Source organism: Melanotaenia boesemani, chromosome 5, assembly GCF_017639745.1.
Source record: "Melanotaenia boesemani isolate fMelBoe1 chromosome 5, fMelBoe1.pri, whole genome shotgun sequence".
NCBI classification, from domain to species: Eukaryota; Metazoa; Chordata; class Actinopteri; order Atheriniformes; family Melanotaeniidae; genus Melanotaenia; species Melanotaenia boesemani.
In genome coordinates this window covers 28,815,837-28,960,015 of record NC_055686.1, presented here as the reverse complement: position 1 = coordinate 28,960,015, position 144,179 = coordinate 28,815,837, and the positions used below count along the sequence as shown (strand labels likewise).

General features: G+C 42.7%; 2 protein-coding genes and 1 long non-coding RNA gene across 5 annotated transcripts; 2 read left to right on the top strand and 1 right to left on the bottom strand.

Annotated features, from left to right (window-relative positions):
* The first annotated feature begins 35,023 nt into the window (after positions 1 to 35,023).
* mad2l1 (MAD2 mitotic arrest deficient-like 1 (yeast)) lies at positions 35,024 to 37,955 on the top strand. Its single transcript, XM_041985410.1, has 5 exons — positions 35,024 to 35,199; positions 36,018 to 36,164; positions 36,926 to 37,046; positions 37,478 to 37,581; positions 37,652 to 37,955. The coding sequence occupies exons 1-5, from the start codon at positions 35,136 to 35,138 to the stop codon at positions 37,822 to 37,824; spliced, it is 609 nt and encodes a 202-aa protein (XP_041841344.1). The 5' UTR covers positions 35,024 to 35,135; the 3' UTR covers positions 37,825 to 37,955.
* A 1,393-nt stretch (positions 37,956 to 39,348) lies between these two features.
* pde5ab (phosphodiesterase 5A, cGMP-specific, b) lies at positions 39,349 to 132,582 on the bottom strand. Of its 3 annotated transcripts, XM_041985407.1 has the most exons (23): positions 132,482 to 132,582; positions 130,552 to 130,708; positions 117,234 to 117,738; positions 116,000 to 116,173; positions 102,999 to 103,088; positions 98,097 to 98,168; positions 96,789 to 96,878; positions 96,568 to 96,705; positions 82,518 to 82,585; positions 75,337 to 75,445; positions 74,761 to 74,848; positions 72,521 to 72,696; positions 70,290 to 70,349; positions 67,413 to 67,559; positions 53,850 to 53,975; positions 53,365 to 53,459; positions 53,190 to 53,277; positions 46,044 to 46,144; positions 45,381 to 45,458; positions 44,958 to 45,021; positions 43,442 to 43,516; positions 41,229 to 41,312; positions 39,349 to 41,141 (listed from the first exon to the last, which is right to left on the bottom strand). In XM_041985407.1, exons 2-23 carry the CDS (start codon positions 130,647 to 130,649, stop codon positions 41,022 to 41,024), a joined length of 2,646 nt encoding a protein of 881 aa, XP_041841341.1. In that variant the 5' UTR covers positions 130,650 to 130,708; positions 132,482 to 132,582; the 3' UTR covers positions 39,349 to 41,021. The 3 variants fall into 3 exon arrangements, with proteins under 3 accessions (XP_041841341.1, XP_041841343.1, XP_041841342.1); XM_041985409.1 differs by lacking the exon at positions 132,482 to 132,582 and having other exon boundaries at positions 70,299 to 70,349; positions 130,552 to 130,877; XM_041985408.1 differs by lacking the exon at positions 132,482 to 132,582 and having other exon boundaries at positions 74,761 to 74,845; positions 130,552 to 130,876.
* On the top strand, positions 64,679 to 87,002 carry LOC121639855. The gene is made up of 3 exons (XR_006010262.1): positions 64,679 to 64,836; positions 69,634 to 69,638; positions 86,990 to 87,002. It is a non-coding gene; the product is annotated as an uncharacterized LOC121639855 (long non-coding RNA).
* Positions 132,583 to 144,179: the final 11,597 nt, after the last annotated feature.

The window sequence follows — 144,179 nt, the reverse complement described above, 5'->3', positions numbered from 1 at the left end:
ATTGACCGTCGATCCAGATCGTATCCTCGGGTGGTGGAGTCAAATTAGCTTATCATTTGGGGTTGCAGCCTGCGGTTTTATTTATTTTTTTCTGTTTGAGGGTCTTATTGTGTTGTGTTGTAATTTGTGTTTCTTTTGAATGTATAACCCTCTACATTGTATTTAAGGTTGCAGCTTCCAGTGGGATCCCCCACCTACACCCTGGGTATATGGTAGTCAAGACTTGACTGGTTGGGTGATATTTTTATGGTTTATTTTATGTTTGTGTGTAAATAAAATATGTGAATCCGTCTAAGTGCTTGATTTGAGTCTTTTTCTTTTTGTCTATTTTACTGGAGGGTTTTCAAGTTGGTGTTGTCATTTTCCTTTAAGTTTAAACAAACCTTAATTGCCTTGCCCTCACCACACTAGCAACACGCTAGATATAATCACACCAGCCAAGGTGAACGTGCACAGTGGCTGATTCAGGAAAGAACTGAAAGAATACATGATCAGAGAAAGAGAGAAGAGGAGTCAGTATCAGGCAGACTTTTACTGAACTACATGAAACAGAAGAGGTGAAGACCGCCTATGCCCACTTCCCCCTCTGCTGCAGAATAGTAAATAAATAACAACGTGATGCAGTGAACTTTCCTACATTCACTTATTCCCCAGCTGAGCCCATTAACAAGCTCTGAAGTCTTTCTGCAGCCATCAGAAGCACGATGGTCTCAGCAGTGAAGCTGGATCAGTGATCTCTGCAGAAAACAACCAGGCTGGAACCAGCAGGGAGGTTCCCAGCCTGTTGGGCTGCTGTGCTCAGACACGTCTGTCATGCAGGCCGAGCTGCAACAGTCTGAATGTGATGGAGACGATAAGCTTGTATCATTTTAAATCCTGTTCAGCATGGGGCAGCCTGCTCTGTCTCGCTGGTCTACCGTTAGAAGACGCTACTCCGGTATCAACAATACCTTCTTTTGTCTGAAATCTCTCAACTCATTGTTAAAGAAAACTAGCTTGTAGGAATGAGGTGTTGTGAAAACTGCTTGTTTCTGCCCAGTCAGGCCCATAAAACCCTGGAGCCGGAGCTGGAAGCTCATTTGTTGTGAGATGCTCTGCTGGTGATTTTGCTAATCGTTGTTAGTTTGGATTGCCTGCTGCTCATTAAAACGTTTAACACCCACCAGATGTTTTAACTGGAGTGGAACTGCAGAAAGGTGAAATATCACTCAAAATCTGACTCCCAGGACTGGTGAAAGGTGGTGGATAAGTTGCTTCCACGTGGTTTGCGTCCTAAATATGTTGTGGCAGATTAAAAACTGTGTCTTGCTTATCTGAGAGATATAAATTATCTAAATCCTTTCTAAATGTCAGTGAATGAAGTAAGAATTTGAAAGGAGAAACAGATTTTAAAAAGCAAAGAAATACAAATTTGTAGAACATCTAAGCAGCAATGTTTTGGAAGAGTCTAAAAGCAGCAGGTGATTGGGTGAAAGGTGAGGGTGCCAGGATTGGGTACTTACTTAAAAGACCAGGTACACAAAGTCTAAAAATATGTAAATACATACCATAAAAATGGACAAATCGCTGCTATACTGAAAACTCACATCTCACAGAAAAACCGTAACGCTAATTTTAAAAAATTAACAGGCATTAACGTGCAGCTCAGGATGGAGCATTAAATTGTAATCAAGTTTTGATGGACTCTGTTGGTTCTCTTAGCTAGGACTGTTTGTTTATTAGCTGGTAAAAATCCTGACTAGATGACAGTGAATTTGCTTTAATTGATTTTGTCTGTAAGGTGCCCTGAGATTATGTCTTTATAAATTAGTTCTGTACAAAAAACATTCAACATAAGATAAAATCATAGATTAGATCATCTGTCTTTTATAGGATGGATAGAATGATCACGGTCCATTTCACGTCTTCAAAACAGTAAATTCTTTCAAATAGTATAAATGGTATTTACGTATAGTGGAAGCCAGTACTGGTCTATGTAGGTAATGTCAGCATAGCGGACATTCCCCTTCTATCAGCTCATCGCTAGTTATCTCCACTAAGAGATCAGGTTATGGAGGCGGCTACAGCTTCACCACCAGCTCACTCTGGAATGTCTGGAACAATAATGTAGGCTGGAGGGGGGCTAAAGACCGTAAGGGCGGGTAATTTATAATCTCCATGTCAACACCAACTCTTCTTACTCTTGTTACAGGTCGTTCCGCTGCATTGGGTTAAACTTGAGGAGACATATATGGAAACATACATCATTCTCAGCCAAATATGAAGCCTTTACACTGGTGGACGAACTAAATGTTTGAACTTGCTACACATTTTCTACAGGGTCTTTAAAGGAGATTTAAAAATTAAGACATTTCTGAAGGATAATTCTACAAGATTCCTTCCTGCTTCTGTCCCCTGCTGATGCTTTGCTGCTTCACTCTGTCCTCTACTTGCATTTTTTGCCAATATTCTTATTTTTCTACTACAGAAATGTAAGGGCAGCGGCTCTTGGATACTCATTAATCACTGGGGCAGTATTTTGTGGTAGATTTGGTTGGATACTACTATTTTTTAGGACTCGTACAATCTTGTCAGTGTCAGGTCAGCATGGCCTACAACTAGCAGAAGCCTCATCTCCAGCTACTAAGGAGCTAAAGCTAACTAGCCGCTAGATGCCTCCCCTGTCTACAGATGACTATAACAAACTTCTACAGAAGATCACCATGCTGGAAAAAAAGATCCAACAGCTCCAGGTGAATGTGGAAGTAAATGGATTGTTTGGACACGAAACAACTTTGCCTTTAATAAAAACAGTGGACAAGATCTTGCTAACACACAGCTAATGAGCACAAACATGGCTGGAAAGAACCAGGAGGATGGTGTAGAAGGTAATAACTTTTTCACTGATAGTCCTCCCTGGAATGCCGAAGAGTAAATCATTTCGCCTGCTCTGCCATCCAGACCAAGCACCTCCTCAACTCCTCTCCCTAGCAAGACACAATCATGGCCAGTTGTCAGAAGGAAAACTAACAACAAGTCTCCTCCTCAATAAGCAAACATGCAGCTACAGAACAGGTTTGCTCCACTGCTGCAGGATTCTGGATCTACATCTGATGACTGGGATAAAATCTCCCTACACACCAGGGTCAGACCAAAGAACAACTCAGACAGTAAAAGCTGACGTATGGGTCTCAGACTCTGGTTGTTGGTGACTTTGGTGTGGAAGATGTGTGAAACGTGTGGAAAATGTTCTAAAGTACTGAGCTTTCCCAAGGGATGGGATAAGATGTGGCTGCGCCCCCAAAGGTGGAAAAGCTCATCCTGCATGTGGGGTGGAATAATGCTGTGAAACAACAATCTGAGGAGCTGAAACGGGACTTTCTTGAACTGCTGGATTCGGTCAGCTGTCTGGCTGCCCGGATATTCATCAGTGGCCTCTCCTTCTGATCAGAGGAGGAGGGGAGAGATCCAGCAGGCTGTTTAGTCTGAATACATGGCTGTCAGCTGCGTGTACCTTCACTTTAAGACTCACCAACACAATAGACAATAGAAGATGGAGAAACGTTGCTGGTCTGATGAGTCTCCATTTCAGCTCCACATTCAGATGCTAGGCTCAGAATCTGGTGGAAACATCATGAAAACATGGATCCATCCATCTTCTTGGCCCACTTTGGACCCCTTAGTACCAACTTGGCCTGGTTTAACCAGCACAGCCAACCTGAGTATTGTTGCTGACTATGTCTATCCCTTTATGACCACAGTGAAGCATCTTCTGATGCTACTTCCAGCAGGATAATGCACCATGTCACAAAGCTTAGATCATCTCCACATGCTTTCTAGAACATAACAATGAGTCTATGGTCTCCAATGGTTTCCACAGCCACCAGATCTCAGTCCAGTAGAGCAGCTTTGTGATGTGGTGGAATGGGAGATTCTCATCATGGATGCAGCTGACAAACCTGCAGCAACTGTGTGATGCTGTCATGCAGGAGTGTGGCTAGGCATAAAGCTCTACAGGGGCAAAGGCCCCTTACCACATATCCCCCTTCTCCCATACACACACACACACACACACACACACACACACACACACACACACACACACACACACACACACACTGTGCCGTGCCACATTCCTACCAAAAACACTAATTGAGATATTAATGAGTGTGAGAACATGTTTTTTTTAACAAACATGAACACTTTCAACATGGCAGCAAAAGCATAAATGCCATAACAAATGATGGCAGGTCAGAATTCTCTTCATACACATTACACAGTAATGGTTGTACCTGGTTTTCAGTTTGATAGTTCAACAACAGTTTGTTTAATTTTTGAGCATTAAAGCGTACTGCCTATTTTTCAATTCCACAAAATGGTCAATCATTCACTGTGACTCAGGTTTTAGAAAATCAGGTTTGGACGATCATCTGCTTCAATTCAGTTGTGGTTTGAAGTGACTGGGTCACTTGGTTTAGAAGCTCTTGAAGAAAATAGGCTTCCAATAGCGATTATTGATTATTTTGATAATAATATTAATATAAAATATGACAAGAGATGAAGAAAAACAGGAAGAGTTGTGTCTCGTTTGGATGTTCATCTGCTTTAATTCAGCTGTGGTCTCAAGTGACTGGCTTGCGTGTTACTGGGTTAAATTTGGCATCCAGTCTACCACCATCACCAGATCGTAGATTAGAACCGATTCCCCTACTACCACAACAGGATTCAGTCTACTACCACCACCAGACAGTGGACCAGAACCAATCCCCCTACTCTGCACCAGAATCCATTCTACCAGCACCACCAGACAGTGGACCAGAACCAATCCCCCTTCTCCACACCAGGATCCATTCTACCAGCACCACTAGACAGTGGACCAAAACTGATCCCCCTACTCCGCACCAGGATCCAGTCTACTAGCACCACCAGACAGTAGACCAGAACCAATCCTGCTACTACCACATCAGGATCCAGTCTACCACCAGACACTAGACCAGAACCGATACCCCTACTACCACACCAGGATCCAGTCTACCACCACCAGACAGTATACCAGAACCGATCCCGCTACTACCACATCAGGATCTAGTCTACCACCAGACAGTAGACCAGAACCGATCCCCCTACTACCACATCAGGATCCACATTCTGCACCCAGAACCAACATATCTTCTATGCACCTTTTCTAACTTGCTGATGATCTAGGTTATTTTCGTAAAGATTTATTTCTTATGTCTGTCTGATATGGCCATGGTTACCACAGCAGTGTTAGAGAGACCCCCCCAATGAAGTCTGACCCTCCCTCGGGGCCCCCATGTATATATGTAAGTCCAGCTCCCCCACTGGAAAGAACCAGAACCAATCCTGCTACTACCACATCAGGATCCAGTCTACCACCAGACACTAGACCAGAACCGATACCCCTACTACCACACCAGGATCCAGTCTACCACCACCAGACAGTATACCAGAACCGATCCCGCTACTACCACATCAGGATCTAGTCTACCACCAGACAGTAGACCAGAACCGATCCCCCTACTACCACATCAGGATCCACATTCTGCACCCAGAACCAACATATCTTCTATGCACCTTTTCTAACTTGCTGATGATCTAGGTTATTTTCGTAAAGATTTATTTCTTATGTCTGTCTGATATGGCCATGGTTACCACAGCAGTGTTAGAGAGACCCCCCCAATGAAGTCTGACCCTCCCTCGGGGCCCCCATGTATATATGTAAGTCCAGCTCCCCCACTGGAAAGAACCAGAACCAATCCTGCTACTACCACATCAGGATCCAGTCTACCACCAGACACTAGACCAGAACCGATACCCCTACTACCATACCAGGATCCAGTCTACCACCACCAGACAGTAGACCAGAACCGATCCCGCTACTACCACATCAGGATCTAGTCTACCACCAGACAGTAGACCAGAACCGATCCCCCTACTACCACATCAGGATCCACATTCTGCACCCAGAACCAACATATCTTCTATGCACCTTTTCTAACTTGCTGATGATCTAGGTTATTTTCGTAAAGATTTATTTCTTATGTCTGTCTGATATGGCCATGGTTACCACAGCAGTGTTAGAGAGACCCCCCCTAATGAAGTCTGACCCTCCCTCGGGGCCCCCATGTATATATGTAAGTCCAGCTCCCCCACTGGAAAGAACCAGAACCAATCCTGCTACTACCACATCAGGATCCAGTCTACCACCAGACACTAGACCAGAACCGATACCCCTACTACCATACCAGGATCCAGTCTACCACCACCAGACAGTAGACCAGAACCGATCCCGCTACTACCACATCAGGATCTAGTCTACCACCAGACAGTAGACCAGAACCGATCCCCCTACTACCACATCAGGATCCACCTTCTGCACCCAGAACCAACATATCTTCTATGAACCTTTTCTAACTTGCTGATGATTTAGGTTATTTTCGTAAAGATTTATTTCTTATGTCTGTCTGATATGGCCATGGTTACCACAGCAGTGTTAGAGAGACCCCCCTAATGAAGTCTGACCCTTCCTTCGGGGCCCCCATGTATATATGTAAGTCCAGCTCCCCCACTGGAAAGAACCAGATAAACAGGTTATAAGAGTCTAGTGAAGGAGATATCAATAGTGATCTGATTCAGGAACCAACCTAAATATAACTTTTGACCCCCATTTGTCTGTCCAGATCCCCACACAGAATAGTTCTCTTGTGTCAAGGATAAACACAGGTGAGCTAACATTCAGGCTATGCAGCCTCTCAGCCATGTCACGGCCAAGCGGCTGCAACCCGACACCGCTGACCTATAGCTGCACAGTGCTAATAATATTACACTCAGATAACTGGATAATGAATACGTTAGAGCCTCGGTCAGGTAAATCACTTCCACAGAGGCAATGTAATATCTATTATCTTTAGCTCCTGTTGTTGTTCCACTGAGGTTTCTGCTGGCCACGTGCACAGCTGGTATCCAGTGAGGCGCTCTGCTAGCGTAGCCGTTGCTCAATGTGTTATCCAGCTGGCTCAGATGGCTGAATCAACAAGACCTGTTTTCACTTGGTGCACTTTCAGTTAGTGTGCCCCCACTTTCACCAAAACAGGTCCGTACAACACAGGAAAGCCATCTGAGAGAACTTAGCTTACCTTGGTGGACAGCTAATGTCCTCATGGTGTTGTAAAATTTTAACTTTCACCAAAAGAATAAAAACATAACATGAATAGTGAGCTGGAGTTCACTCTTGAGGTTTTGATGGTTGTGGCATCAGGTCTGTGTTTGTCTTTGGTCTGACGGCCAGCTCTGGTGGCCTCTGCAGAAGACCTTAAAATTTTATGGTTTACTGGGATTTTTCCCACTGGGATTAGGACACAAACATGAAATAAATGGACAACTAAAGGACTGAACAGATGCATAATGTCCGGTTCCTTCTGCAGATGGGGATCCTGCTGCAGCTCCAGGTGGGTCTGGTGGTCCTGCTTCAACTCCTGCCCGGCTGGCGGTTGTACCCTGCAAATAATAAGGAAAAATCTCTTCTGTGAGCAATTTGTCTGCATGCATGTCCACATATGTGCATGGTACCTACAGCGACAGCATGACTCAGTAGGAATGAGCTTTTTCTTCTTGTACAGATGGAAACAACCTGACATCACCTCTGCATTTCCCCCGTGCTCTCAAAATGATGCAAGGAAAAACTTTTAGTGAAATGTCATGTAGTTTCCTCTGAGCTCCAACAGCTCCATTTATATTATGAAGGATTATGTAAAGTTTCCTCAGTTTCTAACTAGTCGCTACAGAGAGTGATGCTGGTCAGCATGCTAACATCCAACCTGTCCCCCACATTTGTTCCAACTTTAATCCCACTTTTACAGAACACAGCTTGAGGCTGAAGAGATTCTGTCATGATCTGTGGTGTGGGGCTCAGTTTTTCCAGCTGCCCTGAACGCCTCATCTCCACCAGCTCTTGATTAGGGCTGATGCACTACACCTGTACCAAGCCCTATATATACAGCTCTGTGACATCCCTCCAGTGCCAGATCGTCTTGGTTCTTCCCTGCACGTTTCCAGCCTGTATATTCCTGCCTTCCTACCCGCCTGACGTTGACCTGATTTTGGACCTGGATTTTGGTTCTGCCTGCTCCCTGTCTGGTACTCTGCCCTGATTTATTATTTGGATATCTTGGCTTTCTGACCCCTGGATTGTCTTTAGGATTGGATTTTGGATTACGGACTGAACTATCTGCACCCCAAGACAGGACTAGCCATCCCGGCCTCTGTGTCCTCTTATTCTGGGCCCCTGCCAGAAACCTGTATCCCTCCTCTAACCTCTCCTCTGTTCAGCAGCTTTTCCTCCCGCAGTCAACCTCCCGGCGGCCCTTCTCTGTTCACTGGATGAAACATTCTGTGCCCTGTTGGATTCCACTGCTGGTACGTTACCTCATACTCCCTCTTTGAGTTCTCATCAGCAGCCTGCCTTCTAACTGCCGTCTTGTGTGTCCACAGACCCTGAGCGGAGAAAAGCCGGAGCGCACATTTTCAGTATTCATCTCTGTACAATAAATAACTTAAACCCATCCCTGGGAAACTGAGTATTTTTGAGTCCACCCATCCGAAGCATGACAGATTCATAATGTTTTATGACTTTTTTTAAAAACTTATTAGTATTTATGGGTTTTTAGTAGGGGTGTGTTCAGCATGAGTCTAAAATGAATATTGACTAATTCCTTTCAAGTGAATGACTTGGTGCTATGTTGACTGAATGATACTGTGTTGTTGTAGTGTGCAGATATTAAGGAGCATGGCATAAAGCCTAAGACAAATTTGTTTATTTAAATTACAGGGAAAATAATGCATATTGTATCCTATCGTATTATAAGATCTATTAGCAAAAACACTGAATGATGATCTTTAGCCTGATTAAAGCAAAACTACATAACTTTAAATTTCCGTGTTTGTGAGTCATTTTGATGCCATGGTCATATTTATTTTATATATTTCTGGAGCCGTTATTGCCCTGCAGTGTCCTGAGGCTAAGAAACCACACCTTATAACTTTATGTTTGTTCTGGAACACCACATTTTAGCAGCATTTTGCTTTATAACACTGTGCCACAAACTAACAGCTGGATGTGAACACACGGGCTGTCTTTATCAGCAAATTATTGAAGAAGGAAAGAAATATTAAAACATGGGACAGAGCAAGAGAAAAGACAAAAGTCAACATCAAACTGACTTTTACTGGCTGGGGAGATCTTGGAGAAGAGACTGGACGAAGACTATGCCGAATTAGCCGTCGTTAGGGGAGACCTCGGAGAAGAGACGGATGAAGACGATGCCGTATTAGCTGTTATTAGGGGAGATCTCAGAGAAGAGACGGGATGAAGATGACGCCAGATTAACCATCGTTAGGGGAGATCTCAGAGAAGAGATGGGATGAATGACAGCATCAGATGCTGCATGTGAGGAAGAGGAAACCTTATCCAACCTATTATTTTTAAGTACAATCATAAAAAATGTTGTTTTTATTCAGTTAAATGACTTCTTCAATATGTTCGGAAAATATCAATCTGGTTTTAGGAAGAACCACAGTACCGAGATGGCCCTTTTAAAGATTGTTAATTACCTCAGGTGTAACTTTGACTTACAGAAACATTCTCTCCTGGTTCTACTGGATCTAAGCACCGCCTTTGATACAGTAGATCACCAGATTTTATTAGACGGACTCAGAAGTCTGGTGGGCCTCTGAGGTGCTGTCCTTGATGGTTTTACTCCTGTCTCACAGATTGACAGTTTTATGTAAGTATGGATACCTGCTTCTCAAAGACCCATAAAATCCAATGTGGGGTTCCCCAAGGATCAGTTCTAGGCCCACTTCTTTTTAATCTGTCCATGTTGCCTCTTGGGAATGTCATCAGGAGACACAGGACTGATTTCCACAGCTATGCTGATGATACACAACTTTACATAGCTTAACATCCTTTTAAACTGGATTTTAGATATAAATTCATGGATGACAGAGAACTTCTTACAGCTCAATCAGGGCAAAACTGAAGTTTTAATTATTGGTCCTGAAATCAAGTCGGATAGTCAAACTTGGATTGAGGAGGAGCAGTGTGGTTTTCATCCCGGTCGTGGAACAGTGGACCAGTGGACCAGCTCTACACTCTCTTCAGGGTCTTGGAAGGGGAATGGGAGTTCGCTGAACTAGTCTACATGTGTTTTGTGGACTTGGAGAAGGCGTTTGAGCGTGTCCCCCGGGGACTCCTGTGCGGGGTACTCCGGGAGTATGGAGTGCTCCCGGAGCTTGACCCCCTTGTACGAGCTGTCTGGTCCCTGTATGACCGATGCCTGAACTTGGTCCACATTACCAGCAGTAAATCAGATTTATTTCCAGTGGGGGTTATTTCTATCCATAGCTAGCGCTATGCAGTGTTAGCTAATGTTATTCATAGCTAGCGCTATCCAGTGTTAGCTAATGCAATCCATAGCTAGCGCTATCCAGTGTTAGCTAATGCTATCCGAAGCTAGCGCAATCCAGTGTTAGATAATGCTATCCATAGCGCAATCCAGTGTTAGCTAATGTTATCAGTAGCTAGCGCTACCTAGCTCTTAAGCCTTCAACACTGAAGCAGCAGCTAAATAAACATCAAATACTTGTGGGATCAAACAAAGAAATAAAACCTTTTACAGTTTAAATATATTTATCTTTTAATTGCATTGTTTTATTGATTAAATTTCCACTTATTTTTCATCAGTTCTTTAAAGTTCTTCTGTTTTTTTGTAGAAGTAAAATCTGATAATTAGTAGTTTTTGTGTTAATTTGCCTAAGCTGAGCTTTTAAACGAGTTCTTATAGCTTTCTGATTTTCTTCCATGAATCGTCAGCCGGTTTGCTGTGTGGTTGTGTGTGGTTGTGTGAGAAATAAGCATGTTTGTGGTCTCATTGTTTCATATCTAATAATGTTTAAACTAACTGGTTTAGCTCCTGGACACCTGTGAAACCAGTACTGTGTTGATGTTTGAATGAGTGCAGGACCACTTTGTACTGGAAAGGTAAAAAAGGTTGAGAACTCCTGGGCTGGATTATGGAAAAGAGGCAGCAAGGCAGCAAATGAATAAGCGCAAGTCTGATATGAGTCAAATTAAGCTGAAAGAAATGTGAACAAGCTGACTTCATCAATCATATTAGCAATCAGGTCAATAAAACCAGACAGCTTGAGGGTCTGGTGGCTCCACCAATAAGCTCCGCCTTAGAGAAATGTTTGTTCAGCTACTAATCCCGTCTGCCAGGAGGACCCTTGTAACCCACGATGCATGTTGGTATTAGTTTGTGTACACGCTGTCAGCACCTTGTAAATTTCTATCATTCCTGTGGTTCGCTGTAAAGCGGCCGAGCTGTGCAGATCTAACGCATGGCTGCAGACAGCACTTTCAGGCTGTCATCAGACGTCACTCTGAGTTTAAGTGCTGAGACCTGGGGGGGCAATAATTCCCAGCATGCCATATTTCCCCATCCATTCCTTGCTTCCTATAAATTTCCATTCCTTGCTGACCATTTCTCAGTCTGAGAAACTGCTGTGGTTTACACATTGACCTGTTTATTCCGTCTCTGCTGCAGGCAGCTACATGTGCAGGTTTCATCGTTAGCGCCACTCCACTGCCACCACACATTTCCTGTTAGTGACCCAGAGCGCTCCAGGTCAGATGTGGACCGGTTAGCCTGGTGGGAACACTTGCACCCCCTTACTGAGTCCATCCGGGTTTTCCTGCCGTCAGTGAGCTGGAACATTAACCTCAGAAACAGGAGAGAAAGGAAGGAAATATTAAGTCCAGTTTCAAGTTTCATTCATCACCATTACCCAAACTGACTCTGTTTAGTAGAACACAGCCTGATGAGACCCTGCAGCTGGTTCGCACCAACATGACTGAGGCGTTTAATGTCATGTTTCACTCCCCGTCCTACCGATAATCCCATCTCCACAGTGGACTGGTGATTGGAAGTCTTACAGCGTTTAGTCTTTAATGTCATCACAGCATTAGTTAAATTATCTACAGACTTATTGTAGACCTAGAGTTTGTATTTCAGTCAGGTGTATATAATGAAGGTCGTTATGCTAGATTTTAAAAACAGCTGTTCAGTTCCTTATTAACGCAGGTATCCAACCTGCCAGTCACATGGCAGCATGTACTGGACTACTTCAGACAGGAAATAAAACATTTGTGGAGGACCTTAGAGAAATTGCTCCACCGATCTGGATAACGTGCATCAGTGTGTAGGTCGGAGATCTTTCTGAGCTGTTTCCTCCGGTTACATGATGTTACATTAGCTGCAAGGCTTGATGCACAGATTTGAGAAGGTTAAACATTTTTATTCCAGGCAGATACACTCTGGCCTCTTTCCGAGCTTCTTTTTTAAAATATAACTTTGTGGGGTCTGTAATTACAACAACATGAAACCCTGCAGCTCCGAGGAGGAGTTAGAAAAGGTTAAATGTCCCAGCTTTTCTTTGGTGGTGGGGGAGCGAGCAGCCTGGAGCATCTCACGGCTGCTGGACATTGCAGGTCATGCTTTCCACAAAAGTGGCTTGTTCTACTGGGAAGCATCCATTTTCACCTCCTCCCACCTCCTGCCACCTCCTCCCAGAGCTGCACAGAGATCCCGTTGTGCTGCTCTGCAGTGAGGCCTGCAGCTCCAGCTTCACGGTGAGACCTTATAATACAGGGAACCATGACCACCGATCTGCAGTCCCGTAATAATAATACTGTAATAAAGTTGTGTTACTTTGAATGATGGGAGTCTGTCACTTTGTCTTGGCAATAACAACTTTAATAAACAGACCCATGACGAGTCAGTAGTTATTCTCCACCTGTTTCCTGGACTAAGTTTTCAAATTTTAATGAGTTAGTTTAAGTCAAGTCGTTTATCAAAGACACAGAAATCAAAATGAACAATAAAAGCAATATTCTCTAGTAGCTTGTTAATCAATAAAGACAACCCCCCGTTTAACCTATGAAATGTTCGGATGTTTTCCAGGTGATGGTGAAAAGCGTCCTGAGTCTGAACATTAAGGTGTTCCCCGATGGACGGAGAACACATCACAGCTTTTCCACTGTCACGTCCTGTTGAATCCACAGCTTGTTCTATATTACTAACCTTCTAAATTCCTTACAAGCTAAAACTGACACTTTTATACTTTTTAAGGTTTTATTTACACTTTCAAAATGTGTAAGAAATGATTATAAAATAAGCGTGTAACCTCTGAGCTGTCCTTCTGCAGAGCCACTGTGGTTATGCTGCAGCAAAGTAAATAAAGATAGTGATAGTAGTACTCCATGTTACTACGGTATGGTCCTCACACATGTAATGCTTTAATATTCACAAACAAAGTTTTCCTAGTTGTCATTGACAGAGTGAATAAATCACTGTTCCCTGTGCTGGAGTCCTGACTCCTGGAACAGCTTCTTCCAGGCTTCGACTCTCCAGCAGCAGAAGTACTGCTCACCCTCCACAGCCAGAGGCAGCATCAGCTTCTTACCCTGCAGCTGCACCAAGTCACCTCCACCCTGAGGAGGATCCACATCAGCAAGGCTGCAGGTCCAGATCAGGTGTCAGGTCAGACACGAAAACCGTGTGCAGACCAACTGGCAGAGGCTTTTCTGGACATCTTCAACCTTTCCCTGCAGCTTTCCACAGTTCCTGTCTGCCTGAAGTCCTCATCATTTTGCTTGTGCCCAGAAAACCAACATTACCTCAATAATTACCGCCCCGTTGCTCTCACCCCAGCCATCATGAAGGGTTTCTAGCTGTGAAGGCGGTGCTTCAGCTGGGTGGGTGGGGCTGCATATGGTGGGCGGTGCAGAGGGATACAATCATCGATATTAACCAGGTGGACAAGGAGTTGCGGGAAATAAAGACAGTCTGGACAGAAATTAGGACAACAATAAAAAAGCATTGTGTAAGAATAAATAAATAAAAGGAAATCCACCTCTTGTGTTACTTCACTTCTAGACCTCCAATCTCCAGTCTGCGACCCACTCTGCTGGAATAAAGGACCAAAGCTATTTTTCACAGTGACTGCTACAAGCTGGCAGCAGACTGTCCACCTTATTTAGCTGGATGAATTTAATAACATGGAAGTTTTGTTTCACAATGACAGAACATATTTTAGTGGTTGAAGTTCTTATTATTAATAATATCATCTCCCTTTTACCTGCAAATCCTGTTTTTCCTCTAGCGTGTGCTCTTAGGAGAATTAATATTAAATGCGCGTCTTTATTCAATTCTTCAAACAGCTTTAATATCTAACATGTCGTGTGAAAGGTAATAGTGGATTGTGCACAAATGTCTCACATTTCACAGCATTTCCTTGATTTTATTCTGGTGTTGCCGTTTCCTGTTTTTCTAGATTCTGTGCATACACCTGGGTCAGAGTTGCGGTGGAGGTAGGAATATTTTCCAATCAAGCTTGGTTTTCATAAATCCCCAAAGTTATAGTAACCAGTCTGTAGCAGCTGAAGCTTTTAATCCCAGTATAAACCAGTCTGTAGCAGCTGAAGCTTTTAATCCCAGTATAAACCAGTCTGTAGCAGCTGAAACTTTTAATCCCAGTATAAACCAGTCTGTAGCAGCTGAAACTTTTAATCCCAGTATAAACCAGTCTGTAGCAGCTGAAGCTTTTAATCCCAGTATAAACCAGTCTGTAGCAGCTGAAACTTTTAATCCCAGTATAAACCAGTCTGTCAGCTGGGGCTTTTAATCCCAGTATAAACCAGTCTGTAGCAGCTGAAGCTTTTAATCCCAGTATAAACCAGTCTGTAGCAGCTGGAGCTTTTAATCCCAGTATAAACCAGTCTGTAGCAGCTGGAACTTTGAATCCCAGTATAAACCAGTCTGTAGCAGCTGCAGCTTTTAATCCCAGTGTAAACCAGTCTGTAGCAGCTGGAGCTTTTAATCCCAGTATAAACCAGTCTGTAGCAGCTGGAGCTTTTAATCCCAGTATAAACCAGTCTGTAGAAGCTGGAGTTTTTAATCCGAGTATAAACCAGTCTATAGCAGCTGCAGCTTTTAACCCCAGTCAGCATCAGTTATGATGTTTCCAGCCTCAGCTGTCAGATTATGAGGCCAAAATGATGTAAAATCAATAGATAAAATAGCATAAAGGCGCCACCGTGCATCAGAAACGTCTTCTTGGCTTTATTCCAGCCATAGAGGAGCTTTATTTTTCTTCTTTTCAGACACAGATAGAACTTTCTGCTCACTGGTTGATCTTTGGCTGCACCTGATTGGACATTACCGTCAATCTAAGCTCTCTAATTGGTGGGAAGTTTGACAGGAAGCGGCTTCATCATCATGTCCAGGTCTAAATAGAGGTCTCTTAGCAACATAGTAGTGATAGTGATCTTTTTATGATGAAATGTGATAATAATGCTGTTATCATGGATCATTGTGGATTTACCAGATAAAGTTTCTGAACAAAACTACATTTAGTGGCTGGATTGTAAACCTCCTGAACGGGATAGAAATGCCTAACGTCCATAAATCACCTAGGGGGTAGCTATCCATCAAAGTTTACCCCACAGAGCTACACACCACTGCTTCTGGTGGTGGAGGGTTACATTTTAAAGTAAAAGCAGAATGTAATAATTTTAAAATCTCATATTTTATTCCCAGTAGAAGATAAATAACATATCTGATGATGCAACTGATGGAAAATATGAGCTGATAGTGAATCTGATGTAGCACACGTCTGGAAAAGTTGGAACAGGAGCAACAAAAGGCTGGAAAAGTAACTGGTACATTTAATTTCTTTTATTTCTTCATTCATTTGTTTGGCTTTCAGTGATTTAAATAAGCAAAAAAGTTTTTAATGATTTCAGTAAAAATGTTAAAAATATTAATAATACTATAATGTATCAAATACATTAAAAGATTTTGTGAAGTTTCTAATTCACGTGGAATTTATCAGGTTTCTTCCACAACCACATGCACTCACAGCAACTCAGATTTTTCCGTTAATAAAGTAGAAACTGAAACTTTTCTACTAGATTAAACCCAGTCTGACATAAACTAAATTGTTTTAAGACAAATTTGCTTCTGGTTAGGGCAGCTAGTTGTATTTTACTGCGTAGATTTGCATGTATGACCACTGGGGATGAACCCATATCTACGCTGTTGCTACATTAACGTAATGAAATTTCTTTGCTATGGTTTTGGACTATTGTTGCCAACAAAATAAAAATAAAATACAATACACACACACACACACACACACACACACACACATATATATATATATATATATATATATATATATATATATATATAGATATCAATGTGACAATAGCTATAGATCGTCTAATAATAATATCATTACTGGTATTACTGCCATTATTACTGATACATGATTATTAGTATTACTACACAAGCTCCATTATTATTGGCTATTATTTAAGGAGATATTGATGTTAATACTGAATAATATTTTTATTATCACTATCATTAATGCCCAGTGGTTATAAGATATAATTTCCTGGGGTGGGAATAGATACGTTTCTGCTTCCTTTTAAACTATTGTGTTTTCTTTACTTAGTTTCATGTTTATGAAATAAACTTTCTCAGTCTATTAAAAGTCCACTAAAAACTAAAATCATGGCTCTGGCTTTGGCTGCATCTCATGTTTTCCTGTTTTTCTGTGAGAAGGTGGGTGAGGGAGTCATGTGACTGACAGTCTGCAGGTGAAGGTGCAGGGTCCTGGGGGGCTGCTGGGAAATTACACCCCCCTCTTTTCAATAACTTCCAACCAACCTCAAACAAAGGAGGCCCACAGAGGACCTGCTGAGCTATTTTTAGCCCCTTCAGTGCACACTGGTCCGGGCTGGAGGTGTGTGACATGGGTTTAGGGTTGTGTATTTATGTGTGTGTGTGTCAGCTTGGCTGCTGTGACATACATGAATGAGTAGTGTTTCTGCGCTGCACACTGACTTCTTTCTCCATACATGAAATGAGTTGAAAAGAGTCCGTTCACTGGTCTGATTGCATGTACAGCTCTGCTACCATAACACGGCTCTGTGTGTGTGCATATGCGCCAGATGCATCTATGGACATGTGGTTGAGACGTTGGTCAGACATCAGGCTGACTGAGAACACATGAAGAGCTGGATGCAAACAAACACATGAATATTTGCCTAAACCAACTGGTGAGCAGCTGGTGGCCTGCAGGCAAAAACTGGTCTGTAATTATTAATATTTGGCCCGCCTGATTTAACTGATAAAATAAATAAATAAATAAAATAGATCATAACAGTTATGTCTCATTGTGCAGGGACATGATGGTGTTTACAGCGATGTTAAACCTTTTTAACAGTGAATGTTTTGCTACCAACTTTAGCAAAAAACACACCACAGCTCTGCTAGTTCCAGCAGAGTCCCACGTCTGCTTCACCACTGCTGGGTGAACAGCTGCTAGCTGTTGGATAAAGTGACAGGAGCTAACTCTGAAGCTAGCTAGCTTTACCCAGCAGCCAGCAATGTGCTTTTTTGTTTGTTTGTTTTTGTTTCCTTACAGGTGTATCAAAGCTTTCAAAAACGGCGTGTTTTTACAACATGAAATAAAACTTTAAAAGTGCTAATGATCAGGGTATAATTACTGATAATTCTTTAAACAATTATTTAAACTGAATGATTTTATTTTTAGGACATTTTCTAAACTCTAGTAACATGGTTGTGTTTTCTGTTGTGGAGAGGTGAGTGGAAACTAATGGGAAGAAAATGATTTCCATTCTTTTAAAGATGAACCTAAAACACAATAAAATGTAGAAAACCTGAAAGAGTCCAAATACTTCCCACCCTTTAGCAGCAGGACAAACATCAGTTTGGTTCTTTTCTAAATATTAAGCTTTGAGCATCATCCAAATGGTTCTTAAGGTTTAGTTTTAAAGCATAGTTTTATTAGTTGCTGTTACTGGCCACATTTGGCTCAGTGGAGGTTGCAGATGCAGCTTTTCCCATGTAGAACCAAAGCTATTGTGTAATAAATAATGCCAGCACCTTGTGAGATGCAGTAATCCATCCCCTGGCGTAGCTAACCAGACCCAGCTGTTCATGTGCCATCACAGTTACATCATTGATGGAGGAAGGCCAGAGGAGATGAGAAATCTTAAACTCTTTCCTCTACTTCTCCTCTGCCTGCTCCTCTATCCTTCCTTTATTTAACCATCCATTCCCCTACTTATTAGGGGTGTCGCATTACATTATTCTACATTGATACATTTATCCCACAGTCAATGAGCCAATGGCATCAGTACAATAACTATTTATCAAACACAGCTGAAAGTGGCTGTGTTTTGGGTTCCCCTGGCACATTGTTTTCCACTTATTACTCATCTGTCATTGTAATAAGAACAGATTGTATTCTATTTAAACTGATTAATTTAAATACCTGAGCTTAGGAATATAAATGTTAAATTATGTTAAGAGAATAAAACGAATTTTTTAAATAACTACATTGTTGGCTGCTTCTAACAATCAAGGAGGCGTTTCTGACTTTAAGACCAGGATAATATTTGTGTGGGTTGAAGCGGACTAGTCCAAGTTTCTTTATGCAGCTGTGTTGTGCTGGGAAGCATCATGTCACAGGAACTGCAGCCAATGAGTATAAAACTTTTTATTCTATAACCCTAACCAAGGATTTTCTCACATCTCAGCCTAAGCCTTACAGTAATTCCAACCCTAACCATATACTTTTAATGTCTTACTAAAAAATAGTGTGGGAACAGTAAAATTGAAAGAAAGTAATTGTAGGAGTAGTAAAGTGAGAGGACTGAGGATCAGGTTCTACAAGACAGGATTTGAACAAATAATCTCTTGTTTGAAGGTCAGGGACATCAAAACATGAATGTGAAGATTTGGATAAGTCATAATACTTAGAAAATAAAGTACATAAAGCCTCATTTCTACCAAAGAGTCTGGCCCATGGGGGGATCGGAACAAATTCCAGTGGGCTGACTGGCCCAGGGGGGATTGGGACAAATCCCGGTGGCCTGACTGGTCCAAGGGGGGATTGGGACAAATCTTGGTGGCCTGACTGGCCCAGGGGGAATCGAACAAATCCCGGTGGCCTGACTGGTCCAAGGGGGGATCGGGACAAATCCCGATGGCCTGACTGGCCCAAGGAGGGATCGAACAAATCCCGGTGGCCAAATTGGCCAAACGAGGGATCGGGACAAATCCCAGTGGTCTGAGTGGCCCACGAGGGGATCGAGACAGACGGGAGGAAGACAATTTCTCAATACTGATGTGGTCTAGTAGGTTCCTAAACTGCTGAATGTCCAGATTAGTTTTGGTTTTCCAGTTCACAATGATAGTTTTCTTTGCAATGCATAAGAACGTGAGGATCATATGTGCAGAGTTAATTACCATGTTAATTTCACCCAAGCCACCTAGTAGGCACAGTGTGGGGTTTGCAGGAATATTACATTTAAACCATGGTGACATGTCTTCACAAACCTGGAGCCAAAACCTGCAAACAGGTTTGCAGGACCACAAGGCATGGAAGTAGTTTTCAGTTGTGTGACAATGCCATTCTTTTAACACTTGGTTTGGGAAACTGGTCCAAACAGCTGAAGACTGAGACATTAACAGCACAAGACATGAAAATAGTGGCAGACTGTGTAAAATATATTCTAAAAGTTGGGGAAATTCAAGTTTCAGGTGAAACATAAACACAATGGATTACATAAAATGTAGAAAATTGATGCAACACTGATATTATATCATGAATGTGGGACATCCAAGTGAAATCATCCTTCATCAAAACAAACAAACAATCTACCAACAGTGGTGGGTAAACCAGAACATAAATAACTAATCATGTGTAAGACCTGGTCTGGGTCTAAACGTGAGCAGTTTAATGAATAGGACTGTTTAAATACAAGCAGTCACTGAACCAGAACATTTAGTTGTTTATTCATGGTTCAGGTGCTTCTTATAACCACATACTCCTGAATCAGGTACTGTTTGCTCTGGAAACAGCTGTTAGCGATACACTGACCTCTTGCACAAAAGAAACGCTTCTGAACACCTTCAAGAAGAAGACTGCCACATGTTTTTCTCATGGGGGTCCTCCATATCGGGGGCTATGTCTACTCAGTCTGCAGGTCTTTGCTGTGGAGATCGCCCTGGTCAGGATGGTTAGTGAAGTCCTGCACTGCAGCCCTGGCAGTGGTGGGAGCCCTGGCCCATCCTGATCTGGGCAGTTCCCATGGTGATGCCATCTGTGGCTCTGTGTAAGGCAGCTCACCAAGGACCACAAGATTTTGTTTCCTCACCTCAGACCAGATGTTGATCTCCAGATGTTAATCTCCAGATGTTCAGCTCAAAATGTTAATCTCCAGATGTTAATTTCCAGATGTTCATATCTAAATGTTAGGCTAAAGATGTTCAGCTCCACATGTTAATCTCCAGATGTTCATCTCTAGATGTTAAGCTTCAGACGTTCATTTCCAGAAATTCATCTCCAGATGTTAGGTTCCAGATGTTCAGCTCTAGATGTTAATTTCCAGATGTTCAGCTCCAGATGTTTTTATATATAGAATATGTTTTTGGCAGGAAAACAAGATGAAAAGTACTTTGCTTTAGTTTGTTAAACCCTATGCCACTGTGGCCATGGCATGGGTTCAGGTAGATGGAGCTGGAACTTTGGCCAGGATGATACTACTTGGACTTGTATCTTGTAGAAGTTTCTGTGTTCCTGCACTGTTCTCCTCAGCTCTCATTGACACTAACCACAAACAGTCTACCATTTTCCCTTTTTTTGTCTTTTCTGTCCCAAAAAAGAAAAAACAAATCAGTCGTTCTCCAAGTGATTTTTTTTCTTATGTCCTGTGTTTTCAGATTCTGTGTTGTGTGGTGGGATTGACAGTGTCTCGAGAAGGGTATGTCTTATCTTGAAGAACAATACTTTAAACATAAGTGTTCTAGGGAGGAGATTTATTAAAGAAAACAGTTCTTACAGGTATTGTATCTCAAAGCTGCCTCAGACAACAAAGCCTCAGCTGCATTTTCGTTGTTCATGGATGGTGTTAGCAAACATGGATGGCCCTGGAGGTTAGAAGTATTTTAAATTACTGTTAAATAATCTTTATGTTTTCTGTGTAGTAACTATGCCATGGAGCAAACTGTATATTTTTGCTAGCCCTAAGGTAACATCATGCATAATAAATCCTCTGGTACTTTAAGGGTTTGTGTCGACCAGAGGCTGGAAAATGTGGAGCGTGCTCGATGCATGTTCTCTGTTAGGGGAAGCTTCATTCCTGGCAAAAGTGTCCACAATCAAAGGTAAAGGACAGCACCTTGAGTGAGAGCGAACATGACAAGAACACTTTCCTTTAACACTAGAAACGTCCACGTTCTAAAAGCCCCTACAACCACCAGAGGGGGACATTTTCATCCCTTCCCAACAAAGTGTGAAACCATGATAGAAATTTCTTTTATAGAAGCTGGATTTTGTTCCTTTCAGCAGCTTTATGAATCAGAAGAAGACAAAGCCTCAATAAATTGATAAACTATGTGGGGTTATGGCAGGCTCATATTTCAGATAGAAAATGGCAGCTGATCCAGTGTGGTCCAGCCCGATCCAGCATGGTCTCAACCAGATCCAATGTGGTCTCAACCTGATCCAGCGTGATCATAGCCAGATCCAGCATGGTCTCAACCTGATCCAGCATGGTCTCAGCCAGATCCAATGTGGTCTCAACCCGATCCAGCCTGGTCTCAGCCTGATCCAGCGTGGTCTCAGCTAGATCCAGCATGGTCTCATTCCGATCCAGCGTGGTCTCAGCCCGATCCATCGTGGTCTCCCACCTTGTGCTAAACTCACAGCAAACATTTTGCCAGCAACTCAATCAAATGACAATGAAATGCAATAATGTGACTTCAGAATAGTTTCTAAGTATGTCAGCATATGAAAAATACTGTTATATCAGGAGTCATATGGGAACAGGCCGTTATCCAGGTCATTTAGGGAGTATTTAGGCATTTTGCCTGTGCTAGCTTCACCCTCAGATAGTTTCAATCCCAGGAATAATTTCTGGGAAAAAGACTGAATAAAGAGTTGTTAGGTCGCCACTTTCTCCAGCCAGAAAGGGAAGATGTTGCAGACCTTATGATTTACTGTCATGTTTATTTATGGGAAATGTATCGAGTCTAACCTGTCTAACCTTTTTGCAGCGCCCCCGTCCCTGCCACAGCATCAGTTCACCTTCTACGAGATTTGTTCTGGACACACATGCAGAACTCTGCAAGGAGCAACCTGAGCTTCCAGCCATCGTTGCACATCCTCTTCTCTGTTAAAGGAATGACAATTTATATGCCAGGGATACACACACTCTACAGAAGTGCTTGCACCTGTACTACAGGGCCCAAACCTTTCTAACAGCCTAGCCCTCTCTGAAGGTCGTACCTTTCTTACCCTGCTTACAAGGAAAGTTAGACAAACTTCTCTAATTTAACTCTAGGACTTCAGGAAAACACTTCCAGACTCATACATATAGAATTCCCAGTCTTCTGTCAGTAGCAGCTTTATCCTCTGTTCCCAAATTCAAAGCAGGTAAAAAACGCTGTTTTACCGGGACATTTCCTCATTCTGTAGCTAACCCAATAGGACTTCCATCCTCACAGAAAGCTGTAAAACAAGATATAGATAGAAAAGTTGCCAAGACGTGGAAGCTTAAATACAAAAGATTCAAACCAAAATCTATTTGATGCACTGGAGATGTTAGATGAGCATGTCTAGCTTCTGCCAGGGTTATATTACAAGACGGTCTGAATGAGAAATCTCATCATGATGAGGCATTTCAGTGACCTGAATTTGGACAAGCAAGTAACTTTTAGTACACTGCCTGACACAGAAAATTCTAAAAAGCATTATCATGCAAGCAGACTTGTTCTTTCCTCTGGTTTGAATCTGAAAGGGTGTCACATTCTGGGCTTTGCACTGTTTCACATACAGCCCTAGAAAAGCCTGTAAAGCTAGCATTTTAAGGCTTCTCTTGCATTCAGCTGTTGGCATAGTGAAAGTTCCTGTGCATCATGGAGAAGAGGCATCAGTGTGCAGCATGGTTTCCCCTGCAGAAGCACTCTGGTTGTACTTCCTGTGTATCCCTCTGATGCAGATAAACAAGGTTTTCCATTTCCTCCTCCAAAACAACAGTTCTGATAAGAACTAAAAAGTGAGTAAAGACACCCACTCAATCACAACATACAGAGTGTGTTAGAGAAAACAGAATAACTTTTTATCAAAAGCGTTTCCTCTGCATTGAAGCCTGCAGGAACAAGTTCTTTTCCCCAGGTCTGCTGCAGGTCTGGAACTGGCGAGGGAGGTGTGTCACATTCCTTGTAGAAAAAGAAACCAGTTGAACTGAATGGGCTCATGTCTGGCAACCTTCGATTACCTATAAAATCATGATGAATTTCAGGTTGACCCCTGCCTAATAAGTCCAGGAAAAGACCTACAAATTACAGGGTTTAGATTAAACAAAGAGTTCTTAAGAGGGGCAAATGTAAAAATCAGCAAAAAATAAATTCTAAGCTTTTATCAAGTCTGTTCCAACAAGCAACCCTGTGCTCCGCTCACTACGGGGTATACAAACCAAGCCAGGCCTGGCCTCCAGCTCTCTCCCTGGCTGCTATCTGCTCTGCTGCCCAGCGACTGGCCCAGAACCAAAAGAATATTCTGGACTTCTGTTGTAGAATGAAGACGTTCCAGTTTTCCAGTTTTTACACATGAAACAGATGTGATGTTTACAGCCACCAAACTGTAAAGTTTCTAGGTACAGCAACAAGAATTTAGTGGTTTTTAATTATATAACAGATTTCTAACCATTATTTCTCAAATGTTTTAAGTCATTCCCAGTTAAATTTGGCTGATATTGAGTCTTTGGATGAGTGAACAAGAACCATCACCTGGGAACCTGTTATTGTAATTAAATTGTGTTTTTTAGACCAAAACACGACACCAGACAGTTTCTGTTCCCTGTTTCACTGGAACCACATGATCACATTAGAACAGTTTCCCAATCTTTTGTACATAACTTAAATAGCTGGTTGAGTGTTCTTGCTCCAGAGCCAGCTTCTGTCGTTGTCTGTGTTCAGCGCCCATGTTTCTTGGACATCAGTGCATCTCTGTGTGTGACAGCGAGTCCATTTCACATAGGGGTTTCCTTTTTTAAGCGAACCTCTCGGATCCTCTTGCTTTGCCTTTCACTGATGCTGCAGCATTTCCAGCTCAGGCCTGTTTACCAGGAATTGAGAACATCAGATATGCCCTCTCCTGTGTTAATTTTCCAGAGTTTCAGCATGTGTATGTATGTGCTCATCAATGTTAACAGTATCAATGTGTCTCACTAGAGCAACAAGTTGAGCAATTCCTCTGACATTCGTGGATTCATCCATTTGGCGGCAAAAGGTGAGAAATTTCCTTCTTACATGCTCGGCTATGTCTGCGCCCATTTTCTAGCCCAATCCAGCCTGGTCCAGCCTGACCCAGTGTGGTCTCAGCCCGATCCAGCCTGGTCCAGCCAGATCCAGCCTGGTCTCAGCCCGATCCACCCTGATCTGAGCCTGGCCTCAGCCCGATCCAGCATTGTTTCAGCATGATCTCACAAGGTTAAAGTAGGAGATGGAAGGTATTTATACCAGGGGTGCCCAAGTCCAGTCCTCAAGATTTACTGTCCAACAATTTTTAGATACAACCCTTCTCCAATACACCTGAATCAAATGGCTCAATTCCCTCATTCACTATTCATTCTGCTCTGCAGACGCCTGGTAATGAGCCATTCATTTGATTCAGGTGTGTTGGAGAAGGGATGCATCTAAAAGTTCCAGGATAGTAGACCTATTCTCTCTATTTTTAATACCGTTACCTCCATCATAAGGCCATTTTTCATTGTCTCGAGACATTAAAAGCTCTCATTTCATTCAGTCATTCATTCATTCATTCTCTGTACCGCTTAGTCCATTTTTTTTTATCTTATTTAATCATTTATTTACCTTATCTTGGAAAATTGAAAAGTGAAGACACTGGACAAATAAAAGATGTTATGAATAATAAAAAAGAATAGCAAAATCAAACATTAAATATATATATAATTATATATTTATAACTATATATAATTAAATATAATAAACTCGTGCTTAAAATAAAAAGGATTAAAAACAATTACATTTAAAAAATAATTCATCCAAAGCTTTACTAAGAAGACAAGTTTTAATCTGGATTTCAGAGCATCAACATTCCCAGCCACCCTCAGGGCTTCTGGAAGAACCATGAACACTAAAAGATGCGCCTCCATACGTCCTGGTCTTTGGGACGAACTACAGACCAGCCCCTGATCATGACTATCTGGTGAAGAGCAATAAAGCTTTGCACCCACCCCTGCTGATGGGGGGAGTTCTTGCCACCCTCAGAGAGATGTATACATTAGCAGAATGAAGTAGCTGCATGTGGATTTAGTGCAGGTGGCTGAGTAAAGGCCTGTACTTACATCCCAGCCACCATCCATTAGACTGTGTTTACTCTGGAGTGCTTTCTGTCTCTGGCCAGGCCAGCATGTTTGGATAGTCTCTAATGGAGCTGTAGGCAGTCACATAAACTCACTTGTAAAAGGAAGGAACCTCAAGTCTTTATGAGACAAATGCAACCAATGATTTTACAAAGAAGGTCTTTTTATGGGTTCAGAAAGGAAAACTTTAAGTTATTTCAGTAAATTCACATGATGAAAGCCTCGGGCCACTTTGGCTTTGAGATTTATCTTTCTTTTGAATGTGTACCCATTCCCCACAAAGATAGAGAAAAGATAACCATTACTCAAAGAAAGAGCTCATCTAAATGCTGTGCGTGAGTGAGTGCTGCATGCTTGCTGTTTATTTGTTTATCTTCCTGGGTCCAGGAATGTGTATCGCTGCGTGTTAATGAGTCATGAGAATCATCTGCAGAGCTCCAGCTGTTCCATATGTTACAGGGAACATGAGACCAGCTGACTGCATTTATAACAATTAAGGAGTTTTTAGGGATTTTGAGACTACATTTCACACTTGTTTGAGACTAAAAGGATCTTATGTTTGATGTTTGAAAACTGAAACCAGAGTGCGAATGGGGGTTGGATTGGAGCAGTATTCTACTGACCTTTCTTAGCCTGGACCAACAAATCTACGCTCATAGACTTAACACATCCTTCAGGTGTTTGGCAGTGTGGCTCTCCTGGCTATGTCTCCTCCAGGGCCTTTTCTTCACATGTTCTGGGATCTGACTTCTGAGATGGTTCTCAGCTCAGCTGTCAGAAATGTTTTCTTTGGCCTTGCTCCTGAATGATTTCTCCCAGCTGCATGTCCCTTCATCGCAGAAACAGTTGCTGGCCTTGCTGCCACCAGCAAATTAATCTCTATGTGGTGGAAACACCACGCAAGCTTTCGGTAGACAGCCGGGGCCTCACATTCCTGGAGACAGTTCACCTTACATTAACCACCATTACCACTGATTTGGTAAGCGAATCACATGTTGGATTTTAGGGATGCGTGGCTGAGAAACTGAAGGGGTCCCATCAGAATAACTCTTCTGGCTCATTCTTGATGGTCTTAGAGATGTAACTGTTCATTTTGTTTATTTCTTTATTCCTTATAGATAATTTAGGGAGAAAACACCCACCACATGGACAATCTAATGACTTTGAACATCAACCCTCAGGTAGATTTATTTTACCTGTTTACACCAGGGTTTCCACAAAACTAAAACAGCTCCATAGTCTGTGTGTGGGGCTTTTTAAATACTACCAGAGTACTACGATGAGTAGCTGAGCCAAAAGCATCCTACTGATGAGGTGAGCTGATTCCTCCAGAAATGGCTCAGTTTCAAGCAAAAAAACAGATACAGAACATTTCTTCCTTCTTCTGCATAATTTACATGCATAATTTGGGGGTGGACAGCCTGATGGAGCAAAAAGGTGGTACGCACCCACGGCAGACTGGACCTTAGGTGCAAGCTGTGCAAAGAGACCTCTGGACAAACCAGCACATAGTTGCAGGGTGTAAGGTAGATAAGGCATACCGGAAATGCCATAACCAGGTGGCCAGTATACAGGAACATCTGTTGCCAGTTCAGACTGGAAGTCCCAGAGTCAAGATGGGAGACACCAACAAAGGTGGTAAAGATTGATAGCCAAAATCTTGAGGGACCTGCAGATCCGGACTGATATTGTGATATCTAACTAACTTGCCAATGTTGTGGCTGACAAGCTGCAGAAGAAAGCAGTACTGATAGATGTAGTCATCTCCAACAAGAGCCCACGAAGAAGAAGGAACATGAGAAGCTGAGGAAAATACCAAAGGCTGAAGGAGGAAACTGAAAAGGAGGGAGGAGTGAAGGCAATAGTTATGTCAGTAGTACTCTGGCTGCGACCTCCAAACTGGGGGAATGGGTCGAACAGATCCCAGGGACACCATCAGAGATCTATGTCCACACGAGTCCTGGGAAGAGCTAAGATACTTTGACCCCAAACTTCCAGGGCTCTGGAAGTACTATAGGAGTACTGAGAACATCCTGCAGCTCTGTAGTGGAGCAACCATCAGCCACCCCCTTCTACATGGACGGCATGGAGCTGTATGCCTTGACTATGGACTGGTGAGCATAAAGCTCACAGAGCCACCTAGGACATATAGCAAGGACTACCTAGTAAGGTTTAGGAAAATATAATGATTCCTGGACTGTTACTATTGTTAAAGCTAAAATCATGTTACAGTGTGCCATATGATTTTGTTGATATGCACACAGAATATTTCACGTGCAACTCTTTACACAATAATCCATCCATCTGTCCATCCATCCTACCCACTCATTCCAGTTCAGGTTCAGGGGCTTGAGCCTATCCCAGCTGCAGGGTACATGATGGACAGTCACCAGTTCACACAACCAGGATTGTATATTATACTAAAGAGAAACACTGATCATGAACTGGGACATTCAGAAAAAACAGGATTGCATAAAAAGAGATTTGTAATAAATGTGAGGGATCACATCCAACAGAGAGACAGGGACTTTGTAAGGAATCCGTCTTCCCCACTGTACAGTCACAAAAATATATAGTTGAATTTTATTTAACCGTTATCTAACCAGGAAAGCCACAGTGAGATTAAATATCTCTTATCCAAGATACAATATACATCTCAGCCAATCAGAGTTAGGTCCCATTTCTACCAATGTGTCCAGGTGAGTTTAGGTGAGTTTAGGTTGGTTTGGAATGATTTGGGTCAGTCTGGGATGGTTTTGGTTGGTTTGGGTCAGTCTGGGTTGGTTTGGGTCTGTTTGGGACAGTTTAGGGTGATTTGGGACGATTTGGGTCAGTCTGGGATGGTTTTGGCCAGTTTAGGTTGGTTTGGGACAGTTTGGGACAGTTTTGGTCGGTCTGGGTCGGTTTGTGTCTCCACAGCCTACCCTTACCTGGTAGACTCCGTATCAGCTGAATAGTGATAGATGAGTCAGTGTGATGACATCCGGAATGTGACGTCTTCCATGAATTATAATGAAGAACTCAACGCAGAACCAAAGGAGACTGGCGGACATCCAGCAGGTTGTCACGTGGCTTTAAACAACAGTAAAGCTACCATATATTTCAACATGGAGCTGTTCCTGCTTTGTTCTGATTGCTGAGTCACACAGAAAATGATGATTGGACCAATGAACAGACTGCAGTCTGCCAAGCTCCACCCTTTAGGGTTGGATCAGTAAGCAAGAGACCTCTGCAGAAGGGTCCCAAAACAGTAGGACTGTTGGATCAGATATTCTGGCACCTGTTGCTTATGATGCTGTTATTATGCAGTTTCTATTGCTATGCAGAGTCTCTGTTACACCTTCATGGTTTAAACACAGTTCACATAAAAATGTCAAGATGCAGACGAGACAGAGATCAGTTGCGTGGACAGAAAGCCAGACAGAGAACTAGAGATCAGAATCCGCTCAGACACCAGCCCTTCACTTTTCGGTATTTTACATACAAAGGTTAAAAGCATGAGAAGATAATTATCTTTGGCCTGTACAGAATTCAGGTGTCTTTCTGGACGTAAACAGATACAAGAACATGTCATTTCTCTTCCCTCAGAACACTAATTTCTATAATTTATAATATAATATATTTAAAATCCAGGACGTGAAGATGTAATAAGAAAGTTTTTTTTCTAAAAGAGAAGTAGGTAAATGAGGTAGCACTCGTATCAGTAGAGAAGAATGAAAAATGCAGGGGATGTGTGGGGCTGGAGCTGTAACTCTGGGGTTTTTCCCTTGTTAACTTTTACAACAGCATTTCTATTTTAGTGGAAATAAATATAACATGTCCTGCAGCATTCCCTGCAAACCACACACCTTAGACAGCGGGAGGAATTTTCATAGGTAAAGAGAGTGAGTCAATAGATTTAAATGAAGACACAAAGACCCAAACACGTTGCTCAGAGACATAAAGGAGGGGAGAAATTTTCCTAGATAAATAAATGGTGAATAACAGAAAGTATTCAAATAAAGACATAAAGACACAGTCTCTGCTTGCAGTTCACAGAGCAGCATCATGATGGAGAGGATCTTCCTGGCTGTCCTCTTACTCTTAGGTCAGTGACTCCAGGATTAAAGTGTGGTAAACATCATGTCTATGTGCTGTAACACTGGAGGATAGATGCTGTTACTGTGTTAGTTTGACATGTTTCTTTTTCCTCAGAGTGCTTGATCCTCGTCTCCTGCCACCTCCATCAGTACCACTTTGTTCATGAATCTTTGACGTGGACTGAAGCTCAGACTTACTGCAGACAGACGTACACAGACCTGGCTACCATAGAAGATGAAGAAGAAATGAAGCAGCTGATCAACACATTGTCATCAGCTGGTTACGACGCTGACGTCTGGATTGGTCTGTACACTGAAATCAGCTGGAGGTGGTCGGATGGGCTCACTGGGAGTGGAGCTGAGTTCAGGAACTGGGACACTTCTTTTTCTGAACCAAACTACTACACAGACGAGTTCTGTGTTGTCTCTAACAACGATGGAAACTGGTTTGATTTTAACTGCATGAGTCCTCGTCCATTCACCTGTTACAGAGGTGAGAACCGAACATCAGACATGTTTCAGTGTTATTGAAGTTGATCCATGAATTAAACAAGCTTCTACTCCTCACCCTGACCTGCAGGAACACAGCTGGATCCTGAATTTGTGTTTATGAATGAAGAAAAGGATTGGTTCGAGGCTCAGAGGTACTGCAGGGAGAACCACGTAGACCTGGTTACTGTGAGGAACCATGAAGAGAACCAGAGGATGCAGAACTTGGTGCCGAGTGGAGACTATGCATGGATTGGTCTGTTCAGAGATCCAAATATTTATTGGTCTGATGGGAGCAACTTCAGCTTCAGTAACAGGGATTTTTATTCCAATCCAATCGGATCCATGAGACTCATGTGTGGGTTTACATCTCTTTCAAGATCTGGAAGATGGACGTTTTCATCCTGTGAGAATAAATCTAGATTCGTCTGCTACAGCCTCCCTTCAGGTAAGTGTTTCACCCTCCTTCAGAGGGGTTACAGAGAAAGGTAACAAAAACCGAGTTAGACAAAAGTTCCTCCCCTTGCCTGAATAATTAGCCCCGCCCTGCAATGTAGAAGGTTAAAGTGAAGTTTCGGCAAGGATGGATGGATGATTGGAAGACCCGACTCCTCTAACACCAAACTAAAAGGCATCTGGTGGGATAGTGGCAAGGAGAGGAACGTCATTAAACCTTACTGACCATGACTCCATGCATGTTTCATCTCTTCAGCAGCAGTGCAGCAGCAGGTAGTGAAGCTGAGACTGAAGCTGAGGGGCTCTGTGGATCTGAACCATCCTGCTGTGAAAGCAGACCTCCAGGAAAAGGCAAGTGCTTTCATTAGTGGGAACAATGATTTCAGATGAGAGCTGTCCTTCAACAAACAGCACAGATGTAGATCAGAGGGTGAAAACTGTTTGTGTCTCCAGCTGCAGGACAGACTAAAGGACAACGGAGGGACAGGAGTCACCCTGAAGTGGAGAGAGCAGCCAGGTGGAAAAGTCTTCCACCGGGAGGGAAAAGGAAAAAAGACTGAGCTGTGAAATATAAACCCAGCTTCACTTGTGGATGCTGGATGTTTAGTTTATTATATTCCAGCTTTCACACAGAATAATGAAGGTAAACTTGCTGATCTTCATCTTTACTATCGCCATGGAAACGAGCATATGCTGGACATGTGGAAACTTCAACCTGTTCTTAAATCCTTGTGTGTGAGTTCCATGTAGAAGCTGAGGCTCAGCATCATTTCCACTTTCTTCCCATCTCTGCGTGTCAGCTGGTTAGCTCCCCCTGGTTTGTGTCCATGCTTTCTGGCTTATTTATTTAAATCCCAGAATGGTTTAGGCCCAGAATACATCTGTGATATGTTCAGAGAATATAAACCTAGCAGAGCTCTTAGATCCAAAGACTCTGGTCAACTAGTCCAGACCAGAGTCCAGACTAAACATGGAGAAGCAGCATTTAGCTGTTATGCTACAAACAAGTGGAACAAACTGCCAGTGGAGATTAAACTTTCACCAAATTTAGACGTTTTTAAATCCAGGTTAAAAACATTTCTTTTCTCATGTGCCTATGCATGAAATCTGCATGTTAACTTTTTAACTTATCTTGATTTTAATCATTTTAATGTAATTGATCATTTTATTGTAATTATGTGTTGATGCCTTTTACTATTTCTAAATATCTGTAATGCCTTTGTTTTATGTAAAGCACTTTCAATTGTCCTGTACATGAAATGTGCTGTACAAATAAACTGCCTTGCCTTTATTCTTTTTATGCATTTATTTAATTTATTCTTAGCAACAGAAGACCCTAATTTTCCAAGATCAGTTGAATCAAACTTTATGCCAATAAAAGTAAAATCAAATATATTAAATATGCACATAAACACATCTGTAAGAACACTTCCCCCCTGGGCCGGGTCCATGCTTTCTGGCTGGGAAATTACAGTTATTGTGAATGTTGAAAAATCATAATAAACATTCTGAATTCCCAACCTGAAGTACAGGGGAACAAGACTAATTATTAAATTTGTTGGCCACAACCCAATAAAAAGCTATATTTTATATATATATATATATATATATATATATAGAGAGAGAGAGAGAGAGAGAGAGAGAGAGAGAGAGAGAGAGAGAGAGAGAGAGAGAGAGAGAGAGAGAAAGAGAGCTGTTAATTTAACTTATTTAGACTCTCTAGTCATTTTAAATTTCAATTCAGTATATTTATATTGTATGGCAAAAAGATAAGTAAAAGAAAATTTAGTTAATCAAGATGGAACTGATTGAAAAATAACAGAAATGGGGTACAGAAAAGTCCAATCGATCATAAATAAATGGAAAGGGACAAGGAAGCCCTTCAAAATCCAATGTTTTTCCAGATTTAAAGTGTCTGCAGTCGTATTATCCACATGTAGCTTCTTAAACAACTTTAAAATAAATTGGGGACTCAATCAAAATAAAAATATCAACATAAGAAAAAATAAAATGTAAAAATATTATATTTTTATTCCTTCAAGCGACTTATTCCTGTATTTGAGAAAAATTGTCTCAAAATTCAACATTTCTTTGGGGTAGAAACTAAGCACAGATTACGACATGCTGCCCTCTAGTGCTGGACACTCGACAGTGCCAGAGTGCTCCGAGGAGACTAGCGACACTTCCACAGACTTCTACAGAAAGAAGGGGACTCATCAATATGGTTATCAATATGATCCGTAATAATCAATATGATCTGTAATCATATTGATTATCTGGTTGGTTGCCGTGTCATGCCATAGCAACAAAAATTGAAATTTTTTTTTTCTTGTGTTGCGTTGCAAGGCCCCGTGTGCACGTCTACGTGAACGAGCACAACATTTCACATGCACAAATGTCTCCCTTTGCTTAGCTGGAGGAGGGCAGCGAATTTCGCCTCATCGTACAAGTTCCATTGAAAATGATGGAGAAGGAGCGACGTCGCCTCCCGTGTGTCCAGGTGATCCTGTGTAAGATCCCAGAATGCATTGTGCAAGGAAATTAATGGCAACCTCTGTAGTTCAGAAAAACAGTAAATACATACGATTTTTGAAGTAATTAGAAACAATTCATTTAAGTAGAACAGGGCAATAACTATGTGTTCAGGCCAAAATGTGCTAATAGCCGGGGTTTCTTTTAGGGTTGTTGCAATAAATGCTAATGTACATTTGATAGGGATATGAAACTCCTAACAACAAAGATCTGGGGGACATCTTATGTCAGCTCTTGCTGTTTGGACATCCTGCCCACAGGTTTCTTCAAAAAGGTCTGGAAGACTCTGGAACCAGATCTGGTGCAGATCGTGAACAGGGGCCTCATTTACCAAACTCTGTATAGCAAAGCAAAAGGTGGCGTCAGCGGTGCAAAAAGGAAATGTGGTGCAAAAAAACTTTCAGATTTATTAAAGCATGCACACGCACGTCCTACGTAATCAACTCTAAAGTGGACAGCTATGAGGGAGTGCCTTGCCCCGGCCACATGATGGCTATAAATGGTCAGGTGGATGCCTGTAATAAAGATTCATCTCATCATTTCCATGATGGCTCTGGAGGGAATAAGAGGATTTTTTCAGGGTGTGAGACAAAGATCCTGATGGACCACGTTGACAAAAAAAACTGGCAGATGCTGTCATCGCAGAGTCAGAAGGGATGACACACCAGAGGCGTCGGAACATGTGGCTGGATATATCTCAGTCGTCTGCCATGCGGGATATCGAAGTTCGAATCCCACAGGGGCAAATCGCTTTGGAGAAAAGCACCTGCTACCACTATTCTGCCTTTCTGACACCAGTAATGCCCACGCCGTGCCCACCAATTAAACATTTACGTTTGTCAACGTGGTCCACCAGGATCTATGTCTCACACCCCGAAAAATTCCTCTTCTTCCCTCTTTTTCCCTCCTGAGCCATCATAAAGATGATGTGATGAATATTTTTTACAGGTGCACTCACCTGTCCATTTATGGCCACCATGTGGGCGGGCCAAGGCGTTCCCTCATGTGCGCTAACTTTAGAGTTAATTCTGATTTACAAACGGAAATAGGCTTAGGACCTGAATGCGCTTGCTTTTTTAAATCTGAAAGTTTTTGTGTAAAAATTTTATGATGTATAATATATTCTCTTCAGTACTACCAAATTCATTGATAGAACAATATAATCTGATTGAAAAAAGATTCTCGAGATTTACCAAATGGCCTATTTTACCTAAAGCCAAAGAAACACTCTTTAAAGTCATAAACAAAATTTATCCTGTGACAGAACATCTAAGAAACAGGTTTGGTTTTGAGATGGATCAGTATTCTTTTTGTAGTGATGAAAACAAAACTCTGGAAAATCTGTTTTTTATCCTCTAATACACAATGTTTTTGGTGTGACATAAAAAAATTGATTTCTCTAAAAATTAAAGATGTGCCGCCATTTGAATTATATCATATTATTTTTTTATAAGGACCATCAGACACCTAGCATCATCCTACTGCTGGGTGAATATCATATGCTAAATGGAGGAACACTAAGCCTTCCTTCCCTGATTTATTAATTATTTTAAGATTTCTTTTCATCTCTTATAAAGATAAAAAGCAAATATTCCATGAAAATATGCCTGAACTTTCCCCATCTTCTGCTATTCTAAATTATAACTTATTTTATTACTTCGCTGCTCCTTTTTATGTTAGATGTAAATGCCTGATAAAAATTAACCCTTTGCACAAACATGGTGGTGTTTTGCTTTCTGGTTTTTGTTTGATTTTTTGGTTCATGAATCCCTACTGTTATATTTTGGTACTTCTACACTGTGTTTAGCTTAATTTGTATTATTATATGCTCGTTGAGATTTTATATTCTCAATTGTTTAAAAACAAACAAACAAACAAAAAAAACTTCAACGTCATAAGCAGGGCGGCGCCACCTGTTACGCATGCGCGCCAACGCAGTGACGCATTTCAAACTGGACGGCGGGTAGTCGAAGCCTACCGCGAGACAACAACATAAAGCTTCCTTGTTGTGAAATAGAGCCAACTAAGTAAAGAAAATGACGAGCACTTTGAAGGGAATCACCCTGAAGGGAAGCGCAGAGCTGGTGGCTGAGTTTTTCTGTAAGTATTTAGGTTTATTTGACGTTTTATCGTAGCGGCATGTTTTTAGCATCACGCGAACACACCGTGCTAACATGCTGCCCTGTGCTAGCATGACGAGCTACGCTCTCTGTGAACCATTCATTTAGAAATACAGACATCAGTAAAAGAAGCTCAACGCCAGCCCTTTGTTAGAGCAAACAATTTCGTGAAACCTTTTTTTTGGGGGGGGATAGTCTTTTTCCTTTTCAGTTAAGATCACAGTGGAGAGCACCGCCCACCACGCACTTTGCCGGTGAACGAATCAAGCATAACGCATGTAAACTTTTAAAGGTAAAATAATATACTATTTTTCGTGTCTTATTTATGCCGAATACTTTAGCAGACTACAGTGTCTCTGGAGAGATGTAAGTACGAGTTTTACCTTTACATTTTCACCAGGAGACGTGGAAGTGATTTTAAAATGACTTTTTTTTATTGAGGAGGTGTGGATTATTACCATTAGCTTTACAACGTTTAGTTGTAACACTTCGGTTCCTTTTTATACATAGTGGGATTATTTTACATATTTTCACTAGAAAATGGTTAAACAAAGAACAAAATACTGAAAGTTTACATGCCATCTGATTGTATCTGTTTATTTTATTAACGTATTAGACCTTTTCACACATAAAACACGTTATTTTGTTTCTGGTAATCGGTCTAAGTCTGAAGCTTATAGTCATGTCAGTGTCTTTAATTATTATTATTATTATTATTTTTTTTAATTTAGCTCAGCCAGTTAGCAAGCTGTGTTTTTATTCAGACATTTTCCATCTGACCTGAACCCCTCTTTCCAGCATTCGGCATCAACAGCATCCTCTACCAGCGGGGCATCTATCCTCCAGAGACCTTCACCAGAGTAACCCACTACGACATGAGCCTTCAACTCACCACTGACCCCAAGCTGAAGACCTACCTGAACAACGTGGTGTCTCAACTCAAAGGTAGTCCTAGTAGTCAGTCTTAAAGTCTTGAAAGACCTCAAAGAGTTTTAGTCTGGACTTCAGTTTAAATCAGGTTTACTGAACACATATCATGCAGTTTAAACAGACTTTAGAGTGAAGGACTGCCTTCTAGTACCGGGTCGGACCTTTTTAATCCTGGTGTGATAGATGGAAGCAGGTGGTGGAAACCTTCCTCAGAGGTTTTACTCCACATTGACATGACAGCATCACACAGTTGCTGCAGGTTTGTCTAAAACAGAAAATATTCAGTGAGCAGCAGTTGTCTGGACCAAAATGCCTTGTTGATGTCAGACCGGGATATTTTCGTGGCCCCCTTTGGGGCCCTTAGTACCAGCATGACCTGGTTTAACCAGCACATCCTACCTGATTATTGTTGCTGACCATGTCCATCCCTTTATGACCACAGTGTAGCATCTTCTGATGCTACTTCCAGCAGGATAATGCCCCATGTCACAAAGCTCAGATCATCTCCACCTGCTTTCTAGAACATGACAGTGAGTTCACTGGACTCCAACGGCCTCCACAGCCACCAGATCTCAGTCCAGTAGAGCAGCTTTTGGATGTGGTGGAACGGAAGATTCTCATCATGGATGCAGCCGACAAACCTGCAGCAACTGTGTGATGCTGTCATGTCAATATGGAGCAAAACCTCTGAGGAAGGTCTGACCTGTGTCCTACTTCATGTCTGTGACTGTGCGGCGGCATTGTCCGGCTTCATGCAGGATCTCTTTGTGTTGCAGAGTGGCTGTTCGAGTGCACGGTGCAGAAGCTGGTGCTGGTCATCACATGTCTGGAAACCAACGAGGTCCTGGAGAGATGGCAGTTTGACATCGAGTGTGACAAGTCGGCCAAGGAGAGCAGGTCAGGTCCTCTTCCTTCTAGAGCCACGACTCCATCAGCTCCACCTCCAGGGGCTGCAGAGGTCAAAACTCATTCAACTCAGACACAGGGGAAAATCTCTTAAAGGAGATAACAGATTACACCCACACATGAGAAAATATTTTACAGCTGATTCCAGTTTCCGGGATTCTGGTCTGGGTCCTTCATCAGACTAGATGTTTCAAACCAGCACACAACACGGTGTGGAACCAGTCAGAAGAGAACAATCACCTCTTCTCTGCCTCCAATGGGCTTTTTTATCACAGAGTCACTCCTCTCTGAGCTCAAATCTAGACCCACCCTCCACAGGTTGTGGGCTGGACATGGATTGAATGCTGCATGTGTTTCCTGTTGGTACACGTCCATCTACTGGTTGATTTTTTTATGATGTTACCTGGTTTATCATGTGTTAGTGCTCCCAGAGAGAAGTCCATCAAGACCATCCAGGATGAGATCCGCTCTGTCATCCGACAGATAACGGCCACCGTGACCTTCCTGCCGCTGCTGGATACTCCATGTCAGTAAGCTTGCTGTTCATTCTGCTACCTGGCTGCTCAGCCTCCTGAACCTTCCTCCTTCTGTTCCAGGTGCGTTCGACCTGCTGGTCTACACAGACAAAGACCTGGTGGTTCCAGAGAAGTGGGAGGAATCGGGGCCGCAGATCATCGACCAATCAGAGGAGGTGCGTTTACGTTCCTTCACCACCTCCATCCACAAGGTGAACAGCATGGTGGCCTACAAGAGGACCGACTCGGTTTAACCTGTAGCCTTGATGGACACCAGCAGGTTTTCCAGTCTGCACCTCTGTCTCCAGGAGGAGGAACTCTGCTGCCTCTGTACATATTTTCTTTAATGTTTCTCAGCTTATCTGCTTCGTTTTAAACAAATAAATTCCTTTTGCTTCCCCAAACACAGCTTATAGTGTTTTACTGGTTTTCTACAGCAGATGGCGGTAACGAGCTGCTGTTCACAAATCTCATCCTTCAGTAGAACAAGACCACAGGAAGTCAGCGCTTTTCTTCAATCTGGCGAACACCTGACTTCACTCACTGATGAAGACGTGCAACACCTTCACACCTGTGCAGATCACTTCTGGTCCTGGTCCTGTGGTTTACTGAGGTCACTTCTGGTCCTGGTCCTGTGGTTTACTGAGGTCACTTCTGGTCCTGGTCCTGTGGTTTACTGAGGTCATTTCTGGTCCTGGTCCTGTGGTTTACTGAGGTCACTTTTGTTCCTGGTCCTGTGGTTTACTGAGGTCACTTTTGTTCCTGGTCCTGTGGTTTATGGAGGTCACTTCTGTTCCTGGTCCTGTGGTTTACTGAGGTCACTTTTGTTCCTGGTCCTGTGGTTTACTGAGGTCACTTCTGGTCCTGGTCCTGTGGTTTATGGAGGTCACTTCTGTTCCTGGTCCTGTGGTTTACTGAGGTCACTTTTGTTCCTGGTCCTGTGGTTTACTGAGGTCACTTCTGGTCCTGGTCCTGTGGTTTACTGAGGTCATTTCTGTTCCTGGTCCTGTGGTTTACTGAGGTCACTTTTGTTCCTGGTCCTGTGGTTTACTGAGGTCACTTCTGGTCCTGGTCCTGTGGTTTACTGAGGTCATTTCTGTTCCTGGTCCTGTGGTTTACTGAGGTCACTTTTGTTCCTGGTCCTGTGGTTTACTGAGGTCACTTCTGTTCCTGTTATTGTGGTTTATAGAGATCAGTTCTGGTCCAGGTGCTGTGGTGTAGGAGGTCAGGGAGCTGATGGAGGTGAAGGAACTGGTGGATCCATGCATCCATCTGTCCGTTTCTTTTCCGGGTCGGGTCTCATGTTCCGCAGCCTCAGCAGAGAGACCCAGACTTCTTTCTCCCTGCCACTTCTTCCAGCTTCTCCAGGGAAGCCGAGGTGTTTCCAGGCCAGCCCAGAGATGCAGCCTCTGTTGGTGGCCTCCTAACCAGATGCCCGAGCCACATGGTTCCTCTGGATGTGGAGGAGCAGCGCTTCTACTCACCAGACATTCAGGTCCAGACAGCTGATCTTTTTGGAGATGGCAGTGCCCCCCAACAGTTTCTGAGATGCCAACAACAATGCACCACGTGTACCTGATAAAGTGGCTGGGGAGTGCATCTTCCTGATGGGGGTTGCTAGAATAAGTCCAAGTGAATTCAGTAAATGTTCCTCTAAGTCTGACATAAATGTGTGTGTTCAGTTTGCTGGTAATATAGCAGACATGACTCCATCACTCTGTAACCATGACGATATAACAGCAGCTTTTCATGATGATGTTCAAAGAGAAACACAAAAGTAAAACTTTATTTTTAATGGTGAATTAGACCTACTGATCACAAGAAGGCAGTGGAAACATCTAGACCGTTTCCCTCTGAAAGCGCAGGTCTAGTCTTTGGCTCGAACACTTTTAGAAATAACAAACAGGATAGTGATGTACCACACTTCATGTCTCATCTGGAAGAGTTCTACCTAAGAGTCCTCAAGAATTAGCAGAGGGAATCATTTTAGTATGAAAGTACATTTTCTCTAAGAATCCTGTGCTCTTGACAAAAAGATGCCTTTACAATATAGAAACTCTAATAAATATATAAAACAAAATAAATAAGCAACAGTTAAGACAATAAGTGAAAAATGTATAAAAGCCTGAACCATGAAGGATGTGCTGTGAACACAGACGAAGCTATTAGTGACACCGTGCAGGATCTGGATGCTGCGACCTCCGAGGATCTGAACTAACCATCGGTGCCGACATGAAAGCCGCTCTGCACTAATAAAACCCACTACAAGTATGTTTTACTTTCTCTGAGAAGTGACGGTGGCAACAGGAAAACACTGAAAACCTAAAAGAAATCAAGCTGAAAGCAATGATGACAGGTCTCTACTTCCTGTTAGCTATATAAAGCTAACTGTAAAAGATAATTTTTATGTTTGAGGTTCACTTGTAGTTTTAGATATTTTCTTACATAAAAAAAAAAAAAGTTTGTAGAAAAGTCAGTAAATGAGTGTTTGGTGGATTAACAAGGTTTCTAGGTAATAAATCTGAAAAGAAGAGGTGGGACTTTATTTTGATGGGAACACCATGCAGCCAATCACATGTGAGTACAGTTATGGGTAATACCATTATGTGAAAAAAGGAAGGAAGGTGCACAGATAGCTGTTTCAGACTGACGTTAGCTTTCCAAACTGGATTTAGAAGCAGCGGTCCATTCAGACTGACAAAAGTTTGTTCTGAGGCAGAGATATCGATTCTTCTTGGCAAACTGGATGTTCATTGGCAGAGAAAGGTTGGATTCACCCGGACTGCTGCATCACTTATGTTTCAATACAGTTGGGGGGAAATATATGTGTATATATATATATATATATATATATATATATATATATATATATATATAAGGAAAGAAATAAACAACCAAACACTCATTTACTGATGTTTTGTGCTAAATTCATTTGTAAGCTACTCGGACTGCTAACAACTCAGCTAGCCTGTTATTGTGTTCCAAGCTATGGCAGTGTGAGGTCAGTCTGCAGTTGAATCTGATGTAACTGATTTACAATTAAAGGTTCATTTATTTACTGGGGTTTGAGTTAAAATTAAATGATTGTTGCTTGTTCCTCGCTGGTTGTTTGAGTTTAGTGCTAGCTGGCCAAAGTTAGCATGCTAACATGCTAAAAACATGGTGAAAATGGGAATCAGCATACAACACCTCATTATTGTACTCCACACATCAGATTGTTAGCATCACGCCTGCAAACCTATTAGCATGTTTATGTAAATATTTAGCTTTGTGTGACCGTTAGCATGACTGCAGTCTCATATTGGAGAGATGAACTTTCTATGTGAGCACCACAGAGAGGAAGAATGGACTAGACTGAGTTTCCCTTATTAGGGTCAGGAAATCACACAGCATATTATCTGTTAGCTGTAAGTGTAATGGGAAATCCTGGGTCTTAGGGTTAGCAATGGAGTCACACCAGGCCGTTGACCAGCCCCTTTTCACAGTCCTCAGCCAGACCCTTCCAATGCTGCCGGTTTTTCTGACATCCTTCCAGCAGTGGGGAGCAGTACTCCGACATGCCGGCCAAGGTCTGTGGGAAACAGCAGGTTGAACTCAGTGCAGGTACTGGTCAGATTAACTTCTCAGGAGTGACAGGCGATGGAGGAGGATCAATTACCTCATATAACTGAATGCAAATGGCATCAATGAAGGACACCTGCATGCTGGGTATCTTATCTCTTTTCTCACGATTCATCAGGTCCTGAAGAAAAAGAATAGAACAAGAGCATGATAAAAAAAGACAGGTGAGTATGAACTGCTCATTGGGCAGTTCCCACCATTGCCATCTTAGCAGCGTCACACATGTTGTCATTCCCGGAAAATCCAAAAATGGGCAAAGTGGTGGAGCTAAGAGGGAGAATGTCAAGGTGGGGGTGGATGATTGACACCCATCAAACTCTGAGCTGCCTTTAGCTAAGAGCTAACCGAGCTAACCTGAAGCTAACGGTAGCTAACCAGGTAACGGAGGTAGGTGGGCTAAAGCTAAGGCGCATTGTTAACCGGCTAAAAACTGCGTTCATGCTGCACTCTCCCTTCTTGCTGCGGATATTGTATACCTGTCAATCAAAAGGACATGCCCCTAATTATGCCAAATTTCAAGATTAAATAACATCTAAACGGATGAGTTAGAAAAAATTCACCCTCCTCACAGTTGTCATGAAGGTAAACTTGACCTTTTAATACTAAAATGTTTTTTTCTACCAGGCTTTAAACATGTTTATTTCTGCTGTGAAGCTGGTCTTTTTAACATGCGAGTCTATGGGGATTTGCTCTGTTTTGGAGCCAACCCCTAGTGGATGAGGGGTGAACTGCAACTTTTTGCACTTCCGTATAGGCTTCACATTTTACTGCTGGAGGTTGCCGCTTGGTCACCAATGTTGGACACGTTACTTTGAAAAAGTAATTAGTTATAATTACTAGTTACTTCTCCCAAAAAGTAACTGAGTTAGTAAATGAGTTACTCCTCTACAAAAGTAACTAGTTAGCACAGAAAGTAACTTTTGCGTTACTTTGTATGACGGCCCTTCCATGCTTCTGGATGTATCCAATGTGCAGCAACGTCTAGATAGCTTCCATTATGTGCAGTCCAGATGTCTGCAGTAGCAGAGACACATTCCAACCGTTCAAATCCTTTTTTGAGCTCAACGTTCATTTTAGCGTACTCTGTGTCAATGTATTTAGAAAATGTCTTTCTATCATCATTGTCAACTGTGTTTTTGGCCCCAAGTTTAGTAGAAGTGTGTGTTGTTGAAAGGTGCTTCAGTAAATTGGAATTACTTACACCGGACGTGGACAAACTCTTTGCTCTGGGACGTAATGTACACTTTTACCTTTCACTTTGACGAGGTTAAAGTAGTGCCTGTATTTCCACCTCGAAAACGCTGTCTTTCTCTGTGACTCCGGACTCGCCATCTCTAATAGTTTGTGTGTGTGTGCTGCACTAAGTTGGGGTTTGTGTGTGTAAACTCCGCCCACCTGATGTCTCTGATTGGCTTAACATGAAATGTTACTCTAACTTTGCCAATCATTACCCAGGCGGTTATCTCTCCCTCCCCTCCCTTGTCACCAAAGGGGAAAAAAACACATTTGCAGATCCTGTGTCTGTGTGAGCAAAGTCGGATGATAGCTTCAGTGAAGCTTTAGTAACGCACAGTAACGGCGTGTTATAATGGTAATTGCACTGTAACGATAGAAAAAATAATTAGTTAGATTACCCATTACTGAAAAAAGCAACACCGTTAGTAACAGCCTTTAATATTCCCGTAACTGTTGGTCACACAGCGATGTGATTACAGGTCACTGTGACCAGAAATAATCTACATTATGGGTCCAGTCATTCATACAAATGTTTAAATAACCTAAAGGTTGTTGGTCACGGAGGTGGTGAAGAAAACTGGAAAAGCTGGAAAATTTTAAAATGAGTGGAAAAAAAACATAAAAAAACAAAGGAAGAAAAAAAAATGGAATAAAATAAAATTCAATTAAACATCGAGTGATGAAAAGAAATTTGTAAATGTGATGTCAGAATTATTGTAATGCAAAAGGTGTCCACCAGGGGGCAGAAGACCAGGATCAGATTGTTTACACAGCAATAACGGTCTATCTAGCCTTGTTGTCAGAGATAAACTGCAAATTGGTGAGAATAATAATCACGTTTTCAGAGTATTATTATATTATAGTATACTATGTCTATTATTAGTAACTGAATCTTAATATCTGTTGTTTTACATGTACATTAAGTTAAATCCTCTCACTGAGATGGTTTAAGATCATGTGTCTTTCTAATGGAGGGTTCAGCATCTACGGAAATGAGTGGTTCATAATACTTACGATGGGCTCAATATTCAGTTCTTGCCTCTCTTTGTCCCCCTGTTCAAAGAACTCTGTGGCTACCAGCTCTGCAACCTGCATCAGAGAGAGGATGATGAAGAGGATGATAAGTCTGTATCACATCATTAGGTTCGTGAGTTCAAAAGCTGACAAATATGCACATGGAAAATGACCAGCAGGATGAAACAGAAACTATTTTGTCCTCAGAGGGACTTGGACATGTGGACAATCTCACATGTGCTTTGTTGCTGCAGGTGAAGGTAAAAACTCATAGGAGGTTGATTTAGTAGCAGAAGTCTGCACTCTGGTACGAGTTAGAGCTGGTTAAACCACAAAGCAAATGAAAACAGGACGTCTTACCAGCATTCCACTAAGTTAATGGTTTCTGCTTCCAGAGAGGTAAATGTGACCTGACTGCAGCCTGAGGCTCCAATCAGCATCACACTGTGGGGATGTGTGTACGTGGAAACCTCCTGCAGCTGCTCATTGACTCCATAATGAAACTGCAGAACTGCTGAGCTGCAGGGGAGTTCGTGTTACTGTAGAATGAGGATGACTGCTCTGTTTAAGCATGTATGTGAATGTCTGCGTGACAGTACTAGAAGAGGGACCTGATGAGGAGGATGACCCAGGACTAGAAGGTGGACCTGGTGAAGGTTCCAGCTGGACAAAGTTGGTCTTTTCTTGAGTCCAACTTGAGTCATAAATTGTAACTTTGCAGAGGACGTAGAAAATATTGAAGTCATGAGATCAGATGCGAGAAATCGTTCATTTGAGTGACAAGTTGTGCATGTGAGTGTGTGTGTGAGAAGTCATACATGTGTGTGTGTGTGTGTGAAGTCGTGCATGTGAGTGTGTGCGTGAGAAGTCGTACGTGTGTGTATGTGTGTGCGTGAGAAGTAGGGTATTGGAGTGTGTGTGTGTGTGTGTGTGAGACATTGTGCATGTGTGTGTGTGTGCTGCCCAGCTTTCGCTGGTATCGTGGGGATGGGGCCACAGCTGTTGTTATTAATGAGGACTCAATTATCCAGACACACACAGCTTGCCTGGAGCTCCCTCTGAGCCAGGGGGTCCTAATGAGCTGGGGACTAAGGAAGGTCACTGCTTCTGCTACTAAATGATCTCAGGGAACATTTTTCACCATGAGTCATGTGACCCTGTCTTACATCATCTTTTAATTACACTACTTTATATTTTGGGACGCTGATGGTTGAATCCCAGCTTTCACCTGCTCAACAGTCTACACTGAAGCATTTCTCTGCAGCAAAACATGCCTCGTGGAGACGAGACACGTCTCCAGTGGGGAGTCCAGAAGGTCCATGTTATCATGGAAAGCCTGGATCTCTGGTGGCTGCATCGGAGCGCATGGGTGGGCAGCTTCCACATGTGTGAAGGCTCCACATGGACCCAGTTTAGAAACATGAATAGAAAATGAAGAAGATAGAAGTTCCTCCTGCTACATAAGGCAGAGGGGGGAAGCTGTAGACCAGAAACAGATAGAGGAGCTTGTTTTTACCCTTTTCTGCACCGGCCAGGGCTTGGTGATGGCTGAGATATCACATGCAGTCATCAGCATTGACCTGTAGGGGGCACACAGTGACACTCAGTCACCCACTCCCACAGAAACCAGCACTCCCTCCTCCTGCCATCCAGTCTGTGGTGTGAAGCATAATACTGTAAAATGGCTTTTAGTTCATGTCCCAGCACCGACAATAAACAGGAAACAAAGGCTGTCCAATCCACATTACTCTATAATAATTATAATCTTCTTCTTATTATTATTATAGAATAATGTGGATTTAGATAGATTCTGTGAACTGCTGATTCATTCTAGTCTCAGTTCAACCACTAAAACCTTAAAATGTGGAACCATCCCTCTAACATCCTGGCCTGAGTCCTGTTATTTGTACATATTTCTGTCGGGAGATAACTGGCTCACCTCAGTAAGTCTCTGTGATGTTCGTCCACCCAAACAAACTGGTTGTTCTTGGTGAGTTCAAAGAACTCCTCTCGCCTCCTGCCAACACAAACATGAACACAGTCAGGACTCAGGTACTGATCCAGGACCGTGGATTACTGATCATACCCGAACCATGTTTTAACCATGGAAAGCACTTTGGGCTGCATTTATATATGAAAAGTGCTCTATAAATAAAGACTGATTGATTGAGAAGCATGTATCCTCCCGCAACATGTAATCTCCTGTTTTTCTCATTTCAGTGCTACAGGTGAGTGTTAAAATGTACATTTCTGTAAATAAAATGCCTGAATGTTTGGAGGTTTTATATAAATGGTATTAAAAGGATTGTGTGGCCTTTAAACTGCGCCTTGTTAAACAGTTTGATGGTGGAACCTGCTGCTCGCTCTCCGAACAAATAGGAAGGGAACTTTCTTTTCCATCTGGAACATCTCAGAGCTGTGTAGCTTTTTGCTTACGTTAGCTAACGTTAGCATGAGATGGTTGATTACTTTTCAACCCCTCACCTGCTCCATACAGAGTTAGAGGCATGTGCACATCAGTAGCTTTTTATTTTAAAAAGCATTTCTGGAAGCAGACTTGTGGGGGGCTCCGCCCCCTCTAAGGTTGATGTTTGGTACCTACTTCATGTAGAGAGCGAGGTCGGTGGCCAGAATGGCCCTCTCGATCATCTTTAGGGTGGCCTTGTACTCCTCCAGAGAGAGAGCGCTCAGAATCTGGTTTCCCTGAGACAGAGACACAAACCATAGAAATGCTAATTCAGTTCTATTCTTTTCACTATTTCATCCATTTTCCTTTACAAGGCTGGTCTGGAAGGAGCCAGAAAACACCTGAGGGGCGGCAGACCGGAGACACAAAAAAAGAACATTAAAACAATAATAAACTTCACTACATTATAATTTGTCTTTAGATGGCCTTTAAAAATAGAGATATAAAAACAAGTTCCAGTTATTTGATGCAGCAGATGAGAAGGACAATCGTCCTGAGCCAGACTTGGTTTAGATAAAATGGTAAAAACCATGAGTTGTACTGGGCTGCTTAGACCAGGTCCAGAAGCAGTCTTAGATACAGAGGGGGACGACCTAAAAAACGAGATTATGAAGAAGGCCATTTAACCTGAGAAAAAAGCAAACAGTGGCGTTCTGAATTTCCAGGGTTCCTTTTCATCAGGGTTCTGCAACCTGCTGCTCTGAGCTGCATGGAGCCTTCCTCCCTGGAGGAAATACGCTGGCCTTCACTGTCTGTGAAGCTGCTTTACCCACACACGTTTGTTTTTGCCAAGAAATTAGCAAAGAATGAAAAATGAAAGACACAACAAGCAGCATTTGCTGAAAGGTACCAAGGTGAGTGATTTCAGAAGTTCCATCGGAAGTTGACCAGAGAAAACATACGTTAAAGAAGTGGATCAAACTCAACCACTGCTGCAGGCTCTGCTGGTTTTGTCTGTTCTTGGACTGGAGTGAAACAGCCTTGTTTTGTAGGTATGGGAGCTCCATGACGGTCCACAGTGCTGCATGAGCTCCATGACGATCCATAGCAGTATGAGACCTCCATGATAGTATGGGAGTTCGCGTAAGGTAAGGCTAACTAAGAGACTGAGGGAGATCATCTATAAATACAGCAAAATGTGATGGACCAAGAATGGAACCCTGAGGCACACCTGGCCCTGGAGGAACTGAGAAAGATGGAGATCTAAGCTTTACTTGCTGCATCCTGTTGGAATGATCATTTAAGACTGACCAGAGAATATTCTTGACTCTAGTATTCTGACCCTGAGGAGCATCCACCTTGGTAGCGCTGACTACATATAATAACTAAGGTGGAAAATATACTTGCTTCTATTGATCTATACATGTGGTATCATCACCGGTGCGACCCGATGCTCCAGTTTTGTGGGAAAGTGTCAAACAGACAAAAGTTTATGTGGATACCACCCCATTTGATCAATACAAAGACTACAACACATCTGTTTTAAAGTAAAACTAAATCTGTTTTATGTTGCGGTCAATATTGAGATACTTTACAAACTGACAGAATCAGTAACCTTCACAGCATCAGTAGAACAATGATGTGGTAAAATTGGTGGTCATAACTCTCCACTCCTACACTCAGGTATTCTAAAGTAAGAAAAAGAAGATTTTCTCAATATGAGCCACATCTGTGGATCCTGAAGACTTGGATGTTTATGTTTATAAAACCAAACTCGAGACCAAATGTTTACACTTTCTTTAAAGGAACTTTAATATAAACACAGTAAGTGAGGAAAGGATATGTTATAAAGAGGCTTCTTGGTAATAAATCTGATACTGTTGGAAAACATGTTTATTTCCCTTTCAATGGAGAAACATCTGGAAGGAAAGTGTATGTGTGGGATGAGCAGCTGAGCTGATTATGTGGGTTGTTCTCATTAAAGAAATAGACTAATATATTATTTATCTGTTCTTTTTTAATCCACATGTTTAGAAATGTAATAATATGACTTTTTGGTAAATTCTTTTGGTTTTTATTGTATTTTAGCCTAATTTGAATTTTTTTTAGTATGCTTGTATGAATATAACATTTTGGAAGTGTTCCAGTCTGGGTTTAAAACATACCGCAGCACTGAATTAGCTCTTTTAAGGGTTTTTAATGACATATTTATAGCAATGGAATCTGGGGGCTGTGTTTTTGTTGTGCTTTTAGATTTAACTGCTGCTGTTGACACAGTAGACCGTGACATTCTCCTCTCCAGGCTGAAGCAGGGGGTGGACATCACTGGCTCAGCTCTGCGATGGTCCAGGTCCTACCTCTCTGATTGGCGTTTCTGTGTCATGATGGATGCTTTTACTTCTGCTTCTGCAGCCCTCCACTAGGGGGCGCCACAGGGCTCCATTCTCGGTCCTCTCTTGTTCTCTCTTTATTTGCTGCCGCTTGGTGCTATTTTTAGAAAGCATGCCATGCCATTTCACTTACACGCTGATGACTGCCAAGTCTACTTCCCTTTAAAGTGTGGTGGTTCTGTTTAGCTTCTCCTAGATCAGGGGATGGTTAGCTCTGAAGTTTCTCAGTTTTAATGAAAAAAGACAAGAGTTCATGTTGTTTAAATCCGGTGGCTCCAGCTGTACCCCATCTGTTGACTTTTCCTCTCCGGGACCACATGAAAAATTCAGTTTTAACCTCCCTTTGTTGGCTTCCCGTTCTTTCATTGTTTTTTTTTTTTTTTTTTTTTTGTCTATTTTTGTTTCTGCAGCCCCGCCCACACAGCTGGAACACCCAGGAACTAGAAAGAAATATGATTTACCCCTAAATAAACTGCTACCAATCTCAGATGTATCTGTACATGTTCTTTTCTAGATGAAAACAAAGGAATAAATAAGCGGCATCCTCCTCTCTGGCGTGTCTTCCCTCTGACATGGTGTTAACAGCATCTCCACCTGCTGCCCTCCTCTGCCTTTCTGACCATGGTGATGACCATGCCGTCCCCACCAGATAAAATCTGTTCTAGTTTTCCAATGTGGTCCATCAGGATCTCAGTCTCACATTCCGAAGAAATCCTCTTCTTCCCTCTTTTCCCTCCTGAGCTATCATGGAAATGATGTGATGAATATTTATTATAGGTGGTCACCTGACCTTTTATAGCCACCATGTGGGCGGGGCAAGGCACTCCCTCATGTGCACCAACTTTAGAGCTGATTCTGATTTATAAACAGAAACAGGCGTGGGACATACGTCCGCACGCTTTTATAAATCTGAAAGTTTTTGTGTGCATTTCCTATTGTCCCTGCGTACGCCACCTGTAGTCTGCTTCGCTACGCTCAGGTTTAGACATGAGGCCCCTGGTCTTGAGGGTCAGGGTGTTTTTATGTATGCATGTCAACACATCATTCCTTCCACTCAGAGTGCTCTTTTGAGAGAGTTAGCATCAATGCTATCAGTCCACATGCAACAAGGTTAGCAAACAAGTGTTAATGTGCTTCCACTCTTGTTAGTGTGTCTCAGCCGTGGGGTTAAGTGGTCCTGTGGAGTGTATTTAGAGTTTGTTCTAAGGCCATAAAGATTAGAGCAGGCTGTAAGTCCCTGTGTTTTATTAGACCATCGGCGGGTTCTGTGGTAGGTCAGCAGCTGGAAAATAAGCCTAATAGCTGTTATAAATCAGATAGAGAGGTCCTGGATACCAGCAGTTTTTAAGCCTGATGGCGGTCTCTGTCAGGCATCCCTGTGAAGGTAATGGTGAAGTGCTCTCAGCCTGACTACAGTTTATACAACACTGCTTATAGGGATTAAAGGTTTGGTCCAAACACCCAGAGAACACAGAAAGTTTTCATGAATTGAGTTCCATGTTTCTGTGCTGTTTTCTTTGGACAGACTATGTGAGAATCAGCTGTGGATTATTCACAGAAAGCAGGAGAACGAAGAAAAACCATGTGTTGGTTGTACAAGCCAGAGGAGGATAGCAGCCAGTTACTTCAGTCACTGTTTTTACTAAAAGTACTCCTAGGAGTAGCTTTACTGCAGCACACGTTTTACTTTTACTCCACCTAATCTGCGAAAATGAAACGTTACTTGTTTTTTTGCCAGTTTCACCAATCAGAAGTAGCTATGTGGTCACATGACCAAATCCGTAATGGAGGTGAAGACTTCATACACAAGCATCATAGAGAGCCAACAGGAAATGGAAACATATGAAAAATATCAGATTAAAATGTCTATGAAGCTAAACGTGAGAAAGATGAACCCCTCTGGTTCCAGACAGAAACATGTTCCACCTCCAACTGATGCAGGATCATCTGCTTCCGCCTGGACACGACCCACAAAATCTATCATCTGAGCCAGGAAACATGTTGCTGTGGTTGGTAGATACTAGTCCTGTAACTAGTCCTGTGAAATAGTGCACTGACTAGTCCTGTAACGTGTCCTGTAACTAGTGCTGTAACTAGTCATTTAATTAGTTCTGTAACTAGTGTTGTAACTAGTCCTTTAATTAGTTCTGTAACTAGTGCAGTAACTAGTCCTTTAATTAGTGCTGTAACTAGTCCTGTAATTCCTGTATCTAGTCCTATAACTAGTACTGTAACTATTCCTGTAACTAGTCCTATGACTAGTGCTGTAACTAGTCCTGTAACTCCTGCTTTAACTAGTCCCGTAACTAGTGCTGTAACCAGTGCTGTAACTAGGTTACAGCAAGGGATTCCAGCCTAGCCTTGAGGGAACCACATTAATGGGCCAACATGATTAGTTGGAGGAGAGCCATTTAATTTCAGTCACATCTGTTGGAGCTGGTACTACTGCTTTAGCATTGACCCTGCTACTACTGCTGTAGTACTAACCCTGGTATTACTGCTCTAGCACTGACCCTGCTACTTCTGCTGTAGTACTGACCCCAGTAGTACAGCTGTAGCACTGACCCTGGTAGTACAGCTGTAGTACTGACCCTGGTAGTACTGCTTTAGTAATGACCCTGGTACTACTGCTGTAGTACTAACCCTGGTACTACTGCTGTAGTACTGACCCCAGTAGTACCGCTGTAGTACTGACCCTGGTAGTACTGCTGTAGTAATGACTGTGGTATTACTGCTGTAGCACTAACCCTCGTACTACTGCTGTAGTACTGACCCTGGTAGTACAATTGTAGTACTGACCCTGGTACTACTGCTGTAGTACTGACTCTGGTACTACCGCTGTAGTACTGACCCTGGTACTACAGGGTCTATGTGGGATTTCTTATCAGAGATAAAATATGAGTTAATTTTAACTAGTGCTGCAACTAGTGCTTTAACTAGTTCTGTAGTACTGTGACTAGTCCTGTAACTAGTCATGTAACTAGTGCAGTAACTAGCGCTGTAACAAGTGCTATAACTAGTACTATGATTAGTGGTGTAATTAGTGCTGTAATTAGTGCTGTAACTAGTCCTGTAACTAGTGCAGTAACTAATGCTGTAACTAGTCTGTTAACCAGTGCTGTAACTATTCCTATAACTAGTGCTGTAACTAATCATTTAACTAGTTCTGTAACTAGTCCTGTAACTAGTGCTGTAACTAGTGCTGTAACTAGTTCTGTAGTGCTATAACTAGTCCTGTAACTAGTCGTGTGACTAGTCCTGTAACTAGTGCAGAAAACTAAGGCTGTAACTAGTCCGTTAACTAGTGCTGTAACTATTCTTATAACTAGTGCTGTGACTAATCATTTAACTAGTTCAGTAACTAGTCCTATAACTTGTGCTGTAACTATTCCTGTAACTGCTTCTGTAAATAGTGTTGTAACTAGTGCACTAATTAGTCCTATAACTAGCGCTGTAACTATTCCTGTATATAGCTCTGTAACTAGTCCTGTAAGTAGTAATGTAACTAGTCCTTTAATTAGTGCTGTAACTAGTCCTGTAATTCCTGTAACTAGTCCTATAACTAGTCCTGTAACCACTGCTTTACCTAGTCCTGTAACTAGTGCTGTAACCAGTGCTGTAACTAGGGTACAGCAAGGGATTCCAGCCTAGCCTTGAGGGAACCAGATTAATGGGCCAACATGATTAGTCGGAGGAGAGCCATTTAATTTCAGTCACGTCTGTTGGAGCTGGTACTACTGCTTTAGTATTGACCCTGGTACTACTGCTGTAGTACTGACCTCAGTAGTACCGCTGTAGCACTGACCCTGGTAGTACAGCTGTAGTACTGACCCTGGTAGTACTGCTTTAGTAATGACCCTGGTACTACTGTTCTAGTACTAACCCTGGTACTACTGCTGTAGTACTGACCCCGGTAGTACCACTGTAGTACTGACTCTGGTAGTACCACTGTAGTACTGACTCTGGTAGTACCACTGTAGTACTAACCCTGGTACTACTGCTGTAGTACTGACCCCGGTAGTACCACTGTAGTACTGACTCTGGTAGTACCACTGTAGTACTGACCCTGGTAGTACTGCTTTAGTAATGACACTGGTTCTGCTGCTGTAGCACTAACCCTGGTACTACCGTTGTAGTACTGACCCTGGTACTACCGCTGTAGTACTGACCCTGGTAGTACTGCTGTAGTAATGACCCTGGTACTACTGCTGTAGTACTGACCCTGGTACTACAGGGTCTATGTGGGATTTTCTATCAGAGAAAAAATGTGAGTTAGTTTTATGTGCTTTTTTAAAGTGACAGGTGAATATTTTAATACTGAGGCTGCTTTGCTAAACTAGTCTGTACACATCGGCTACTATCCACATCTGTCCACATGTTTCCACATGTGTCCTGGTCCAGCTCAGAACCAGCTGTAAACTGGACCAGCGAGGCACATTTTATTAGTACAGGTTAAAGCTGATGAAGAAACTTTGTGTGTTTATCTGCTTGGAAATTATGTGGTTGCAGTGTTTTATGCTTGCTGGCTTATTTTACTGCATGAAACATTTGGAAGTTCCTGCTGGACCAAACAGAACTCCACAGGTGGGCTGCTGGATGCAAAAGTTTTGGAACCCGTCCCAGGGTTGGACAGTCTCTTATCTGTCTAAGCTGAGTCGAATTTTTTATTTTCTAATGTTAGTAGAATCACATCAGGTGAAGCTTCTTGTTTAAACTGTAGCAGCAAATACTGATGTAAACTTTATATTTCTGGTAAACTGGCATCTAAAGTATTTGCTGATAAAATTACTCAGTCATGTTGTTTCAGGTTAACATGAGATCATGAGATGAATAATGGAGTCCTATTGGGAATAGAGAGAAGCTCTGGACTGGTAGCTGGTAGCTGTGTGTGAGCTTTCGTGATTATTTAGCCTGTGTGTGTGTGTGTGTGTGCGTGTGTGTGAGTACGTACAGGGCTGTTGAGGATCATGAGGCACTGGTCGAAGTGGTGATGCTCCATGGTGGAGTGGCAGTAGAGCTGGGCCAGTGGGTGGTCACTCCTGGAAAACACAGACAGGAAGCCCACTGAGGTCAGTGTGGTCCCACTCATTCCCAGTCAGACTTTGCCTCCGAATCCTGGGCTGTACCTCTGTATGTAGGAGTTGTTGACACCTCGGTGGTCCAGGTCATGGCTGAGAGTCGCAATCATCAGAGCCAAGACCTCCAGATCGCTCATGTTATTCTGTCCGAAGATGCATGGAGAGATGAGGAGACAGGTGTCAGGAGAGGCTGGAGATGAGGGGGAAACGTCTGATCCTGAGACGTTCAGGTAAATCTGATTCTGTACCAGCTGGAATCATCCTCTGAATCCATTCACCACAAGTCTTATATACAAAACTACACTAGCCCAGAGAACCCACAAAAGCAGGAAATGATCAGATTCAGTAGTCAAATGGGATCAATGACTCATCAAACTGCAAAAGGGCCGAACATGTGATAAACTAGTGTGATTGATTCAGCTACTTCCATGGGAGAATGTCATGGCAGACAGTCATCTAACTGCCTCTGGATCAAGAATAAAACACCATATACCACCAGTTCTTCCTCCCAACTGGAGACCGGCTGCACCCACCTGCAAGCGTCCAGACTTGAGGAGTGCGAACATGCACTGGGCTGTGTTAAATGCATGTCTCCAGTTATGGTAGGCCACGTTCTTCCTGTAGTTCTTCTTTACGCTCAGAATCCACTGGCATAAGCTCTGCAGAGGGACAGATAAGTTACCAGTTATCAGCCAGCTCCCAGCCTAACTTCAGCAACCAGAACCAGCTCCCAGTTTAACTTCAGAAAGCAGAACCAACTCCCACTTTAATAATTCAATGTCTCTGGTGCACAGTGTCTCCGTGACAACCACCATTCTACACCAGTTCTTATTGACAGAGACCAAACCCCCCCCCCCCCCCCCCCCCCCACACACACACACACTCAGCGACTTGCTGGCCTCTGCAGGCTCTCTGTCAAGGTGATAGGGAGCTCCAAATCCATCAATTTCCAGGTCCGACTGTGAATCCTGCTCTTTAAGCCAGGTCTCTATCAAGGCCAGAAGACAGTCGTCCCTATACTCAGCCAGATACTCGACGTTGCCTATTTTATTCTGGAGTGACTGAACTCTATATGTCCATGGATAATACACATGCCGAGGAGACGCTGCAGATAAGATGAAGTTAGAAGAATCCATTCAGCAAAGTTCAATGAGGTCAAGCTCTTATTTCTCCAAATCGGAGCGTCAAGACTGTGGCTGTCTGACCAGTGAGAGAGCTGCTTACATTCCAGGAGCAGCTGTGATTGGTTGAACTCGGTTTTCACTGCTCATGGCCTCAAAGTGTCAGGCAAAAGCTAAATGAGGGTAAACCATGAAGTTAATCCAGTTAAAAAAAAGAATTTAAAAACACAGAGGGAAAAGAAAATTATTTAAATCACAGTATTTAATAAGGAATTAATATTTAAATATGTAATTCCTCTTTAATATTTCAGTTTAAAATGTGTCATTACAAAACATTTTTAAATTCGATTTCTTTTTGTGTGAATTTATTGTTAAATTTTAAATTAGATTTAGCTATCTATATATTTTTTCAAAATTAATTACTCATCAAAATGCTGTATTGCTTTTTGGAAGACGCTGCTGGTCCTTCATACCATACCAGACCATAATCTGATCTGAGACTAGAATGAATGACTGTGCAACATTTAATATGCTGGAATAATAAAGCAATAACAACATGCTGTGCAGGACAGCTCCCAGGGTGAGATGCTCCAGGGTGGCCGGTGCATCAGCTCTTGGTGTGAACATGAAACTGACAGCCTGCCCTGCTGGAGGGGCCTAAGTTTCTCCAATCAAAGCTCCTCTTTATGAGGCCCCTCTCCGCAGGCACTCTGGAGGTCAGCCACCACCATACAAGGACCTCTTCAGGAGGAGATCCAAAGCCACCAGGGACCAGCCGAAGCTGGCGCCGAAGGGGAGCCTGACTTCTGACTGACAGCGGTGATGGAGGCAGAGTTATAAAATACATGATGTGTGGTCTGAGTTCAGGATGCAGGCTAACACACATATACTAAAAGCACAGACTCATGGTCACACTGCTGCTGATGAAAGGCAGTTTCTGCAGGAAGCTGCTTCTCTCTTCATTTTTGGCATGAACCGAGGACGGGGACGGCTTGCTGGGCTGCCGTGACACCCGTCCTGGAAGAGAGACCCTCCCCATGCTGTATCTTGCGTATCTTGTTCTTTTCTTCATGATCTTCTTTCGAAAATTATCCATGAATCTTTTCCAGCTTTTGCAACACTGTTCAGGCTTAACAACTAAAGTTAGTAGAAGATGAACAGCTAAATTAGTAGAAGATGAACAGTTAAGGTTAGTAGAAGATGAACAGCTAAAGTGAGTAGAAGATGAACAGCAAAAGTTAGTAGAAGATGAAGAGCTAAAGTTAGTAGGAGATGAGCAGTTAAAGTTAGTAGAAGATAAACAGCTGGTTAGTAGAAGATGAACAGTTAAAGTGAGTAGAAGATGAGCAGTTAAAGTTAGTAGAAGATAAACAGCTGGTTAGTAGAAGATGAACAGTTAAAGTCAGTAGAAGATGAACAGCTAAAGTGAGTAGAAGATGAACAGCAAAAGTCAGTAGAAGATGAACAGCTAAATTAGTAGAAGCTTAACAGTTAAAATTAGTAGAAGATAAACAGCTGGTTAGTAGAAGATGAACAGCAAAAGTTAGTAGAAGATGAACAGCTAAAGTGAGTAAAAGATGAACAGCTAAAGTTAGTAGAAGATGAACAGCTGGTTAGTAGAAGATGAGTAGTTGAAATCAGTAGAAGATGAACAGCTAAAGTTAGTAGAAGATGAACAGTTAAGGTTAGTAGAAGATGAACAGCTAAAGTGAGTAGAAGATGAACAGCAAAAGTTAGTAGAAGATGAAGAGCTAAAGTTAGTAGGAGATGAGCAGTTAAAGTTAGTAGAAGATAAACAGTTGGTTAGTAGAAGATGAACAGTTAAAGTGAGTAGAAGATGAGCAGTTAAAGTTAGTAGAAGATAAACAGCTGGTTAGTAGAAGATGAACAGTTAAAGTCAGTAGAAGATGAACAGCTAAAGTTAGTAGAAGATAAACAGCTGGTTAGTAGAAGATGAACAGCTAAATTAGTAAAAGATGAACAGTTAAGGTTAGTAGAAGATGAACAGCTAAAGTGAGTAGAAGATGAACAGCAAAAGTTAGTAGAAGATGAAGAGCTAAAGTTAGTAGGAGATGAGCAGTTAAAGTTAGTAGAAGATAAACAGCTGGTTAGTAGAAGATGAACAGTTAAAGTGAGTAGAAGATGAGCAGTTAAAGTTAGTAGAAGATAAACAGCTGGTTAGTAGAAGATGAACAGCTAAATTAGTAGAAGATGAGAAGTTAAGGTTAGTAGAAGATGAACAGCTAAATTAGCAGAAGATGAACAGCTAAATTAGTAGAAGATGAACAGCTAAAGTGAGTAGAAGATGAACAGCAAAAGTTAGTAGAAGATGAAAAGCTAAAGTTAGTAGGAGATGAGCAGTTAAAGTTAGTAGAAGATAAACAGCTGGTTAGTAGAAGATGAACAGTTAAAGTGAGTAGAAGATGAGCAGCTAAAGTGAGTAGAAGATAAACAGCTGGTTAGTAGAAGATGAACAGTTAAAGTCAGTAGAAGATGAACAGCTAAAGTGAGTAGAAGATGAACAGCAAAAGTCAGTAGAAGATGAACAGCTAAATTAGTAGAAGCTTAACAGTTAAAATTAGTAGAAGATAAACAGCTGGTTAGTAGAAGATGAACAGCAAAAGTTAGTAGAAGATGAACAGCTAAATTAGTAGAAGATGAACAGCTAAAGTGAGTAAAAGATGAACAGCTAAAGTTAGTAGAAGATGAACAGCTGGTTAGTAGAAGATGAGTAGTTGAAATCAGTAGAAGATGAACAGCTAAAGTTAGTAGAAGTTGAACAAATAAAGTTAGTAGAAGATAAACAGCTAACGTTAGTACAAGATGAACCGTTATAGTTAGAAGAAGATGAACTGGCCTGTTAATGGTACAAAATTGATTTACATAATTTATCTGCCACCAATCAGTCCAATTTAATCCAGTTCATCATAATCTGATTAAATTCCACGTAGTTACTTATAATTCAGCTCAGTCAAATTTATTACCAAAGTTCATCTATCCATCCATCCATCCATCCTTTAATTCATTTCAATGCAGTTATTTAAAAAAAATTAATCCACATCAGTCCAGTTCAGTCAAATTTATTACAATCCAGGTGTTGCAGCTTTTTGGCAGAGATGATCACTGGAGTAGCCTTTTGTCCAAAATGCTTTATTTCGGCAAAAACATTTAAACTGACATACAAACGGCTCTTCTCTGACACCGTGCCTAATGCTGCGGTATAACTCAACTGAAGTCACGTTCAAGGAACATACGTCAAATCAAATTTCTGATACACAAACGGGGCGTTCAATGCCATCTTGTAACTATGAGTACTATGAAAAATAAACAGTTCAAATAAAATATACACCCAAAAAAATACATGCGGGGTACCTTTGAACCAATAACAATATAACAGCTTATATTTTCTAATGTAATCTGACTCCAGCAATATCTGTATCTCTCGCACTCTCCCCCACTTAAGAAATGTCGTCCCGACATAGATGTACCTTACAATTCACAATACATTGACAAAATAGAATGGCATGGATTGTTTGACAGGTTACATTCGACCTTATTTTATTAGTTACACAAGCTACCGTGCACTGTAGTTGTATATACTCCTGATATAATCAGTACAATATTTCTAATCCAACATTTAATCTATAAAATAACCAAACTTTTTGTCTTCTCCTGTATGGGCATTTGTTGTTTCTACATTTCGTCAGCAAAATAAACATTTTCCCATTACTCATACACACATATTCGGCCTGCAATCCATATGTGTCACAATATTTAAATCAAAATTAGTCACATTTGGTACATATCGGAGGGGTACAAAGTGTAATCATTGCATTTTATCTATTTCTGTTGCTATTTTTATTTACCACGGCCGCCAGTAACCCTGAACATTTACACATTTGGTGGCTACTGTTCTCTCTGCAAAGCTTGGCTGTCCAAGTGTGCTATAGGTCAAAGTCTGTGGTCTTCTCCTTTCTCTTTTTGGGTAAGAACTTGGCTGTTCTGTTTCAACTTCCTGTTCCGTATCAGAACCCCTGTCCATATCCCCTGTATCCTCAATGTCCACATCCTCTGGAACTATATTTTCCATATCGATTTGTATGAGATCCCGCTGATCTTGTTCTGAGATGTGAGGAAGCTCGTTTTGTTCAGTAAGATCTCTGTCAGTTTGTGGCACAAACTCTACTGCTGTGGGATCCAGTGTGGGTGAACTGTGAAGCTCAGGATGAGGCCATGTGAACACTACATCAGAAAAATCCTCATCTGAGTCCTCCTCCTCACTTCCCATTTGTTGTGTGCGAGTCATGCGTGTTTGCCTCTGTTTGTTATAATGTCTTTTCTTTGTTTTTGTACAGGTTTCAGTCATATTTGCATTTGCTGTGAGTGGAAGGAAATCACAAGGCAACAACATATTCCTGTGCAAAACCCTGGTCCTGCCTTTCCCATTCTCTGGCTCCAGCTCAAACACAGGACTGTCCTCCCCCTTTTGGCTTTTAATGACATAGATATTGTCTTCCCAATAGGAGCGGATTTTGCCTGGCCCCCCCTTCTCGATCACATTTCTTACAAGTACACGACTGCCTACTTGAAGTGATGGACCATGTACTTTCTTGTTGTACTGTATTTTACCTCGGTCAGCTGACTTAGCTGCATTTTTGGAGGCGATACCGTAAGCCTCAGCCATTCTTTGTCTCCATTTGTCAACATAGTCCTGATAGGAACCTGAACTGTCGTCCTGCTCAATGCCAAAGAGAAGATCAACCGGTAACCGTGGTGACCTACCAAACATTAAGAGAAAAGGGGAGTAGCCAGTGGCCTCATTAACAGTACAATTGTAGGCATGTACAACTTTGTGGAGGTGGCTTTTCCAGTCTGTTTTCTGTTCCTCTGTTAGTGTCCTTAACATAGAAAGCAGAGTCCTGTTAAACCTTTCTGTCTGTCCATTCCCTTGTGGGTGATAAGGGGTGGTGTGGGACCCCTTAACACCAGAAAGTTCTTTTAGATGGTGTAACAGTTTGTTCTCAAACTCTCGCCCTAAGTCATGGTGTAATTTTTCTGGAAAACCAAACCTGAGACAAAAGTCATTAAACAGTCTTTCTGCTACAGTCTTAGCTGACTTATTGGTAGTTGCATAGGCTTGAGCAAAGCGAGTGTAGTGGTCCATAACTACAAGTATATACTCACAACCCCCTTTGCATTGCTCTAAGTGCAGAAAGTCAACTGACACTAACTGAAATGGATGAGTGGTCTCTATACTCAACATAGGCGCACGTGCCTGTCTGTTGGGTTTTCTTTTCTTTAGACACTCACACATATTAGTGACAAAATGTTCAATGTCCCTTTGCATCTTGGGCCAAAAGAAACGATCTCTGATAAGGTTCAGTGTCCTTTCTGAGCCCAAGTGACCCATCTGTTTATGCAGTTCATTTAGCACTAGAGGGTGGTACGCTGAGGGGAGAATAAGTTGGTTTTTGTGTTGAGTTTTTCTAAACATAGTCCCATCCTCTCTGATTTTTAGTTTGCTCCACTCTCTAGCCAAAGCGTTGAACTCGGTACTCTCAGTTTTCAGTTCGTGTGCAGCGGGTCTTTTGTTTTGCAGTATGTACTCATACATTTTACCTATTACAGGGTCTTGTCGCTGCGCTGCACAGATTTCCTCTCTTGGTATTGGCTGAATCGTGTCCAAAAGTCTCTCTGCTCCTATTTGCTGCTGAAGGGCGTTAAAGGAGACAGCATTAAACATCAGAGCTGGTTCTGTTTGCTGCACTAAGATGCCCTGCTGTGTGGCTGCTACAGCATCCTGGCTAACTGTTTGTGTACAGCAGTTCATATAGTCCTCAAAATCAAGGGGCATCCTAGATAACCCGTCGGCATCTGCATTTGTTTTTCCTGGTCTGTATTTTATTGTGAAGTTGAAATCTGCTAATTCTGCTACCCAGCGCTGACCTGACGCATTTAACTTTGCCGTTGTCAACACATAAGTGAGCGGATTATTGTCTGTATAAACCACAAAAGATGGCGCATGAAACAAATAATCTCTGAAGCGCTCACAGACAGACCATTTTAGAGCTAAAACTCTAGTTTACCAGCATGCATATGGTAGTTTTTCTCTGGTGGTGTTAAAGTTCTAGATCCATAGGCTATAACCCTTAACTTGCCATTATTGCGCTGATAGAGCACTGCTCCTAACCCTGCTTGAGAAGCATCAGTGTGAAGCACAAATGGTTGGTTCAGGTCAGGGTACCCAAGGATCGGAGGATTGGACAGTTTGTCAACCAGGTATGACAAGACCTGACGGTGGGAATCTGTCCATTTCACAGGGGTTGACGAGAGCAACTGTCCTTTAGTCTGTTTGTTTTTTTCCTTCCTTGTCATTTTCTGTGTCTTAGAGTCTTGTGGGGTATTTTGAGTATTTGTTGGGGCTGCTAGCAGTTCATACACGGGCTTTGCAATGCGTGAAAAGTCTTGTATGTAAGATCTATAGTAAAATAGGAAGCCCAAAATCTGTCTCACCTCCCCCACTGTACTAGGTTGTTTTTCTTTAAGTGACAGCACGGGGGCGACCTCTGCTGGATCCATACTATGACCATCTTTTGACACCACTCTACCCAAAAATCTGACCTTAGGCTTAAAAAGTTCACACTTCTTAGCAGTAAGTTTGACCCCATGTTTCTGATACCTTTGTAACACTGCTCTTACATGCTCAACATGGTCCTCAAAGGATTTACTGTGAACCAAATTGTCATCAAGGTAAGGTAGGCAGATGTCATCACGTAAACCCCAAAGACACTCCTCCATGCTTCTCTGAAACTCTGCCGGGGCAGAACTGAGTCCAAATGGGATTCTAACCCACTGGTATAAACCCCAGGGAGTAATGAATGCTGTAAGTGGCTGACTGTCCTCATCTAAAAACCCTTGATGATAAGCCTTCCCCTGGTCCAATACTGTAAACCAGGAGCTACCAGTAAGGCTGTCCAACATGTCTTGTATCCTAGGAATAGGATGTCTGTCAGGCACTGATTTGCGATTAAGTTCTCGATAGTCCACACAAAGTCTGAGGTCACCTGACTTTTTCCTCACACAGACTATTGGTGAAGGCGACTTTGATTTTGTGACCCATCCTCTGTTTATCAAGTCCTGCAGGTAAGTTTTTACTTCCTGGTGAAGTGGTTTAGGCACACTAATGTAAGTCTTTTGAACTGGGGTCTGGTCGTTGAGGGTAATGTGCATACGAAGACTAGGAATGCAGCCTACATCCTTTTCATCTTTGGCAAAAGCTTTACATTCCTCCCTGAGCATTCTTCTCACCGCAGACTGTTGTTCACTAGTTAAGTGGTCTAGCACCACAAGAGGGTCCCAAAACTCACTTTTGTCGCTGGTGGGGGCTGATGAGACTTTAATGTCTGCATCATCTGCTGTTTTGTTTGTTTGTTGAGTCTCTACGGGTTGTAAGGCAGCTGGGTATATTGCTTTTACCCCTTCAATATGTCCCAGAATAACACGTGGACTTACAGTAATGTTATGGCCCGTGGTGTTTGTGACAGACACTGGGACAGTGGTTGAGTTGCCCCTTTTTACTTTAAACAGTACTTCTTGCAAATGAAGCCCTTCAGGCAGGCTAGGATTCAGATTAGGACAAAACAACATTACAGTGTCCTCTTCAGCCTGTATGCGTGTACGACAGCGAAGGGTAATGGCTTCCTTGGGACCTAAGACAACTTTACCCCGTCCTGTTTTGACTTGAGTCTCTTCGATAGCTGTTTGTTGTGTCTGTATTAACTGGATAAAAGTCTTAGCAGATCCAAAGTCAATGCCGAAAGAACTACTCACAATGTTAGCAGTACAGTCACTGTTTTTAGTACCCTGTTGCTTAAATTGCTCATTAATGACTTCCTCTATCACATTGTATCCAACGATAGGGTCCTGAGCTACGTTTGGGTCACTAGAGACTAGGACAGGTACTAGGAGGCTAGAGCTGGCCATTTCTACCCCAGTCAGTCTAAACTCTACAGGGATCCACCCCATAAATGGTATCTCGGTCTGATTAGCTGCGAGCCCATTTAGTGGTTCTGGTCCTAAGAGTTCATCTATCCCTCTGATAGTAGTGTGAGGTAAGTGCTCAACTCGCCATTTGTCATTTATTACGGTAGCCTGTGCACCTGTGTCCCATAATGCTGTAACTGGTATATTGTCAAAAGTGCATCTCACAATTTTACGTCTACCAATCAGTTTCACTAGTTTTTGTCCTTGTTTACCTGAGAGAAGGTCAGAATATCCCATGTGTGATAACCACCCATTTTGCTCCTTTTTACCCAAGTATTGTTCAACTAGCCTCACTGCTTCACACGTGTGTTTGTGTTCCTGCCAGTGTCGTGCCTGACATGCTTTAGAACAGTAAGTGGTAGATGAGCAGCCGGAACACCTCTGGAGTGGAGTGTTGACTGACTCTTCCTGGTGACAGTGATGACAGCGGCGGGACTCCTGATGAGGTGGAGGGGTCACTGCTGGTCCCGTGGCAGTGGCCCTCTGACGTTTCCCTGCAGCTGAAGTGGAGCTCGGCATCCCCTGGAGATGTGACCGGACTGGCCACATTTGAAGCAGTGGGTGCAGTTGTCTCCCTCTCCGTTGCTCTGGCAGGTCCTGCAGCCTCCCTTCCTCCGAGTGCCTGTGGCGTCCGATGTCCTCTTGGCGGTCTGCGACGTGCCGGCGTTCAGGGAAGCGAGTACCATCTGCTTCACCTCTGCAACCTCGTTCCTCAGCTCTTTGACCAATTCATGCATTTCAGGTGGAGCACGAGCTGTTTTCTTGTCTTCCTTGACGATAAGGGTCTGTGAGCTGCTGCGTGGTTCATCTTTAGTTAGCAGCTCATTGATCCTTGGTGTTTTTGCATTGTTCCTCTTTAACTTGTTTAGCCTCTCCGTCTCGAGATTGGCAGCTTCATTAAGTTTTTCGATCAGCATTTCATCAGTCACATCTGGATTGTCGAGAAGTGCCTTAATCTGGAACTTAATGTTGTCATTTTGCAGTCCTGTGCCCACTGATCTCAAAAACTTCCTTTTTACCAGGTCCGCACTGTAGTGCTCTGCTTCTTTGCCCTTGGATGCATACAGGAGCCGATCTTTAAGCTCAATGGCCCTGAATAAGAAGTCTTGAGCTGACTCTTTTGGGTCCTGGGAAATATTGATCAGTGTTTGGTACAAATCAGATGTGTCATCTTCTCTGTAATGTCCTTTCAATATTGTCTTTAACTGTGGGATTGTCAAATCAGTCTTTATTTCGAGCATGTCACGCAGTTTGAGACCAGGATTGATGGCTCTTATAACTGCTTCAATAACTTCGGACTCACTGTGATTTTTGCGGAGTCCATTTTCTATCTGGTGGAGCAGGTTGGTATAGGACAGCCGATCGCGCTGCCCGCCCTCTCCTATTTGTCCACAGATGCGAAACTCCCTGCGAATAGTCACCTCCGGTACTTTAGCTGACTGCTGGTTCTGGCCAAAGCTAGGAACGGCGCCCGACATTTTGAGTTTCTCCTCTAACGCTTTGATTTCTCCCTGCAACAGCAGCTCCTCGTACTTGTCTTTAGTGTCCGAAAGGCGGGAAATATCGCGCCCCTCAGCCGTATCAGAATCGCCCAAAAACGACAAAAGATCTTTTACAAACTGTACTGCATCATCCTGTGTATGACTGTTTTCCACTTCGTCCAGTTTGTGTTCTATAATTTTCATCAGTTGGCGTCTGGTAGTGTCTTTTGTGGGCTCATCTTGCTCAGTAGCAAAGCCTTTTACATTATAACCCACTTCTATTAGCCGATCACGACTAAACTGACAGAGTGTGGCGGTGATTTTATCACGTAGGGCTTCTAGATCCATTGTGGGTACTCACAAGATAGTCTTTAGTCCGTTAGATTACAGGTCCGGTGCTTGGAGAAAAAGTTTTTTCTTCTTCAGCGGCGCGAGGGCTCTAACGTTAGCCGCTAACGGCGCTAACCGTCTTTTTACTCACGCTCCGAAAATCCTTCAAACCTCACTCCTGGCTGGCTCGCCATGATATGTTGCAGCTTTTTGGCAGAGATGATCACTGGAGTAGCCTTTTGTCCAAAATGCTTTATTTCGGCAAAAACATTTAAACTGACATACAAACGGCTCTTCTCTGACACCGTGCCTAATGCTGCGGTATAACTCAACTGAAGTCACGTTCAAGGAACATACGTCAAATCAAATTTCTGATACAATGTTCAATGCCATCTTGTAACTATGAGTACTATGAAAAATAAACAGTTCAAATAAAATATACACCCAAAAAAATACATGTGGGGTACCTTTGAACCAATAACAATATAACAGCTTATATTTTCTAATGTAATCTGACTCCAGCAATATCTGTATCTCTCGCACAGGTTTGTCCCATTCTCCAAAATTCAGGTCAGTGTAACTTACTATAACTCAATTCAATCGAGTTCATGATAACATAGGTCAATCCAGTTCACTTTATTTTAGTTCACTATAATTCAATTCAATCCAACTCACAGTATTCCAATTCAGTCCAATTCATTATAATGCACTTCAGTCCTGTTTAATATAATGCAATTCAGTCCAACTCACAGTCATCCTTTTAATATTAATTAACTATGATATAGTTCCATCCATTAAATTTCAATCCAATTTGGGCCATTTTTTTATGATTAATTCAATACAACTGTTTATAATGCAATTTAATCTAATGCATTCACATGCAAGTAAATGCTTTTCATTCTAATCACATTCAATCTTCATCTTTACAATGCATCCATCCATCCTTTTAATATACCTGCTTCATTCAAAACATTATAACACAGTTCAGTATGATTTATTTAAATCTAAATCAGTCCAATTCAATATATTTGTATTCAGCTGAATTGTATTTAGTTCAAAATTAAACATTCGGCAACACTCAGTAAAAACATGCAAATGTTTGGCCACCCCAGGACATTTGACTTGTCATGATTGCCACCAAGCTGTCAGCTTGGTCCTGGTCAGCGTTAGGAAAAAGGGATGAAAGTGATTCTGAAGCCTTATGAATCTTTTGTTAATCAGCTGCTTCGCTCCTTAAAATAACAAAATTAATGCAGAGAAGCTAGAAGAAGATAGCAAAGCATTTTCCATGGCAATGTCCTCATCTTACATTGTAATAAAGAAATAGCAGTTAACAGGAAGGAGGGAGTCAAGTTGAGGTCTAGATGAAGACTTTCATAAAGAACAGCTTGCTGGACCACTGAGATCACTGGAAGCACTGGGAGAGCAAGTCCAACCTCCTGTTTGACTGCAGAAGTAATTAGGGTCCAAAATGCCCCAGGCTCCCTTCCCATGCCAGATGTTGGTGGCCCTGAGAAAAATCATATGGGCCCCATTTACATCCTGTTTTTACTATCACTAGGAAAACGAACTGGATTTCATACGGATGTGTTTGACTAAATATTCCCCTTTCCTCATCTCTCTTTGTTATGCACCTCTTGGAAACATTGCTGGCGAATGTTGGCTATGTCTACAGAGAACAGGCTTGCTGGCTGATGGCAGAGATGGGAGGGGTTGGTTCCGCCAGCACTGGACGGGTCAGTACAGGGACAAACAGGAAAGGGAACCAGAATATCTGAGCCGTCCCTTCCATTGGGGCTCCAATCTAAAGGCCCATTTCTTCTCCCTTACGCACGTAAACAGCGACGTCTGTTTCAAACGCTGTCATGCATCACCGTCTTAATGCTTCCATGCATGTTTTACGTCACCACGGTAGTCAGCTCCTCCACTAGGGGCAGTGCTGGGTTCAGAGTTCACTCCAGCGATCCAACGTCAGTTTCAGACATCGTTTAGCAGCGGTAACACGTAGCTATAAAGTTGTTTCCAACCGCCCAACATGCCCTAAACACTTGCATATAGTCTTTCCACAAAAGCTCATGCAATTTCTACAGTTGTCCTCAATTTCATTCTTCTTCTTCATTTTTGTTCCCTTCCTGATCCTCTCCTTCTTCTCTGGTTTGTTTCTCTCCCTGGTCACATGTCAGCCATTCTGCTCAGCACTGCCTCTGTGGTTTCCAGTAGTATTGCTCCATCTTCTGCATCCAGCATAAATGAGCCTTTGCTGATCAATCCCTGAAGGATGCCAAGGAGATAGAACACCATGCCCACTGTTTTCGTCCTTCTGTGTCATCTTCTACTATATAATTTATTGAAGGTGTAGTGCTGCTAAGGCAACATGCTATGACGGCACGTCTACCGCTTTCCGACTTATACCCCATCTACCAGGTAAAGGTGGAGATGCATTCATAAGTGTTGCAAACCTCAAAGAAAGAGTGGACCAAGATTCCTCCACAACCTCAGAGACTGACATCGTCATGCAGAACCATTACTTTAAGTTATTTTAGTGTTTGATGGTTCTACAGAGGTTGATTCATTGTCATCAAAGACGAACCGATTTTCTCTTTTTAGTGGATTGGCCATTATATAAATTGTGGAGCTGCACCAGCTGCCTGGTTTTTTTCCACTGTTCTAATGACAGGAGCTACATTATGCTTCACATGTCTTCCAAGCTTCTGTTATTCTAATCTATGACTTATTTATATTTCTTTGCTGATCCTTTTCATGTTAAATTTAATGCCTAACATCCATTTTTTGCACCAAAATGGTGGTGTTTTACTTTCTGTTTTGTTCTTTTAATTCATGAATCCAATAATGTTACATTTTTCCACTTTTACACTGTATTTAAATTTAATCTGTATTATTTATTTATTTTCATTTGCTCAATAAAAGAATAAAAACGTAAAACCAGAATCGACTTTGGGAGTTTTCTGTGGATGAATGGATGGGTGGATGGTAACACTGTAGTGCTTGTTGCATGTTGTGTTATTACTCGTCTAAGGTTGGGTTTACTCTTGATATGCGGAACTAAAAATATGCAATAAAATCGTGTGCTTACATAACAAAACCAGCTTAGAGTTCTTACTGTGTACTTCATCTGGAAGTTCTGGACCAGGTTGAGGTCAACAAACATGCGGATGGTAGCGAGGGTGGTCTCGGTGTCCGACAGTTCAAAGTCGCTGAAGCTGAAGTCCTGAAGACGCAGCGACTGTGCTGATGGAACCGTGGCAACCTTTCAAATAAACAACACAAATGTGGAGACATTAGGGAATGAAAACGATCAAGGACAACGTCTAAAACTGGATGAATGACATCACTTTGGAGATCCTTCTGTTACATAACTGCTTTTAATAACCCAGTTGTGCTGAGTCTGCGCAGCACATGCTGTATGTGGTGGCCTCTAGAGAGGAACATACCCCCAAAAAATAAAGGTCTTGTCCTAGATACCAGCTGAGACATCCTCTCTCTGGTACCCAGGAGAGCCCTTAATCAGGTTGTTCTGTTAGCTCAGCCACTTTGCAGTGAGGAGAGATCAGAGCAGGTCCTTTAGATGGTCATGTGGCGTGTTGTTAAGGCTGCTCAGAAAGCTCAGCTGAACAAACACAAAGTCCGTTAGATAGAACCAATAAGATGGATGTAGCAAAGCTGCTATAATCAGCTTAAGAGGAAACATGATAAAGGTTGAAAACAGACCATGTCCATCCCTTTATGACCACAGTGGAGCATCTTCTGATGCTACTTCCAGCAGGATAATGCACCATGTCACAAAGCTCAGATCATCTCCACCTTCTTTCTAGAACATGACAATGAGTTCAGTGGACTCCAACGGCCTCCACAGCCACCAGATCTCGGTCCAGTGGAGCAGCTTTGGAATGTGGTGGAACGGGAGATTCTCATCATGGATTAAAAAGTTCCGACCAGGTACTAGAAGGTTTTCCTGATGAGGAGGACTACCCGGTACTAGAAGGTTGACCTGATGGAGAGGAGGATCCGGTGCTAGAAGGCGGACCCGATAAAGAGGATGACCCGGTACTAGAAGGCGGACCAGATAAAGAGGATGACCCGGTGCTAGAAGGTGGACCTGGTTAAATCCCTGCTGGGTGGGTTATAGTCCACGATAAAACCATAGAACTCTGTTTAGCTGCTGGAAACGTCTGTGTGGCGATCAGATGATGAATAAATTGAAGAAGTCTCTGTGGAAACATGGACAGGTCTGACTGGCCTCCAACGCCCAGGCTGGAGGGTTGGATGACCACAGAAGAAAAAAGGCATCTCATCACTGCAGAACAGGGTCAGGAGGAAATGAAGTCTGGACCTGGATTCATGTTTAACACCAGTTCTGTGACTGAGCCGGTTAGATCATGACCCACAAGCTAAAAGCATGACATGAAGGTATGAATGTTTTCTGTTTGACTGAATAAGCGGGTAATGTGATCAGACAGAGAAATAAAGAATATCTTTAGATTTCTGCTAAAACATCATGCTTTCAAACGTTAATGCATTATTTTTACATTATTTTAGGTTTTATTTTAGATTATTTTGTTTATTAATTCATTACATCTTTAGAGCTATAAAGTTATTGCTTCAGTGTTATTCATTGAAAGTTTTCCCATTTTGTTCCACTATTTATTTATTCATTCCATTATTAGTATTTCCCTCTGGGATAAATAAAGTATTTTCCTTTAATTTTTGTAATAAAATCCTTGTTATAACAAAATAACAAATCCTTCCCCCTGCCCTGTCATTATACAGGTTTTCCCACTTGCAAGGACAGATAAACAGGAGAAAGAAAGAGTTTCAGCTACTTGGTGGTTATTTTATTTGATTAATCAGCACAGCTCTAATCATCAGGACCGACCGACCGAATGGAGGGACCTTTCCCAGCTGGTCAGCCTGGAGCATCATCAGTTTGGTCCAGTCCGTTTCAGCCCTACGTACATCCCTCAGCGTTATCCTTCCACCCATTAGCTCTACCTGCTTCATACACTTAATGAAGTCAATCACACTGAATAAAAATAGTTTGTTTTACAAATTGCAACAACGCAGCATTGTGTGCATCATGACGGTGCAGTGTGAAGGTGGTTTGAACCACGGCCTCCGAGCTGCATGGCGTGGCGCTACGCTGGACCTGCATTGTTTCTGAAACAACTCATTTTTATTCACTTAATTATACTGAATTGGAAAAAAAATACTCAGGCAACATACAACAAGGTGCTGTTTTTTTATTCTCCTGAAGAATTTATTGGCACATCATTTTGCTTATTGAGCCATTTTTATATTTCTGTATTTAATTTTAATTTTGGTAGACTTGGTACTCCATAGATTAGTTAGAATTCTTAAAATCCAAAATAAATACTGGAAAAAAAACAAGGAAAAAAAAAAGACTGGAACAAAAAATACAATTTAATCTTAAATAAATAAATATCAATAAATAGATAAAGATTAATAATAATTTAGAAATAACTACACAAATGACAGAAAAAAAAAAAAAAAAATAACTAGACATAAAGCAATATGGTAAATAAAGGCCAGAAGTGCTTTGGTGCACATTTGTGACACCAGGCATAAAGGGGTTAAAATTCTTGCTTTTCTGCTGCTTTCCGGAGCTCATCTTGGACATGTCATAAAATATTCCCCATAAGGCTAAATCATGGTTTTCTTTATTTGACATCTTTTCCATTTTTTTGCAAAAACATTCTGAAACACTGCTCCTGGTGTTTTTCACCTTCTTCTGGAACATGTGATCTGTTCACACCTAGCGGCCGCTAGACAGTAATGAGCTGATCAGTTTTTGGACCTTGCATGTGAAGCTGTGAGAGGAAACATCCTCAGTGAGCTGCTGCTTTCTGGCTGATACGTTACCATCTGCTTCCTCTGACCTTGCAGAGACCTGCCAGCCCAACGGTGTGTGTTTATAGCTGTGTGTAAGGGTGTAATGTTAAAGAAATAAACGTTAATTTACCGCGGTTACCTGGAGTTCCCGGGACTCTTCCTCGGTGGCCGAGGCATGATACGACAGGACCTGGAAAACACGTGCAAAGAGAGATGAAGCATGCAAAAATGTGATGCTGTATAAAATAAATAAATCAGAGTTCTGATAGACAGAAGCTCCTGGTTTTAAACATTTTACAGCAGAAAAAGAAACTTTTGCTGTCTTCAGTGATAAAGGTACAGTGTGTCAGAATTACTGCCATCTAGTGGTAAAGATGGGCAGAGCAATGGTTTTAAATACCAAGCGCAGTAGTGGATGTACGGTGGCCATCAGTTGCCAAACTTCTTCCCGACATAAAGATGTTTTCATGTGTGAGTGGATCCAGCGGCCTCAGGTGCAGCAATGACTGAACTACAGATACTTACATGTGTTCTGTCTTCTTCTATGGTGCTTTCAAGGTGTTACTGATCCCAAACGGAGCTCTAGCTCCTATTAAACAAAGCTGCTGCCGCAGTTTTAAAACTTCTTTGTATGTTTATAGACACCGTTAGTATGGGTTGGTATGGGTTGGTACAAGTCAGTACTGGTCAGTACGGGTTGGTACGGTTGGTACGATTAAGTTCAGTTGGTAAGGTCGGTACAGGTCAGTATGGGTCGGTATGGTTAGTACGAGTTGGTAGGGGTTTGTACAAGTTTGGTACAGGTTAGTACTGGTCAGTACAGGACAGTGTGGGTCAGTACTGGTCAGTACAGGTTGGTATGGTTGGTAAGAGTCAGTTCAGTTGGTGCGGGTTGGTACAGGTCGGTATGGGTCAGTACGGTTAGTAAGGGTTGGTAGGGGATGGTATGGGTTGGTACAGGTCAGTACTGGTCAGTACGGGCTGGTAAGGTTGGTACGAGTCAGTTCAGTTGGTTTGGGTCGGTACAGGTCAATATGGGTTGGTATGGTTGGTACGAGTCAGTTCAGTCGGTACGGATCTGTATGGGTTGGTATGGGTCAGTATGGTTGGTACGGGTTGTTATAGGTTGGTACAGGTCAGTACTGGTCCGTACGGGTTGGTGCGTTTGGTATGGGTTTGGAATGGGTTGGTACGATCAGTATAGGTCGGTACGGGTTGGTACGGTTGGTACAGGTCAGTACAGGTCAGTACGGGTCGTTATGGATCGGTGCGTTTGGTATGGGTTGGTACGATCTGTACCAACCGTACCAACCCATATCGACCAGTACAGGTCAGTATAGGTCAGTACGGGTCGGTGCGTTTGGTATGGGTTGGTACGATCTGTACGGGTTGGTATGGGTTGGTACTATCAGTATGGGTTGCTACGGGTTGGTACAGGTTAGTACGGGCTGGTACAGGTCAGTACGGGACGGTGCAGGTCGGTACTGGTCAGTACAGGTTGGCATGGTTGGTTCGGGTCGGTATGGGTCAGTACAGGTTGGTATGGGCTGGTATGGTTGGTAAGTGTTGGTATAGGCTGGTACAGGTCAGTACAGCTTGGTGCGGCTGGTATTGGTTGGTATGATCTGTACGGGTTGGTACAGTTTGGTATGGGTTGGTACGATCAGTATGGGCTGGTATGGTCAGTACGGGTCAGTATGGGTTGGTACCGGTTGGTCCGGTCAGTACAGGTCGGTATGGTTTGGTATGGGTTGGTAAGATCAGTATTAGATGTCTCACCTTGCTGTGGAATTACTTTGAATGTAGCACCTTGGCTTCCAGAACAACTGTGAGGAACAGAGAAACTAGTCCACAACAGACTTCTTCGCTTCCTGATTACTGTTCTGTCCAAGAAAAGTTCTGAAAAATGCTGCAGCATCAGAGATCATGATCTCCAGTTTTATCTTCACTGGCTTTCTGTTAGATCCAGGATAGAACCAAAATCTCTTCTCCTCACATATAAAACTCTTACTGACCAAGATCCACCAGAGTTCCAAATTTTCCCTTCAGAGATTCACTCTCTCTCTGCTGGTTCCTAGAGATTCTAGAAGTAGAAGGAGTGAAGGCAGAACCTCCAGTTATCAGACCCTCTCTGTGGAACCGGTTCCCAGTTCCTCACCTCTGCCTCGCACCCTGACATGAACTGGTTTATATGAACGCAGTAAACTGGACTCATGTGGATGGTTTTGTTTTTGTTTTAACTAGATTATAAGTGGACTCTGGACTGGACTATATCTTTAGATCTACCTTAAGTAGACTGTTAACTGAAGCAGTATAAATGAACCTGAACCAAACTGGAAGTGTGTTTTCTACCAGGCTGACCTCCAGAGTGACTTCCTGCTTGGCCATGGCTCGCTCCACCGTTTCATACATCTGTGTGTTCTGAATGCCGAGGCCACAGAAGATTGCAAACGCTTCCAGGAATTGTTCGTCGTTTCTGTTGAAGGCCTTCACGCTGCCAGATGCCTCCTCCATTTTGTTCACCAGCTGACATACACCTACATGCACACACACAAACATCTGGTCAGCTTGGTTAGCAGAGTGTGACCTTTCAGGAAAAGGGAAATGGAGAGTTTTGGAAGTAACAAGTCTGGTCCAACACAGACTATATTTAAAACAAAGTGGGTGAACAGCGTTTAAGTTAGCTGGTATCTTCAATTTGTCCACTAGATGTCAGTAACTGTTGCACGCTGTTACTTTATATAATAAGATACCTTAATGAAACACGCAAGTACCCTTGACACCAGTGCAGACTGGTTCCAGAGTTTATGCTTGCATGGAGAAGCTGTCTGATTCTCCATATTAACAGACATGTACTTGCCGGACATGCTAACTGCGCATAGCTTCCAGAGCTGATGCTAAAGCTGCTCCAGTCTTGAGTAGGAAAAGTTAACTTGAGCCAAAAGGCTCCATTCCATCACAAAGCAGAGCTTTGTTTACACCCACTTCTTTTCTACAGCAGCAAAAGAGCAGCCTGCACCTCAGATTGTTTCAAATATACTGCCCCTGCTGGCAGCCGCCTGCTGTGACATGTACTTTGTGAACCCATGATGCAGGTTGTAGTAAAAACCAGTGTGTAGAAGCTGGAGCTTTTAATCCTAGTATAAACCAGTCTGTAGCAGCTGGAGCTTTTGATCCCAGTATAAACCAGTCTGTAGCAGTTGGAGCTTTTATTCCCAGTATAAACCAGTCTGTAGCAGCTGGAGCTTTTAATCCCAGTATAAACCAGTCTGTAGCAGTTGGAGCTTTTATTCCCAGTATAAACCAGTCTGTAGCAGCTGGAGCTTTTAATCCCAGTATAAACCAGTCTGTAGCAGTTAGAGATTTTAATCTCAGTATAAACCAGTCTGTAGTAGCTGAAGCTTTTTATCCCAGTAGAAACCAGTCTGTAGCAGTTAGAACTTTTAATCCCAGTATAAACCAGTCTGTGGCAGTTAGAGATTTTAATCTCAGTATAAACCAGTCTGTAGAAGCTTAAGCTTTTAATCCCAGTATAAACCAGCCAGCATCACACATAATGTTTCCAGCCTCAGCTGTCAGATTATGAGGCTAAAATGATGTAAAATGAACGTATCAATAGATATAGCAGCATAAAGGCCGACCAGAAGAAGAAAGCAGATTTTATCTTGTAGTATTTACCTGCTATCCTCACTGAACCAACTCCAGCTCAGCTGCTTTGTGGCGCCACCGTGCATCAGAAACGTCTTCTTGGCTTTATTCCAGCCATAGAGGAGCTTTATTTTTCTTCTTTTAGATACACATAGAACTTTCTGTTCACTGGTTGATCTTTGGCTGCTCCTGATTGGACATTACCATCAATCTAAGCTCCCTGATTGGTGGAAAGTTTGACATGAAGTGACCTCATCATGTCCAGGTCTAAATAGAGGTCTTTTAGCAATATAGTAGTGATAGTGATCTTTTTATGATAAAATGTGATAAATAATTCTGTTATCATGGATCATTGTGGATTTACCAGATAGAGTCTCTGGATAAACACTACAATTAGTTGCTGGATTTAGGTATGTAGGGAAAAAAATCCATTGTTAGCATAACATTTTAATAAGAACATGTTTTAGTATAAAATTATATAGTTGGGCAAGACATGGTGGAACACATCTGTTCCAGGTCACATGACATAATATTACATCACTTTGCCAATAATGTATTCATGACGCACAACTGTGATTGAATCTGAGTTAAAAGAACATTTCATAGTAATAAGGGAAGCTGGAGCTTTTGATCTGGCTCGTCCTGATTGAACGATGTGAACGATGAGAACCTGCGTTCTTTGATCACAGCAGCACATCTACACTCATTAGGGATCTTCGCTGCTATCTAATGGAGCCGCTATGGGATGATTATGCAGATGGTATCACTGTGATGGATGGAGCATGCACGGATACATAATCAAAGTGGGAATGAGTGTGTTCTCAGGCCTGCATCTAGTCTGGCCTTCATGTTTCTCTGGTGGAACCAGGACACTGGAATTTAATATGAGAGACTGGTACTTCATCTAAACCAGTCCATGGTGGAAGCCCTTACTGGGCCAGACTGGATCCTACCTATGACTTTGTCTTTCTTAGCCTCCTTGATGGGAGTGCAGAGCAGACTCTTGATCTGGTTCCTGGTGTGGTCTGGGTTTTCACTCTGCTAGAGAACACAGAGGATCAGTCCATTAGAAGAGAGGAGGAGAGAGTAGAGGAGACGAGAGGAGATGAGATGAGAGGAGGAGAGATGAGAGAGAAGAGAAGAGAAGAGAAGAGAGAAGAGAGGAGAGGAGAGAGGAGGGAAAGGAGACAAGGATAGAGGACAGAGGAGAGGAAATGAGAGGAGGATAGAGGAGGAGAGAGGAGAGGAGATGAGGAGAGGAGAGGAGGAGAGACGACAGAGAAAAGGAGAAAGAAAAAAAGAGAGAAGACAGGAGAGGCGAGTGGAGGAGAGAGGAGGAGAGGGGAGGAGAGAGAAAGGAAAGGAAAGGAAAGAAAAAGAAAGCAAAGCAAAGGAAAGGAAAGGAAAGGAAAGGAAAGGAAAGAAAAGGAAAGGAAAGGAAAGGAAAGGAAAGGAAAGAAAAGAAAAGAAAAGAAAAGAAAAGGAAAGGAAAGGAAAGGAAAAGAAAAGAAAGGAAAGGAAGTACAGACCGTCCAAGGGAAGCGTTGGTCCTTGGTGACGTCCGTGATGTTGAGAGGCTGCATGGTGTTTTTAACATACTGAGCATACATGTAGTTTATCTGACTGACATCACAGCTCCTGGGAAGAAACAGGAAAACAAACAAAAGCTTCAGAAAATCACACACGATCCAACTAACGTCTTTACATTAATGTCACCAGCATCAAATCTGGACCTCTGAAGACCTGCAACACCCTGATTATTTCCTTTCATTCTGCTGCTGTGTTTGGGTTTCCTGGACCATTTTCAAACCAGCCATTTTGCATGCTCGATTTTCCCATGCACACGTACGTATATAAATACATGACATGAAACACGAACGTAAATAAAAGGCTTCCCTTTCTGCAAGTTTATCTTCAGAAAATTTGAAATGATCAGATTTTACAATGAAACTGATTTCCTGCCTTTTGGGAACCCTGGTCTGTAGATATAGAAATTCACTGACAATGAGTGAGTTGATGGGCTGAAACTTCCCGTCTTGCACTCTGTTGGTCCACATATTGCTCTCCAGCCTTCTGTTCATATTACAAACATCTAGCCTCGGTAACCCTTTTATCTCCAATGTACTGTTAACAGAACATTTTAATGCTTTACCTCGGGCATCTTCCTCCGGTGTATTCACTTAAGCCCTGTTTCCATCAACGGGTCAGTATGGTGCGGTGTGGTAAACCTTGATCTCTGTTGCGTTTTTACCTGGTAGGCGGCGTATCAGCTGGATAGTGATAGAGTCTGCAGAGTCCTTATCCACTTTTAAGAACAAGCTAAAGACTCAGTTGTTTAAAGAACATTTCTGCACTTAGCTTAACTCTTCTACTCAACAGAATGAGTTAGAAAGATTTGTCCAGCTCTTTGGCTCAACTAAGTACTGAATAAGCTGTGTGCACTTATGCCCAAGTTGATAGTGTTCGATGAAATCGTGATCTAGTATTTAAACAAAATGACCACCACAAAGCAAGAAGCTGCCCTTCACCTTTTTATAAGTTTATTGTGTTAGGAAAATGAACAAATTAATAACTATTTATCCACGAATACCATCATTCGTAACTCAATGTGTACAGAAAGGCTGACTCCATGGCAACGGCACTGACCAGCATGTCTGATGATTGGCTTAGAGGAGCTGAAATGGAAAATGTGGTTGGTGTTGTATTTCTAGACTTCTCAGCTGCTTTCGATATATTGATCAGATATCACCTGCACTTACTTGGTTTTACAGTTTTTCCCTTTTTATTCACCATTCACAAAGCGCTATATAAATACAGACCATTTACCATTTTTTACATTTATATATATATATATATATATATATATATATTATATAAAGAATATAAATGAAGAGGGTTTTATGACATTGTGTCTCATGATGTGAAAATGAAGAAGTGAGGAAGCGTAGAGCCCACCTGGCTACATGTGAAGGCTATAAACACATGGTTTTTATCATCTTTTCTGTTTTCTTACTATGTATAATACTGTTGGACCTCAGGAGAATATCTGGGGCTCTGCTGCAGCTGATCAGGACCTTAATGAACTAAACCGACTCGTATCGTACTGAACCGGGCCGTACCAACCCATACTGTACCAAACCGGGAAGTACCAACCTATACTGTGCCGAATCGGACGTACCAACGCATACTGAGCGGAACCGGACTGTAACAATACTGTGCCGAAGAGGACTGTACCAACCCATGTTGTACTGAACCAGGCCATACCAACCCCTACTGTATCGGACTGGGCCATATCAACCCATATTGTTCTGAACTGGACGCATTAATGCAAACAAGTCTTTACATATACTTTTGTCTCGTCTGCACATGTGCAGAAAATGCTGGAGGCCCTTGGAAGGCTGAGTCTTGCTTAACATGCTGGTCAGCTCCTGTGTGGATTTGGTCTAGCAACCCCTGGAACACTACCCCTGCCTCCGTAGCTCCAGGCTAACAGCAGTGACTAATGAAACATGCGGGTTAATGAGAAAACTGCACCCTGTAGGCCGTCAGTCATGTCTGCCAGCACATAACAAGCCTGTTTGTTATCTTTAGTCAGTCCAAGTCCAACCACAGAGTCTGCTTCTACTGCGTGATGCACGATGAAGATAAGACGTAGAGAAAAAGCCAGTGGATGTAGGCTGTAATGATGTGCTTGGATGCTACGAGTAAAAGAGAGAAAAGACGTTTTGTTTGAGTGAATTTAGGAGAAAACGTTTCCTGTTCTTAGTTGATCCCAGTAAATACGCAGACCAACAACCATGCCATGTTCAAAGTCTCTTAAATCCCATGTCTTCTTCATTCTGATGCTCAGTTTGAACTCCAATAAGTCGTCTTCACCATGTCTACATGACTAACATGCTGCGCCGTGTGATTGGCTGGTTGGATATTAGTGTAAACAGGTCATTGAAGGTGAGTTTGTCCCGTTTACACTGCAGAGTCCACGTTTGCCCCAGACCACCTCCTGATGTATTCAAAGGGATCTGATCTCAGTCAAACTGAGCAGTTTTCATCAGCTGAATCTGATGCAGCAACAGGTCTGGAAAAAGTAGTTTCAGGGTGATGTTCAGCATGGTGTAAAAAGTAGTTCCAGGGTGATGTTCAGCATGGTGTAAAAAGTAGTTCCAGGGTGATGTTCAGCATGGTGTAAAAAGTAGTTCCAGGGTGATGTTCAGCATGGTGTAAAAAGTAGTTCCAGGGTGATGTTCAGCAGGGTGTAAAAAGTAGTTCCAGGGTGATGTTCAGCACAGTGGAAAAAGTTGTTCCAGGGTGATGTTCAGCACAGTGGAAAAAGTAGTTCCAGGGTAATGTTTCGCCCGGTGGAAAAAGTAGTTCCAGGGTGATGTTCAGCACAGTGGAAAAAGTAGTTCCAGGGTAATGTTTCGCCCGGTGGAAAAAGTAGTTCCAGGGTGATGTTTAGCACAGTGGAAAAAGATGCTGCATTATGTGTTTACAGAAAGTGATTTCTGCCAGTAGCATTTAATGCTTCTGGAAGCATTCAGTTTTGATCTTCAGCCTTGTACCATGCACACAGAGATTCCTCCTGATTCTCTGAATTTTCTGATGATATTCTACATTGTAGATGGTGGATCTTCAAAGTCTGAGGAACATTTTTCTGAAATTGTTCCACAGTTTTAGATCCAGATTGTCTCAGATTGGTGAACCTCTGTCCATCTGAAAGACTCTGCCTCTCTGAAATGCTCCTTTTATACCCAGTCATGTTACTGACCTGTTGCCAGTTAACCTGATTAGTTTTCAACTGCTCCTCCAGGTGTTTCTGCTTTGTACCAGTTACTTTTCCAGCCTTTTGTTGCTCCTGGTTCAACTTTTTCCACACGTGTTGCTGCATCAGATTCACTATCAGCTCATGTTTTCCATCACATGGTGAAATGTCTCAGTTTCATCCTCTGATGTGTTGGTGATCTTCTACTGGGAGTAAAATATGAGATTTATTAATTATTACATTGAGGTTTGATTCACATTTCACACAGCATCCCAACATTTTTAAAGTAGGATTATATTTTTAGTTAACTTATTTAAAACTTTGGTCAAAAAGTGAAAAAGTGGAAAAAAAGATATTTTTGTGTCATCATCGGATCTTCCTGATTATCTTAGTTCTGGCATAGTAGACTTTATAAATATATACATTATAATAGCAAGAAGATCTAGTTTAACTGCTGGGCATTTATATAATGTTAAAACCAGATGAGGACCACACTGGGCATTTAGTACTGTCTGTTATTTGTACAAAGTTCCAATGGCTGAAAAGCTTCATGAAGGCCGGATTCCAGCACCATGTCCATGTGTTAAACGTTGAAGCCTCAGGGTAATTATAACAATGTGCTCTGCCCAGGCTGCCTTCAGCAGACACACGTTACATGGCCGTGCTGCACAATGACAGCATTTGTGCTCCAGTTTGTCCGTTTAAACGCTCTAAAACCCACATTTCCTCCCTGTTGCTAAGTGATTGAGTTAAATGAGGCTGCAGGGTAACTACTGGCATCACAAGAAAGCAGGACAGTACAAGTATGGCTTTCAGTTCAGGACCAAAATAAAGCGTTATGTGCAGAAAAACATCATTGTCCCACTTTTTCTTGCTGAGAGTACTATGCCTGCCAGCCGGATCAACATCGGTTCAGCCTGACTGAACTTCCTGGTTTGCTGAAACAGATGCTGTGTCATTCAGAAGCCACAGCCTGCAGTTAATGTCACTATAAAAAGCCTCCTGTGGTACTTAACGGTAAAAGCTAACATCCTGCAGGGCCCTTCCCTCCTATGCTGGCCCAGTTGGAGATGCCCAGTTCTGCTGTAGGACCAGCACATACGCGCTACAAGACTTTTATTGTTAGACTGGGAAAAACTACCACAACAGCAGCCTGTAAAAGAAAAAGAAAATCAATGGAGGGCAAGAAAAAGCATCTCATTTGTGTCTTTTTGACTATCACTATGTTGATTTTCAGTTTCCAGCTACTGCAGATTTATTTCTTGTCTGATGTTTGCACATGAGGAATGAAGCTAAAAGGTCCGAACTGGAACATTTCCTCAAGTTATCTGACTTGTCCACTTATTTCACAGATAAATAGAAGGTTGCAAGCTTTTCCAGTATTTTTGGCTTCATGTCTCCGTGCCATATCTCTGCCAGAAGCAGGTGTCTGTGTGGAAAAATAGTCAATAAAACTTGGCAGAAAGCAAGGCTTGAATCCCTTTCTGTTACCCACGGAATGTTCCACAGAAAGGTTAATCAGAGCAAATACCAAGCTTGCTGGGTTGAAAAGTAGGTCAGCCATGTTTACAAGACAAGGTCAGTATGATCACATTGAAATCTGATTATTTCTTTGCTGGATACACACTTAGAAGATAACTCCAGTTACTGTTCATAAGGACTTTAAGGTAAAATGACACCTTTCATATAAAGCGTGCATCGGTCAGCTACCTGACATGAGTGACGTGTAGTTTTACCGGCCAGCTGGGAAGGTGGATCCTGTTGGGCTGAAATAAAACGAAGCATAAACTTGTCTTTATACCGGCAGGGCCATCTACAATGTTGTAGGGCCATCAATGATCTCATAGGGCCACCTCACAGCGTAGGGCTATCTACGATTTCGTAGGGCCATCTCATAGCGTAGGGCCATCTACGATCTTGTAGGGCTAGCAACTCCATAAACCGGGACGAGGGGGTGTACATGCTCTCACACACCTGGGATATCCTACTCCAGCACAAGGCAAGGGATGTGGCCGTCCCAGTGGATCTGATAGGTTTGCTGGGACAGTCACACCCCTGGAAAACAGCTAATAACACGTCAGCAACGCATCAGCGGACGTTTCTGAGGAAGTCTGCAGGTGACAGCTGAAACAGGTCAGGTATGTAGAAACATCCTATTATTTACTGAATAGAAGAAAAACAACTTTTATTATTGAGATAAGAAGACAGAACGAACATCTCGGAGTTTCTACACTCAAACAACAGGTACAACATTAGCCACCTAGCGCTACGGACGGACACCTCACCAGCCGAGCACATTGCTGGATATTAGAGTAACGACCTCCGCAAGCCCACATCTGCTTGTGTCTAACACACTGTGTGTGTCATTGCTGAGTTCCACAACTCCAATGGATTATACAGTCTCCTGCATGTTTTATGTTAAACATACCTTCACCTTGTACATTGTTGACACAAACACATGTACAACGAGTGTGCACAGACATACACACACAATTCAATTCTGCTGCTCAAGCTGAGATTAAGATTGAATTTCAGATGCTGCATAGCAACTGAGGAGGCCAGGCCACCTTGGAGACCAGCGGGCCAGCAGAGGAGGGAGTAGGTAAGGGGAGGATTTCCATCTCATTGCATCTTAAATCAGATTAGAGCTTATTCGCTCCTTCTGGCTGGAGCATGACCTGATGTCAGGAAGCTCTGGAGATATAACCATGCCCAGTCCTTTTCTTCTTCTCTTTATCACGATAAGTTCTCTCTTGGCTAATTTAGTTTTCTTGTTTTTGTTTTACAAATCCTTGTTTTTTTTATGATAAATGATGAATTCAAGAGAAAATCAAATTTTTTTCGAACACACAGCAAGCATTTAAACACGTAGATCCAATGAAGAGGACGACCTGATACTAGAAGGTGGACCTGATGACGAGGATGACCCGGTACTAGACGGGGACCTGATGAAGAGGACGACTCGGTACTAGAAGGTGGACCTGATGAAGAGGATGACCCGGTACTAGAAGGTGGACCTGGTGAAGAGGACGACCCGGTACTAGAAGGCGGACCTGATGAAGAGGATGACCCGGTACTAGAAGGTGGACCTGGTGAAGAGGACGACCCGGTACTAGAAGGCGGACCTGGTGAAGAGGACGACCTGGTACTAGAAGGTGGACCTGGTGAAATGAGTGCTGTGTGTTCATGTCATGAAAAAAAAAAAATGTTCTATGAAGAAAATAAGAGAAAATAACCTTCAATAGTCTCTTCTTTAAGAATAAAAGCGGTATAACAGTGGAAAGTTAAGTCCGAATGTCTGCAGAAGAAAATCAGTAACCTGCTGATGGCCGATATTTTGGTCTGAACACAACTGCAGAGCTGCTCCACATGTGCAAATAATAGAGCTGCCACATTCAGTCAGAGTGCACATTGCTCCAAAGCAGCTGTCGGTGTGAGGAATGATTGCTAGGAAAAAGGCCTGGCATTTAAATAGCCTACATGATAAGCAGGTTGGGATTGAACCGAAGCCTCGAGACAAGATAGAGCCGAAGGCCCCAGTTAATGAGAATCAGAGCTTTGTGCTGAGCCTGCGACCAAATGTCTGAGTCGGCAGGTGGAGGAGGTAGACCGCCTCAGAAACGTCCTGAGTACTGGACCGCACTACTGCCTTACTCTTTTGTTTCAATTCAAAGAAACTGATGGGTAAAATTAGACTTTCACCACCTCCAAGCATTACCTTATACCTCTTTTTCTGTTTCTCGCTTTATGCAATGATAATGAATCTTGGTGAAAGTGCCCCATTACACAAGTGTCCTCTAATGGCCTCAGAGGGAGAGGGAAAGAGTATTTTCCAAATTCAAGGAAACATTAGCTGTAATAACTTGTGGAAACAGCTGGAGAGGATGCCACAATGTCCATCTGTGGGAGTTCTGACTTAATGCAAGGCTTCAGCTCGGGTGATACTCTTACCTTTTGGGGCCATCTAGGACTTCTCCCAGCTCCTCGTATTCCATGTGGAAGACACCGGAGAAGGAATTCTAGAAAAAGAGCAACAGCTAGTTTAGTTGTCTGTTATATTTGCAGCTGAATGATGTGTTTAGGACTTGATGTGAGTTTAGAAATTGCTTTTGGGAACAAGAGCACATCCACGGTCCTGGTTCTGTGGAGTTTAATCCCAGAAACGGTCTTGTGTGTTTGGCTGGAGGCCTACTGTGAGGGTTTTCTGGCCGTATCAGCTTGCTCGTTCCCTCCAATTAAGCTAGTACAACAAAACCCGAAGGTAGGCCACGATACTGCACACACAGTCTGAAACACACTTGCAAGCACAAGAAGAGGGATGCTGATCTATTACCCATCAGGCCTCGCCAGAAGGAGAGTTTATTTCTACATTCCAGTGCTCCTTGTGCCTTCCCCCCTTATAGGGACTTGTTTTCTCTCAACCTGCACTCCCAACCCTCACAAAGGATCATTTTTCTCATTGTAAGAGGTGGGGGCAGGATGTAGAAGATGGACGAGACCTCTTTGTTTTGGAAAAATGTGTCCCCCGTACTATTCACCACACATACACATCTTTCTTTGTGGCATTAAGTTCAGCTTGATCGTTTGAGCAATGGCAGTAAAGCTGCTTTAAAGAGAAAAAACGGATCCAGCAATGTTATGACTTTTATTGAGGTCTTAGGCAAGCGGGAAGCTTTACAACAGGATGAGTTCCAGCTGATCTTGAGAGAAATCTCTCAAAGCTTTACATGTGAAGGAAAGAAAATTCAAATGCTTTACATTTTTTAAAAGATGTTCAGCACAAGAACAGAAATATAAAACAGATTGAACTAAATCTATAATGCATACAACATTAAACCTTTATTAAAGCTCAACATCTGTGATTTCAAAGGTTCAAAGACGCATCGCTATCAGTGGCTAAACCAGCACCATCTTCATTCGACCTGTACTCTGTCCCTGTTCCTGACTCCTCTCTTGCTCTGTCTCTTTTCCTCTCTTCCTCCGATGTCTTCTTTCACTTCTTTGCTGAACCAGCCACGCTCAAAATGGCCGGTGTTTAAATATACTTGCTAGCGTGTTGCTAACGTGTGATGGAGTGCGGCTGCAACGTCACGCAGCGGACTAGCATCAAAAGTAGTGAGGTGATTTCTCAGCTTCGGGACGCTGCTGGACAGGTTGTAGACATCATTGTATTACCAGACGAGTCCAGAATGCAGTGTTTTAAGGTTGTAAAACTACGTAGTGCATCTGTGAGAGATAAGATGTAATAGAAATCATGTGGTCCTCATCTGATTCTTAGATTCTATAAATTATAAAGAAGAAGATGCTCTGGATCTGCCAAGAAGGAAAGAGAAGCAGAGAAGATCCTGACTGCAGGAACCAGACAGGCCGACAGGAGAGGAGGTCTCAGTGTGGTCCAGTCAGACTCCGGACCTAATCCTGAATGCAGGAACCACACCGGCTGGAGGGGGAGGAGGTCTCAGTGTGGTCCAGTCAGAGTCCAGACTTCATCCTGACTGTGGGAACCAGGTCTCAGTGTGGTCCAGTGCTGAACGTCTGTTCTATCTTAAAAGCTGTTTTCAAACCAAATAGTGGAATAATGCTACAGAGATGACCTCTTCACATAGTTCACTCCATGAAGGGCTTTTTATGACTGAAATGATCAATAGGAGTAAAAAACTGCTAATTTCAAACAGAAATCTTTCATAAATCTTCAGAAAACCTGAAGAATTACTGCTAAAGATTCCTCCAAAGGTTACAAGTAGGTTAGGATCTTTCCAAACAAAATATAAAGAAACAGGTCATCAGTCAAGATATGGAGTGCAGTACGGTACCGCTGCTGCTCCAACCAATGACCTCACCCCACACAGTTCTCTGTGGATCTATCACATCTCTATGGACACAGAATCATGGGATGCAGCAAAACATAACCATCTGGAGCCCTTAGTCAGCGAGATGCAGGTACCTGGACAGGTCGCCAGTCAATCACAGACATATTATCTAAAAAATGCTTTTTTAAGCAAAAACATGGATGTTTTGCATATTTTTCTAAACTCCAACAAGTGTTTGTCAGTCTACTAAACTGTAAAAAGATGGACCGTGAAAACTGTGACTGGTCCTTCTGGAAGGCCGTATAAAATGTCCAGGTAGGAGAACTGACTGAAAAGACAGCAGGTGGTTCAACATGTGCACACAAACTCACCCCTCACACACACTTTTCAGGCGCTGAAGCCAGTTTCTGCTTTATTTCTTCTAGTGAGAGTAAACAACCCTGGGAAAAAAAACCACAGCGAAACACAGACCGTCTCCAAACATCTAGCTAGATGATGGAGCCGGTATTGATAGAGTCTGAACACCTGCCTCCAGCTGAAATCCACAGAGTCGCCTGACAGACTGCAGACATGGGACACCTGTATACAGAGGGCTGTCTGGTAGATAAGGCCAGTAAAAGTTCCTAATCTTAGAGTAAATGTTTGGTAAGGAAGGACAGAAAAGAGAGGGAAAGGGGGAGGAGTGTAAAGGAAGGGGAGACAGCTGGTCTGGCAACCACAAGGTCATCAGCGGGACAAAGACACATTAGTAACACAGCTCATCTAGCTTCGTACATGCATTTAATAAAGCATGGATTAATGATAAAACAGGTAAGTCATGCAGCTCTCTACAGCCCTTTTCACTCTGGTCAAAAAGTCCACCAACATCTGGAGTCTGTAACGGGGAAACTCATTAAGCTGGATCCCACATCCAGTGGCTCTGCAACACCCAGGATACTGAACTGTATTTTACAAATTTCCTTAGATCTACAAAGTAGACACGGCGTCGTCTTCACAGGAACACACGTGGCATTCCTTTTTCTGTTCAGAGACCATGCATCGACCTCTGAACCAATCAACCCTCCACCACCACCACTTTTCATAGACTGGAACTAAAAAGCCACCATCAGCTGCTACAACGTCACATAACTACGTACATCCATCAACATTTAATTTAAATAACCTTTCCTCCATTTCTCTTCCTATATTACCTTCTCAATAATAATAATAATAATAATAATAATAATAATAATAATAATAATAATAATAATAACAATAATAATAATAATCATAATAATGCCTCATCGCCCACAGGCATTAGCTGGGGAATTACTGATAGGCTGTAGTTATTATTATTTGACTGCTTACAGATGATTAAACAATAACAATAACAGAGATTATTAACAGTATCATAATATTATAATAAACTTTCATGTAACAATAATGTAGATTATATCATAATTGTTATTAAGTGACTGGAGATTCCAGATGGACTGGAGGAGGTGGGCGGCAGTGCTCTGTGGTGGTCCAGGGCTCCCTTCTCTCCTCATGGTTCTCTGAGGCCAGCTACCCACCCATACTACATAGCAGTCTCACTCAGATACATATAAAAAAGAAACTCCTGCAGATCAGGAGGGTAAAAACACATCCACATATAGCTGCCACTGACTGCCTATCTGCTATCCTGTGTTATTTAAGATTCACACATCTCTGAGGTGATAACTGGCGGGATTAAATAAAATAACTAGTTTTCTGTAAAAGAACCACTCATGCAGACAATGGTGAGCAGATTCTTGGATCAGCTCTGGTTTAACTGGGAAAGCCTTGTGGAATCCATTGTTTACTGGCTTGACTGCTCTCATTTCACACATATAAGCTCCATCATTTTTCCTCTACATCAGTGGTCCCCAACCCTGGTCCTCAAGGCCCACTATCCTGCAGGTCTTCGATGTCTCCCTGTTGCAGCACACCTGATTCAAATGAATGGCTCATTAGCAGATTTGTGCAGAGCTTGTCACAGAACCATTTAATTTGAATCAGGTGTGTTGCAGCAGGCAGACATCTAAGATCTTCAGGATATTGGGCCTTGAGGACCAGGGTTGGGGACCTCTGCTCTACATCACTGTCTTCTTTCTTTTTTTCTACCTTGTCCTGTCCAGAATGGTGGTGACAGAATGATGGTCTGGCTGCTGTGTTGTGCTGAACAAATTAGCTTTGCCAAGGGGAGCTTTGTGGGTATAAGGCTCCTCTTAATAATCTAATTTTTTTATTTCTTTATTTATTTGTATATTGTTTTATCTGATTTATTTGCAGTTATGGAATGTATGTAATCTTGTTGGACCTGACCGGAGGGCACAGAACAAAAGGAGAATAATGAAGAGATGTAAGAAGGAAAGTTGAAAAAAGGAAGAGGAGACAAAGATCCAGCAGATAGAAAGCAATGAGGTTCAATCCAACCTAACATCAGACAACCAGTTGCTACACCTGTACGGAAACACAACAGAGAATTTCCTACAGCTTTTACAGGTAAACTTAGCTGACAATCATCAGGAGTTCCTAAAAAATAACCAAGACATGTATCACAACAACAACCAAAGTACCAGAAACACACAAAACCAGCCTCCTGTTTTGAAGTTGGAAGAGAGATTGAGTGTTCTAGTTTAGATAATAGTCTATATATTTTTGATAACAGCTTAGGGACATGGAGATTCAAGAGTTCTGCTACCCTAATAGGTAGTTGCAAGTTTAAGTGATTAATGGTGTATTTTTTCTTTTTTTTACATAAAATAGATTTAAGCTGGTGGTATTCTAAATATTTTGTGCTGCTGATTCCATATTGTGAAGTGAGAATATTAAATGACAAGAAGTTTCTATGTTCTATTATATGTTCTGTTTTATTCTTTTATTTTTCCACTGAGTAAAGTTAATTGTTTTTTTCTTTTGCAGGATGTCAGAGACATAGTAAACTTCCTATAAGGATTTAATTCTAAATTCTAACTCTGAAATTCTCAAAGTTTCCTTGTTTTTCTTATGGGAAGAAAAGGAAATTATTTTCCCTCTCATTACTGCTTTTCCAGCTTCCCAAAGAACACATGCTGAAATTTCTGGCACGTCATTGTTTTCTAGATATAAGGACCATTCTCTTTTAAAGTAGCTGATAAACTCAGGATCTTTAAGTAATGACCTAATAAATCTCCAGTTTCTAGTAGCTGGTTTATTGTTCTTATTTCTCAGAGTGAATGATACTGGTGCGTGATCACTGATGGTAATGGGATGGATTCTGATTTCTGACATGTCACTCTTCAGCAAGCTGCTAGTTAAGAGATAATCTAATCTAGAACAGGAATGGTGAACTGAAGAGAAGAAGGTGTATTCTCTTTGTGTGCGATGGTGAGAGCGCCAAGCATCACAAAGACCAAAATACTTCATGTACTGTTTTACAGTTTCTGAGGATTTCTAAAACCGATGACTTCCTGTGGTTCTGTGTTTGTCCAATATAATGTTAAAGGTCCCATATTATGCAAAATTCACTTTCTAAAGATTTTCTAACAGTCATATGTGTCCTCATAGCCTCAAAGTGAGGCCCAAAAATGAGAAAATTCTGTCTCCTCTCTTGCTTGCTCCACTTTTTAGTGAATGTGTGCTCAAATGGGTGAGTCTGAGATATTTCCCTTTGTGACCTCACAAAGGCTCCTCCCTGAGCCGCCACCTTATCGTGGTGGAGTTTGTGCGTCCTGATGATCCTAGCGGCTATGTTGTCGGGGGCTCATGCCCCTGGTCACCCATGGCAAACAGGTGTCTAGGGGAGGGACCTAACGAAGGGCGGCTCAAATCAGGAGAAAGCAAGGACCAAGGTTTCCCTTGCCCGGACGTGGGTTTCAAGTTTCAACTCCCATCTCCGGCAGAGCTTCAACCATGTCCCGGGTGAGGCGGAGGACATTGAGTCCGAATGGGCTGTGTTCCGTGCCTCTATTGTCAAGGCGGCCAGCCACAGCTGTGGCCGTAAGGTCGTCGGTGCCTGTCATGGCGGTAACCCCCGAACTTGTCGGTGGACACCGGCAGTGAGGGATGCTGTCAAGCTGAAGAAGGAGTCCTATCGGGCCTTTTTAGCCTGTGGGACTCCAGATGGGTCTGGATGGGTATCGGTAGGCTAAGCAGAGCGCAGCTTCGGTGGTCGCTAAGGCAAAAACTCGAGCATGGTAGGAGTTTGGAGAGGCCATGGAGAATGACTTCCGGACGGCTTCGAGGAGATTCTGGTCCACCATCCGGCTGCTCAGGAGGGGAAAGCAGTGCTTCATCAACACTGTGTACAGTGGGGATGGGGGTCTGCTGACCTCGACTCAGGACGCTGTGAGGCGGTGGAGGGAATACTTCGAAGACCTTCTCAATCCCACCAACACGTCTTCCAATGAGGAAGCAGAGTCTGGGGTAGCTGGTGCTGGCTCTCCCATCTCTGGGGCTGAGGTCACTGAGGTGGTTAAAAAGCTCCTCGGTGGCAGGGCCCCAGGGGTGGATGATGTCCACCCAGAGTTCCTTAGGGCTCTAGATGTTGTAGGGCTGTCTTGGCTGACATGTCTCTGCAGCATCGCGTGGACATCGGGGACAGCACCCCTGGACTGGCAGACTTGAGTGGTGGTCCCCCTCGTCAAAAAGGGGGACCGGAGGGTGTGCTCCAACTACAGGGGGATCACACTCCTCAGTTTGCCCAGTAAGGTCTATTCAGGGGTGCTGGAGAGGAGGGTCCGTCGGATAGTCGAACCTCGGATTGAGGAGGAGCAGTGTGGTTTTCGTCCCAGTCGTGGTACAGTGGACCAGCTCTACACCCTCTTCAGGGTCTTTGAGGGGGCATAGGAGTTTGCCCAACCAATCTACATGTGCTTTATGGGCTTGGAGAAGGCATTCGACAGTGTCTCCCAGGGACTCCTATAGGGGATACTCAGGGGTATGGGGTGCCAGACCCGCTTGTACGAGCTATCCGGACCCTGTACGACCGGTGTCAGAACTTGGTCTGCATTGCCAGCAGTAAATCAGAATCATTTCTAGTGCAGGTTGGACTCCGCAAAGGCTGAACTTTGTCACTGATTCTGTTCAAACTTTTATGGACAGAATTTCTAGGCGCAGCCGAGGTGTTGAGGGGATCCGGTTGGGTGGCCTCAGGATGGGTCTCTGCTCTTTGCGGATGATGTGGTTCTGGTGGCTTCATCAGGCCGTGATCTTCAGCTCTCACTGGAGAGATTCGCAGCCGAGTGTGAAGCGGCTGGGATGAAAGCCAGCACCTCCAAGTCTGAGACCATGGTCCTCAGACGGAAAAGGGTGGAGTGCTCTCTCTGGGTCTGCAATAGGGTCCTGCCCCAAGTGGAGGAGTTCACGTATGTCAGGGCCTTTTTTACGAGTGAGGGAAGGATGGAGCGGGGGATTGACAGGTGGATCGGTGTGCAGTGATGTGGACTCTGCATCGGTCTGTCGTGGTGAAGAAGGAGCTGAGCCAAAACACAAAGCTCTTGATTTACCGGTCGATCTACATTCCTACCCTCACCTATGGTCATGAGCTGAGGGTAGTGGCCGAAAGAACAAGATCGCGAATACAAGCGGCCGAAATGAGTTTTCTCCGCAGGGTGGCCGGGCTCTCCCTTAGAGATAGGGTGAGAAGCTCGGAGATCCGGGAAAGGCCCAGAGTAGAGCCGCTGCTCCTCCACATCAAGAGGAGCCAGATGAAGTGGCTCGGGCATCTGGTTAGGATGCCTCCTGGACGCCTCCCTGGTGAAGTGTTCCGGGCATGTCCCACTGGAAAGAGGCCCCGAGGAAGACCCAGGACACAATGGACAGACTACATCTCTCGGCTGGCCTGGGAACACCTCGGGATCTCTCCGGATAAGCTGGTGAATGTGGCCGGGGAGAGGGAAGTCTGGGTTTCCCTGCTTAGGCAGCTACCCCGCAACCCGACTCCGGATAAGCGGCAGAAAATGGATGGATGGATGGACCTCACAAAGAGAAATAACCACTGCCTCTGGTAGTAACTACTGTCGTTGACCCAACCCCCCCGGCTTACTAAGCGTGTCCTTTAAAATCACAGATGGGAGCTGGCAAAAGCCGGATCTTCTCCCAGGGAGGGGCGTGGACAGACACCAATTATGAACATTTAAAGGTTCAGACACAGAACCAGTCCATTCTCAGTAGAGCTCACCAGAGCCACATCTGGAATGGCTGAGATTAAAGAACAAGGCTGAATTTGGAGTAATACACTTTGAAAACAATGTTTTTGGACCTCTGATACCCATATGAAGTTGTTCAAAAAATGTATAATATTGGACTTTTAAAGTCACATCTTATATTTAGTGTGTTATCTGAGTGACCATAGAGTGAGGTGAAGAGGGAGTGAAAGAAGGAGGGTCATCAACATGTGGACCAGATATATTTGCAATAGATAATTTAACATTTTGAATAGATAATGTAACCGTTATAAATCTGCCTTCTGTGATTGTGTTATCAATGTCAAAGTTTAACCTTCTATTAATAAGAGTTGCGACTCCTCTTTGCCTAAAATTATACCAAGCTGAGTACACATGTGGAAACTGGGCTGTTGAAAGTAGATCTATTGTTAGGTTTGATAAATGAGTTTCCTGTGAGATGACAATGTCTGCCTTCATCTCCTGCAGCCGATGTGAAAATCTTTAACCTCTTTTCCCTTGTACCAGCTCCACGCACATTCTAAGTGACAAACCTCAGTGTGTTCATGATCCGACCACAGAAATGAGGCTACATGCATATTACTGAAGAATGTGTGTGTGCTTCCCACTGCTTCTCCGTGTGCATGTGTGTCTGCCAGCTGAGTGCATGACATGGATTTGTGTATTAAATGTCTGCATGTGTGTGTGTGTGCTGTTCCCTCACAAATTTTGTGTGTGCGTTTGTGTGAATCATGCAAAGTGCTGATGTGTGTCAGCAAGCTGGGCCTGATGTTCAAGTGTGTGCATGTGTCGCGGTTCACATTAATATAATGCAGATGGGAAAACCGTTAATCGTGAAAGGGTCGGAGAGAAAAGTGAAAAGTGAAAAGAGTGACAGTGTCAAAGGAAACATATAATTAAAAACACATCTGTTGTGAGAGCAGTGTGGTGGAGATGGGCAGTGGATTTACTGTTAACTAAATGGTCTTAATGGCAGTTTTATGCATTGACACAATCTAGTGAGAATGCAGGAAGATTAAAGGTCATACCAACATGTCAGTAGAGCCACGGAGTGATGTTTGGGTTGCGGTACAGCTGTCCATTAATAAATCATTTATCCACAACGATGACAGCGCGAGCGCCTTCGGTCATGGATTTCCTCCTGATGGGAAACAGGCCTCTTCACCGAGCCAGGATCTCTCTCGGATATTGGTTGTTTACTCCGAAGTTTGTCCCCTTCAGTGCGTGGCCCTGGTTCTTCACCTGCTCCTTCTGGTTGAAGCTGATGAACTTGGCTACAATGGGTCTTGGTCTGCTGGTCCTGGGTTTCCTCACACCCAGACTCTGTGAAAGGGGATGTTTTTCACCATTTCCTCTGGGAACTTCAGGTGAGTTTTGATGAAGTTTTTCACCGTGGTCTCTGGGTTCTCTGTCTGCTCTGGGATTCCTGCAAATACCATTCTCTTTCATGCTCCGCGCCTGCAGATCAATCACCATTTCTTTCATCTTCCTATTTTCTTCAGAGAGTCGGGTCAACCCCCTCGGTAAGGGATTTTACAGACTCACTGAGGCTGGCGTTCTCTGCAGCCGGTGTTCCCACCTGCTTCTGGATGAATTCCAGTGATTTGCGTAATGCCTGGAACTCTTTGTGGAGAATTTCCACCAGGCTCAAATGTGCATCAAAACTACTAAGTTTCTTATCTATAGAGATCAGAACGTCCGTTGAGTCGTTCCCCGGTGGTGAAATAGCTCCCAGTGAATCCTCGTTTAGCTGTCTCTTGGCCTAGGATGAGGGAGAAGGGGTAGATGTGTGGTTTGGCTTCCCCATGACGATTCTATCGAAGCACAGATCTATAAAATCTGTCAGGCTGGCCAAATTCTCCCCACTGTGCTCCAGAGCGTATTTCCCTACTTTCAAGAGTAGTTTGAATAGACTGGCATAAACACGTTTGAAAGCATGAATGAATGTTTGAGCGCCTGGTTTGAATCTGCCGTCTCACCGGAGCTATGTCACCTACAACATCAGCAACACTTACCTGCCTCCCTCATTTACCTGCCACCATCATTTACCTGCCGCCCTCCTTTACCTGCCTCTGTCATTTACCTGCCTCCGGAAGTTATCACCTTCCTTTCAAGATTGATTCTAGTTGTGAAGCAGCAGCTGGACACCAGCATCTTGCTTCCCTGTGGTCAGCTGAGGAGGACGAGGGAGGTAGAGTACCGTGTTGTCCTGGCGACAGGACAAGGGAACGAGCATGCTGAAGCAGAATGTTACATGATTGAGGAATTATTCAGTTAAGATTTATAATCAGAATAAACTAGACACTTACTTTGGATTTAAGTTTAATTCAGAATGGCCATTTTTATTCAGAATCAGGTGTTTACAAGCTCATTTTAAACTTTTAATCTTTATTCTGAATTAAAGAACAATTAAAACTCATGTAAATGTGGTCATTGATGTGAAAAAAGCCTCCTAATTCAAGGGATGAACCAGAGCTGTGTCAACACTTAACAGTTGACTTCGACTCTATGGCTTAATGTATTTCACATTAATTATTAAATTATTATCTCTTGTATTTTGGCCAAAACATGCCACAGATATCTAATTAAGAAAATACATCCTATTCTGTTTGACGAATAAACGAACTTAATAGTTTATCTTGCTGGTAAACATCAACTTATATTTGATCAACTTTATGACGTCCAATGTGTCCATTTTATCTAAGGTTGTGAAGAAAGTTGTCTCTGCACAGTCAATGTCATAAAAGAGCAATAACAGCATCCAACCTGGCTTTACAGCACTGCATAGTGCAAAGTCTTCATGTCCAGCCACTCTGCCCAGGTACAGCTTCATGCTGTCCATCAAACATACAACATCCTCCTGTATGGTTAGGGCTTCTGGACTGGAATCAAGACTTTAGCTCTAAGTTTATGTTCCTACATCCACCACGGGGGCACTAGGGGGGTCTTAGACAATTAGAGGGAAGCTAAGAAAAAAAAAAAAAAGTTCAGCAGCAAGTTTGGTAGGATGACGTCATAATCTGTGTAGACCTGGCAGTTATCAAGCTGCTCTGCTCCTCAAGCTAGCATGTAGCTAGCTAGCACAAAATAGACAGGTTTATGACAAGAAGACCAAAAGAGCAGACTAACCCAACCCTAACCTTGGAGGATTCTCCTGCAAGAAAACCTAGGAACTCATGGCCAACTAAAATCCTGATGCAGCATACGCCAGCTATGGCTTTACAGCCATATCTGTCCAACACACACACACACACACACACACACACATAAGGGAGGTTTGATTTTATTCTTTTATTATATGCCAGCAATCTGTTTAAAAAGTTTATTCTTCAGTGGGAATATATGGCAGAAAAGATGTTTGTTAATAATTTTCTGATGCTAAACAAATGTAATATAACTGAATAGTGAATAAAAATAAAAAAGTACCTTCTAAAAGTTGATGTTTCTTTGCATATTTTGTGGCATTGTCTGTGGGTTTCAGGGAAAAGTCTGGGAACCCCTGTCCTACAGAACCTTCAGCCAGTCTTAATAACTTTACCTCTGCCATAGCTGGCTGGAGGTGTACCACAGGGCCCAGTCCTTGGCCCACTTCTGTTCTATATTCATACACTACCTCTGGGACATCTTATTCAAGACCCTGATGTAAATGATTTTTATCCTGATGTCACTTTGGTGTATGTGCAGATAAAGCCTACAGATCTCAGCTGCCGTACAAGTCTCACATTTAGTCTTTTTGACATTTGTTTGTTGTCTGGTCTTGAAGCATCACTTTAGTTTAGATGCTCAAGTCAAAGTTGCAAGAGTCTCCACTCTTGTCTTTTCTTGTCTTATTTACTCTAATTCACTTAATGAAGGCATTTGTAGTGGCTCTTTGCTGCCTCTAGTTGATTTGAAAGGCTGCTTACTGGGACAACGCTGGGGCCCATCACACTATGCTGGATTAAGAGTGGAAACAGCTTCGAGGTAAAACAGCATAAACGCATGCAAGCAGAGAGCTGTTCTACCAGGCAACTTCAACAAGTCCATGACTCTTTGACGGGATTTCCACTAACTAATCCAAACAATGGAGATAAGCTAAGAGCTACAACACTGGTTATAGCGAGCAATCATGTAAAATGGGTGGAGTTCCCAGCAATCACAATTGTATATAGTGGCTGAAATGCAATACAGCTGATGCAGCCACAGCAGGAGGAAAGATGAGAAAAAGTGGAGATTTTGTGAATTAAAAAGCTGACTGATACCCTTCATGTTATGAACGCATGATTTAGAATGGTGTATTTGTTGCAGGGGGATTTCTGACATACAAGATTCATCAGTCTGAATTCTGTTGAACCAGCAAAGGAATGTACAAGTTCATTTTCTGTCTTTCAGAAAAATTTAATCAGAAAGACCGAAGTCGCTCTGAGATTTAAATTCATTTATAAAACCTTTAATGAGATAAAAGTAGGCAATGACTATGATTGTGCAGATATTATTAAATCTAATTTAGCTGCTTTGATTCATGAAGATCAGCGAAATCAACGAAGCCTTTGGTCATTGACTTTAGGACAGTTAGAGGCACTTTCACTGTCTAGACAAAACGTGGGTTTTCATCTTCAGTTTCCTGAGACCTGATTGGTCAGGAGACAGAGCTTTCACATATCATGACATTTTCTCTCAGGACCACACCTGACATAGAGCAGTTTAGGTTTCAAGCATCAGTTGCTATGGTGATACAAGCAGGAAATGAGCCTTTTATTAACCATTCCAGTTCTAAAAAAATTACCGAATCTTAATCTAATATGGACTCATTACACTTATTTTATGAATTTGGCTAATGTGTATAATAAACAGGATGTAAATCACAAGTCTGTTCACAGTACATTGATTCAGTGGATAAAATTCTTTAACCTGCATTTGAGGATTTCAGGATGAACTGCGTTCACAGACAGTGGTTTCTGTGAGTCTTCCTGAGTCCATGCAGTGGTTTCCAGTAGAGAATCATGTCTGCTTTTAATGCAGAAGGTTACCAGCATCCAGCCTTGTCCCATGCACACAGAGATTCCTCCTGATTCTCTGACTCTTCTGATGATATTCTACACTGTAGATGGTGGATCTTCAAAGTCTGAGGAACATTTTTCTGAAATTGTTCCACAGTTTTAGATCCAGTTTGTCTCGGGAACCTCTGTCCATCTTTCTATCTTGAGACTCTACCTCTCTGAAATCCTCCTTTTATACCCAGTCATGTTACTGGCCTGTTAACAATTAACCTGATTAGTTGTCAAATACTCCTCCAGGTGTTTCTGCTTTGTACCAGTTACTTTTCCAGCCTTTTGTTGCTCCTGTTCCAACTTTTTCCAGATGTGTTGCTGCATCAGATTCACTATCAGCTCATATTTTCCATCACATGGTGAAATGTCTCTGTTCCATCATCTGAGATGTTGGTTATCTTCTACTGGGGATAAAATATGTTAATGAGATTCTGGTTTTATTTATATTTTACACAGAGATCCAACTCTTCTAGAATTTGTGTTGTAGAACTTATTTATAATAACTAAGGTAATACATTCTGACTTCAGCGCGCCTCTACAGCCTTTTCCTCATCAGATCAAAATAAATAAATGAAGCTGAATTATTTAAATGAACTTATTAAACATCCCTAAACTGTACTTCAGATCCACTGCAGAATGTGAGATTACAGCATTATCTGGTTACTGGCTAAACCTTCATAAAAGCTGCACATAGAGACCAGAACATGCTGGCAGTAATAAAAGTCGCTGTTTGCTCCTGAGACAATCATTTACTCAGACTACGACACAGACGTGAAGCGACAGGTTCATTTTCAGCACCGAGCCGAGCTGCTGCCTCCATCCATCAGGGCTTCTAATGAAACTCATCCTGGAAGCACTTGGTCGGGTATCTGAGGGCACCGAGTGCATTCAGATCAACACATAAACTAATTTACTTCTAAATCCTCCTGCACCATCTATCAGAAAAGCACAGCAGTGTGTGCGCACACGTGCGTGTGTGTGTTTGTGTGCTAACCATTGAGTCTTCGTCTGCGATGAAGACGGTGCAAGCCTGGGCCTGCATGAAGGACAGGATGGTTCCCGCGATCTTCCGCAGTAAGACTTCCAGACACTGCTGTTCCTCAAAGATCAGGCTGGCCAGGTCCAGCAGCACCTGCACACACACGTGCACACTCATCATGCACAGATCTGTGCGTACATGCACACAAACCTGCAGGAAGATGCAGTCAGGCTCACCTGATTGCGTCTGTTCTCCAGCAGCGACGTCTCGTACAGCTGAGCGTTGTGCAGAACGATGCCGGAGAAGGCCAAATAAGCCGAGAAGTCCTGTTGGACAGGAAGAGGAGAATACCTGAGCACGGCGTGGAGAGGAGGGAGAGCGAGGACAGGTCACCACATTAAACAGTAGCTACGTTAGCATGGACAAATATTCCATCTATCCAAGGTGAATCATTCTGATCAGCGACTTCAGCCGACGTGTTTGCATGGGTCAACTCATTTCATGGACTAGCATGTAGGGGCAAGGATCTCTCTGGCTGGACCACACTGAGACCTCCTCCCTCTCCAGCCTGTCTGAGGTCTGGACTCTTTGCTATCCAAAGGAGTTTATGGTCTATCAATGACTGCAGGTGTCCAGACCATCATCTCTCCACCGCCGTGCTGACAGCTGCTATGAGGCGTTTAAGGACCAAACATGTCCACCGTGGTCTGGTCTGTCCAGAGGACCTGGTTCCAGAAGTCTGCTGGTTTGTTCAGATGCAGTTTTGCCAGCCAGAGCCATGCTGACATGTTCTTTTTCTTCCTGCAACCTTCCCAACAAACCGTATTGGTTCAGTTCTTTTCTAACTGGACTGTCCTGAACTTTAACATCTAACCTGCTGACTGGGATGTCCACTGGTTGGCAGCTGTATTTAATGTTTTCTACTCATTAATCTTTTTCTCTGCAGAATGATGGATCGTTTGTGTGATCTTTAACCTTCCCAGACTGGTGGACAGAAACATCTGCTTCTCTAGGATAATTTCTGATGTCTTTCCTCCTTGGAATTGTGCTGCAAAAAACAGCTTAAACTTCTGCTTTTATGGACATGATCACACAAATGAATATCAATTAATAAAGTGTATTTAATCATAAACACCTGGTTGCTACTTAACTTCTTCATTTCTACAGAATAAGTGCAGGCTGAGGTTGTATCACAGAATAAGATCTGAAGAGGATAAACTAATTTTTCTTTTAGTATTGTTCTGATACATAAAACATTAGAATTAAGAGAGGTGTAATTTACATTTTATATGACTTAGAAACCTCAAAGTACCTCTCTGCCAACAGAGCACATAATTTCATTATCTTATTATAATATTATATAAATGACCTGTCCAGGTGTACCTGCTTCTCAAATGCTGGGTTAGGCTCCAGCTTCCCTGTGGCCCGTAATGGACAAAGCGGTATAGATAATATTATAACATCCATCCATTATTATTATAGTGTTAGAATAGTTTGGCAGACAGGTTCAGATTTATAAATCCAACAGAGTAAACGTCACTAACCTTTTCATCTTGCTCAGTGAAGGCACCATCTTCCCCACATTTCTTGTTGATAGCCTGAGCCACTCCAACGACCTGCAAGAAGTTGGATGAATAAATCAAAGATATGTACATGTTCAGATCTAGTGGCAGACGCCAACTGATGAGGTATGCATGACGTGTTTTATGAGACGGTGATGGAGGTGTCATAGACAAAGAACATGGCTGCCAACAGCATGTCGTCTCCCCGGTGTCTGTGTCCTTAGAAGCATTACTGTCAGCAGAGCAGAAACATTACAGAATAATGGCTGCTAATAACTGGGCTGCTGCATAAATGTCACACCATTTTTAGTTTGACACAGCCAAATGTGGAACAAAGATCAAGTGTGTGGGACATCGAAAAATAAAAACACTTTTCATGTTTCGCTCATTTTTGTCAACCTAATTTTTCTTAGTATAAAAACCAGCCTGCAGAATCTTTTAATCCCAGTATAAACCAGTCTGTAGAAGCTGAATCTTTTAAACCCAGTATAAACCAGTCTGTAGAAGCTGAAGCTTTTAAACCCAGTATAAACCAGTCTGTAGAAGCTGAAGCTTTTAATATCAGTATAAACCAGTCTGTAGAAGCTGAAGCTTTTAATCCCAGTATAAACCAGTCTGTAGAAGCTGGAGCTTTTAATCCCAGTATAAACCAGTCTGTAGAAACTGAAGCTTTTAATCCCAGTATAAACCAGTCTGTAGAAGCTGAAGCTTTTAATCCCAGTATAAACCAGTCTGTAGAAGCTGAAGCTTTTAAACCCAGTATAAACCAGTCTGTAGAAGCTGAAGCTTTTAATCCCAGTATAAACCAGTCTGTAGAAGCTGAAGCTTTTAATCCCAGTATAAACCAGTCTGTAGAAGCTGAAGCTTTTAATCCCAGTCAGCATCAGACATGTTTCCAGCCTCAGCTGTCAGATTATCAGGCTAAAATGATGTAAAATGAATGTATCAATAGATATAGCAGCATAAAGGCTTTTTGTATAAATTATATTTAGTCATAAAACAAGTGAACAGTAAACCAGTTTCAGCTTCTGCAGCAACACAAGCAGCAACACCAGCTGCAACACAAGCTGCAACACCAGCTGCAACACATGCAGCAACACAAGCTGCAACACAAGCAGCAACACAAGCTGCAACACAAACACCAACAGAAGCTGCAACACAAACAGCAACATAAGCAGCAACACAAGCTGCAACACAAGAAGCAACACAAGCTGCAACACCAGCTGCAACACAAATAGCAACACAAACAGCAACATAACCTGCAACACAAGCAGCCACACAAGCTGCAACACGCTTCCTCGTGAACTCATCAGGGTATTTCCACCAACATTTCTAGGAATTCTTCTAACCTGGAACTTATTGACCGTGGAGCAGAATTCCTGGTATTCCACACCTCTAAGTTCAGGGAAATTTATTTCAATCACTGCTTGTTACGCAATCTGACCTACTTCCTCCAGCTTCTTCTAATCATGACACCAGTTTGTTACTGCATGCGACATATAAACTGGCTACTGCGTCGTTCTAGCTGCCGACTCTAAGTTGCCCAGAATCTAATCCTTGGCCCTAAACCTTGTTGTCCGTCCCCTCACATGGTTCCATTTTTCAAATGATCAAAACACAGAGTTTAGTTTTACAGAGAAATATGTTTGCAGCCACAGTGACTCAAACATACAATGAACACGAAGTGCACAACGTCACATGTATGAAAGCCTTTCACCTGGTGGAAGCGTACTGAGTTAAAATCCCAGGTAGATGAAAAAGCAGGAGGAGATGATCTGAGCTTTGTGACATGGTGCATTATCCTACTGGATGTAGCATCAGAATATGTTACACTGTGGTCATAAAGGAATGGACATGGTCAGCAACAATACTTAGCTGATATGTTGGCAATCCAGGTCTTAGTAAGAGCTTGAATTAAGATGCTTGGACTTCTACTGAAAAGACTCTAACTCTCCTTCTAAGGGCCACTTCAGTTCTAACTAGTTGATGAAAAATTTAACAGGTTCCTACCAGTAGAGAGACTGGTTGAGGCTGTTGATGATGGGTCTGGTGGGACGCTTTCCTTCCTTCCTTGTGAATCTGAAGCAGATCATTAATGCTTTGTGTGGATTCTCAAGAAGTGGGCTTTGCAGGTGGTGTCATCAGTAAGTGATGCAGTTGCTTTGTTGTGGTAAGCGACTGTGTGGACGACTATCGTACATTTCCCTTATCTGCTGGTAAAGGTCACTGACTTCCTTTTCTGTGGTGTAAATTCCAGAGGAGAATGATAAGGATGATCAGGAGGAAAATAAATATCCAAGGCAGAAGAAGAAAAAATAAAGCTGCGGTAACAGAATACAGTAGTTCTCTCCATTGCCAAAACTCTACCTATTAGCAAAGGCAGAGATGAACTGCACTTTTAGCAGAATGGACAATCAGTGGAAGCGAACGCCAATCAGACTATTAGTGAAAGAGGACATGAACTGGACTATTAGTGGGAGCAAACTTGAATCAGACTATTAGAGGATGTGGACACGAACCGGACTATTAGTGGAAGCGGACAGGAATTGGACTATCAATGGAAATGGAAACGTTAGCAGAAGTGGACATGAGAAGCGGACGCCAATCAGACTATTAGTAAAAGACAACATGAACCGGACTAGCAGAAGCAGAAAAAAACCAAACAAGTATTGTAAAAGGACTATTAACTGAAGCGGACACAAACCGGATTAGTGGAAGCAAACCAGAACAAGAATATTAGTGGCAGCAGGCCACCACCACCAGTCGGTCTATTAGTGGAAGCACTAACCAGACTGTTAGCTGAAGTGGACACAAATGGATTAGTGTAAACGAACCAGAATTGAACCATTAGTGGAAGTTATGTTGAACCAGATTATTAGCAGAAGCAGATATGAACCAGACAATTAGGGGAAGAGGACATGAACTGGACTATCAGTGAAAACAGAAACAAGCTGGATTATTAGCAGAAAAGGACACAAACTGGACTTTTAGTGGAAGTAGAGATGATCTGGACTATTAACAGAAACGGACAAAAACTGGACTAGTGCAAATGGACAAAAACTGTATAATTAGTGGAATCAAATTTGAATCTGACTATTAGCAGAAGCAGACATGAACAAGACTATTACTGGAAGCGGACACAAACCGGACCATTAGTGAAAGCATACTTAGACTGCACTTTTCGTGGAAGCGCAAATGAACAGGATTATTAGCGGAAGCGGACCTGAACCGGACTTTTAGTGGAACTGTAGACTACCGGGAGCGGAAATTAAATGGACTATTACTGGAAGCGGACATAAACCGAACTATTAGCAGAAGCGGACATGAAACGGACTATTAGCAGAGCTGGACGTGAACGGAATATTAGCGGAAGCAAACAGTTACCGGAAAAGAATATAATCTGGACTATAAGTGAACTTGAACCAGACTATTAACATAAGTAGATATGAACCGGACCATTAGTGGAAGCGAACATGGACCGAAGTATTACCAAAAGTGGACATGAACTGGACTTTTACAGGAAGCAGACATGAATCAGACTATGAGTAGAAGTGAACTTGAACTGGACTATTAGTGGAAGCGGACATGAACCAGACTATTAGCAGAAGCGGACATGAACTGGACTATTAGTAGAATTGAACTTTCTATACGCAGGGAGAAATTTTAGTTTTTTTCTCTTTGAGTGTGCATCTGGTACTTTGTTGTTGTGATATGTTTGTGATATGTTTGTTTTTATTGGTTAGTATTTAGGAACTTGATTAGTGTCAGCTCTGTTTTTTCTATGAAAGCTGTAGGAGATTTATATGTTGTGTTTCTGTTCGGGTGTAGCAATTTGTTGTCTAGTGATGGCTTGGATGGAAGGGTCATTGCCTTCTATTTGTTGTATTTTTGTCTCCTCTTTCTTCTTTCTGCTTTCTCTTTTGCTGCCTTCCTTCTTTTCCCGTCCCCTCCGGTCAGGTTCAACAAGATTACATAAATTCCATACTTCAAAGTAAATAAATAACACTAAATAAATATATTAATCAGATTATCAAGAGGAGCTTTATATTCATAATCCTCGCCTTGGCAGAGCAAATTTGTTCAGCAAAAAACAGCAACTGGACTATCATTCTGCTTGCCAAGATGCTGGACAAGACGGGTTAAAAAAAAAAAGTGGAAGTGTACTCGAAAGGGACTATCATTGGAAGCAGACATGAACCGTACTATTAGTAGAAGTGAACTTGAAATGCACCATTAGCGGAGCTAGACGTGACCGGACTATTAGCGGAAGTAGATCTGAACCGGACAATTAGCGGAAGCAGACATGAACTGGACTATTAGTGGAAGTGGATCCGAACCGGACTATTAGCGGAAGCGGACATGAACTGGAGTATTAGCTGTTCAGCATTTCCAGTTCTTGACCAGGGTTGGTTTAAAGCAGTCCAAACAGAACCAATGTTAATGCACCTATAGATGCTTAGTGTGGATTCTACACGGTAAAAATTTGTTGCAAGATGGAAGGTAAATAACTTTTTCTTTATCTGGTTTCTATAGCAGGTCTGTTAGTTTCTTCTTGCAGGTGTTTATTGGGTCCTGTCAGTGCCTTCCTTTTCAAAGGTTCAAAGGAGGATTAAAAAAAAGAGGAAGGAGAAGGTGTTTTGGTGTTTGAACAGCAGTTCTAACACCAAAACTCCTTCCTTAACAACCATGCCACATTCAAAGTCACTTAAATCCCCTTTCTTCTTCATTCTGATGCTCAGTTTGAACTTCAGCAAGTCATCTTCACCATGTTTACATGGCTACATGCTGCCATGTAATTGGATCACATTTATGTGAACAGGAAGTAGAACAGTCGGACCTGATAACATGGAAGGTGGATGTATGTAATGATCTGTATCAACTCACCTCATCTTTGTGGTTCTTGATGGGCAGACAGAGGATGCTCTGGGTTTTGTAACCTGTGATCAAGTCGACCTCTGCGTTGAACCTGGGGTCCTTGGGAAAAACACAAACATGATCCAGTGAGTCTGCAGCCTCTCTGACAGCCATATTCCTCCCCTGTGCAGAGGCCATTCCTGATCATATGAAGCTGTGCTGTAAGCATTTAGCTCTGGACTCTACAGGAGTTGGAAAGGTTCATGTACTATCAACCCAGCAAATAAACATCAAACTTTATTTATAGAGCCCTTTCATTCCAGAGGCAACACAAAGTGCTTTACATGATTAAAAACACTTATGCAAATTAGAAATAAAACAAGCCTTTGCATACATCATAGTAGAATTACATTACAAAAAAAACCACTCATTAAAATATTTCACACAGTTGCACGCACACACATGTATTCACACACACACCAACCCCCCCCCCCATTATGTACAAACATGACTCTCTAATTTTTGTCTCTGAACTGAATGTTGGTATAAAATAATAAAAGTAATAAACATCTGGCCTGATGCTGCTGTGAGGAAACAATATCAATGTCATGGGGATGCATCCACACCAGGGGCCAGTCCACCCATGTCCAACAGCAGCAACCACCCCCATCAGGACAGACTGGGGCCCACACCACAGCCATAAGGCTGCAGTGCAGGGCCCCAGCCACTCTAATAAGTGCAATCACTGCGGCAATAGCCCCCAGACCGAGCAGGCAAAACCCCCGGTGTGGAGGACCCCAGGAGGAAAACACTGGAGTAAAAATGAAGATTAAATAACCTTAAGAAACAATAAGAACACCTAAGAATGAATAAATGCATAAATAAATAAATAAATATATAAGAAATAGTACAGTTAAGTAAAATGAAAATAAAATAACGTGAAATAAAATTATGTAACAAATTAATATCAAACAAAATTTAGTTAAAAGCTAAGCTAAAAAGGTAGGTCTTCATCCTCTATTTAAAAACACAACAGTCTCTGCAGCCATGAGGCCCTCTGGCAGACTGTTCCACAGACGAGGGCCATAACAATGGAAAAAGGCCTTGCCGTATGTCTTGGTCCTCACCCTTGGAACAACTAAAAGGCCAGTACCAGAGGACCTCAGGGTTGCGAGAGTTCATGACTTAAAAGAAGGTCCGATAAATTAGAGGCCCAAGACCATTAAGACATTTATAAACTACTAAAAGAACTTTAAAATCAATCCTGAAACACACAGGGAGCCAAAGTAGTGATTTTAAAACTGGCCTAATGTGTTCCCGCCCTCTGGTCCTCATCAGAACTCGTGCTGCCGGGTTATGAAGTAACTGTAGGTTTGAAATGGACTTTTTGGGAAGAGCAGAGAGCAGGGCATTACAGTAATCTAATCTACTAGAAATAAAAGCATGCATCAGCACCTCCGTGCTGGCAATAGAGAGAAATGGGCGGAGTCTGGCAATGTTTGTAAAATGATAAAATCTAGTTTTTGTTATATTTCTGATGTGTGTAGTAAAATCCAGCTCAGAGTCGAAAAGAACACCCAGATTTCTCACGTACTGAGATGGATTAAAACTATGTACTTCTGATAAAATGATCTCTCTCTTGCCCTCAGGACTGATAATTAAAACCTTAGTTTTGTCCTGTTAAGCTGTAAGACGTTCTCTGCCATTCATGACTTTATATCTAAAATACAGTTTAAAAGGACATTAACTGGCTCCAGGTCATCAGGAGACACGGTGATGTAAAGCTGCGTATCATCAGCATAGCTGTGGAAATCAATGCCGTGTCTCCTGGTGACATCCCCAAGAGGTAACATGTACAAATTAAAAAGTACTGGGCCTAAAATCAATCCTTGGGGAACCCCACACTTGACTTTATGGATTCCTGAGGAGCATGTATCCATACTTACAAAAAATTGGCGTTTTGTGAGATAGGAGTAAAACCATTTAAGAACAGTACCTGAGAGGCCCACCAGGCCTCTGAGTCAGTCTAATAAAATCTGGTGATCAACTGTATCGAAGGCGGCACAAAGATCCAGTAAAACCGGGACAGAAAGTTTCTGTGGATCTACATTAAGTCTAAGGTCATTAACAATTTTTAAAAGGGCTGTCTTGGTACTGTGGTTTGTCCTAAAACCAGATTGATATTTTTCTAAAATCTTGTGTTTATTCAAAAACTCATGCAATTGAATAAAAACAGCTTTTTCTGTCATTTTAATTTAAAAAGGTATGTTGGATACAGGTAGGTAATTATCATAAATGTTTGGATCTAAATTACTTTTCTTCAAAAGGCCTCACCACTTCTCACTAGTACCCAATTAGCCCTACCTTTATTCAGCTTACACCATGCCTCTTTGGTTTTAATTGTTCCTGTTACAATAGAGGGCTGCATTCAGTGTAGGCAAGGTCGTCTTAGAAATGTGGCTAGTAAGTATCGTGAAGTCATTTGTTTGTGACCTTCGCTCTGGCTGCCCTGGATGGCCGTTGCCTGGCAGGGTCGACTGCTGCTGATTTTGGCCCGCCGAGGCCTGTGCCCCATGACCACGGGGGGTTCTGGCTGGGGGCCTTCCTCTGCCACTCTCTGGGTGGGTCTGGGGTGGTCCTCGTGGTGGGGGGGCTTGGGTTGGTGCTTTGGGATTGCTGCTGATGGCCCGGGTCTCTGAGCCGCCCTAGTCTGCCTCTAGCCTCCGTAGAGGCGTGGTCACATTTAGACGGCTTTAAACATCACGGTACAGCAAACAGGGCTTAGAAGCATCTTATATAACAGTCAAAAGGCAGCAAACATTTCAGCCATGCGTCAGCAACAGACGAACCATCCTCTGCATCCAGGCACTCAACAACCAGTTCAGCCACCTACACCATCACACCTGCTGGTCCAATTTGAATAAAGAGGCTGATAATGTGGAGCAGCTGCACACCTGTGGCTGCAGGCATGATGCAACACCACGTGGCTGCATTTGCCATCAGTTAGAATGAATTTACTGATCCTGAAAGAAGACGTGGCTTCTGAACTCATGTCAACGACTGATGGATGGAGAGAGGACTATTCTCCTGTTGGCAACTCTCCCACCGAGCAGCTGACCTTTAAACACTGTCGGTTTCCATCATCCTCTACACACTCAAAGGCTCCATTTGTTTGAGAAAAAAAGACCAGAAGAAGAAAACAACCCTGACTTTTACTAAAAAACACAACAGGTTGTATAAAGGTTGATAGAAATCGCTCATATTATTGAGCTAGTTAATTAATAGCTGAACTCATTTTGTCTACAGAAAAAGGAGAATCGCTTAGATTTCTTAGCTCTTTCGTATTATTAAATACAAACTGAGCTGCCACCTTATCGTGGTGGAGGAGTTTGTGCGTCCTGACGATCCTAGCGGCTATGTTGTCGGGGGCTCATGTCCCTGGTAGGGTCACCCATGGCAAACAGGTGTCTAGGGGAGGGACCAGATGAAGTGGGGCTCAAATCACCCCTATGATGATAACAAACCAAGGACCAGGGTTTCCCTTGCCGGACGTAGGTCACTGGGGCCCCCTTCTGGAGTCAGGCCTGGAGGTGGGGCATGGAGGCGAGCACTTGGTGGCTGGGCCATTGCCCACATGGGCCTCCCCTCCCGTGGACTCACCAGGCAGGAGGGATCATAGGGGTCGGGTGAAGTGTGAGCTGGGTGGCTGCCAGAGGCAGGGACCCTGGCGGTCTGATCCTTGACTGCAAAAGCTAGCTCTAGGGATGTGGAAGGTCACCTCGCTGGTGGGGAAGGAGCCTGAGCTGGTGCGTGAGGTTGAGCGGTTCAGACTAGATATAGTTGGACTCACTTTGACGCACGGCTTGGGCTCTGGAACCACTGTCCTTGAGAGGGGCTGGACCCTCTTCCATTCCAGTGAGAGGCGTCGAGCAGGTGTGGGCATGCTCATTGTCCCCCGACTTGGTACCTGTACGTTGGGGTTTACTCTGGTGGACAAAAGGGTAGCCTCCCTCCGCCTTCAGGTGGGGAGGCGGATCCTGACTGTTGTTTGTGCTAATGCACCAAACAGCAGTTCAGAGTGCCCACCCTTTTTGGAGTCCTTGGAGGGGGTGTTGGAGAGCACTCCTTCCGGGGACTCCCTTGTTCTGCTGGGGGACTTCAATGCTCACGTGGGCAATGACAGCGAGACCTGGAGGGGTGTGATTGGGAGGAACAGCTCCCCCTGATCTGAATCCGAGTGGTGTTTTGTTGCTGGACTTCTGTGCTTATCATGGACTGCCCACATGTGCACTTGGCACCAGGACACTCTAGGCTGCAGTTCAATGATCGACTTTGTAGTCGTATCTATGTATCGGACTTGCGACCGCATGTTCTGGACACTCGGGTCAACTCATCACCACCTGGTAGTGAGTTGGCTCAGATGGTGGGGGAGGATGCCGGTCAGGCCTGGCAGACCCAAGAGTGTCGTGAGGTTCTGCTGGGAACGTCTGGCAGAGTCCCCTGTCAGAAAGAGTTTCGACTCCCATCTTCGGCAGAGCTTCAACCATGTCCCAGGTGAGATGGGTGGGCTGTGTTCCGTGCCTCTATTGTTAAGGCAGCCAGCCGCAGCTGTGGCTGTAAGGTTGTCGGTGCCTGTTGTGACAGTAACCGCCAAACTCATTGGTGAACACCAAAAGTAAGGGATGCCGTCAAGCTGAAGAAGGAGTCCTATTGGGCATTTTTGGCCTGTGGGACTCCAGAGGCAGCTGATGGTATCAGTGGGCTAAGCAGAATGCAGCTTCGGCGGTCGCTAAGGCAAACAATTGGGCATGGGAGGAGTTTGGAAAGGCCATGGAGAATGACTTCCAGGCAGCTTTAAGGAGATTTTGGTCCACCATCCATCGGCTCAGGAGGGAAAAGCAGTGCTCCATCAATACTGTGTATAGTGGGGATGGGGGGCTGCTGACCTCGACTCGGGACATTGTGAGGCAGTGGAGGGAATACTTCGAAGACCTTCTCAATCCCACCAACAGGTCTTCCAATGAGGAAGCAGAGTCTGGGGATATTGTTGTTGGCTCTCCCATCTCTGGGACTGAGGTCGTTCAGGTGGTTAAAAAGTTCCTCGGTGGCAGGGCCCCAGGGGTGGATGATGTCCACCCAGAGTTCCTTAAGGCTCTGGATGCTGTAGGGCTGTCTTGGCTAACACACCTCTGCAGCATCGGGGACAGTTCCCCTGGACTGGCAGACTGGGACACAGCACCTCCAAATCTGAGACCATGGTCCTCAGCCTGAAATGGGTCGTGTGCTGTCTCGACAGGCGGATCGGTGTGGCGTCTGCAGTGATGCGGATTCTGTATGGGTCTGTCATGGTGAAGAAGGAGCTGAGCTGAAAGGCAAATCTCTCAATTTACCAGTTGATCTCTGTTCCCTACCCTCACCTATGGGCATGAGCTGTGGGTAGTGACCGAAAGAACCAGATCGCAAATACAAGCGGCCAAAATGAGTTTTCTCCACAGGGTGGCCGGGCTCTCATTTAGAGACAGGGTGAGAAGCTCTGTGATCCAGGAGGGGCTCAGAGTAGAGTCACTGCTCCTCCGCACTGAGATGAGCCAGATGAGGTGGCTCGGGCATCTGGTTAGGATGCCTCCTGGACGCCTCCCTGGTGAGGTGTTCCGGGCATGTCTTACCGGAATGTGGCCCCAGGGACGACCCAGGACACACTGGATGGACTACACATCTCGGCTGGCCTGGGAACACCTCGGGATCCCCCCGGATAAGCAGGTGAATCTGGCCGGGGAGAGGGAAGTCTGGGTTTCCCTGCTTAGGCGGCTGCCCCTGCGACCCGACTCCGGATAAGCGGCAGACAATGGATGGATGGATGGCATTATCAAGTTTAATCAATTTTTATGTATTATATTTCACTTTAATCCAATCTATTTCAGGTTTCTCCAGTTTATTCCAATGCATTATAATGTGGTTTATTCACATTACGGTATTAATGAGAATCCTTCGCAACCTGTTTAATTTACTATCATCAAATTCAATCCATTTTAATTCACTTTATTATCATCTTATTGAATTAAAGGAATTAACTTTTCAACACATTGGAATCCAGTTCACCTAAAATCAATCTGATTTGTGATAATCTATTCCACTTCAGTCATTATATTCTAATTCAGTCCATCTGAGTTGAGTCCAGCTAAATCCGATTTATTGTATTTCAGTTTGTTACAATTAAATGAATCAGAATGAAATTTAACTTGATACACTTCAGGATCTGTTCCATTTATCATTTTCCATTTCAATACAATCAAAACTCCTTAAATCCAATTTAATCTAGTCTGATTTGTTATCCCAAGTCAATCCGATTAATTTTAGTCCTAATCACTTCAAACCGAGTATAATTCTAGTGTACAATTTTAATTTATAAAACATGGACTAGAAATTTATAGCAGAGTCTTTTAAATTAACAAAAAGTGCAAATAAGTGAAGTGACAAACGGATAAACTCAGCGTCCAGGGTCTGCATAGCTGCTCAATGTCATATATCATCACCCAGACGTGTTAATGTCCACTAACAATAAGAGCTCAGCCACTTCCACACACTTATGTCATTACCAGCCTTAAGCTCACCTGGAAACAGAGAACACATCAGCATCACATGCTATAGGCTGGCCTTGTGTATGCCACACCATCCCATTATCCAGTCATTTTCCAGCCAGTTTCTTCTCCCATTGTACTACCATCATTCCTGTGGTTGGCAGGGAACCAGAAGATGGAGCCTGATGCCTGATGGACTGGCAGTCAGCCACCACACTAATGGCTGTTTTTGGTCAAATATTAGACTTTGAGGGATACTTAAAAATGCAAGGAGCAGGAAGCTTACCGCCCTGGTGCACAGAGCCTGATTAAAGTCAACATAAGAGACAAGCTGAGGTGTTAATACACCCATTCTTCCCACAATGTCAGATGTTATAAGACCAACTGCGGTTACAGCCAACATCTGCAAGCTGCTACACATTCACACCATTAGCTCATTTTAACTTTGTACCATTACTGTCTCAATGATGACAATCAGTCCGCAATATTTCTAAGAAGCCGGACTGAATCAGGACGTGCTGTCAGTGGACGTTCTTTAGAACAGGATCTTCTAAAATTTTCCTTTTCAGGACCCCAGAAAGCACATAAGCATCTGCTCGGGTCCCCCTTTATAAACCAAGGAAAACTACCAAGAATTAAGATATAAAATTAGATTATCTCAGTGGAAAATATTTTAAATGGTAAATGGTCTGTATTTATATAGAGCTTTACTGTACCTGGAATGATACCCAGAGCGCTTTACATCATTCACACATTCACCCATTCACACACTGATGGCGGAAGCTGCCATGCAAGGTGCTAACCACGACCCATCAGGAGCAATTTGGGGTTTGGTGTCTTGCTCAGGGACACCTCGACAAGAGCTCAACAGGCCGAGGATCAAACCGGCAACCCTCAGGCCACAAGACAACCACTGTATGTACATTGTTTGATTTACACTTGAGCCATCCTCCCTGCATAGCTACATAAGTTAGCATACTGTGATGAGATAATTTACACTCTTGAGCCATCCTCCCTGCATAGCTACATAAGTTAGCATACTGTGATGAGATAATTTACACTCTTGCGCTATCCTCCCTGGATAGCTACATAAGTTAGCATACTGTGATGAGATAATTTACACTGCTGAGCCATCCTCCCCATAGATATATACATTAGATGCCACATTCGGGCTTGTCAGGCATGTCAAGATGGCGACCATCTTGTGCCGGGGTTTCAGACCTGGTCAGATTAGTCGGACTGTATCAGACTGTATGTGAAACCAAAATGCCAGAATTTTGTGGTGCATACGAATGTATCTGTAAAGAAACACCGAAACCAAGAAACAAAGGATAACATTTCATAAGTAAGAAGTAGTTTTATATTATTTAACTGTTAACTGGCGTATTTCTTAAGCTAACATAAATGAAACCGGCCAGGACAAGAAAATAAAAAAAATGTTTTTGTTAGTAAGACGATGATTACAGAGGATTTAAGTGGCATTTGGCAATGAGCCACTTCATATAATTGTGCTAAGTAGGTCACATCATTTCAACATATCTATTAAATCAGTTTCAGGGTGCTAACATGAAGTTTAACTGCTGAACTGTAGCAACAGAATAACTGAGAACTGAACAGTGTTCAGATGGAGTCGTTTTGTATGTTTTCAGCAGATAAATGGAGGAGGCGGCATGGGTAGCAGCACTCAGGAGGAGAGACTTTGTGCCGAAGGACTGTTCAGTCGTCTGCAGCCGTCATTTTAACCCAGAGGACTTTGACAGGACTGGACAGTCATCTGGTTTAAAAGATGGAGTGATATCAACCATTTTTAATTTTCCTGAGTATCTTTGCAAAGTTAGTGTCATGACAATTTCTCATGTAATCCTAATATTTTACTAACACAATGGAGTCCCCTCTAAATGATTATAAAACATACTTTTAAAATGGTTCCTTCTGAATGAACACTTCAGTACTTACTCTTACAAATTTCTCTTGTTTTGAATTCTCTGTTTCTTTTCTTTTCTTTGATGTTGTGTTAAAAGCGTCTGTTTTATATTGGTGTGTTCTTTGGTACCTTTATCAGGTTCATTACTTTAAACATGTTGAGCTCGTCACATAAGAGGTAAATTTGGGTTCTGTCTTTTGTATCAAAATGACGAGGAACAGATGTAACTTTATTTGATAATTTGGTAATTTTTAATTTAGGCAATCCTTTGTTTTGAATGAGTGTTTTGTTTTAACGCATTCCTTTATTTTTTACTTCTTTATATTTTATATTATTCATATTATAAATATAATATAACTCCATATGAGTATCACCATTATTATTTCTAGTATTGTAGAAGAAATTTAGTATGCATGAGGGTGTGTGTCTGAGTATGTGTAAGTGTATGATATAGATTAAAAATATATATATGTATTGTATTAAAATGTGAGTAACATTTCTAATAAATCAAACTGATTTAAAATGGTTTGAAAATTCAGCAAGTTACGGTGATTTTAATCGACCTCTGCCTCCATTGACTAATGCAGGAAGTAGACGCGGCTTTCCGCAGCCAAGATGGCGGCCGCATTGATGCATCGTTCCTATGGACAGCAGCGTCAGAGGTGGCATCTATATCTAAGCATCCTCCCTGCATAGCTACATAAGATAGCATACTGTGATGAGATAATTTTTACTTTCCGGATATCTTGCCTGTATAAATTTATCTGCAGATGGAATTTTGAACACCGCTGACATTATTTCTTCGGACTGTACCTATGTGGAACTAACTGTTTTTGATTGCACAAAACTGTGAAGTGTATAAAAATGCACATTATTTTCAGATGGCCAGGCATTCCTAAAATTCCTGCCAGTGTGAAAGGGCCAATAGAAAACTTCTCTTGGCTGATGTCAACCATCTTTAAAATGCTAAATCATCACTGGTTGGCTTTGCTCTAAACATATGCTGCCAGTAAGGGAAGCAGTTAAGTTGTTCCACCATCACTTTAATGATTTAAGGGCCTTTGTGGAAACGGCTGTCAAAACTTGAAATAAGACAGAATATCTAGAACAGGACTTGTGATGAAAGATTACCCTTCATCAGATGATTTACTAAGGAAAAGGAAAGAAGGGTCCCGAAGCTCTAATACTTATGTTCTCTGCTGGATTCATTCAGTCTGTTACATTTCAGCAGCAACTGATTGATGAGCAACATGTTATTAAAGAATAAATAAGCTTTGATGGGAACACACACACACACACACACACACACACACACACACACACACACACTGAAGCCAGACTGATAACATACACAAAACACATGCACACAATCATAGCCACGTGTTTGCTTCTTCTTGTAAGCCACACAAATGCCTCCTAACTCTTCCAGAGGGTCAGTTTCTGAAGCAAGAAGCCCATATATACACACCAACACAATACTGTCCGTGCCTGTGCATTCCTCTCCAGCCCCAACACATCTCACTACCGTCAGTCTATCATTGGTTAACTGAAGCGACCAAAAAGCACTGCTGGAAATACTAATGTGGAAACAGATGTTTAAGGTCAGCGGCTCCATCTGTACAGGTCAAAGTGCTGCAACTCAATCTGCATCCACAAAGAAGCTACAGGAAAAGTTTTAGTTTGACTCACCTACTTAACATGCTCAGTTTACTGATTACAGCACCACATTAGACCTGTTATATGACAGCAAGGTCTGCAAAGGAGAAAGAAATCTAATTCTTTTTTATTTTCTTTCACTTTACTTGCATACAGATTTTATCTAATGACATTTTCAGTTTTTTGGTTTTTGTCATATTGGTTCCCATCAAGGTCCTCAACAGTTAAATGCAGGACCTGAGCAATGGTAAAGTGGGAGTCAAAACCTTCAGTCTTCTCCTATGGAACCAGGTCCTAGTTTGGGTTTAGAAAGCAGACATCCTTTCTGAATTTAAGACTAGGCCTTAGATTTTTTCTCAGGGTTGGCTTGGTGACCCTCAGGCAGAAAATATACTTGCTTTTAATTACGTGTATGTGTGATTATCATGGCTGCCTCATGTATTTCACACTTGTTTGAAGCATTGTCTGTGCACATCCTGAGATAGTTGTAAGCTGCAACATATGAATAGCCAGTAGGGGCAATGTAGTGACTAATTTGACCTGATGTAAGGCTTATACAGTGGTAAAAATGATGGGCGAGACATGGCATGCTTGGTTTTGGGGCTTACAGACCATCCACCATACTGCTGTTGTTGTTTTTTAACTGAAACAATGTCAAAATTAACCAGATGCAAACCTCTGTTCCGTCCTACAACTCAGCAACTCTATCTGGCCTGAGTTCTCTAATGCGCTCCCTGAGGTGGCACACTCTGGTAACAAACAGGCATTTGAACAATTCCGCTTTTGATTAAAAAGTATATTCTTGTCCTTAGCCATCCCTCAGGTCAAGTTACTATACGCTCGGACTGACCAATCAGTCCACGAAGATGATCAACCTTCCTGATTCTGGTTCCAACAGAGGTTCCCCTACCTGGTTCTGGTTCTTATGGAGGTTTTCCTAACAGGGTCTGGTTCTGATGGAGGTTTTCTTTCCTGGTTCGGGTTCTAATGTAGGTCTTCCTACCTGGTTCGGGTTCTGATAGAGCTTTTCCTACCTGGTTCTTGTTCTAATGGAGGTTTTCTTACCTGGTTCTGGTTCTAATGAAGGTTTTACTCCCTGGTTCTGGTTCTAATGTAGGTTTCCCTAACTGGTTCTGGTTCTAATGAAAGATTTTCTACCTGGTTCTTGTTCTAATGGAGATTTTCCAACCTGGTTCTGGTTCTGATGGAGGTTTTCCTACCTGGTTCTTGTTCTAATTAACGATTTCCTACCTGGTTCTGGTTCTGATGGAGGTTTTCCTACCTAGTTCTGGATCTAATTGAGGTTTTCCTACCTGGTTCTGGTTCTGATGGAGGTTTTCCTACCTGGTTCTGGTTCTGATTGAGGTTTTCCTACCTGGTTGTGGTTCCAACAGAGGTTCTCCTACCTGGTTCTGGTTCAGATAGTGGTTTTCCAACCTAGTTCTAGATCTAATGGAGGTTTTCCTAACTGGTTATGGTTCTAATTAAGGATTTCCTACCTGGTTCTGGTTCTGATGGAGGTTTTCCTACTTGGTTCTGGTTTTAATGGAGGTTTTCCTACCTGGTTCTGGTTCCGACAGAGGTTCTACTACCTGATTCTGGTTCTGATTGAGCTTTTCCTACCTGGTTCTTGTTCTAATGGAGGTTTTCTTACCTGGTTCTGGTTCTAATGAAGGTTTTACTACCTGGTGCTGGTTCTAATGTAGGTTTTCCTAACTGGTTCTGGTTCTAATGAAAAATTTTCTACCTGTGTTTTGTTCTAATGGAGATTTTCCTACATGGTTCTGGTTCTGATGGAGGTTTTCCTACCTGGTTCTGGTTCTAATGAAGGATTTCCTACCTGGTTCTGGTTCTGATGGAGGTTTTCCTACCTAGTTCTGGATCTAATGGAGGTTTTCCTGTCTGGTTCTGGTTCTTTTTGGGGTTCTCCTACCCGGTTCAGGTTTTAACTGAGTTTTTTTTCCCGGTTCTGGTGGTAATGGAGGTTTTCCTATCTGGTTCTGGTTCTATTGGAGGTTTTCCTCTCCACTGAGTCACGATTTGATGCAATCTGTTGGTATTCTTAGCTCCACAATTGTTTACAGTTGCCTCACATAAACAGTTAATATAAATTTGACTAATATGGATCATACGATGAATTTGTTTTAAATTGATTATGATTGGACTGCAATGAATTGGACTGAATTGTACTGTGTGTATTTGGGGGTGAGGCTTTTGGATGATGCTGTTGTGAATGGCTGTTTTACAAATAAAGTGAACTGAATGGCATCAAAAGGTAAAATCTAGTAATGGTTTATAATTCACTGAAGTAGGACCCAAAAAATCAAGTTGAAATAATTCTGAAATAAACATGTAATAATTTGAATGTATTCAGGTGAACATAACGCTCTGAACACACAGACTGTGTCGTGAAGCCTACATCTGCTTCACAGAAAATGTTCAGTTTACTGATCATTTGTCATTTTAACAGGTTAAAGATGTTCACTTTCTACATGTTTGAAGATCAAATAAAGATTTACCAAAAGGAGGGAAAAGAACTTTAAAGTCATCCTGGTTCAGCTCTTGATTTAATAGAAAGAGAAAGCTGATCTCTCCATGGGTCACTAACAGGAACCCTACCAGGTGTAAAATCAGTGAGTAAAATGAAGGCGTCAGAAGTGCCCATTAAATCCTCCACAGAAGCACTTTGGCCTGCTTTCCCTTCTTTGGCTCCTCTGCTATGGCCTGTGGTCCTGGTCTGTGCTCTGTCAGCAAGAACCATCAAATATACCCAGAGCACATAAACTGGGACACACACAAACACAGTACAAGCCACCAGCGTCCATGCTGACCCTGTACATACCTGGCTTAGAGAAAAAGAGCAAAGTTATCACCTGGTATGCGTCCTTGATGTTGAGTGGCTGTCCCGTTGCAGCGACATGTCCCACGATGCCTTTGTTCCACTCTAGTCGGATGCAGCTGCTGGAAGATTCCTCCAGCGTTGATCCCTCAGCCACGTCGAACAGCCGGCTCACCAGGAACTTCCGGTTGGAGCTGTCCTCGCCCACCTGCAACCACAAACCCATAAGGATAGCGACTTCAAACGGAAAATAAAATGAAATTAAAACAACGCACAGACAACCCCCCCCCCCCCCCCCCCCAAAAAAAAAAAACAAGAAATTCTTCTATAGAAAGGCATTAGGCATCATAGACAACATTAGTCAGCACTGACATTTTGCTTTGGCTTTGTTCACATTTAGCACTGACAAATGTCCTTTGCTTTTTCCGAATATCTGTCAGTTAGCATGGACAGATAAGCTTTTTAGCTACTATGTGTCAGTTGGTACTAATAAATCTGTTGTTTTTGCTAAGATTTGTCAATTAGCATGGGTAAATGAGCCTTGTATATGCTAATATGTATCAGTTGGCACTGATAAATGTGTTTTGTTTTTAATCAACTAGCATGGATATAAATTGCTTCCACTGAGGCTACTTTGTAATAAACCAAACTCCATTTGGAATAATATCTTTGCTCTTAGTGCAGGTAAAAAACAAACAAACCTAGCTGTTTTAAAATACAGACTGAAGTTTGTATTTTTGAGGTTAAATAGGTCTTAGGGGCAGAATCCAGTTGATTGCATGCTCCAGCTCTATACAGAGCCAGCAAACACTAACACTTTATGCACAACATTTTTCAGGCCTTCTGTTTGATAGTTTCACTTCTTACCAAGAATGATTCAGGAAGAAAACTACCATACAGACTGCTAGAAAATAAATAAGCTTATTGGCGGCACGGAAAATAACAAAGTCTTGCCCAAAACAAACGAATGAATCAATTTTATCTTTCATGTTGAAATCTGAGAACCACCAGTGGTATAAAAGACAACTTGTGGGATTTTCTAAATGACTTTTCTTTCTCTAGGTTACATAAAATCCTAAGAAAAAGTTTGTTTCATATAACTGCAATAACCACTTCATTTACCATTAACAATATGGTGTTTGGTGGTGGCAGCCAGTTAAAATAAGAGGTTCCATGCTGCCAAAGTAAAGATGCATAATCAAGTTTTCCTTCCCTTTGCTCAGGCTGACGGCAGAGCTCCAGTTTAAACATGAAGATTTCATCCCTACCAGAAACAGTGAGTAGCGATCTGCAGCGATCAGCTCGTTGATGTGGAGGAAGATCTTATGACAGAGTGCCGTCACATCCAGATGACTCGACACATCCTTTACCAGCTCCAGTAGTCTGGCACAACGGTCCCTGTTGCTGCCAGTACCACCTCCATTACCACCCTCACCCATTACTGAGCCCCGAAAAGGGACTGTTTCACGGTCAGTGTCACAAAGAAATGTCAGAGCTCCCTCTGAGTCTTTAACCACTATGGGTCTGAGTGGCCGGTCGAACTCTGATGCTGAGATTTTGCGAGTAGGGGTGCCAGGAGCTGGACTGGGGACTGAAGCTGGGGATGGGCAGCGGTTGTCCAGGAGGCTGAGCGTGGGTGGCAGGATGGTGGAGGCAGAGGGGAGGCCGAGATCTGTTGAGGACTGGTAGGCCCGTTGCTGGGAAGAGTTTTCTTTGGACACTGATGGCTGGATGGTATGGACTCGCTCAGCGAACCAGGCATTCACCATCTCCCTGTTGAAACAGAAAAGAAACCGCCTGAGTGTCCATAACATAGAAACCTAGGAGCAGCTTGCTACAGAGCAACCCACAGCAGAGATAGAGCTGCTATAGATGAGATATATTCCAGCACATCTTCTAAAACCTGTACAGGCAATCCAAGGCTCCCATCTCTCAGATTTCTCTCAGTAAGTACTCACTAGTGCTGATTGGGAGCATTGTGATCCCCCCTTCTACCCAGTTTTTTAGCCATCTGGTCATGTCAAACTCCTTCAGGTTTCATGAATTACAAAGTTAAAAGACATGCTGTGATGGCCTTGTGCTGATTGGTGGTTCATCCTAATTTGGAGCACCTGGGGTCTGGAAGCCTCAAAACACAGAACTAAGGCCAAACTTTACCAGCTCCACCTGTTCACCTGCTATCAACGCAAATATCAGCTAATGACAGCATCTGCTCACGTAGACATGGTGAAGAAGACTTGCTGAAGTTCAAAGCAAACATTAGAATACATAGAATACTTTATTAATCCCACTGAGGAAAAGATTCTGCCACCAGATCAACCCATACAGCCAACAAACAGCACAATCATCATCCAACAGTAAATACATCATTCTCCTCTGAGAGCAGTATGGCAGTAAAAGGAAACACGATTAAAAGCATGAATAAAAAACAAAGAAACACTGAATAAAACCCATTAGACACAATGTGAATGAAAAGTCTAACAGCTGCAGGTATGACTTTCATTGGAAGAACCTTCTTTTTCTTTCTAAAGTCAATCACCAGTTCTTTGGTTTTCCCTGCATTCATCTATAAGAAATTGGAGAAAGACAGGACCTCCAGTCTTTAGGCCAGGTCACCATTCCGGTTAACCAGACCCACTAAGGCAGCATCATCTGAAAAGGTCTGTACCAGACAAGATGCGGGTGATGCCTGTAGTCAGCAATGTAAAGAGTAAATAAAAAGGAGATGAAACCATGCCCTGTGTTACCCAGCCTAACAAACTGGCCTTGCCAAAAGGTGGTCTATAGCAGTATTAAAAACACTAAATAAAAAGTAAACAAACATGATCCTAACAGAGCTAGCACCTGTATCAAGGTGACTATATATGTGAAGCACATCAATGCCCACACATCTCCCATAAGAAACCTGCAGAAGGCCCTGAAGAGCTGATGCCTGCCTGGCCAGGTGATCTAGGACAACTTCATTACATGTGATGCTGGAACTAGTTTTCTTAGGTTAATAATAATAATAATAATAATAATAATAATGGATTAGATTTACATAGTGCTTTTCAAGCCACCCGAAGCACTTTTTATTGTGTATCCATTATTCATTCACTCCTCACTCACTGGTGATGGTAAGCTACTTGTGTAACAAAGGCTGCCCTGGGGCAGACTGATGGAAACATGGCAGCCAATCCGCGACTACAGCCTCTCCACATTCATACACCTGTGATGCCAACACTGGAGGCAAGGAGGGTGAAGTGTCTTGCCCAAGGACACAATGACAGATGACTGTGGGAGTGAGAATCGAACCGCCAACCTTCATTGTACGACCTGCTCTACCGCTTGAGCCACTGCCGTCCCTTTTCCCGTTTCAACTTGTTTCCATGTGTCCTTTACGTTGGTGTGGTTGTTAGGCAATACAACCACCAGAGGGCAGTACAGAGTTTAGTGCTCACCTCCGTCGGCTTAAGTCAATAGTAACCATGGTAACAGTGGAGAAGATTGTGATAATGTCTATCCAGAAAGAGACATAAATGGAGGCAAGGCAGTGATGGTGGTGGTCTGTGTGGCCATTAATTAGATTGCAGTGACTTTTTCTTCTTTGTTCCTGTGGCATTTCATACATCAGTTATACTGGCTTAACACTGCCCCCCCATGATTTCCAGTGGTATTACTCGGTTTGCTCCATCAGGGAGGGAGCAAATGGACCTAAACATTTAATCTTTTTAGGGAAAAGGACAAGATGTTTCCCAAATTACTGGATTTTAACAGAGGAAAGAGACAATAAAATAATAAAATGAAGTACCGAGCACCACAGACTAAAGATGTGTGTGAATGGACACCATCAGGTCCTGCTAAATTACTGACTTTAATACATCTTTAATACGTAAGGAAGGCCTTGCAGATGTCACCAAGACAACGCTGAACCAAATCCTGCATCCATCACAACAGCATGGCTTCACAGGAGAAGAGTCCAGATGCTGAACTGGCCTGCCTGCAGTCCAGACCTTTCACCAATACACATCTGGAGCTTCGTGGAAGCAGAAATACAGCAACCAAGGTCCAGCACTGTAGAGCAGCTAGAATCCTGCATCAGACCAGAATGGGACAACATTTCTCTCCTTTTTCTTTTGTAACTTGACCTGTCCAGCATGGTAGCAGCAGAATGTTGGTCTGGCTGCTGTGTTGTGCTGAACAAATTTGCTTTGCCAAGGGGAGCTTTGTAGGTATAAGACCGATCGACCGACCGACCAACCGTCCGTCCCTCCATCCATCCATTTTTACAGCTTATCTGGGGTCAAGTCACAGGGGCAGCTGCCTAAGTAGGGAAACCCAGACTTCCCTCTCCCCGGCCACTTTCGCCGGCTCATCCGGGGGGATCCCAAGGTGTTCCCAGGCTAGCCCCCACACGTAGTCCGTCCATCGTGTCCTGGGGGTTTCTTGGGGGCTCCTCCCAGTGGAATGTGCCCAGAACACCTCACCAGGGAGTTTTCCTAACCAGATGCCCGAGCCACCTCATCTGGCTCCTCTCGATGCGGAGGAGCCCAGCCACCCTGCGGAGGAAACTCATTTCATCCGCTTGTATTCGCGATCTGGTTCTTTTGGTCACTACCCACAGCTCGTGACCATAGGTGAGGGTAGCAGCGTAGATCGACCAGTAAATTGAGAGCTTTGCCTTTTGGCTCAGCTCCTTCTTCACCACGGCAGACCGATGCAGAGTCCACATCACTGTAGATGCTGTACCGATTCGCCTATTGATCTCCCGCTCCATCCTTCCCTCACTCCTGAACAAGATCCCAAGATCCAGGATTGCTGATTACCCGAGTGATTAGGAGCAGTCCCAGAGCACAAACCCCAGCCACCCTGCCATGAAAACGACCTTGGATCCACCCAGAGTGTGGCAGAGGAATGCTCCTAGCCAGAGCCCCCCACTGTTAAGGGACACAGGCATTGGCGGGCCAAGATCGGTATCAGCCAACCCTGCCAGGCACCAGCCATCCAGGACAACCAGAGCAAAGGGCCCAGGGCCCCAAGAGCCTGTAACCCTAACCCTAACCCTCGCCCGCTCTCACTCATCCTGGCACACACACACACACAACCTTTCAGTCTAACCACTAAACACGCCCCAGCACCTCCCACTACAATCCACCAACCCCCTCAGCCTCCCTTCAAACCCTTACATCCCAGTCCCGGGGCAGGAACCAGACACCAGGGCATGCACCAACCCACCCCATAACAGCACACCCAGGCAAGCCCAAACCCCTGGCACCAACTGACCCCTCCACCCCCTAAGAAAGGGGCCAGACCCAGGCACCATAGCTCTGAACTCCCACCAAGCCTGTCCCAGAACAGCCTGGCCACCCAGCCCAGGGTTGATGCCCACTGACCTAGGCCCCACTAATGGCCACGCCCCACCGCCACGAGGTAGCCCCAACTGCAGACCCCCCACAGCCCATGACAGAGCCATCCCCACAGTGGAGTAGTCCAGATCCTCACCACGAGAAACCTCTAGGGACCCACAGCCATAAGGCACCGCCCACCAATATCCAACCCCCAAAGCAAACAGGTCACAGTCCACCACCTACACTAAGTGATGAAACTAATCACAGAAGACCAGAGTGAAATTCAGCTAACAAGTTCTTTGAGGAGGCAGACGTCTCAATACTGATGTGGTTTAGTAAAAGGTTCCTGAATACAAAGATTATATTTGGTTTTCCAGTTCAAATTCCTCTCCTAAAACTCCAGCAACTGGTCTCCTCACTTCCCAGATGTTTCCAGACAGCTGTTAGAAGAAGAGGGGATGCTATACCATGCTGAACATCACCCTGGAACTACTTTTTACACCATACTGAACATCCCCAAACGTGGACTCAGCAGTGTAAACAGGACAAACTCACTTTTCAATGACCTGTTTACACTAATATCCAACCAGGTTATCAAAAGGCAGCATATAGTCATTTAGACGTGGTGAAGACAACTTGCTGGAGTTCAAGCTGAGCATCAGAATGAGGAAGAAAGAGGACACGCAACGTAATAAACAGCTTATTTTAGGCCATTCACTTCATTTTTCTTTAAAACCAGCATAAATGGTTTTAGTGGTTTCCCCAGCCACCCCTTCCAGGGTTGTAGCTGAAGAAAATTACAGAAAAGTTTGAGAACTTTCCACACACCTTAGTGAAAACTGACAGCAGGGAAATATGGTACAGCCCTTTATAATCTTCCCTAGAAATACGAAGGCTGTAGTTGGACATTTAAAGCTAGTAAAAAATGACTCTCAGAAATCTTTGCTACCCAGTACCACAGAGATATCTTTTTCTGAGAATCACCCTGAAGGGCTTGTCGAGGTAAACATTAGAAGCAAATGCAGTTCATTTTACCATGCAACAAATTCCCAGAAGAGAATGAGAGCAGAATGCATTAAAGACCATGTTCCAGTACGAAGTCAGAAAACTGACCCTCAGTCTGGAGCCTCTGGTTATCTTTGTCCTGTTCTTCTCTGTATACTAACCACCTCCTGCTTAGGCTGCTTCTAGTTGTACAAAAAAGCCACAAAAATGTTGTTTGACTCACTAAAATGTAAGAAATTTCTCCTACAATTACCTTTAAATTAAGTCTTGTAGATGTAATGTGGGTCATACATCAGTAGCTGTGTTTCATTACAGTTTTTCGCAAAATAAAAGCGATATTTCTAAAATTTTGACAAAATACAATTGTGATTTGCAGGTGCTTCTATTGAATGGTGTTTGATGCATAAGCAGTTATTGTAAAATCTCATCTTGTGAGACTCAACTTTGAGTTGGAAGGAGATTCCTAATTCTTTGTAAAACTCAGCATTTCACTGTTATTTGCTATCAAGGATGGCAGTTACAGTTTTTTCTTAATTATTTGTGAAAAGATTTCTGTCTCCTTCTGTGTCTACTCATACCGCGGCATCTTTACTTGACATGAACTGGTCACGTGACCCCCTGCATCACGTCCGGGGACGTGTAAATGTGAAAAAAAGTGTTTCCATCACACTTTAGTGATAAACTTCTATATCAACACGTCTGAAAAACCACCTCATGAGAGCGTAAAACTCTATAGTCAACTTTATTGTCAATTTCTTCACATGTACAAGACATACAATGGAATCAAGACTATGTTTCCCACTGTCCGATGGTGAAGACAGGACAGGACATTTCAACACTGAAGTAACCATTAAAAATAAAAATAAAAATAAATGCACAGGCACAACAAATATCTGAAAAAAAGAAAATCTGAGATTATTACAAACTGATAAAAGTGCCAATAAAAACAAATGCATCTGACAATATCTAACAGCAGAAAACAAACTTCCAAAGCAAAATTCTCCTAATCAACTCCAACTATTATATTGCACAGTGATAATAAATAAAGCAGGTGGAGGAGAGGTCTTCACTGGTGTGCACCCCTAGGAATTCGGTGCTGCTCACTCTCTCCACTGAACTGAAGTCTATGAACAGCATTCTCTCTTTCTTGTTCAGGTGGGTGAGGGCTGGGTGATGGGCAGAGCAGAATGCATCCTCTGTGGATTGTTTAGCTCTGTATGGGAACTGGAAGGGGTCCAGGGTGGGGGAAGGGTGGATTTGATGTGTGCCATGACCAGCAATTCAAAGCCCTTCATGATAATGGGCATCAGCGCCACAGGGCGGTAGTCCTTGAAGGAGAATGGGGATGATTTCTTCGTATGATGGTGGCAGCTTTGAAACATGATGGAACAACAGTTTGCCTCGGAGAAGTGTTAAAGATGTCCATGAAGACCTCCTTAAGCTCTTCTGCGCAGTCTTCAGCACACGGCCAGTGTTGTTGTCGGGACCTGCTGCCTTCCAAGTGTAGATGGTGGAGATAGTCATCTCTCTTCACGCTGATGGCAGACAGGCATAGAGTCTGGTCATGCTGAGGGGGCAGGGTTTTCTATGGGCGTGTGTTGTTTTTGTGCTTCAAAGCATGCAAAGCTGTTCAGGTTGTTGAGCAGAGGGGTGTTGCTCTCACAGCTCTGTGGCACGGGCTTGTCATCCATGATGGCCTGGATGCCCTACTATAGGCTCTGTGCATCTCTGCTGTCTTTAAAGAGGGAGGTTATCTTGTGTGTGTACAGGACAGGTTGGCTCTTGCTGTTCTCAGGCCAGACTCATCTCTGGCTCTGAAGGCGTTCGCTGATGGCCTGGTACAGTTCATTAAGTGCTGCACTCCTATCATTGCTGTTGTTAGTGGGAAGGATGTAAACTGCATCTAGCAAGATTGCAGTAAACTCCCTGGGCAGACAGAAAGGACGACACCTTATGATCATAAACTCCGCCAGCGGTGAACAGTGTTTGCATACCACCTTAGCGTCCCGGCACCACACATCATGGATGTGAACACAGACCCGCAGCCGCAAGTCTTTCCTCCATTTACGAGGGCCCTGTCCACTTGGTAGCATGCTAGCTGGTCCAACTGTATAGGCAAGGCAAATTTATTTGTATAGCAAATTTCATGTATAAGACAAATTCAAAGTACTTTACATAAAACATTACAGCAGGGTACAAAATGCAATACAAGTGCAAAAAAACCCAAAACAAAACAAAGTTTAAAAGAAATGCAGTTCAGAATGTTGTCGTTCAGTCATGTTTCAGTGAAAACAAGCACACAGCAGTTACTCACTGTCCGATTAGCTGACCTCAGCAGTCATATGTGGTCCATTTTATTGTTCAACAATCCTATGTTTGACAGAAGGATAGATGGTATGGCTGGGCGAGTTGGGTTAGCCGCTAGCCTAGCCCAGATACCTCCATGTTTATCCCTCTTCTGCTTCCTCGCACACCGTTTCCGACACTTGCTTTCCAGGGAAGGAGTAGCAGGCGAGTCCCATGTGATTGCAGGCTTACGGAGTAGTCAGAGCTCCCTTAGCGTCTCTGTTGTTTCATAGTCCAAAATGTTGCAAATCTTGCTTTTGCAGATGTCAGACAGAGCCTGTCAACTGTACATGTATTTCGACATAGACATAGATGTTGACAGATAAGAAAAACTTTCAAAGTTTTTCGACAAACAAAACGCCGCACAGTCGGGACAGAGAGAGGTTGCTGCATCTACACGGGCTGCCATCTCATTTTAGTGATACTTGAGACGTTTTTCAAAATTTAGGTGTTTCCACAACTGTTTTTTATTGCTTTATTTAGGTTTGCGCAATTCTAGGGGTATCGGAAACACACCTTGTGTGTGAGGAGCACACAGTCAGCAAAGTGTTTGAACACACAGGTCAATAGACAAATGTTGAACTGCCGTTTAGCTTAGAATATTTTCTTATATACCCCGTTCCCATCTGGGAACACTATGCTCTCAACACCTGCCACAAGACCCCCTAGAGTTCACATGTTCATAGGACTACTTTACTCATTCCTTGGATTAGTTGACTTCTTCCTAGGAATACTTTACTCATTCCTATGACTACGCATTCACAGGATTTTGATACTCACTCCAAGGACTACTTTACTCGTTCCTATGACTACTCTTTCCTAGGACTACTTCAGACGTTCCCACTATTAATTTACATATTCCTAGGATTTTGATCTCTTGATTATGGTTTTCCACAGGTATCTGTTCTGGGGCCTTTATTGTTTATTTTATATTTGCTGTGATCTCTTGATCGTCTCCACATTGTTCAGAACACTGCTGCAAGGCCAATAACAAAATCCTCCAAATTAACTCATGTTACTCCATTACTAAGCCAGCTGTACTGGCTTCCCATTCATTACAGAGTGCATTTTAAAATTCTGGTTTTAACTTATCGAGCCCTACATGACCAAGCACCTGATTACATCAGAGACCTCCTACAGCCCCACATTCCCAGAAGGTCCCTGAGATGAAGTGATTAAGGTCTGCTGGTTGGCAAACATGGCTGAAAACTAAAGGTGACAGAGCCTTTGTAGCCGTGGCTCCTTCCCTCTGGACCTCCCTTCATCTCAGCCTGAGATCTGCAGACTCAGTGATTTCTTTTAAAAACGCATCTTTTTAAATCTGCATAGTTTTATTTGTTTTTATGTTCTCTGTGCTATTGTGTTATTTTGTGTTTTGTGTTTCATTGTTAAGCACTTTGTGGTTTTTATCTGGAAAGGAGCTTTATAAATAAACATTTACTTACTTCACACGTTCCTAGGACTAATCCACACATTCCTAGGACTACTTTACTCAGTCCTACAATTTTGATAGCCATAGGATTACTTTACTTGTTCCTATGACTACTTAACATGTTCCAAGGACTACTTTATTCATTACGGGGACTACGTTACACATTCCTAGGATTACTTCACTCGTTCCTATGACTAATTTATTCATTCTTGTGATTAATTTACTTGTTCCTATAAATATTTTACTCAGTCTGAGGACTACTTCACTTGTTCCTAGGACTACTTTACTCCTTTATAGGACTGCTTTACTCATACCTAGATAAATTGAGCTGCTTTCTTTTGGTTTTCACTGAAAATAATGTTAATAATATTAGGAGGCGGTAACATTTACATTTCCTACTGTGTTCCAGATGACTTTGCTCTGACACAGTAGCACATATCTTGATTCTGATTCTGTAGTAATCTAACACGTCTCAGCTTTCTGTAGAGACCAGGATTATACATACAGCCCTTTTTTGTCTCTTCAGACAGAAGGCAGAAAAATAGGTCTCATGATGAAGAATTTAAATAGCTAAACTGATCGAACAATAAGTGAAAAAACCATCCAATTTCCCAAGAAAACTTTGAAAGACCTTCTGAAAGTCTGGAGAACTATTGCCAAAGACTTTCAGGCTACTTGAAAGCATAATACCTGTATAAAGAGATGAGGGATGGATCAGGGTTTTTACTGTATCCATGTACACTAGAGTCTAGAGTTTACATAGAAAAACACACAATGACAAGGAGGAGCCCTCCTCAAAAAGCAAGTTTAAACATTAAATCAGATAAATAAAACACTGTAATGTTAACACTGCCTCAAAACGGGGCTAAAAAAGGAAGCATGTGATAATAATGTTGGTAATAACTATCATTCCCATTGTTATGTAATCTCGAGGCTTTTTACGAGGCTCGTGTGTTTGTTTGAACCTCTTGATGGATTTGATGTAGATATTTACTGGAACAAATCCAGTGTGAGTCACTCAGGGTTTATGTTTGATGTCATCACAGAGAATCTCTGTTATCAGCCAACACACACATATGAGACATCCACTCTCCTGAAGGTGATGCAACTGATTCTGATGTTTTTACACCTGAGCAAGCTTCTGCTCACCTGACTGGCCGGTTTAAACCTCCTGTGGTAAAACGAATGTTTGCATCTTCATCCTGTTTTCAGGAAAAAAAAAAACCTTGGAAGAGAGGATGTGTCAGGTGGAATCCCTCCCACTCCATCTCCTATCAAGCTGCTTGCCTCCCCAGAGCCGACCCTGATGTAGCCGGGGGAGGTGTGGCTGAATCAATACCTCTCAACCAGAGCAGCAGAATGGCTGATGTGTGCAAACCTCTTATATCCCTCTAACAAACTTTTACTTCATATTCTGAAGGAGGATAGGGGAAAATATGTTCCCTGTCAATACTTTTTAATAAATATAAATCAGGGAGATGAGATGTTTTGGTGTTCTTAAATGAAAAGCAAACAAAAGGTTACCATGGTGATTAAAGTGGTTAAATGAGAATGACCTAAACAGCCCTGATGGATTGGTGCTAGGCTGGTTAAATGCTTGGCGTGTAACAAAACTATGACTCATTAACTCGCTGCCACAAAAACCTACAGCAATCATTTGTGAGCTGTGCTAAAGAAAGAACATCGTAATGGTACGATGCGTAATTGTTCACATATTTGCTTGTGTACTATGCTTGTCAGAATTCCACTAGGGTGTGCATTACAGAACCTAAACTGGAAAGAGTTGTTGAATTAATGGGTGATTGCTTAATTTTGAGATTACGGTAGAAAACACTACAGCAGTGATATCGCAGATGGTACGTTAGGGCACATTCACATCAGGATAGTCCGGGAGACTCCGTTCAATTGGCCAGAAAATTCCAACAAATTTCCCACCTTGCATAGGTTTGTTTTGCTTTCACACTGAACTTTACTGAAGTGGACCAAACTACCTAGACAACGTCACACAGTTACAACAACTGCTGACTAGGGGGAGATTCTCTCCGAAAAGAATATCCGGCTCATTGATTGGCCAGGACCAAAAAACAGCTCATTCACCACAAGTAAACAATGGAGTGACACCAAATTTCTGCAGTCTGGTCTCTGGATTTACTTTGGTGTTCAAACCTGAACCAGTTTTCACCAAAATCTGTCCAGTTTGAGCAGCAGGAGAAGCAGCCAGACATCCACCATGATGATCTACATTGCTTCCTCTCTTTGGATACTCCGTTTTCTTTCACACGAGAAGCGAACCGTAGGTATGTTAGCAACTTTACTCATTAGAAAATCCTGCTAGCAAAACAGCAATAGGCGTCATATGCAGGGCTGAAGTTTCCAGAAGCTGCACGCATGCTGCCAGATTTACCAGCAGCGACATTATCAAACATCTGGGTTGTAATGACGCTAAAAAGCACAAGGAGTTTGTTGCCTTAAAGGAAAACTTCATTGAACTGCAGCAACAACAAACAATTGAAAATACCTTTAAACAGGTAAGAAATTAACTAAATTAAAGCCAGAAAGCCACCACAATAACAAAGTTTTAGAATTTATAGTCCTGGATGAGCAGCTCCTGTCTGTTGTAGAAAACTTTCACTGAAAGTCAAATTTCAAGATTGTTTTGTTTTTTTAACAGAAATGCTTTGAGTTTATTTACTGAATAATTAAAGAAGTTCTGTGGCAATCATTGTTTTTATGTTTTAGTTCATGTGTTATAGTTTATATGCCTTTGCTACATAATATAACAATGTAATAATCTATTGAAATTATAAATGCAATAGAGCTCTTGAAATAGCACAGGTATCGGATCAGTACTCTGTATCGGCAGATACCTAAATTCCAGGTATCAGAATCGGTATCGGACAGGAAAAAAAAATGGTATCAGAACATCTCTAGTGTGCATGCATCCTAAGACCCCTAAAACAAGCACACTGTTTTTCATCTTACAAATTTTCCATCATTCTCAACGTTATCAACCCTATGACCTTACATCCGGTCTTATTGGGCCCTAAACTGCCCTCTGTTGGTTACTCACATACTGCAGTTTGCAAACGAGTCTGCAAAAGAGGCGGTCCTTTTTCATTGCTGCGCCACTAAACCCGCAGCAGGAAACTGTATGAGGGGGGGACCTTTTTCACTGCTGCACCACTACACCTGCGACAGAGCAGCTGTTATTGGAGATGTGAGCGGTAAAAATGGACGGAGAAAATTCAGGAATTGAAGATGCAGCAGACGTTGAACATGACGATGTATCTGTTGTCATGGAGATACTGAACCAGTCGATTCACTTTTTCCATATTGCCTCTAGACGCCTTCATGTCGTGTTGCATTAATGACGGATGCTGTGCATGTGTTAAAAATTTTAATCCATTTAATTACATATATTAATTACTGTCGAGAACGCGTTATTTCATCGTAGCTACTGTAGTTGTGGTTGTATAATCAGGATGAACAGATGAAGTGATTGAGCAAAGTAACAAAATCCTCTAGGTACTGAAGAGGAAACAAAAAGGATGCAGGTCAGGAATGAGGCAGAGAGAAAAGAGGAGGAAATTGAAACCGTTTCTAAGAATTTGGATTGAAAATGTGATATTGCTGGCCAACAAAATGGACAAGTTCAAAGTGCTAACAGGGACACAGAAGGAATACAGAGAATGCAGTAATGTGTTTCACCCAGACATGGCTGCAGGAGCATGTCTATCCCTAGACTCTATACACGAAGACTGTTCGAGCAAATTGGGACAATAAAGTTAGTGGAATGTTAGGAGAAGGTGTCATCCTGGAAAAGAAGGAGATCTAACTGTTAGCAGAAAGTTTTCATTCATATGATCAAACCAGAGTTGACATGTTATTCTGATGAAACAACACAGTGTGTTCAGTCAGAGGCTCCTTCAAGTGCAAGACAAAAAGGTACACTAGATCATTTTATTCCAGCAGCCATAGTTAAAAAAAAACTTACAACCTTATAATTTCCCGCAGGAGATAAAGTATTTCACTCTCGACTGTATCAATACATGGTATTGGGATCAAACTAGTCGTTTAAACCCTATTAAACACCTGGATCTTACACACCGCCGTCTGTTTGTCCAAGAAATAAAAGGGCCAGTTTGCCACCCTCTCTGAGTGTAGGTCCTTTCATTCATGGCGAGCCTGTGTGTGTGAGTTCCTCCAACAGCAGTAAACAGTGAAATGATGTGCAACTCTCCGGAGTGTGGCTGATGGTGAAGCAGTGACATGAAATAATGCTGAGCTGTGAGAAAGCATTCCAAGGAAATGCACAGCCCTGGAAGACCACCTGAGATCCACAGAAACATGTTTACATGCAGCCCATGTGATCAGAAAAGGACTTTACTCTGCAGAGAAGTAAAGCCATGCCTTAAATAAAAATAAGATCAACTAAAAGGGAATTAATCAGGATTCTATTTTTCTATTTTAATTTACCTTGACGCCTTCCGCACAAAGTAGGAGCGCGTGAACTCCAAGTGGTCATCCAGCCAGGCTTCCATCCTGTCGTTTTCCGGGGAACAACGGTCTTCCATGGCGCAGAGGCGCGAGCACGCAGTCTCCCCGCCGCGAGCTCCGGTCACAATTTGCACATCTGCGCGCGGAGGAGCCGCCGGTGCCGGATAAACGTGAGCGGAGAGAGAGAGAGAGAAAGAGTGGAGCAGAGAATAAGAGAGAAGAGCTCCTCGCGGCCGTAAAAGAAGCGGCGACTGAGCGCTTCCTCGTTGGTGAAGCGAGAGGAGGACTGGAGAGGGAGGGGGGGAAAGCGGTGGTTACCCATCCCTCCTCATCCACGCGCTCCGGAACAGGGACGTTACTAACAGCAGCCTGTAGAAACAACAGCATGGAGCATAAAACCATCCAGGAAAACGGTTCAGGGGACACATGGATGCGGGCCAACGGGCTGTGGGAGTGGGACGGTTTCTAGAAACAACTTAATGATGAAATAATAACATACAGAGAAATAAGAAGAAATATTTCTCAAAGCTGCACTTTTCTTTTATTGGCTTGAATGACTGCAATAAACGCAACCTTGTCCACCGGACATGACCCAGATCTGCCTTTTTTGGGGCCACTCACGGGCCGCTTTATTAGATACACCTGCTCTAGTATCCATTAACGCTAATATCTAAGCAGCCAATCACACGGCATGTAGACGTGGCGAAGACGACCTGCTGAAGAGACTCTGGACGTGGCATGACTGTTGGTCTACGTATTTACTGGGATTTTCACTCACAACCAATTCTAGGATTTCCAGAGAATGGTTTGAAGAAGAGAAAATATCCAGCGAGCAGCAGTTGTCTGGACCAGGATGCAGCAGAAGACCACAGCGGGTGCCTCCTGTCAGCTAAGAACAGGAAACTTAGGCTACAATTCACACGCACTCACCAACATAGGACAATAAAAGATGGAGAAACGTTGCTGGTCTGATGAGTCTCCATTTCAGCTCCACATTCAGATACTAGGTTTAGAATCTGGTGGAAACATCATGAAAACATAGATCCATCCATCTTCTTGACCCATTTTGGGCCCCTTAGTACCAACGTGGTCTAGTTTAACCACCACAGCCTACCTGAGTATTGTTGCTGACCATGTCCACCCCTTTATGACCACAGTGTAGCATCTTCTGATGGCTACTTTCAGCAGAATAATACACTGTCACAAAGCTCAGATTATCTCCACCCGCTTTCTAGAACATGACAATGAGTTCACTAAACTCCAGTGGCCTCCACAGTCACAAGATCTCAGTCCAGTAGAGCAGCTTTGGGATGTGGTAGAACAGGAAATTGTCATCATGGATGCAGTCAACAAACCTGCAGCACCTGTGTGATGCTATCATGTCAATATGGAGCAAAACCTCTGAGGAAGGTTTCCACCACCTGCTTCCAGCTATCACACCAGGATTAAAAGGGTCCGACCCGGTACTAGAAGGTGATCCTGATGAAGAAGATGACCAGGTACTAAAAGGCGGTCCCGATGAAGAGGGCGACCTGATACTAGAATGTGGACCCAATAAAGAGGACGACCCGGTACTAGAAGGCAGACCCGATGAAGAACTGCTAGCCTCCAGCTAACTGCTAGCTTCCAGCTAACCGCTAGCCTCCAGCTATCTGCTAGCCTTCAGCTATCTGCTAGCCTTCAGCTAACTGCTAGCCTCCAGCTGACCGCTATTCTCAAGCTAACTGCTAGCCTCCAGCAAACCACTAGCCTCCAACTGCCTGCTATCCTCCAACTGACCTCTATCCTCCAGCTGACTGCTATCCTCTGACCAGGTATTAGAAGGCAGACCCGATGAAGAGGATGATCTAAAAAGACTAAAATGGCGTCAGTATGACAAGTTAGCTTGAAGGCGAATAATTCTCCTAACCTGGTCAACCTCTGTCCACCTAAGGCAGGTCACTTCACCTGGCTAACTGCTAGCCTCGATCAGATCGCTGGCCTCCAGCTAACTGCTAGCCTCAAGCTGACTCCTATCCGCCAGCTGACCGCTAGCCTCCAGGTGACCGCTAGCCTCCAGCTGACCTCTATTCTCCAGCTGACCACTATTCTCCAGCTAACTGCTAGCCTCCAGCTAACCGCTAGCCTCCAACTGACCGCTATCCTCCAGCTGACCACTATCCTCCAGCTGACTGCTATCCTCTGACCAGGTATTAGAAGGCAGACCCGATGAAGAGGATGATCTAAAAAGACTAAAATGGCGTTAGTATGACAAGTTAGCTTGAAGGCGAATAATTCTCCTAACCTGGTCAACCTCTGTCCACCTAAGGCAGGTCACTTCACCTGGCTAACTGCTAGCCTCGATCAGATCGCTGGCCTCCAGCTAACTGCTAGCCTCAAGCTGACTCCTATCCGCCAGCTGACCGCTAGCCTCCAGGTGACCGCTAGCCTCCAGCTGACCTCTATTCTCCAGCTGACCACTATTCTCCAGCTAACTGCTAGCCTCCAGCTACCTGCTAGACTCCAGCTACCTGCTAACCTCCAGCTAACTGCTAGCCTCCAGCTGATCGCTATTCTCCAGCTGACCACTATTCTCCAGCTAACTGCTAGCCTCCAGCTAACTGCTAGCCCCCAGCTGACCACTAGCCTCCAGCTATCTGCTATCCTGCAGCAAACTGCTAGCCTCCAGCTATCTGCTATCCTGCAGCTAACTGCTAGCCTCAAGCTGACTCCTATCCGCCAGCTGACCGCTAGCCTCCAGCTGACCGCTATTCTCCAGCTGACCACTATTCTCCAGCTAACTGCTAGCCTCCAGCTAACCGCTAGCCTCCAACTGACCACTATCCTCCAGCTGACCACTATCCTCCAGCTAACTGCTAGCCTCCAGCTACCTGCTAGACTCCAGCTATCTGCTAGCCTTCAGCTAACTGCTAGCCTCCAGCTGACCGCTATTCTCAAGCTAACTGCTAGCCTCCAGCTAACCACTAGCCTCCAACTGCCTGCTATCCTCCAACGGACCTCTATCCTCCAGCTGACTGCTATCCTCTAGTTAACTGCTAGCTTCCAGCTGACTGCTAGCCTCCAGCTATCTGCTATCTTGCAGCTAACTGCTAGCCTCCAGCTATCTGCTATCCTGCAGCTAACTGCTAGCCTCCAGCTAACTGCTAGCCTCCAGCTGACCACTATACTCCAGCTACCTTCTAGCCTCCAGCTACTAGCTTCCCCTAACTGCTAGCCTCCAGCTGACCGCTATTCTCCAGCTGACCACTATTCTCCAGCTAACTGCTAGCCTCCAGCTAACCGCTAGCCTCCAACTGACCACTATCCTCCAGCTGACCACTATCCTCCAGCTAACTGCTAGCCTCCAGCTACCTGCTAGACTCCAGCTATCTGCTAGCCTTCAGCTAACTGCTAGCCTCCAGCTGACCGCTATTCTCAAGCTAACTGCTAGCCTCCAGCTAACCACTAGCCTCCAACTGCCTGCTATCCTCCAACGGACCTCTATCCTCCAGCTGACTGCTATCCTCTAGTTAACTGCTAGCTTCCAGCTGACTGCTAGCCTCCAGCTATCTGCTATCTTGCAGCTAACTGCTAGCCTCCAGCTATCTGCTATCCTGCAGCTAACTGCTAGCCTCCAGCTAACTGCTAGCCTCCAGCTGACCACTATACTCCAGCTACCTTCTAGCCTCCAGCTACTAGCTTCCCCTAACTGCTAGCCTCCAGCTGACAGCTATCCTCCAGCTATCTGCTAGCCTTCAGCTAACTGCTAGCCTCTAGCTGACCACTAGCCTCCAGCTGACAGCTATCCTGCAGCTATCTGCTAGCCTTCAGCTAACTGCTAGCCTCCAACTAACTGCTAGCCTCCAACTAACTGCTAGCCTCCAGCTGACCACTATACTCCAACTAACTATGTAAAACAGCTCCACCCAGCTAGCAGTATGGATGGACTCCTCCTGTTTCAGCTCATTTCAATTCTTGCCCTTCAGAAACCCTCATCTAGAAAATTCATGGCTGATTTTGTTTCATGTATGTTTATGGATTGTTAAAATGATCAAAACATCCTTTTAGCAGAGATGAAGTTTGCTGTAAGTAATGTCAACGAATTTGCAGATTTTGTCATGTGTGAAACATAATTTGCATAAAAAGATAATAATATCCACTTAAACATCTGGGACAAGGATGAAAATTCACATTGAAATAGTCAATACTGACTGGCTCAGAAGTGCCACTACACTGAATGCATCAGGATGTTGTGTTGTAACCAAGCAACAACTGAGGCAACAACGTCCCCACTGCATCCTCAATTGCACCAGGTGAACTATAAACTGCTACCAGAATAACACATGGAAACTCTGGGTCCATGATATGGTCGCTTCATCTACTCTCTCCAAGTCTCTACAGGTAAATACATCCTCAGGTAAACAACCAATCATCACAGACTGTTATGCCATCAACAAAACCCAGTTCACACAAGGCACTTCATTATATGTGTGAATATTGTAACGACTGGAAATGAAAAATGAACAGTGAGACATAGAAAAAGGTCATAAAGTAAGTTTTACGTGTAAGGAAAAGAAGCTGGAAGTTGTGTCTTGTTTCAGATATCTAGGTGTCATGTTTAATTCGAACGGTTTAAGTTGGTCATATAAGACCGGCATGGCGCAGCCGCTCAGCCAGTGTTTGCCGTCCTCTCTAAGAGTAGAGCATTCTGCCATCGCCATGTCACCCTGATCTTAGACTAGTTATACCCGTTATGATGTTTGCCTGTGAAGTGTGGAGGTTTGAAAAACTTGATATTCTTGAAAGATTACACCTTCGATTGTCAAATATATTCTCAAAATGAGCCTTGTAAAAGCGTGGTGCTCGTAGAACTGGGCAGATACCCTGTTAGTAGTCATCCAAAAAAGAATGACGGGATACTGGGGGAGACTTGTTTAGGGCAACGGCTGCAAATTCACTACACAACTGTCCAAGTACTTTTATAAGTCAGGCAGTACGTCCCCTTGGCTACAGCAGGTAAGGGACATACTGGACAGCTGTGGCCTGTCCTGCATCTGGACCATTCAGCATCCTGATAATGTTAGTTGGCTTAAACACTGTGGAATGGGGTCTGAAAGATAAATAAATCAGGGACATGACTTCATGTTTATGATGAAATTAAATCAGAATATGAAACTTAAAAATATCTGTTCTGTGAAAACCTTAAAAGCCCCTGTGCAGATTTGTGCTGCAAGCTATTTGTAATTTTAGAACAAATAAAACAAGAGTTCCTAAAGTAGGCGGCCAATGCAAAGGTCTAGGAAGAAGCATGGGAATGTGTCTGTGCTGTGGGGCTGTGGAAGAGCTGAACTCACAGCACCATCAATATATAAACTTATAAAGCCAAAGATCATATAAACTGTAAACTGGGAACCTTTCTGAAATGGGTCTTCTTTTCCTGCGAATCTTGCTATTGCTGAACATGTATTGTTTCGTTTATGTTTTGGCACCACGTACTTGGTGGTAAGCAAAATAAAATAAATGAATTACCCAGGTTCATTATTTATTTAAGAAATTCTAAACAAAATAATTGGAAGATTTGAGGAAACTGTGGATTTTCTGGATTCATTCATCATCATCATCATCATCATCACTATAAACACCTTTGTAAAAGCAGACATTTTATCAGTTACCTGCATCCAGGTGTGTGTGGAAGCACAATGCCAAGGAGGAAAGACATCAGACATGACCTTAGAGAAATAGCAGATGCTGCTCATGAGTCTGGGAAGGATTGAAACCCCTATCACTTTGCAGGGAGACGTTTTTTACAAAACAGCTGCCAGTCTTCCAGGAGTGGAAGTCCAGTCCAAAACCAGACCCCAGATCTCCGTCCCAGACCCTCCAGATCTCAGTCAGCAGGTTAGATTTTAAAAGTTAAGGACAGTCCAGTTAGAAACAGACTGAACCAGTATGGCTTGTTGGGAAGGTTGCAGGAGTAAAAAAGAACATGGCAGCATGGCTCAGGCTGGCAAAGCTGCACCTGAACAAACCAGCAGACTTCTGGAACCAGGTCCTCTGGACAGACCAGACCACGGTAGACGTGTTTGGTAGACATGTAAAAATGATGTGAAAGATTAATGAAATCAAGTGATTGCTTCTAAAGTTGCTTCTACAAGCTACAGAACAAAGGATTTACAGTTTTCTATGCTACATAATAAAGAAGGACAGTCTAATATGATTATTGTTGCACATCTGAGGTTGTATCTGTCCAATATTAAGACCCAGGATGACCTGCGTGATTTCTTTTATTATTATGTTCTGGCCGGTAAAGCTTTAGAATTAAAAGATATTTTATTTTCTGCTTTGCATGTCTGTAGAAAACTTCTGAAGCTTCTTCCTCAACAGATTAAGTTCAGAGACTGTACACACTGGTACCTGCAGTACTGGACTCAGGATTTTGTTTAACCTTTCCCTCCCTTTTACTTCTCTTAACTAAACCTTAGAGCAGTAAATTGCACTACCATTAACAATCTGTAGGGAAAGGTTTCTAGGACATTTTTATATGGCCAAAACATTCCCACACATTCCCCAAAGCGAGATTTATTGAGGTCAAATATAAACACTTGAGAAGAGTTAACCTCTTCTTCTAAAAGCATTATGCAATGCAGGAATCTTAGATGACCAGGAACATGCTAGAAAATATTTCTGTTCAGTGTTTACTTAGCATTGTCGGAAGATTATGCAACTGCCACCCGGGAGCATTCAACAAATTAATAATAATCATAATAAAAACATTTTAACATAACAGTGTGTTTTAGAGGTAGATGGTTCCCATGGAAACGACCATGGCTGGACTTCAGTAAGACAGAAAATAGAGCCCGTAGTTGGTTAGTAAAACCAAACCTTTTATTGAGTGGCACTGTTAAATTAGACCTGGATTGTATGGACTCAGGACCATTCTTAGGGTTTTAAACCTGGACCTGAGAGGAGTCTGGACTGTTGTAGGATCCTAAACCTGGACTTGTATGGATTCGAGACCGTTCCTAGGATCTTAAACCTGGATCTGAGAGGAGTCGGGACTGTTCTAGGATCTTAAACCTGGATCTGAGAGGATTCGGGACTGTTCTAGGATCTTAAACCTGGACTTGAATGGATTCGAGACCGTTCCTAGGATCTTAAACCTGGATCTGAGAGGAGTCGGGACTGTTCTAGGATCTTAAACCTGGATCTGAGAGGATTCGGGACTGTTCTAGGATCTTAAACCTGGACTTGAATGGACTCGGGACCGTTCCTAGGATCTTAAACTTAGACCTGAGAGGAGTCAAGACCGTTCCCTAGGATCTTAAACCTGGACCTGAGAGTAGTCGGGACCGTTCCTAGGATCTTTAGACATGAGCTAAGGTAGGGTGACTAAAAGTCCTCTTTTACCTAAGGCGGCAGCTGCAGAGGTCAGAGTTACCTGGTAATGACCTCACCTTCTCTCCACCACTTGGGACAACTATGGAGAAAGTGGCTTTCCTTCCTCATACTGTCTTGGATGGGCTCTGTACCTGTGAGGGATGCGGTCATTTAAACTTCTCCTGGCGAGAGAGGTCATTCTAGGTCACTTTGTCTACAGATTTTAACAAATACCTGGATAAGATGAGGTGAAGACCAGGTCAAGGTTAATATAGTCATGGAAACGAACAAAAACGACGTCCCCCTCCCCGGAAAGAGAAGCTTCAGCCAGGCCGAGAAGCATGAGGAAAACACACACACACACACACACACACACACACACACACACACACACACACACACACACACACACACACACACACACACACACACACACACAATCTTGAAAAGCTGAATTTGAGATAGTTCAGTCATTCATAATGCAAAGGCTTAGACTGGTTTCTGTTTACAGTGCTGGACAGTAGGTTATGTACGTTTAGCATAAAAAGAAAAGCACATCAGCATCCAGCTGAGATAGATCAGTATCTTAACCAGCTGCTGGCTCTGTGTTCTACCAGACAGGTGCACTTTTAGTGTCTACAATATTCACTGCATTCACTTTATCATGTCCAGTATAACACGTGAGGTCCTGTACTGTCAATCAGCTGCAGTGATTTGCACTAAAGTCACTGCACCTTTGTTCTTCTGCAATTCTTTATGTAGTTAATTATGAGTTGATTCATCTAAATGAATTAAACCTCTAGTCTGGAGGTTGTTTTTGAGGTTGTGGAATGGGGTCTGAAACAACTTTGAGGTTGTTCATGATTAGTCAGATTGAACTCCTTTAGACTCCTGGCTGCCAAGAACTGTGAACTGTCTCTTGAATGGATTCATGTTGTTAGGTTGATGTGTGTCTGTAGTATGTTGGTTATGTTGATTTTTACTAGCACACTATCTCAGAAGCAACATTGCACACATTGTTTTTACTTAAGGCTGCTATCTTTTGGGCTGTTGCGTTTGATTTGTCGGTGACTGTTCATGTTTCCTCCTGATATAGTTTTTTAAAATTGTGTCTTGTTGAGTTTTTATTACACAGTGCTTATCCTGATGATTTTGAATTTTGCACCTGACAATTAGAACCAGAATACTTTATTAATTCCAGAGGAAATTGTGCGCACACAGTCCCTCCATACCAAATAAAGAAAGGATAAGATAAAGATAGAAATCACAATAAGAAAAATTACAGATTCATTACAATATTTATATAAACAGATCCAGGATCACGCCTGCCAGTGAGTAATGTGTACAGTATTATCAATATGATAGACAGTAAAATGTAAATGCAGTGCAGAGTGTAAATGTATAGCAGTGGATGTTGTTGCTGTAAGGAGGAGTTGTACAGTCTGATGGCCATAGGTAGAAATGATTTCCTGTGTGGTTCAGCGGAGCATTTAGGTGGTATCAATCTCTCACTGAACATTGTCCTGTGGCTGATCAGCAGGTTGTGAAGTGGGTGGGAGGTATTGTTCAGTATTGTCGTTATTATGGACAACATTCTCCTCTCCGACAACACTTTCAGAGAGTCCAGCTCCATCCCCACAATGTTACTGGTCTTGTGGATCAGTTTTTTCAGTTTGTTTGTGTCTGCAACCCTCAGCCTGCTGCCCCAGCATGCAGCAGCATAGAGGATAGCACTGGCCACAACAGACTCATAAAACATTCTGAACAGTGTTTGGCAGATGTTAAACCACCTAAGCCGCCTCAAAAAATAGAGACAGCTCTGGCTCTTCTTGTAAAGTGCAGCAGTGTTCTTAACCCAGTCCAGTTTATTGTCAATATGCACTCCAAGGTATCTGTAATCCTTCATCACTTCCACATTGATGCCCTGTATTGAAACAGGTGTCGCTGGTGTTTTGGACAAATACCCTAATTTACAAAAAAATTTTAAAAAATGATAATAAAAAAAAACCTAACTAAAACTAATAAAAACTGAATTAAAACTAATAAAAACTAAACTAAAACTAACAAAAACGAACACTAAAACTAATAAAAACTAAACTAGAACTAATGAAAATTAAACTAAAACTAACACTATAACTAATAAAAACTAAACTAAAACTAATAAAAACTAAACTAGAACTAATAAAATCTAAACTAAAACTAACAAAAACTAACACTAAATTTAATAAAAACTAAACTAAAACTAATAAAAACTAACACCAAAACTAAGAAAAACTAAACTAGAACTAATAAAAATTAAACTAAAACTAACACTATAACGAATAAAAACTAAACTAAAACTAATAAAAACTAAACTAGAACTAATAAAATCTAAACTAAAACTAACAAAAACTAACACTAAAACTAATAAAAACTAAACTAGAACTAATAAAAACTAAACTAAAACTAACAAAAACTAAACTAAAACTAATAAAAACTAAACTAGAACTAATAAAATCTAAACTAAAACTAACAAAAACTAACACTAAAACTAATAAAAACTAAACTAGAACTAATAAAAACTAAACTATAACTAATAAAAACTAAACTAAAACTAATAAAAACTAAACTAGAACTAATAAAATCTAAACTAAAACTAACAAAAACTAACACTAAATTTAATAAAAACTAAACTAAAACTAATAAAAACTAACACCAAAACTAAGAAAAACTAAACTAGAAATAATAAAAATTAAACTAAAACTAACACTATAACGAATAAAAACTAAACTAAAACTAATAAAAACTAAACTAGAACTAATAAAATCTAAACTAAAACTAACAAAAACTAACACTAAAACTAATAAAAACTAAACTAGAACTAATAAAAACTAAACTAAAACTAACAAAAACTAAACTAAAACTAATAAAAACTAAACTAAAACTAACAAAAACTAACACTAAAACTAATAAAAACTAAACTAAAACTAACAAAAACTAAACTAAAACTAATAAAAACTAACACCAAAACTAAGAAAAACTAAACTAAAATTAGGCATTTTCAAACAACAAAAACTAATAAAAACTAAAAAAGCTGCTCTAAAAACTAATTAAAACTAACTGAATTTGAAAACAGTCAAAACTAAAAAAAAACAAAAACTAAAACTAATGAAAGATCCAAGACTATTAGAACCTTGGACGAGGCTCATGTTTGAGCCTGGAAGCTCATGGCCGGGGGATGAAGCTGTTCAGTTCAGCGCTGAGTGAATCTAGAATCAAATGAAGCTGGAAAACGCGAAACATAAATGTAAATTCATTAATGAACTACAGTGGTAATGAACGTGAGATGCGACACACACGTGAGTGCGGTCTGCCTAGCTGGATCTGCGAGATCAGGAAATCACGGGAGAAATGAAGATCTTGGGATTCTCCACTTCCAGGATAAACGTCTCATCGTCCATGATGAAAAACCACTGAGACCCCCTGACTGGTGAAAGACGTGATGTTTAGGTGGTTCAGCAGCACAAATCTGCATGGGGGCTTTTATTTTGAAAATTACCGGACACTTCTACACTGCTCCCATCTGATTTCTTGTCTGCCCCTAGCTGAACTTTAGCCAGTATTATTTCTGGGTAACTAAACATTAACAACAGATGCATTCATGGGTAAACAATGTGTGTTCTGTGTGATCTAATTACTTGGTTTGCTTACATATGGTTCACTTAGTTAAGTCCAGGACTTGTGTGTTGGTTTTATGGCACGGCCGTAACGAGTGCAGGCAGGGGCTCAAGGTGTGTCTGTTCCGATGCTAAAACCTGGTGGGGTTTCTGTGCCTCTGCCTCTGAAGGAGTTGGAACACTGCTGCTGGGCTCAGGTCTCTGTGAGGTGGGTGACTCATCAAGAAGAGTCTGTCCGCCGGCGATCTTGATGCGGCAGCTGCAGGGCTGATGATCGTAGCTGGCTGCCACTGTCCATTTTCCTGCTGGAACCGAACCAATGTGCCGGTGTGCAGCAGAGGCCTGGCGGTGTTGTTGTACTGTTGTCTTGTCGACTCTGATGTGTCTGCCTCCTTGCTTCCACTGTGCTGGGGTCACAGCGGTTCTGTTGTTGCAGGTGAGATGGAGCAAAGTCTGCGACTCATTAGGATCTGGGCTGGTGATTTCAGTCCATCAACAGGAGTGCACCTGTATTCTAGAAGAGCAAGATACAAGCCTTTTTTTTCTCCTCTGGCTTTTGTGAGGATCCGCTTTGCAGTTTAAACTCTTTCAGCTAAGTTGTTACTTTGGGGGAAACGTGGACATGGTGTGATGCGCTGGAAACCACATGCCAATGCAAACAACTGAAAGTCACATGAGCTGTACGGGCCGTTGTCACTCAACCCTTTTGGGATACCATGTCTTGCAAATGCAGCTTTCATTTTGTGGATGACAGCAGCTGTGGTGATGTTGGGCAGGCCTTTTCAGAGCTCCAAGAGAATATATGAGTGGACACAGAGCACCATGGATTCTTTGGAACAGTCACTGAGAGTTTGGGTTCCTTTTGGTTGGACCTGTTTGGCCATGCCTGGTCGAAACACTGTCTCTGGCCCTGTGTTTACTTTTCTCTGTGACAAAATGTCCTGTCTGAACTTGTGAGGATTATGATTTTCTCACCTTTCAGGAGGATGCCATCTACCTCTGTAATCTGACATTCGTTCCTTATCTCTGACCAGTCTGTTTGGATAACACGTCTGAGGGCAGTTGCTCGTCGTTAGCTGTGGATGTCTTGATGTCATCGAGGCTGTCTGGACTCACTAGTGCTGATGACAATGTGCACTTGGGTCTCCATTGCTTCAGCTAGCAAGCCATCCTTGTCATCCATACATTTTCTGGAGAAGGTGTCGACCACTGGGATCTCCTTGCCTGGTTTATGGATGGGAATTGTGCTGTGTTTCTGGAGTGTAAGAAGCATGCGCTGTAGGCATGGTGGCTAAGGGGTTTGGGATTATGGTCTCTAAAGGCTTGTGGTCTGACTCCACAGTTATGTGTTGCCTGTAAATGTATTCATGGAACCTCTTGCAGCCGTACAAGACAGCGTACAGTTCTTTTTCAATGTGGGCATAGTTTCTCTCTGTGCTGTTGAGCAGTTTCGAAGCATATGCATATGCTACCGGTCTACCTTCGCGCACAACTAGTGCCCCCAAGCCATTCTTTGATGATGATAAATGAACCACATCTTACTGCCAGTCGCAATAATGCCTCACCCAGGGTCGAAAAATTGTTTCCCCCCTCCACCTGTCCTGGTCCGGTCTGCTCTGGGGGTTGATTTATTTATTTCTGCTGTTCCCTCTCGTGACAATAGACAGACTTTCCATTGGATCCTGGGAATAAAGGTCAGCTAAACCCTGCAAAGCTTCCTGCACTTTCTGGACACACACTACAAACTGAGCTGAAAATCAGCGTCTTCTAGCTGTATTTGCTCCAGTGCTCATATTAAACAAGCAAAGGTGTTCGGTTTAGCAAGGGCAGAACCCAAACCATCCAGATTTTACTGGATGTGCTGAAAACATTTTTACTAACCTCAAGTGGCTTGTTTTAACTTGCATTTACTCTCCATGGAAATATTCAGGATTGAAGCAACGTTATGGTCGAATGGAAGACGCTGCCATGAGACTAGAGATGGACCCCCTCCTCCTTTGCTTCACTGCTTGGCTGATAAGGGATCCTGTTTTCTATGATAGGCTGTGTGTGCTGTTGGGGATGGGGGTCGGAGGCTTGCTGGGGGCTGGTATGACTCCCCTCCAGGGCAACCAACCACCATCTGCTGGTAAGGTGACACCTCCAGTGGGGGACGAGTGTCCAGCTGGGAGTTCACTGGAGACCGGTGCAGCGAAGACAGACGAGTTGAAAGCCATTAAACTTCATCAATAAAATCCTGAGCTTCTCCAGTTCTGTGGTTCAGTTTTGTTTTAAATGTTTATTAGTGGCAAACTTTGTTGTTAATATTTCTTTCTGTTTTTTTGTTACATTAATAACTGTGTTCAGGTTTAGGGATAGTTGCTCCTTTCATCCAAGTAAAATCCCAGAAAAAATATTTTTTATTATCATTTTTTTATAGATATTTGAGCTGAATTACTTTATCTACCAATGAAGGCTGAAAGCCAACTTTTTTAATCAGACCTCCAAATATCTGAGTAAAACTCAGTGAAAAACCTCCCTAGAAATGAAAATAAAAGCCAGAATCTGGACTTCTACAGCATAACTTCCTCAGACCTGTAATGTCTGCATCTCATC

Coding starts and splice junctions, on each gene's coding strand:
- pde5ab (XM_041985407.1), bottom strand. CDS start 130,649: ATGGAAGACCGTTGTTCCCCGGAAAACGACAGGATGGAAGCCTGGCTG. Junction 103,089..115,999: donor ACATCAAGGACGCATACCAG/GTGATAACTTTG, acceptor GTTTTTCCCAAG/GACCCCAGGTTCAACGCAGA. Junction 53,278..53,364: donor AACAACTCCTACATACAGAG/GTACAGCCCAGG, acceptor TGTGTTTTCCAG/GAGTGACCACCCACTGGCCC.
- mad2l1 (XM_041985410.1), top strand. CDS start 35,136: ATGACGAGCACTTTGAAGGGAATCACCCTGAAGGGAAGCGCAGAGCTG. Junction 36,165..36,925: donor CGTGGTGTCTCAACTCAAAG/GTAGTCCTAGTA, acceptor TTTGTGTTGCAG/AGTGGCTGTTCGAGTGCACG. Junction 37,047..37,477: donor AAGTCGGCCAAGGAGAGCAG/GTCAGGTCCTCT, acceptor ATCATGTGTTAG/TGCTCCCAGAGAGAAGTCCA.